Source organism: Erythrolamprus reginae, chromosome 13 (assembly GCF_031021105.1).
Source record: "Erythrolamprus reginae isolate rEryReg1 chromosome 13, rEryReg1.hap1, whole genome shotgun sequence".
NCBI classification, from domain to species: Eukaryota; Metazoa; Chordata; class Lepidosauria; order Squamata; family Dipsadidae; genus Erythrolamprus; species Erythrolamprus reginae.
In genome coordinates, this window is record NC_091962.1 from 3,764,439 (window position 1) to 3,872,007 (window position 107,569).

The 107,569-nt window shown below is 43.1% G+C and overlaps 9 protein-coding genes across 9 annotated transcripts; 6 read left to right on the forward strand and 3 right to left on the reverse strand.

Moving 5' to 3' along the window:
- Positions 1 to 231: 231 nt before the first annotated feature.
- Positions 232 to 3,424, reverse strand: LOC139175438 (cystatin-like). The gene is made up of 3 exons (XM_070766563.1): positions 3,200 to 3,424; positions 1,153 to 1,278; positions 232 to 279 (listed from the first exon to the last, which is right to left on the reverse strand). The coding sequence occupies exons 1-3, from the start codon at positions 3,422 to 3,424 to the stop codon at positions 232 to 234; spliced, it is 399 nt and encodes a 132-aa protein (XP_070622664.1).
- A 10,903-nt stretch (positions 3,425 to 14,327) lies between these two features.
- Positions 14,328 to 17,279, reverse strand: LOC139175170 (cystatin-like). The gene is made up of 3 exons (XM_070766080.1): positions 16,930 to 17,279; positions 15,405 to 15,530; positions 14,328 to 14,634 (listed from the first exon to the last, which is right to left on the reverse strand). Exons 1-3 carry the CDS (start codon positions 17,143 to 17,145, stop codon positions 14,533 to 14,535), a joined length of 444 nt encoding a protein of 147 aa, XP_070622181.1. The 5' UTR covers positions 17,146 to 17,279; the 3' UTR covers positions 14,328 to 14,532.
- Positions 17,280 to 19,677: 2,398 nt separating this feature from the next.
- Positions 19,678 to 26,850, reverse strand: LOC139175439 (cystatin-like). Its single transcript, XM_070766564.1, has 3 exons — positions 26,668 to 26,850; positions 22,812 to 22,937; positions 19,678 to 19,770 (listed from the first exon to the last, which is right to left on the reverse strand). The coding sequence occupies exons 1-3, from the start codon at positions 26,827 to 26,829 to the stop codon at positions 19,678 to 19,680; spliced, it is 381 nt and encodes a 126-aa protein (XP_070622665.1). The 5' UTR covers positions 26,830 to 26,850.
- A 4,913-nt stretch (positions 26,851 to 31,763) lies between these two features.
- Positions 31,764 to 38,075, forward strand: LOC139175276 (cystatin-1-like). Its single transcript, XM_070766285.1, has 3 exons — positions 31,764 to 32,110; positions 33,655 to 33,780; positions 37,761 to 38,075. Exons 1-3 carry the CDS (start codon positions 31,898 to 31,900, stop codon positions 37,809 to 37,811), a joined length of 390 nt encoding a protein of 129 aa, XP_070622386.1. The 5' UTR covers positions 31,764 to 31,897; the 3' UTR covers positions 37,812 to 38,075.
- A 14,306-nt stretch (positions 38,076 to 52,381) lies between these two features.
- On the forward strand, positions 52,382 to 64,950 carry LOC139175440 (cystatin-like). Its single transcript, XM_070766565.1, has 3 exons — positions 52,382 to 52,603; positions 59,314 to 59,436; positions 64,876 to 64,950. The coding sequence occupies exons 1-3, from the start codon at positions 52,382 to 52,384 to the stop codon at positions 64,948 to 64,950; spliced, it is 420 nt and encodes a 139-aa protein (XP_070622666.1).
- A 3,015-nt stretch (positions 64,951 to 67,965) lies between these two features.
- Positions 67,966 to 70,610, forward strand: LOC139175441 (cystatin-like). Its single transcript, XM_070766566.1, has 3 exons — positions 67,966 to 68,190; positions 69,332 to 69,457; positions 70,521 to 70,610. Exons 1-3 carry the CDS (start codon positions 67,966 to 67,968, stop codon positions 70,608 to 70,610), a joined length of 441 nt encoding a protein of 146 aa, XP_070622667.1.
- A 2,058-nt stretch (positions 70,611 to 72,668) lies between these two features.
- Positions 72,669 to 75,446, forward strand: LOC139175442 (cystatin-like). Its single transcript, XM_070766567.1, has 3 exons — positions 72,669 to 72,893; positions 74,396 to 74,521; positions 75,318 to 75,446. Exons 1-3 carry the CDS (start codon positions 72,669 to 72,671, stop codon positions 75,444 to 75,446), a joined length of 480 nt encoding a protein of 159 aa, XP_070622668.1.
- Positions 75,447 to 78,653: 3,207 nt separating this feature from the next.
- LOC139175444 (cystatin-like) lies at positions 78,654 to 83,041 on the forward strand. Its single transcript, XM_070766568.1, has 3 exons — positions 78,654 to 78,869; positions 80,837 to 80,962; positions 82,961 to 83,041. Exons 1-3 carry the CDS (start codon positions 78,654 to 78,656, stop codon positions 83,039 to 83,041), a joined length of 423 nt encoding a protein of 140 aa, XP_070622669.1.
- Positions 83,042 to 95,264: 12,223 nt separating this feature from the next.
- Positions 95,265 to 99,515, forward strand: LOC139175445 (cystatin-1-like). The gene is made up of 3 exons (XM_070766569.1): positions 95,265 to 95,507; positions 98,335 to 98,460; positions 99,438 to 99,515. The coding sequence occupies exons 1-3, from the start codon at positions 95,265 to 95,267 to the stop codon at positions 99,513 to 99,515; spliced, it is 447 nt and encodes a 148-aa protein (XP_070622670.1).
- Positions 99,516 to 107,569: the final 8,054 nt, after the last annotated feature.

Genomic DNA, 107,569 nt, shown 5'->3' on the forward strand with positions numbered 1-107,569 from the left:
TATTGGACAAAATAAACAAATAAAATAAATAAAAAATACATTGCGTTGTGTTTGTCAAAACCTGACGGTTGGATGGGATTTTGACAAGAAAAGGACACAAGGCGGAAACATTGTTCTGACAGCTTTATTAAGATTAATGAACAGAATTGGCAAAATTATTGATTTGTCTCAAAGATGAACATGATAGAAAAGAGGAGAAGTTATTATCTCCCTGGATGTCAAGGAACCATTTCAGAAACGCAGACGATGTGAATTTGGGCTGAAGGAAACCGTCTCATTCTGGATTTGGGTCAGAAGAATCAAAGCTTGGCGTGAACCCAGCTTGCAAACCAGAGGTTGATTGGCTGCTGGACACACTCAGAATCCTTAGCCGGAGCAGAAGAGGTCCTATCCAGGTTTTGGTGTGGCACAGGAGTTCATAGACACTGCCATTTTCTTCGGAGGGGAGGGTAGAGTGTAAACTGTAAAGAAGCAGGTTTCTCTCTGGAAGGGAAGGAGAGAGAGAGAAAAAACAGAGTTGGAAGGGACCTCGGAGGTCATCCACCTTTGGAATACTGTGTTCAGTTCTGGAGACCTCACCTACAAAAAGATATTGACAAAATTGAACGGGTCCAAAGACGGGCTACAAGAATGGTGGAAGGTCTTAAGCATAAAACCTATCAGGAAAGACTTCATGGACTCAATCTGTATAGTCTGGAGGACAGAAGGAAAAGGGGGGACACGATCGAAACATTTAAATATATTAAAGGGTTAAATAAGGTCCAGGAGGGAAGTGTTTTTAATAGGAAAGTGAACACAAGAACAAGGGGACACAATCTGAAGTTAGTTGGGGGAAAGATCAAAAGCAACGTGAGAAATTATTATTTGACTGAAAGAGTAGTAGATCCTTGGAACAAACTTCCAGCAGACGTGGTAGATAAATCCACAGGAACTGAATTTAAACATGCCTGGGATAAACATAGATCCATCCTAAGATAAAATACAGAAAATAGTATAAGGGCAGACTAGATGGACCAGGAGGTCTTTTTCTGCCGTCAGACTTCTATGTTTCTATGTTTCTATCTAGTCCTTTGCAGAGGGGGCTGCTGAGCTCAGGCAAGGCAGGAAATATACCATTAAACCGCAAATATATAACCGGAAAGCCAATCTCACCTCCGGATTCCCTGGAAATTGCTCACATTTCTGGATCTGCTTATGGCTCATCATCTGACCGGCCTCCTTTTTACAGGTTGTTTTCATCATCTTCACCTTAAGGTGGTATGTGCCCTCGGTATCCTCCTGGATTTAAAAAAAAGAAGAACGTGGCTTTTTAATTAGTTACAAAACACGATCGGCTTCATCGGTTGCAACCCGGAAAGGACTTTATGTCTTGAGAGCAGCAAGAACATCAGTTCGAGAGGAGAGATTTCCGTATCAGATACAAACAGCAGAAATCATGTGACTTTAGTCCTAGGTAAATATCCCTTAAAACACCCTCTAAGTTCCCTCCAACATCCTCAAACCCTTGGTGTTTGGTGCCCCGGTGGCACAGCAGTTAGAATAGGAACATAAAAACATAGAAGACTGACGTCAGAAAAAGACCTCATGGTCCATCTAGTCTGCCCTTATACTATTTCCTGTATTTTATCTTACAATGGATCTATGTTTATCCCAGGCATGTTTAAATTCAGTGACTGTGGATTTACCAACCACGTCTCCTGGAAGTTTGTTCCAAGGATCTACTACTCTTTCAGTGAAATAATAAGATTTCCGCATCAGGTACAAACAGCAGAAGTAATGTGGTTTTGGTCCCTGATAACAGTCCCTTCCATAGAGCACCCCCTAAACTCCCTCCAGCACCCCCAAACCTTCCTGTGAAGAGCCCTGGTGTTGCAGTGGTCAGAATGCAGCATTGGAGGCGAACTCTGCCAACTGCCAGGAGTTCGATCCTGACCGGCTCAAGGTTGACTCAGCCTTCCATCCTTCCAAGGTTGGGAAAATGAGGACCCAGATTGTTGGGGGGAGGGGGGGGGCAAATACGCTGGCTCTGTAAACAGCTGAGTATGATTTCAATGATTTGCAACTGATTCTGTTTGTATGTGGGTTGGATTGGATAGTTCATTAGGATTTACTAGGGGTTTTCCTGTTCTTTTACTAATGCAGTATTTGAGTTTGTTTATTGTAGGGGCCATTTACTGTTGTAAGCTGCCCTGAGTCCCATTATTTTATTTTATTTATTTATTTATTTATTTATTTATTTATTTATTTATTTATTTATTTATTTATTTATTTATTTATTTGTTTATTTGTTTATTTGTTTATTTATTTAATTGATTAATTAATTAATTAATTAATTAATTTTGTCCAATACACAATGAGAGTTTTAGTGGGCACAGTAGTCCCTCGCTATACCGCGCTTCACCTACTGCGGTTTCACTTCATCGCGGGTTTTCAAGAAATATTAATGAGAAAAATCATTCGCGGATCTTCGCTGGTTCGCGGGTTTCTGAGGAAGTCGATCGGCAGATTTAAACAGCCCGCCGAACTCGATCGGCAGGTTTTTTAAAAAATATATATATCTAAAATTGTAAATACTGTATTTAAATACTGTATCTAAAATAAATACTGTGTGGGAAGGGTTTATAAACACTTAAAACAATGAAAACTTACCAAACAATTACATTATAAATACTTAAATAAGTACTATCAGTCGATAAATTCCCCATCGCGGATTTCACCTATCGCGGCCGGGTCTGGAACGTAACACCAGCGATAGGTGAGGGACTACTGTATATATATATATAGAAGAAGAGATATAGGAATAGAAGAAAGGTATAGGAGATATAGGAGAGCAATAGGACAGGGGACGGAAGGCACTCTAGTGCACTTGTACTCGCCCCTTACTGACCTCTTAGGAATCTGGAGAGGTCAACCATAGATAATCTAAGGGGAGGCATAGAAGTCAAACAAGTTGAGTTGAGTTATGTTATGTTAAGTTATATGTTATGTTATGTTATGTTATGTTATATGTTATATGTTATGTTATGTTATGTTATGTTATGTTAAGTTAAGTTGAGGGGGGCTGTGAAGCATCATATATGTCTAACGGCTCTTGCTATTGTTGCCGGACGATTTCTGAGTCCTTCGGCTACTCCAAGGATCCAACGAGGCTGCCCAGCCTCCCCCACCACCCAAAATCCTCCCCACCTCCGACACAAACCTTGAACCAGGCCTCCAGAATGCGGGGCTTGGAATAGTTGGGACTGGTACCATTGTCCTTATTATATTGGTCCATGGCCGCGTCGAGGGCTTTCCCCACCCCAGGATCTATGCTGCAGGTCTCTGTCCAACCCTCCGGCGTCCACATTGCCACCTCCGGGGACACCACCAGGAGGGCCCCGAAGAGGCCGAGAAGGCCCGGGATAGGCAGCCGGGGGTGCACCATGGGCCTTGGCGGGAGAGAGCGCAGCTGACAGGCACAGGAGAAAAGCGATTGATCTGAGCAGTTTTATCCGCACCGACTTTGATGTTCCGTCTTTGATCTGCAGGAGCTGCGGGTGGCAGCGGAGTATACCTCCGTGGAGGCCACGCCTAGTCTCCAGAAGCCCCGCCCCCTTGGCTGGACCTTTTCCCCTTCCCAGGTGAGAAAAGCCTCCGCCCTCTTTGGGTTCCCCTCTGGCCCAATTTTTCCCCCCAGTTGAGGTTAGGTTGACATCGAGAGTGGGAGACTGGACAATTAAGATGCAGGGGAACCCCTCCCACAATTCTCTCCCCCCCCCCAAAAAAATACCATGGACAGGAATCCCCCAGAGGTTACTATTCATGGACTGCCATTAAAAGGTTTCTACCTCTTGTGCCTTTCCAAAGCAGAAGCTGTGGTTTCCTTTATACATGGGGATAATGAGGATTTGGGGACCCCCAGGATTGTCACCCCCTCCCCAAACCACGTAGAGGAAGCCCTCCCCCCTCCTCTATGGACATTACTAAGGCTTTCCTCCTGCTAGTTCTCAAGAAGCTTTGAAGAAGAGCCTAGGTTGCCCATTTATAGTTTTAGATGATATTGTTCTGTATCTATTTGCATTTCTATTCCTATTATGATTGTAAACTGCCCTGAGTCCTTCGGGATTGGGCAGCATAGAAGTCAAAAGAAAGAAAGAAAGAAAGGAAGGAAGGGTTGAAGGAAGAAAGAAGGAAAGAAAGAGGAAAAAAGAAAGGAAGCGTTGAAGGAAGAAGGAAGGAAAGAAGGAAGGAAAGAAAGAGAAAAAAAGAAAGAAGCAAGCAAAGAAGGAAAGAAAGAAAGGAAGGAAGGAAAGAAGGAAGGAAGAAAGAAAGAAAGGGTTGAAGGAAGAAGGAAGGAAAGAAAGAGAAAAAAGAAAGAAGGAAGGAAGGAAAGAAGGAAAGAAAGAAAGAAAGAAGGAAGGAAGGAAGGAAGGATGGAAGGAAGGAAGGGTTGAAGGAAGGAAGGAAAGAATGAAGGAAGGAAAGAAAAAGAAAGAAAGACAGAAGGAAGGAAAGAAGGAAAGAAAGAAAGTGAAAGAAAGAAGGAAGGAAGGAAGGAAGGAAGGACGGAAGGAAAGAAAGAAAAAGAAAGAAAGAAGCAAGGAAAGAAAGAAAGAAAGAAATGGTGTAGGGTCCCATGTTGGGCAAGGCTAGGGGGTTAGGCCTTGCGGGCTAGGGACCACCAAAATTTTCTCACGGACCACCAGTGGTCCAGAGAGCATCAGCTGGCGAGTGCTTTTCTAGTCCAACCCATGGCTGCAGCATATTCTCTGTCCCACAAAGCTATGCAAAGGTAGCAGACCATCACCAACCCCCAAACTTACCTGGATTTAAAAATAAGTACTGTACGTGGCCTTTTCATTAATTACAAAAGACGATCGGCTTCATCAATTGCAACCCGGAAAGGACTTTATGTCTTTGAGAGCAGCGGGAACATCAGTTCAAGAGGAAAGATTTCTCTATCAGATACAAACAGCAGAAGTCATTTCGTTTTGGGTTTTCCCCTCAAAACACCCCCTAACCTCCCTCCAGCACCCCCAAACCTTCTCTTAAGAGCCCTGGTGGCACAGCGGTTAGGATGCAGTAATGCAAGGTAACTCTTCCAACTGTCAGGAGTTCGATCCTGACTGGCTCAAGGGTGACTCAGCCTTCTTTCCGTCCAAGGTGGATAAAAGGTGGACCCAGATTGTTGGAGGCGGTAGGCCGACTTTGTAATAGTGGGCAATGAAGCAATGTGAAGTAATATCTAAGGCTAATTGCTGTTGCTGTCCTCCCTTCCCTTCCAATGCAGGATTGCAAGCTAATTCTGCTTACTGCAAGCAGTTTGATCCCAACCGGCACAAAATTAACTCAATTTTCCGAAGTTGGTAAAATCAGGACCCAGATAGATGGGAGCAAATATGCTGCTGACTCCAAATCGCTTGGAGAGGACTGGAAAATGAAGTGGTAACCGCTAACCACTCTTGCAATTATTTATTTATCTATCTATCTATCTATCTATCTATCTATCTATCTATCTATCTATCTATCTATCTATCTATCTATCTATCTATCTATCTATAGAAACATAGAAGACTGACGGCAGAAAAAGACCTCATGGTCCATCTAGTCTGCCCTTATACTATTTTCTGTATTTTATCTTAGGATGGATATATGTTTATCCCAGGCATGTTTAAATTCAGTTACTGTGGATTTATCTACCACGTCTGCTGGAAGTTTGTTCCAAGGATCTACTACTCTTTCAGTAAAATAATATTTTCTCATGTTGCTTTTGATCTTTCCCCCAACTAACTTCAGATTGTGTCCCCTTGTTCTTGTGTTCACTTTCCTATTAAAAACACTTCCCTCCTGAACCTTATTTAACCCTTTAACATATTTAAATGTTTCGATCATGTCCCCCCTTTTCCTTCTGTCCTCCAGACTATACAGATTGAGTTGATTAAGTCTTTCCTGATACGTTTTATGCTTAAGACCTTCCACCATTCTTGTAGCCCGTCTTTGGACCCGTTCAATTTTGTCAATATCTTTTTGTAGGTGAGGTCTCCAGAACTGAACACAGTATTCCAAATGTGGTCTCACCAGCATCTATCTATCTATCTATCTATCTATCTATCTATCTATCTATCTATCTATCTATCTATCTATCTATCTATCTATCTATCTATCTATCTATCTATCTATCTATCTAGTCCAATACACAATGAGGGTTTTAGTGGGTATATATCAATATACACATAGTAAAATACATGATGAAGGTTATAGAGGAGATACTCATAGTAAAATATATCTAAGAAATAATAGAAAAGAAGATATAGGAATAGAATATATCAATGAAAGAATAGAAGAAGAGATATAGGAATAGAAGAAAGGTATAGGAGATATAGGAGAGCAATAGGACAGGGGACAGAAGGCACTCTAGTGCACTTGTACTCGCCTCTTACTGACCTCTTAGGAATCTGGAGAGGTCGACCGTAGATAATCTAAGGGTAAAGTGTTGGGGGTTTGGGGATGACACTATGGAGTCCGGTAATGAGTTCCACGCTTCGAGAACTCGGTGACTGGAGTCATATTTTTTACAGTCAAGTTTGGAGCGGTTAATATTAAGTTTAAATCTGTTGTGTGCTCTTGTGTTGTTGTGGTTGAAGCTGAAGTAGTCGCCGACAGGCAGGACGTTGCAGCATATGATCTTGTGGGCAATACTTAGATCTTGTTTAAGGCGTCTTAGTTCTAAACTTTCTAGGCGCAGGATTGAAAGTCTAGTCTCGTAGGGTCTTCTATTTCGAGTGGAGGAATGAAGGGTGAAAAGTCTGGACTCCGGTAGTTATCAAATCAAACTGGTTTATTCATGGCAAGAGAGAATACAAACACTGGAACGGTAGAATCGCCGGAATGAGGGCAACGGCTAACCCGTTGCCCTTTTATACTCTTTTTAACGCGGGCTTTTATCAACTGACACACATTTAACTTTCGCGGCTATTTTCTGAATAGCCGCGTCTTAACCAATCGCAGATTTTCTGCGAATATTTTTAAACAAACACAACACCCCTCCCTCTTCGGCTGAGACCATGATTACGTGTTAATCCACGTCACATAGTCCTGCAAGCGGATTGGTGGTTTCACAGATCTCTGGGACCTGCGCAGTTCATTTTGCTGGGAGCTGCTTGCCTGGACGGCTGGCTCCGTTGCTCCGCTAAGGCTAGTCTCTGACGGGCCTGGTTGCGATGATGCATTTTGATCTTCGCCGGCCGCCAGGGGCAACAAGCAGCCATCGCTGGAGTCTCGAGGTGGTTCTGGTAAGTCCTCTATTGGTTTGTCTACAGTAGGTAAAATGTCTGGGTTAGTCTTCATTCTTTTGCGTAGTTGGTCGACATGCCGATGCCAACTGCGCCCATCTGTTAATATTACAACGTATGTTTTTAAACCTGTTTTATCCAACACTGTGCCATCTTTCCATTTATCGTTTGAATCATAGTCTTTGGCATAAATTAAATCCCCGATGTTAAACTGTCTCTCACTTTGCATTTTTATTTCTTTTTGGTCATTCTGGTAATTTGGGTGAATTCTGTCTAATTTAGACCGAAGGTTTCTGCCCATTAAAAGTTCTGCCGGGCTTTTGTTTGTTGACGCTGACGGCGTAATATGCTGAATGGTTAAAAATTCATCAATTTGTTGTTGCCAATCTCCTAGTGGTGCTTTGTTTAATGCTTCCTTTGTGGTTCTAACCATTCGTTCTGCTTGCCCATTAGCTTGGGCAAAATGAGGTGGAGTGAGCACATGTTTTATGCCCTGGTCTGCAAGAAATAGTTCCATTTGACGGGCTGTTAACTGAGGCCCGTTGTCAGATACCAAAATGTCTGGAATACCATGTGTGGCAAACATTTTCCTTAATGCCTTTATAGTTGCACTAGTAGTTGTGGATGCCATGAGTTCAATTTCCAGCCACTTGGAATATGCATCCACAACCAGTAAAAAGGATTGGCCCCTGATTGGTCCTGCAAAGTCAATATGTATTCTAGACCAGGGCCCTCTTGGTGTTGGCCACTCTGATGGTGTAACTTTTGGTGGGTTGGGTCTTGTTCTCTGGCAGGGTATACAACCACCCACCCATGACTCTATGTCCTTGTCCAACCCTGGCCACCATAAATGACTTCTGGCAATAGTTTTCATTTTGACTATTCCTGGGTGACCTATATGCAATAACTGCAATGCTTGCTTCTGTAAGGCTTTTGGAATAACAACCCTGTCTCCCCACAATATACAATCTTTTAACACATTTAATTCAAACTGTCTATTCTTAAAAGGTTGAAATTGGTTTGGTTGTTGTTCAATTGGCCATCCCTTTAATATCCATTGTTTAATATATTTCAAAATTGGATCTGCTTGTGTCTGATTGGCTATTTCTGTTGCTGTTAATAACGTTTGTTTACTAGATTCAATTAATAAAACGCTTGAGGCAGGGGCTGGATCATTGACTAATTCTGTTTGGGGGCACCTGCTTAATGCATCAGCATTTCCTATGTCTTTCCCCCCCCTGTGGATTAATGTATAATTGTAAGCGGCTAGAAAAATAGTCCAGCGAGTCATGCGAGGAGAAAGAAAGGCGGGAGTTTGTTTGTTTCCCGCCAAAATGCCTAAAAGCGGTTTATGGTCGGTGATTAACGTAAAGGGCCGACCACAAAGGTAGTAATGAAAACGTTTAACTCCAGCGACAAGGGCTAACGCCTCCTTGTCGAGCTGGGAGTAATTCCTTTCAGCTGCCGAAAGAGTTTTAGAATAATAGGCTATTGGGGCTTCTGTGCCGTCCGGAAAATTATGGCTGAGGACGGCTCCTATGCCGAACGGTGAAGCGTCGCAGGTTAGGGATAAGGGCATAGCTACATTATATTGTACTAGGACACTATTGGAGGAAAGTAAATTTTTTACTGCTTGGAAAGCGGCTTGTTCTTTTGGTCCCCACGTCCAGGCAGAGTCTTTCTTTAGGAGGTTATGAAGCGGTTCTGCCACCGTCGCTTTCTGTTTAAGAAAGACGGAATAAAAGTTAAGGAGTCCTAGGAATGCTTGTAAGTCTGTCTTATCTGAAGGGGTGGGGGCATTTCTTATGGCATCAACTTTGTCATTTGTGGGGTGAATCCCAAAACGATCTATTGTAAACCCCAAGAATTCAACTTTGGGCACAGCCCAAGAACATTTGTCTGCTTTCAAATGGAGTCCTGTTTCTTTAAATTTGGTTAAAACGCGCCTGATTCTGTCCCATAACTCAGATTTGGATGTGGCAGATATTAATACGTCGTCGAAATATGGAACGACCCCAGGAATATTATTTAAAATGCGTTCCATCAAACCCTGAAAGATACCTGGGGCGGTAGAGACTCCAAACTGGAGCCGGGTGCATTTAAAGGCACCTCTATGAGTTACGATTGTCTGGGCTTCAGAGGTGTCTTGATCTACGGTGAGCTGTTGATATGCCTGTGCCAGGTCCAACTTCGCGAAGATGGACCCATTTCCTAAGGTGTGCAAGAGTTGTTGCACTACTGGGATTGGATAGGCATTATGCTGTAGTGCTTTATTAATCGTGGCTTTATAATCTGCGCAAATTCTAATAGAGCCATCCGGCTTAACGGGCGTTACAATAGGAGTTTCCCATTTAGCGTGGTCAGTGGGAACTAAAATGCCCTGAGCTATTAATTTGTCCAATTGTTCATCCACTTTAGGCAAAAGTGGAATGGGGATTCTGCGGGGCTTTAATCGAATGGGCGAAATATTTGGGTCCAAATTAAACGAAATGGGGTTGCCTGTATATTTTCCCAGAGCGCTAGAGAAAACTTCGGGAAATTCTTTCAATAAATCATTTGGGTCAAAAGAGTCACATACATTGTTAACCCCTGAAATTTCAATACCTAAAGGTTGTAACCATCGAAGTCCCAGTAATGAGTGTTTAGGACCGTCAACCACTAACAGAGGTAAAAACCCTTGAAATTTTTTAAACGCAATAGGAACATTTAAACATCCTAACACTGGAATTGAATGGCCCTGAAAATCACTCAAACCCGGTTCCCACGGTTGCAAGTCAGTTTGTTTTACACGAGGTAAATATAATTTAAGTTTTTCCCAAGGCATTATGGAATGTCTGGACCCGGTGTCTAACTCCATTTGGCAGGGGTGGCCGTTGAGGAAAAGAGAAACAAATAGCTTGTTTTCCGCAGCGGGAAAATTGCAGTTTACGGAAGAAGGGGAGTTACCTCGTTGGTTAGAAGAGGGCGAGTTGTCAGCCGGGCGGGAAACGTTGCGCGAAAACGGTGGTCGTCGATTCCTCGGTGAAAAATAGGGTCGTTGGTTTTGTTGAGTTGCTGGAGTTGGGTTGGCGGCGCGGCAGACTTCGGCGATGTGGCCGCGGCGCTGGCAACGGCGGCAGTAGGCGTCCTTGAAATGGCAGCGAAAACGAGGGTGGTTTCCGTTGCAGCCGGCACATCTGTCTGCACGGGAGGCTTCTTTGGCGTCGTGGTCGGATGCTCTTCGGATTTGGAGACAGGTGTCGTCTGGAGTAGCTGATTCTGAGTGTTTTTCATCAGAAGGGCAGGCGTGCCAAGGTGATCCATCAGGAATGTGATGAACGGTTGCGGTTGCGCGTTTAATTTCGGCAACAGATGTTTCAGATACCTCGGAGGCTTTTGCTGCCTTAAGAATGTCTTGGAGAGAGGCATCCTCATCAACTAAGTATTTCTTCTGTAGCGTGATATTGGTTAGACCGAAAATAAGGCGGTCCATGAGCTGTTCCTCTGGATCCTTGTATTTGCACTTCGGGAGGAGTGCGCGTAGGCGAGTTATGAAATCGTTGGTGGATTCTCCGTCCGCTTGCCTCATCTGAGCGAATTGATGGCGGTATACGCGGACAGGAGTCGTCGGCTGATAATGGGCGGCAAGTTTTGCTTGTAGAGTTGACCATGCGACGGTTTCCAGGGTGTCTGGGTCAACGAGTGTAGAGGCTAGGCTGTAGACTTCTGTGCCGCAATAAGCGAGGAATATAGCTTTCTTTCTCTCGTCATCGGCGTCATGGAGATTGCTCGCTTTCAAGAAAAATGTAAATTTGGACATATACGAGGTCCAAGCTTCCGTCTCGGAGTTGAATACGGGCGGCGGTGGAGCCATGGCCGAGTTCATGGCTGCGTTAGCGGGAATCCCACCTTCGTCGCCACTGAAAAGTCTGGACTCCGGTAGTTATCAAATCAAACTGGTTTATTCATGGCAAGAGAGAATACAAACACTGGAACGGTAGAATCGCCGGAATGAGGGCAACGGCTAACCCGTTGCCCTTTTATACTCTTTTTAACGCGGGCTTTTATCAACTGACACACATTTAACTTTCGCGGCTATTTTCTGAATAGCCGCGTCTTAACCAATCGCAGATTTTCTGCGAATATTTTTAAACAAACACAACACCGGGCTCTTATGGTGAAGTATCTTTGGACATTTTCAAGGGTGTTAATGTCTGAGATGCGACATGGGTTCCAAACAGATGAGCTGTATTCGAGGATGGGTCTGGCAAAAGTTTTGTAAGCTCTGGTAAGTAGTGTGAGATTGCCAGAGCAGAAGCTACGTAGGATTAGGTTTACAACTCTTGAAGCCTTCTTGGCTATGTTGTTGCAGTGGGCTTTGGCACTTAAATCTTTTGTTATTAGTATACCAAGGTCTTTAACCGAGTGGGGATTATCTGTGATAATTTGATTATTCAGTTCGTATTTGGAGTTCAGATTGTTTCCAGAAGAATCCCAAGTCCTTTGGCTACTCCAAAGATCCAACAACACTGCCCCCCCCAAAAAAAAGTCCTCCCCACCTGCAGAAAAACACCTGCCACTGCAGCTTCAGAAGTTGCAGCTGCTTGTAATAGTTGATGAATAGCTGTCACCTCTCTCCTGGTTGAGAAAGGCTCCAAACCAGAGCAAACGTTTCCAGACGTTTGGGAAAGAACCCAATTTCTTCCCTTTTCAGCATACAAAAACTTTTGCCAGACCCATCCTTGAATACAGCTCATCTGTCTGGAACCCATACCACACCTCGGACATCAACACCCTTGAAAACATCCAAAGATACTTCACCAGAAGAGCCCTTCACTCCTCCTCTCGAAACAGAATACCCTACGAAAATAGACTAACAATCCTGGATCTAGAAAGCTTAGAACTATGACGCCTAAAACACGATCTAAGTATTGCCCACAAGATCATATGCTGCAATGTCCTGCCTGTCAATGACTACTTCAGCTTCAACCGCAACAACACAAGAGCACGCAACAGATTCAAACTTAATATTAACCGCTCCAAACTTGACTGTAAAAAATATGACTTTGGCAATCGAGTTGTCAAAGCGTGGAACTCATTACCGAACTCAGTAGTGTCAATCCCTAACTGCAAACATTTCTCCCTTAGACTATCCACGGTTGACCTCTCCAGGTTCCTAAGAGGTCAGTAAGGGGCGTGCACAAGTGCACTAGAGTGCCTTTCGTCCCCTGTCCAATTGTCTCTCCTTAACTCGTATATCATATATCTTTTCTTCCTTTCATATTTCTTCTACTATATTTTTATATCTTTTCTTCTATCCTTTTCTTTATATATAATACAGTGTTCCCTCAATTTTCACGGGGGATGCGTTCTCAGAGCGCTTGCGAAAGTCGAATTTCCGCGAAGTAGAGATGCGGAAGTAAATACACTATTTTTTGGCTATGAACAGTATCACAAACCTTCCCTTAACACTTTAAACTCCTAAATTGCAATTTCCCATTCCCTTAGCAACCATTGAGATGATTACTCACCGTGTTTATTTATTAAAGTTTATTTTAAAAAATATTTATTAAAGGCAGGTTAAAGTTTGCTGATGACATATGTCGTCATCGGGTGGGAAAAACCATGGTATAGGGAAAAAACCTCGCAAAGTATTTTTTAGTTAATATTTTTAAAAAACCATGGTATAGACTTTTCACGAAGTTCGAACCCGCCAAAACTGAGGGAACACTGTACAGTGATCTCTCGATTAGCGCGGGGGTTACGTTCCAAGACCTCCCGCGCTAATCGATTTCCGCGTTATAGTGGTGCGGAAGTAAAAACCACCATCTGCGCATGTGCGCCATTTTTTTCATGGCCGCACATGCGCAGATGGTGGAGTTTGCGTGTGGGCGGCGGGGAAGACCAAGGGAAGGTTCCTTCAGCCGCCCAACAGCTGATCTGCTCCGCAGCGCGGAAGCAGCAAGGAGCCGAAGATGGGGTTTCCCCGTTGCCGCGCTGCGGAGCGGATCAGGTGTTGGGCGGCTGAAGGAACCTTCCCTTGGTCTTCCCGCCGCCCAGGCAAAGGGGAAACCCCAAGATCACTTGCCGCTTGCCGTATTGCAGCTTGGAGCCTTGCTTCGCCTCCTTCGCTGCAATACGGCAAGCGGCAAGCGATCTTGGGGTTTCCCCTTTGCCTGGGCGGCGCTGGGGCCATGCGGAGCCGCTCATCTAGGGGGGCGTGGACCGGCAAGGTGCCCTCCGCTCTCTCTCTTTCTCTCCCTGTTACCGGTGTGGTATAAGAGAGAGAAAGAAAGAGAAAGGAGGGCGACTTGCCAGTCCACGCCCCCCTGGATGAGCGGCCCCGCATGGCCCCAGCACCGGACTCCGCCGTTGCCTCCGCCTCTGCAGCTGAGAGGCCACGTCCACCCCCTCCTCGGTGTCCCCGGCACCCAGTGTCCCCACGCCGCCTCCACCTCCCGGTAATGCGCCCGACCTCTGCCTCTCTCTTTCTCTCTCATATACCACGCCGGCAACAGGGAGAGAAAGAGAGAGAGAACTAGCGTGGACTTATTTTTTATTTTTTAATATTTTATTTTTTTAATTAATATTTTTTGAAAAACCGCGTTGCAGCGTTTCGCGCTAATCGAGACCGTGCTAATCGAGGGATCACTGTACTACATGTCTATTCTCTTTAATATGTATTGTGTATTGGAAATAAATAAATAAGTAAGTAAGTAAGTAAGTAAGTAAGAAAGAAAGAAAGAAAGAAAGAAAGAAAGTAAGTAAGTAAGTAAGTAAGTAAGTAAGTAAGTAAGTAAGTAAGTAAATAAATAAATCTGGCAGCTGTTGCAGTTCCAAGCAAGGATGCTCCAGTGACCTCCGATGGTCTCTCTTCCTCCCAGTACAAGTCAGGGGTTTCAAAGACCCCATGGATGGGCAAAGCAGAAGCCCAGGGCAGACCCCCATTTCCGCCAGCTGGACAAAGCAAAGGCTTTCCAAGAGAAGCCCTTGTGTCCTTGTGTTGTGTTTGTCTAAAGGTTGGACAGGATTTGGACAAGAAAAGGACACAAGGCGGAAACATCAGCCTGATAGCTTTATTAAGATTAATGAACAGAATTGGCAAAATATTGATTCGACTCAAAGATGAACATGATAGAGGAGAAATGAGAAAAAATCCACCTGGATTTCAAGGAGCCATTTCAGAAATGCAGGAGATGTGAATTTGTAAAACGTCTCCTTCTTGATTTGTGTCAGAAGAAGCAAAGCTTGGTTTGAACCCAGCTTGCACACTCGAGGTTGCTCAACTGCTGGACACACTCAGGAAACAGACAGTGATTTTCATGTGCAGCCTGAGCCTAAATAGAATTAGCTCACGGTAAACATGCATGTAGCAGATTGGTCTCTGGAAGGGAATGGGAGAGAAAAACAGAGTTGAAAGGGACCTTGGAGGTCATCTAGTTCAACCCCCTACTCAAGCAAGAGACCCTGTAGCATTCCAGACAAACATTTGTTGTGTCTCTCTATAAAACCTTCCAGTGCTGGAGCTCCCACAACTTCTGAAGGAAAGCAGTCCCAGGGTTAATTTTTCTCACTGTTCGGAAGTTTCTACTTAGTTCTAAGTTGCTTCTCTCCTTCATTAGTTTCCATCCATTGTTCCTTGTCCTGCCCTCTGATGATTTACAACCCTCCCTCCTTTCTGGCAGCCCCTCAAATGTCGGAAGGCTGTTATCCTGTCTCTCCTAGTCCTACTTCCCTAATCCCCTTTGCTGCTCTTCTCTAACCGCTCCAAACTTGACTGTAAAAAATGTGACTTCAGCAACCGAGTTGTCGAAGCGTGGAAATCGTTACCTGACTCAGTAGTGTCAACCCTTAACCCCAAACATTTTTTCCCTTAGGCTATCCACGATTGACCTCTCCAGGTTCCTAAGAGGTCAGCAAGGGGCGTGCATAAGTGCACCAGCGTGCCTTCCGTCCCCTGTCCAATTGTCTCTCCTTATCTCATTTATCTTTTCTTCCTTTCAAATATGTTCACCTATACTTTTATATCTTTTCTTCTATTCTTTTCTTTACTTATATTATTACGTATCTTTCTCTTCAATGTGTATTATGTATTGGACTAAATAAATAAATAAACAAATTAAAAAAATAAATAAATTGGCCATCCAATCTCACCTTCGGTTTCCCTGGGAGGAGGTTACATTTCTGAACATTCCCATATATGATTTTCAGACCGGGCTTCTTTTTACACCTTGTTTCTGCCAACTCCACCAAAAATCGGTAATCCAGCCCAGTTACCTTCTGGATATAAAAAATAGCAACGTGGCCTTTTAATTAGTTGCAAAAGGTGATTGGTTCATTCATTGCAACTTGGAAAGCACTTTATGCCTTGCGGGCAGCAGGAATATTGGTTCAAGAGGAAATATTTCTGTATCAGACACAAACAGCAGAAATTAAGTCCTTTTGGTCCAGGGTAACAGCCCCTCCATTATAACACCCCCTTAGCTCCCTCCAGCACCCCCCAAACATCCGGGTCCACCTTCTGCCGCACGAATCCCAGGGACTGATTAAGTCCACAGCGTTGGCCTTCTCCGGGTCCCATCGACTAAACCAGTGTTTTTCAACCAGTGTGCCGTGGCACACTAGTGTGCCGCGAGACATGGTCAGGTGTGCCGCGAAGCTCAGAGAGAAAGAAAGCAAGAGAGAGAGAGAAAGAGAGAAAGAAAGCAAGAGAGAGAGAAAGCAAGAGAGAAAGAAAGCAAGAGAGAGAGAAAACAAGAGAAAGAGAGAGAAAGAGAGAGAAAGAAAGCAAGAGAGAGAGAAAGAGAGGGAGGGAAGGAGAGAGAGAGAAAGACATAGAGGGAGGTAGGGAGAGAGAAAGAGAGCAAAAAAGAGAGGAAGGAAGAGAAAGAAAGAGGATGGAGAGAGAGAGAGAGAGAAAGAGGAAGGAAGGGAGAGAAAGAGGGAGGGAGAAAGAAATAGAGTGAAGGGGAGGAAGAGAGAGAGAGAGAATTTTTTTGTCCAAACTTTTTTAGCCGCCCCCCCCCCTCAATGTGCCCCAGGGTTTCGTAAATGTAAAAAATGTGCCGCGGCTCAAAAAAGGTTGAAAATCACTGGACTAAACAATGTTGTTTGGTGGGATGCAGGGGAGAGCCTTCTCTGTGGTGGCCCCGACACTCTGGAACCAACTCCCCCCGGAGATTAGAATTGCCCCCACCCTCCTTGCCTTTCTTAAGCTCCTCAAAACCCACCTCTGTCGTCAGGCATGGGGGAACTGAACTACCCCTTTCCCCCTAGGCCTATACAATTTGTGCACGGTATGTTTGGTTTTAATAAGGGTTTTTAAATTATTTTAAACATTAGATTTGTTACATGCTGTTTGTTACTGTTTTTAGCCGCCCCGAGTCTACGGAGAGGGGCGGCATACAAATCTAATAAATAAATAAAATAAATGAATAAAATAAACCCTTCTATGAAGAGCCCTGGTGGTGCAGTGGTTAGAATACAGCACTGGAGGCGAACCCTGTGTACTGCCAGAAGTTCGATCCTGACCGGCTCAAGGATGACTCAGCCTCCCATCCCTCCGAGGTAGGTAAAATGAGGACCCAGATGGTTGGGAGCAAAAACCGGTTAGAGGGCTGGATGCAAAACCCTGCGAAATGGCATATAAACCCTCCCCACCTCCAGTCCCGATACAAACCTTCCCAAGGCGCAGCACTTTGAAATAGTTGCCGCTGTCTGTTCTGTCCTTGTTGTAACTCTCCATGGCGAAGGCGAGGGCTGTCCGCGTCCCCTCATCAGTGATGGTCAAGTCGGAAAGACCCTCGGGGTTCCCCAGGAGCGGCTCCGGGGGGAGCATCAGGAGGGCGGCGAAGAGGCCGAGGAGAGAGGCGGCAGGCAGCCGGGAGTGCACCATGGGGCTGGCCAGAGAGAGAGAGAGAGAATCGCCGGCAGGTAGAGAAGCAGCAAACCGACCTCGATGAATTTGCCTTCGGTCTGCAAAAGTCGCAGGTGGCAGCGGGGCTCACCTGCGTGGAGGCCACGCCCATTCTCCCAAAGCCCCGCCCCTTTGACAGGACCGTCCCCCCTTCTTAGTTGCTCGCCTCCTCCGCCCGCTTTGGGTTCCCCTCCCGCCCAATTCTTCCCCCTAGTTGAGGCTCGGCTGAAGTCGGAGTGTGGGGAAGGGAAGGGGGAGACAGTTGAGTTACTACTCGCGGTCTGCTCCAAAACCTCCGCGCTCCTGCTAGTTGTCTCTCTCTCCCCCCCCCCCACCGAGCAGGCCAAGGGTGCGTGGTTGGGCTAGATGACCTTCAGGATCCCTTCCAGCTCTGTTCATCTGTCCGCCTAGATGTGTGTTTCCTTTTTTTAATTTTTAATTTTATTTTAATAATGAGAAACAAAGCAAAACAAAACTAAACAAAACAACAACAACACCAAAAACGTACTCCGAGTCTTCAGCATACAATAAACAAACAAACAAACAAATAATAAATAAATAAATAAATAAATAAAATACAACCATACTTACAAAGAACAAACACAAAATCAATCAACTTAATATGTTACACTTCTCTTTTCTTTTCTTTTTTAATAAATATATTTATTGATTTTTTTCCATTTTAAAAACAATACATAACCATATTTATACTTCTGTTTTCAATGATTCTTTTTCTTAAACGTTAATTAAATTCTTTTTTTTTTCCCTTTTCCATCCAGCTATAGAATTTCCCCTGTATAGTGTAATAATCTTTATTTTGTTCATTCTGTCATCCCTATGTTAGTTTGCTTAATATGGGACAATCTAGCATTTTCCTAATCACCATTTCTTCATTTGATATATTTTCTTTCCCCCCCCCCCCAGGTTTGTGCAAACACCAACCTTGCTGATGTTCATGTATGTGTTATCAAATAGTAATCTTCCTTTCTGTGCTGTCCTCTCCTTATTCCCAAAAGATCCATTTCGGGTTTTGTTTCCAATCCATAATTTAGAATTTCTTTCAACCAATTTGGAATCCTGGACCAAAATTTTGTTGCTTCCGGGCATCACCACCAAATATGACAATAGGTACCTATGGCAGATTTAAATCTCCAGCATTTATTACTTATGTTTGGGTGGATTTTGGCTAAACGTGCCAGGGGGGGGGTTGTTACAGCCTATTTTGGGGCATCCTTGGGGAAGTGTTTTTAATAGGAAAGTGAACACAATCTGAAGTTAGCTGGGGGAAAGATCAAAAGCAACATGAGAAAATATTATTTGACTGAAAGAGTAGTAGATGCTTGGGACAAACTTCCAGCGGACGTGGTTGGTAAATCCACAGGGACTTAATTTAAACCTGCCTGGGATAAACATAGATCCATCCTAAGATAAAATACAGGAAATAGTATAAGGACAGACTAGATGGATCATGAGGTCTTTTTCTGCCATCAGACTTCTATGTTTCTATCCTATAGTTGTCCTAAATATACATACATACATACAATGTTCCCTCTAATTTTTTTTGAGGGTGGGCGGAAAAGTATAGTGTCTGAGCGGCAGTCCCTTCGGGACTGAGCGGCACAGAAATAATAAATAAACAAACAAACAAACAAACAAACAAATAAAAACCCCACCCTTTTTTGCCTCAGAGAATATCAAAATAAAATACTTTACTGTGTGTCTATAACAGTGAGCTCATAATAGGGCAACTCTATCAATATCAAAATGCCACTTAAATAGTTGAGCTAGTTTCAAACTAGATTTTGATTTTCTTTCTCTCTTCCTTACTCCCATTCTTTTTCTTTCTCTTTTCCTTCCTCTCTTTTTTCTATCTGTTTCTCTCTCTTCCTCTCTTCCTCTCTCTCTCCTTCCCTCTCACTCTTTCCCTCTCGGCTTCTGGGCAGGTTTGGAAAACTCTGAGTTGATGATGATTTTTAAGTGAGCGATTGCTCACTGCTCAGCTTAGAGGGAACTATGCATACATACATACATACATACATACATACATACATACATACATACATACATACACATAGGCACGCACACCCATAGATGGGCAAAGCAGAAGCCCCCAGCTGGACAAAGCAAAGGCTTTCCAGGAGAAGCCCTTGTGTCGTTCATTGTGTTGTGTTTGTCAAAACCTGAAGGTTGGACGGGATTTGGACAAGAAAAAGACACAAGGCGGAAACGTCAGGCTGACAGCTTTATTAAGATTAGCGAGCTGAATTAGCAAAATATTGATTCTTCTCAAAGAGGAACATGATATAAAAGAGGAGAAGTGTAAGAAAAGGTCTCCCTGGATGTCAGGGAAGAATTTGAGAAGCTCGGAAGATGAGAATTTGGGCTGAAGCAAACCGTCTCATTCCTGACTTGTGGCAGAAGACTCGAAGCTTGGTGTGGACCCAGCTTGGACACCAGAGGTTGCTCGGCTGCTGGACACGTTCAGAATCCTTAGGCGGAGCAGGCGAGGTCCTAGGAAGTGGCCACTAAGGTGCAGGCAACGGTTGTGAAGAGGGTTTCGTTGCGCGGTAAGCGTGGGCTGACTTTAAAGTAGCACAATCGTTTCTGGAAGGGAATGAGAGAGAAATACAGAGTTGGACGGGAACTTGGAGGTCATCTAGTCCAGGGGTCCCCAACCACCGGGCCGCAGACCAGTACCGGGCCGCGGGGCATGTTGCACCGGTCCATGGAGTCAGCAGCTGCCGGCCCTCATGCCACCACCCCCTCCCTCCAGCGATTCGCCTCTCGCCGGGCAAGAGGCCTCGGGAGGCAGGTTCTGCCGGCCACAGGACGATGGATGGGACAGAGGGGCGGGAAGGACTGAGAGGCTCAAGCCTCTTTTGGCTTCTGCCGCGGGGCGCTTTTGCGTTTTTGGCTGGGGAGAGGCAGGAGGGCCAGCCTGACCCCCTCTCTCCAGCGCTTAGCTCCCGCTGGGCAAGAGGGCTTGGGAGGCAGGTTCTGCCAGCCACAGGATGATGGTGGGAAAGAGGGGCAGGGAGGACCAGCACCCCCATGCTTAATCCCGCCCCCAACCACGCCCCTTTCCGCCCCCACTGGGCCATAGAAAAATTGTCTTGCTGAAACTGGTCCCTGGTGGAAAAAACGTTGGGGACCACTGATCTAGTCCAACCCCCGCTGCTCAAGAGAATAGAATAGAATATAGAATAGAATATAGAATAGAATATAGAATAGAATATAGAATAGAATATAGAATAGAATATAGAATAGAATATAGAATAGAGTATAGAATGGAATAGAATATGTTCTGTCTGGGTCCCCCCCAGAAGCCAACACCAACCAAAAAGAGTATCCAGACACACTGGTAAAAAGCAAAGGCAGTTTATATAATTCCAAGCAAACACAGGTAACAGAAACTGTTCTTACAGACAGGAACACTCTGAAGCTTCACAGAGGTTTCACGAAGGCCAGGCAATAAAACAGGATTCTTGCTGGCAAAAACAACGCTGGAGGTAATAAAACCCACGCCTCCCCCAAGTCTTCCAGACTTCTAGGCCACAAGCCGAGATCAGAGACGCCCAGAATCGAAGCAAGGTCACAGGACTCCCAATTGATAACTCTCCACAAGACTGCAAGGGCGGGCCTGCCTTTTCAACCCTGCTGAGGAGAACCACACCCAAACCCAGCTGTTGCCAATTCAGGGATGGAAATACCTTTCTAATTGGCCCCGTCTTTGAGCCGCACGTCTCTGCCTCATGTCTATGATAGCCTGTGCGTCTTCATCCAATGAATCCAGGCTACTAGCTGGGGAGAGCCCCCCCCCCCGGGGTCTCAGGCTGCTCTCCCTCCTCCTCTTCCTGACGTTCCTCTCCCCCGTCTGCCTGGTCCTCGCCCTCCTGTTCACTGTCCTCCTCCTCTGGGCATGGATCTGGCAGAGATCCAGCCAGTCCCTGAGGAGCCTCAGGCAGAATCACAACAGAATAGAACAGAATAGAACAGAATAGAATATAGGATAGAATAGAATAGAATAGAATAGAATTATTTATTGGCCAAGTGTGATTGGACACACAAGGAATTTGTCTTTGGTGCAGATGCTCTCAGTGTCCATAAAAGAAAAAGACACATTTGTCAAGAATCTTGTGATTGTCATCAGGGTCAAATAAGGAATGAGGACACAATCAATATTGACAATCCCCTCTAGCTGGTGACTCTGTACTATTTCAGACAAATGGCGCTTGAATTCCAAAACTGGATGCAATAATATTCCAAGTATGGTCTTATAAATGCATTATAAAGCAGTGTTACTATTTCATGTCTTTCCATCTGTTTCTTCTGGTCCTGCCTTCAGGTGCTTTGGAGAATAGGCTGACCACGCATTCTCTTTGGGGCAGCCCCTCAAACAGCAAGCACCACTACTGTGGTCACCCCCTAATGTTTGGAATTGGAATCGCCCACGAAAATAAATTCTATAAAGCGTGGCATAAATAAATGGTACATCTGGCTAGATGGAAAAAAAAAAACCATACACAACTCCATCATGATCCTTTTACCCTTCACCCAAACAACTATCCCACCAACTTATAAAATAACACCATGAATAAAAGGATGAACAAATTCAAAACAGCAAAACTTAAACTCTAACTCAAGTCTAGAAACTTAAAACTCTCTCCGCTATATTGATAGTAAAGACCTTAAAAGCTGTAGAGTGATTGGGTCAACAGATAAGTTGACACTGTTTACGACATCTTAAATTTATAGCTATGAATTTGTCTCTTCTTTCTTCTTCTTTTATTTTTAATTTGTCCTCTTTCCTTCCCCCTTTTCTCTCTTTTTCTTTCTCTCTCTTTAGCCTTATTTTCCTCTATATATGTGGCGGCCCCGGCCCTCTGGAACCAACTCCCCCCAGAGATTAGAATTGCCCCCACCCTCCTTGCCTTTCGCAAGCTACGTAAAACCCACCTCTGCCGTCAGGCATGGGGGAATTGAGATCCTCTTTCCCCCTAGACCTCTACAATTCTATGCATGGTATGTATGTATATATGTTTGGTTTTTATATTAATGGGTTTTTTAATCGTTTTTAGTATTAGATTACTATTGTACACTGTTTTATTGTTACTGTTAGCCGTTTTGAGTCTCCGGAGAGGGGCGGCATATAAATCAACTAAATAACTAAATAACTAAATAACTAAATAACTAAATAACTAAATAACTAAATAACTAAATAACTAAATAACTAAATAACTAAATAACTAAATAACTAAATAACTAAATAACTAAATAACTAAATAACTAAATAACTAAATAACTAAATAACTAAATAACTAAATAAATAAATAAATAAATAAATAAATAACTAAATAAAGCAAGCAAGCAAGCAAGCAAGCAAGCAAGCAAGCCTGTATTTTGATTTATAACTGTGTATTCTAAATTCATAGACACTTGTACCAATATTCGCATCGTCCTTTGGCTTTATGTATCCCCTTCCCCTATTTATCTTCAATAAAGATTATATTATTTTTTTTTAAAAAAAAGAAAAGAAAATAACGAAAACCTAACTTTGCAGAGGTGGCTGCTGAGCTCAGAGAATTTAATTTATCAGTTAAAGGACAAATAAATAATTGGAATACATGTATACCAATCAATCTCACCTCCGGATTCCCTCCAGGTAGCTGGCATCTCTGGATCCTCTCATAATTCATTCTCCGGCCACGCGTCTTTCTACATACTGTTTTGATCATCTCCACCTTCAGGTGGTATTCGTCCCTAGTATCTCCCTGGAGTTATAATAATAATAATAATAATAATAATAATAATAATAATAATAATAATTTATTAGATTTGTCTGTAAAAAAGAAATTGGTACATATTATCATGTGTGGTGGACATGTCCTGAGACAAAAATATTTTGGAACAAAGTAGAGAATTGGATAAATGAAATAACAAAGGAGAAGATAAAAAAATCTCCCGAATTGTTTTTATTGGGTATTTCAAATACAAAGTATAAAAAAGAAATTTATTGTTTAATAATACATATATTGGTTGCGGCACGAATAGTATTCGCACAGAAATGGAAAGAAAATACAATACCAAAAGATACTGAACTATTTTAAAAAATTATAGAATGTGCAGAACTTGATATGACGACTAAACGTTTAAATAATCAAACTGAAACAGAATATTATAAAATATGGGATAAAGTATATGATTGGTGGAATTTTAAAAATGGTATTAATAGTTAACTATAATATAGAACGAAATATTAAATAGTATTATTAATAACTTTTTTCTCTTGTTTTTTCTGTTTGTATAAGCATAGAATATTTTAAAATCTAAGAAAGTTTAATGAATGAGTTTAATATCGAAAATATAGAGTTAAAATTAACAAGAATGTAACTTACATGTATGACATTTCTGCTTTGATCTGATCATAGTTAGGATTTTTTATATTTTTGTATTAGTTAGACTTCTACGACAAGAGGAGCAATGGTAGCTCCTTAAATGTTTAGTGTTGTATGTCCTTGTTTGTCCTTTTGAAAATTTCAATAATTTTTTTTTAAAAAAAAGATTTGTCTGCCGCCCCTCTCCGAAGACATGGGGCGGCTCACAACAATAATAAAAACAATATTACAATGGAACAAATCTAATATTAAAAGAGAAGGGAAAAAACATATAAACCTCATCATTTAAAACCAAACAACACATACATACCAAACATAAAATATAAAAGCCTGGGGAAGGTGTCTCAGTTCCTCCATGCCTGGCAATATAGGTGGGTCTTGAATAATTTACGAAAGACAAGGAGGGTGGGGGCAGTTCTAATCTCCAGGGGGAGTTGATTTCAGAGGGCTGGGGCCGCCACAGAGAAGGCTCTTCCCCTGGGGCCCACCAAACAACATTGTTTAGTCAACGGGACCCGGAGAAGGCCAACTCTGTGGGACCTTATCGGTCGCTGGGATTCGTGCGGTAGCAGGCGGTTCCGGAGGTACTCTGGTCCAATGCCATGTAGGGCTTTAAAGGTCATGACCAACACTTTGAATTGTGACTGGAAACTGATCGGCAGCCAGTACAGGCCACGGAGTGTTGTAGAAACATGGGTGAATCTTGGAAGCCCCACGATGGTTCTCGCGGCCGCATTCTGCACGATCTGAAGTTTCCGAACACTTTTCAAAGGTAGCCCCATGTAGAGAGCGTTGCAGTAATCGAACCTCGAGGTGATGAGGGCATGAGCGACTGTGAGCAATGACTCCTTGTCCAAATAGGGCCGCAACTGGTGCACCAGGCGAACCTGGGCAAACGCCCCCCTCGCCACAGCCGAAAGATGGTGTTCCAATGTGAGCTGTGGATCGAGGAGGACGGCCAAGTTGCGAACCCTCTCTGAGGGGGTCAATAATCCTCCCCCCAGGGTAATGGACGGACAGATGGAATTGTCCTTGGGAGGCAAGACCCACAGCCACTCCGTCTTGTCTGGGTTGAGTTTGAGCTTGTTGACACCCATCCAGACCCCATCAGCCTCCAGGCACCGGCACATCACATCCACTGCTTCGTTGACTGGACATGGGGTGGAGATGTATAACTGGGTATCATCGGCGTATTGATGATACCTCACCCCATGCCCTTGGATGATCTCACCCATTGGTTTCATATAGATATTAAATAGCAGAGGGGAGAGGACCGACCCCTGAGGCACCCCATAAGGGAGAGACCTACAGGTCGACCTCTGACCCCCCCACCAACACCGACTGCGACCGACCGGAGAGGTAGGAGGAGAACCACTGAAGTTAAAAAATAAGTACGTGGCCTTTGAATTAATTACAAATATAATCAGGTTCATTAGCTGCAACGCGGAAAAAACGTTATGCTTTTGGAGCAGCAGGAGGAAATATTTCTGCATCAGACAAACACACACACACACAATTGTCAAGGTGGGTGCATGGTTTGATTGTATTGTGTGATTATTTCCTTATAAGGGAATAATATAAGAGTCTATTATAATTATAGTAATATAAGTTATAAGAGTCTTCGGAGAGGGGCGGCATACAAATCTAATAAATACAAATACTGTACAAGGGTTTTAAATGGTATTTTTTAAAAAATTGGATTTGTACACTCTTTATGTTGTTGTGAGCCGCCCCGAGTCTTCGGAGAGGGGCGGCATACAAATCTAATTAATAATAATAATAATAATAATAATAATAATAATAATAATAATAATTAGATTTGTATGTTGCCCCTCTCCTTGAAGCAATAATAATAATGATAATAATAATAATAATAATAATAATAATAATAATAATAATAATAATAATATATTATTATTATTATTATTATTATTATTATTATTATTATTATTATTATTAAGATTTGTATGCCGCCCCTCTCCGAAGACTCGGGGCGGCTCACAACAATAATAAAAACAGTGCATAATAACAAATCCAATGCCCACCAATCTAATTACAGTTTAAAATTAATAAATTCATAAAACAATCCCAATGTATATAAAAATAGAAACACATTCAATCAATCAATGGCAAAACAACATGGGCAAGGGGGAGATGTTTAGTTCCCCCATGCCTGACGGCAGAGGTGGGTCTTACGGAGTTTACGAAAGGCAGGGAGGGTGGGGGCAATCCTAATCTCAGGGGGGAGCTGGTTCCAGAGGGTCGGGGCCCCCACAGAGAAGGCTCTTCCCCTGGGTCCCGCCAGACGGCATTGTTTGGTTGACGGGACCCGGAGAAGGCCGACTCTGTGGGACCTAACCGGTCGCTGGGATTCGTGCGGCAGGAGGCGGTCCCGAAGATATTCTGGTCCGGTGCCATGAAGGGCTTTGTAGGTCATAACCAACACTTTGAATTGTGACTGGAAACTGATCGGCAACCAATGCAGACTGCGGAGTGTTGGAGTGATATGGGCATACTTAGAGACGCCCATAATTGCTCTCGCAGCTGCATTCTGCACGATCTGAAGTTTCCGAAGACTTTTCAAAGGTAGCCCCATGTAGAGAGACTTAAAACCCTTGTATTTGTATTTATTAGATTATAATAATAAGATTTGTATGCCGCCCCTCTCCTTGAAGCAATAATAATAATGATAATAATGATAATAATGATAATAATAATAATAATATATTATTATTATTATTATTATTATTATTATTATCGTGATCGTGATTGTTATCGTTATCATTATTATTTGGTTCAGCTCCAGGATAACAGTCCCTCCCATAGAGCTCCCTCCAGCCCCACAACAAACCCATTGCATCGCAGGCTAACTCTGCAGCCTGTCAGGAGTTCGATCCTGACTGGCTCAAGGGCGACTCGTCCTTCCGTCCTTCCAAGAGGCATAAAACGAGGAGGCAAGAGGCTGACTTTGTAGATATCAGTCTAACCACTCTTGTCATTGTTTCCCCAAACATTCCCAAGTCCCTGGGCTACTCCGAGGATCCAACGTGACTGCCCACCTACTACAACCCCCCTCCCCAAATCCTCCCCAACTCCAGACACACACCTGGGTAAACGCTTTCTGAAGGTGCAGTTGTTTGAAATAGTTGCGACACTTTATCTGCTGGTTGTATTCCTCCACCGCGAAGGCCAGGGCTTTCTGCACCTCCGCATCGGGCAGGACGGTGGGAGCCTGCGGGTTCCCCATCAGCAGCTCCGGGGAGAGCATCAGGAGGGCCCCGAAGAGGCAGAGGAGGAAGGCAACAGGCGCCATGGGGGTTGGCAAGAAAGAGGGTTGTTGGCAGGCGGGGAAGCAGAGCGAGCGAACCCAACAGTGGCTCTGGACCCACCTCGAGCTTCTGCCTTCGATCTGCGGGAGCTACAGGTGGCAGGGGTGCTCACCTGGGTGGAGGCCCCGCCCATTCCCCAGAAGCCCCGCCCCTTTGACTGGACCACCTCCACTGCCTCCTCCACCTTCCACTTATGACTGTAGGACTGTCACTTGTTGCTTGCATCCTTAAGATTTTTATTACTATTGATTGATTCCTCATTGCTTAGTTGACTCCTAAGACAATCCTTAAGTGTCGTACCTCATTAGTATTATTATTATTATTATTATTATTATTATTATTATTATTAATTGTTGTGAGCCACCCCGAGTCTTCGGAGAGGGGCGGCATACAAATCTATTATTATTATTATTATTATTATTATTATTATTATTATTTATTATTATTATTATTATTATTATTATTATTATTATTATTATTATTATTAATTGTTGTGAGCCGCCCCTAGTCTTTGGAGGGGGCGGCATACAAATCTAATAAATTATTATTATTATTATTATTATTATTATTATTATTATTATTATTATCTCAGTACAACACAGCAAACGAGGTCACTATGTTGGATTTCGTATTTCATCACCAGTCGGGCGCTTCCCAAGCACCTAAGACTGAGTGATGTAGTGGTGAATTATGTTTGCCGATCCCAGTAAAGCGGCCTTTTGCAATTGACAGATGGAGATTTTATGTTTGTTTATGTTTGTTTATGTTTATTTAGATTTGTATGCCGCCCCTCTCCGCAGACTTTGTCAATTCCAATGGTTTTCAAATGTCCGCTGAGATCCTTTGGCCCAGCGCCCAGCGTGCCAAGTACCACTGGGACCACTTTCACGGGCTTATGCCAGAGTCGTTGCAGCTCAATTTTTAGATCTTCGTATTTCACTAATTTCTCTAGCTGCTTCTCCTCAATTCTGCTGTCCCCTGGGATTGCGATGTCGATGGTCCATACTTTCTTTTTCTCCACAATCACAATGTCTGGTGTGTTATGCTTCAGAATTATTTATTATTAGAAACATAGAAACATAGAAGTCTGACGGCAGAAAAAGACCTCATGGTCCATCTAGTCTGCCCTTATACTATTTTCTGTATTTTATCTTAGGATGGATATATGTTTATCCCAGGCATGTTTAAATTCAGTTACTGTGGATTTATCTACCACATCTGCTGGAAGTTTGTTCCAAGGATCTACTACTCTTTCAGTAAAATAATATTTTCTCATGTCGCTTTTGATCTTTCCCCCAACTAACTTCAGATTGTGTCCCCTTGTTCTTGTGTTCACTTTCCTATTAAAAACACTTCCCTCCTGGACCTTATTTAACCCTTTAATATATTTAAATGTTTCGATCATGTCCCCCCTTTTCCTTCTGTCCTCCAGACTATACAGATTGAGTTCATTAAGTCTTTCCTGATACGTTTTATGCTTAAGACCTTCCACCATTCTTGTAGCCCGTCTTTGGACCCGTTCAATTTTGTCAATATCTTTTTGTAGGTGAGGTCTCCAGAACTGAACACAGTATTCCAAATGTGGTCTCACCAGCATTCTATATAGTGGGATCATAATCTCCCTCTTCCTGCTTGTTATACCTCTAGCTATGCAGCCAAGCATCCTACTTGCTTTCCCTACCACCTGACTGCACTGTTCACCCATTTTGAGACTGTCAGAAATCACTACCCCTAAATCCTTTTCTTTTGAAGTATTTGCCAACACTGGAACTGCCAATACAATACTCAGATTGAGGATTCCTTTTCCCCAAGTGCATTATTTTACATTTGGAAACATTAAACTGCAGTTTCCATTGCTTAGACCATTTATCTAGTAAAGCTAAATCATTTACCATATTACAGACGCCTCCAGGAATATCAACCCTATTGCACACTTTAGAGTCATCGGCAAATAGGCAAACCTTCCCTACCAAACCTTCCCCTATGTCACTCACAAATATATTAAAAAGAATAGGACCCAGAACAGATCCTTGTGGCACACCGCTTGTAACCTGACTCTGCTCAGAATACTCGCCATTAACAATAACTCTCTGATGTCTACGCTTCAGCCAGCTGCAAATCCATTGAACTATCCAGGGATTAAGTCCAATCTTCACTAATTTATCTATCAGCTCTTTATGTGGAACCGTATCAAAGGCTTTGCTGAAGTCCAGGTAGGCAATATCCACGGCACCACCTTCATCCAACACCTTTGTGACATAGTCAAAGAAATCAATGAGATTAGTCTGACATGATTTGCCTTCAGTAAAGCCATGCTGATTTGGGTCTAATAAGTTATTGTTTTTTAGGTGCTGATTTATCCTCTTTTTGAGTAGAGTCTCCATCATTTTAACTACAACTGATGTCAAGCTAACTGGCCTGTAGTTACCAGCTTCTTCTCAATAATAATCAATAATAATAATAATAATAATAATAATAATAATAATAATTATTATTATTATTATTATTATTGATTGGTTGGTTGGTTGGTTGGTTGGTTGGTTGGTTGGTTGGTTGGTTGATTGATTTGATTTGATTTGATTTGATTTGATTTGTATGCCACCCCTCTTCGGAGGCTCGGAGCGGCTTACAACAACAATACATAGTACAAATCTAATGGTTAAAAAAGAACAGTTTAAAACCCTTATTATAAAAAACAGTCATGCATCCCAAACAAACCATACATAAAATGGAATGGCCCGGGAGAATCAATTTCCGCATGCCTGGCGGCAAAGATGGGTTTTTAGGCGTTTGTGAAAGGCAAGGAGGGTGGGGGCAGTTCTGAACTCCGGAGGGAGTTGGTTCCAGAGGATCGGGGCCGCCACAGAGAAGGCTCTTCCCCTGGGCCCCGCCAGACGACATTGTTTCATGATTCTTGACAAATATGTCTGTTTTTTTGCTTCTGATTTTTTAAAATTTATTTTCAAATGTTATGTTACAATCAACAATAAGATATGACAAAGTGTCAAAACAATCTTTCAAACGTTCGCATCGTCCTTCTGCTTTATGTATCCCCTCCCATATTTAAAGATCATTTTTGATTCCCAGGTCATTGGGTTCATAACAAATTCGACAGTTCCATAAGTCCTTATGAAGAATTAAACTCTTAACTCAAGTTTAGAAACTTAAAACACTCATCAATACTGATAGTAAAGATCTTAAAAGCTGTACAATAATCGGTTCAACTATTTGACACTATTTACGACAGTGAAGAATGAAGAAATTGGTTTATGGAATTCACTTCCAGAAGAGGTTGTGACAGCTGTCAGCCTGGATAGCTTCAAGGCAGGATTAGACAGATTCATGGAGGCCAAGTGTATCATAGGTGGTTATTAAAATGGATGTCCAAGAGCCGCCTCTATGTTGGTTGAGGCAGGCAGGGTTCCCTTGGGGACCATTTGTTGGGGGTCAAGGGAAAGGGAGGGTTTTACCTTCTCTTTCTGCTCAAGATCCCCATGGACAATTGGTGGGCCACTGTGGGACACAGAATGCTGGACTCGATGGGCTTTGGCCCGATTCAGCAGGGCTCTTCTTAGGTTCTTAAGAATTCCTTATGAAGAATTCCATTCATCAGAAATAAAAATTCATATATTTCTGCAAAGAAACAAAATATACCATATACTTGAACTGTAGTCCTTCCCTTTGAAGCGAACATGTTATTTTTCCTTCCTTCATCCCCTGCTCTTTATTTGGAGTATCCCCAAGGAACCTTTTATCCTGTCTTGCAAATACCATTCTGTCAGAGTGAATGGACGTATCACTACGTCCAACTCTGTCTGTGTAAAGTACAGTGGTACCTCTACTTAAGAACTTAATTCGTTCCTTGACCAGGTTCTTAAGTAGAAAGGTTTGTAAGTAGAAGCCATTTTCCCCATAGGAATCAGTGTAAAAGCAAATAATGCGTACAAAACCATTAGGAAAGAAATAAAAGCTCGGAATTTGGGTGGGAGGAGGAAGAGGAGGTCCCATCCATCTCTATGATTCTGTATCAGTCTCCTGCTTGAGAAGAGGGTTGGACTAGATGGCCTCTGCGGTCCTCTGAGGTATGATTCTGTATCAGCTGCTTGAGATAGATAGATAGATAGATAGATAGATAGATAGATAGATAGATAGATAGATAGATAAAAAGATAGATAGAGAGATAGAGAGAGAGAGAGATGGATAAAAAGATAGATAGATAGATAAAAAGATAGATAGATAGATAGATATAGATAAAAAGATAGATAGATAAAAAGATAGATAGATAGATATAGATAAAAAGATAGATAGATAGATAAAAATAGATAGATAGATAAAAAGATAGATAAAAGGATAGATAGATAAAAAGATAGATAGATAAAAAGATAGATAGATAGATAGATAAAAAGATAGATAGATAGATAGATAGATAGATAGAGAGGTAAAAAGATAGATAAAAGATAGATAAAAAGATAGATAGATAGATAAAAGAATAGATAGATGGATAAATAGATAGATAGATAGGTAAAAAGATAGATAGATAGATAGATAGATAGGTAAAAAGATAGCTAGATAAAAAGATAGATAGATAGATAGATAGCTAGATAGCTAGATAAAAAGATAGATAGCTAGATAAAAAGATAGATAGATAGATAGCTAGATAGCTAGATAAAAAGATAGATAGCTAGATAAAAAGATAGATAGCTAGATAGCTAGATAGCTAGATACACAACTAACACGGACGGGACATTTTGTAGCAGACTGAACTCAACTGTCTCTCAACTCGGGGGAAGAACTGGGCCCAAAGGGAACCCAAAGAAGGCGGAGGAAGTCCCGCGGCGGGGGCGGGGCTTCTGGAGAATGGGCGGGGCCTCCTCCCAGGTGAGCCCCGCTGCCACCTGCGGCCACTGCGGGTGAGATCGAAGGCCGGACATCGGTCGGGAGTGGCCGTTGGAGGGGGGGGATCGTGCGTTCTAGCCACCCTCGTTCTCTCTCTCCCTGGCCAGCTCCATGGGGCGCTCCGGGCTGGCCGTCCTGTCCCTCCTGGGCCTCTTCGGCGCCCTCCTGCTGTTGCCCCCGGCGGCCACGGTCCTCTCGGACGTGCGGCTGACGGACCCCCGGGTGAGGGCAGCCATCGTCTACGCCGTGGAGCAACACAACGAGGCGAAGAAGTACGGCGCCAACTATTTCAAAGGGCTGCGCCTTCGGAGGCCGCTGCTCTCGGTGGGTGTAATTGTGGCAGCCTGGTGGGATCCCTGGAGCAGCCGAACAATAGCAAGAGCGCTTAGATTTATACACCGCTTCACGGGGATTTAACTGAGTTAACACTACGCCGGTCAGGATTGAACTGCTGGCAGTCAGTAGAATTAGTCTGCAATCTAACCACGGGGGGGGGGGGGAAGGAATGGGGAGGGATGAATGAATGAAGGAAGGGAGGGAGGAAGGAAGGGAGGGAGGAAGAAAGGGAGGGAGGAAGAAAGGGGGGAGGGAGGAAGGAAGAAAGGGAGGGAAGGGACAGAGGAAGGAAGGAAGGGGAGGAAGGTAGGCAAGGAGGGAGAAAGGAATGAAAGGGAGGAATGAAGGAAGGGAGGGAGGGAGGAAGAAAGGGAGGGAGGGAGGGAGGAAGGGAGGGAGGTGACAGAGGAAGGGGAGGAAGGTAGGCAAGGAGGGAGAAAGGAATGAAAGGGAGGTAGAAAGGAAGGAAGAGAGGGAAGGAGGAAGGAAAGAAAGAAAGAAGGGAGGGAGGGAGAAATGGGACAGGAAGGAAGGAAGGGGAGGAAGGTAGGCAAGGAGGGAGAAAGGAATGAAAGGGAGGACTGAATGAAGGAAAGAAAGAAAGAAAGAAGGGAGGGAGAATTGGGACAGAGGAAGGAAGGGAGGAAGGTAGGCAAGGAGGGAGAAAGGAATGAAAGGGAGGAATGAAGGAAGGAAGGAAAGAAAGAAAGAAGGGAGGGAGAATTGGGACAGAGGAAGGAAGGGAGGAAGGTAGGCAAGGAGGGAGAAAGGAATGAAGGGGAGGAAGGAAGGAAGGAAAGAAAGAAAGAAGGGAGGGAGAATTGGGACAGAGGAAGGAAGGGAGGAAGGTAGGCAAGGAGGGAGAAAGGAATGAAGGGGAGGAATGAAGGAAGGAAGGAAAGAAAGAAAGAAAGAAGGGAGGGAGAATTGGGACAGAGGAAGGAAGGGAGGAATGTAGGCAAGGAGGGAGAAAGGAATGAAAGGGAGGAATGAATGAATGAATGGAGGGAGGGAGGGAGGGAGGGAAGAAGGGGAGGAAGGAATGGGAGGGAGGGAGGAAGGAAGGAAGGAAAAGGGAGGAAGGAAGGAAAGAATGGGAGGAAGAGAGGGAAGAAGGGAGGCTGGGATTGAGGAAGGGAGGGAGGAAGGAATGGCATGTAGACTTATACACCCCTTGACAGTACTTTACAGCCCCCTCTAAGGATGGAAAACTGTCAATGTTGAGCCAGTCAGGACGGAACTGCTGCACTGGTCAGCAGAAATCGTCTCCACTAGTTCATTCTGACCACTGTGTCTCCAAGGGGCTGAAGAGAGGGGTTTGGGGGTGCTGGAGGGAGCTTAGGGGCTGTTCTAGGGAAGGGACTGTTGTTACTGACATGGTTTCTGCTGGTTGTATCTGAGGGGGAAATCTTTCCTCTTGAACTGATGTCCTTGCTACTCTCAAGGCATAAAGTCCTTTCCGGGTTGTGACCAATGAAGCCGGTCAAGTTTTGTAATTAATTCAGAGGCCATGTGCTTATTTTTCAACCCAGGTGGACGCTTGGGAGAAACACCATCTTCTGGTGCTGATGGAGGAGACAGCATGTAGAAAGGAGCGTGGTAGGATACTAAGATTTCAGCAAATCCAGAGATGTGAGCAACTTCCAGTGAATCCCATGGTGAGATTGGAGGCCAGATTCCAATGACCTGTTTGAGGTTTAATGGACATATTAAATTCACTGATTTCCTGCCTTGCCACCACTGCAAAGGAGGTTTTAATTATTTTCATGGATGGCTTTGATATTTATTTATATTTATATTTATATTTATATTTATATTTATATTTATATTTATATTTATATTTATATTTATATTTATATTTATATTTATATTTATATTTATATTTATATTTATATTTATATTTATATTTATATTTATATTTATATTTATATTTATATTTATATTTATATTTATATTTATATTTATATTTATATTTATATTTATATTTACATTTACATTTACATTTACATTTACATTTACATTATATTTATATTTTTTATATTTATATTTATATTTATACTTATACTTATACTTATACTTATACTTATATTATTTATATTATTTATATTATTTATATTATTTATATTATTTATATTTATATTATTTATATTATTTATATTTATATTTACATTTACATTTATATTATTTATATTTATGTTTATATTTATATTTATATTTATATTTATATTTATATTTATATTTATATTTATATTTATATTTATTTATATTTATATTTATATTTATATTTATATTTATATTTATATTTATATTTATATTTACATTTACATTATATTTATATTTTTTATATTTATATTTATATTTATATTTATACTTATACTTATATTTATATTATTTATATTATTTATATTATTTATATTATTTATACTATTTATATTATTTATATTATTTATATTATTTATATTATTTATATTTATATTATTTATATTTATATTTACATTTACATTTACATTTATATTATTTATATTTATGTTTATGTTTATGTTTATGTTTATGTTTATATTTATATTTATATTTATATTTATATTTATATTTATATTTATATTTACATTTACATTTACATTTACATTTACATTTACATTTACATTTATATTATTTATATTTATATTTATGTTATTTATGTTATTTATGTTATTTATGTTATTTATGTTATTTATGTTATTTATGTTATTTATGTTTATGTTTATGTTTATGTTTATGTTTATGTTTATATTTATATTTATATTTATATTTATATTTATATTTATATTTATATTTATATTTATATTTATATTTATATTTATATTTATATTTATATTTATATTTATATTTACATTTACATTTACATTTACATTTACATTCACATTTACATTTACATTTACATTTACATTTACATTATATTTATATTTATATTTTTTATTTTTATTTTTATATTTATATTTATACTTATACTTATACTTATATTTATATTATTTATATTATTTATATTATTTATATTATTTATATTATTTATATTATTTATATTATTTATATTATTTATATTATTTATATTATTTATATTATTTATATTATTTATATTATTTATATTATTTACATTTACATTTATATTTATATTTACATTTATATTTGTTTGATTTTTATGCCGCCCTTCTCCTTAGACTCAGGGCGGCTTACACCATGTTAGCAAGGGCACTTTTGAACAGAGCCAGCAGCCTATTAGGGGTGACACGACATCAGTGTTTGCTATTAGAGGGACTGCCCCAAAGAAAACGGGGGTCCCCCTATTCTCCAAAGCACCTGAAGGCAGGACAAGAAACAACGGGTGGAAACACATGAAATAGTAGCATTGCTTTATAATGCCTTGATAAGGCCGCCGTTGGAATATTGGTTGACACAACATTAAAGAAGATATTGAGATTTTTCAAAGAGTTCAGAGAAGACAAAGAGGGTTCGGGGACTGGTGGCTAAAACACGCAAAGAATGTTTGCAGGAGTTAAGTAGGACCAACAGAGGCAGGATAGAAGTCTTCCAATACACTATTTGGAGGGGCTGTCCCAAAGAGGAAGGGGTCAACTTCATTTCCAAAGCACCGGAAGGCAAGGAACAATGGATGGAAACTAATGAAGGAGAGAAACAACCTAGAACTAAGGAGAAACTTCCTAAAAGTGAGAAAATTTAACCCTGGGACTGTTTTCCTCCAGAAGTTGTGGGAGCTCCATCACTATAAGATTTTATGAAAGGACAAACATTTGTCTGAAAGGGTTAAAGGTCTCTTGCTTGAACAGGAGGTTGGACTAGATCAGAGGTAGGCCAAATCGGATCTTTTATGACTTTTGGACTTCAACTGTCTTGGTTATGACCTATAAAGCCCTTCATGGCATCTGACCAGAATATCTCAGGGACCACCTTCTGCCACACGAATCCCAGCGACCAGTCAGGTGCCACAGAGTTGGCCTTCTCCGGGTCCCGTCGACTAAACAATGTCGTTTGGCGGGACCCAGGGAAGAGCCTTCTCTGTGGCGGCCCCGGCCCTCTGAACCAGCTCCCCCCCGGAGGTTAGAATTGCCCCCACCCTCCTTGCCTTTCATAAACTCCTTAAAACCCACCTCTGCCGTCAGGCATGGGGGAATTGAGACTTCTCCCCCAGGGCCTATACAGTTTATGAATGGTATGTTTGTGTGTATGTTTTGCTTTTTAATAATGGGTTTTTAATGACTTTTAATTATTAGATTTGTTATACAGTGTTCCCTCAATTTTCGTGGGGGGATGCCTTCCGAGACCGCCCGCCAAAGTCGAATTTCCGCGAAGTAGAGATGTGGAAGTAAATACACTATTTTTGTCCATGAACAGTATCACAGGCCTTCCCTTAACACTTTAAAGCCCTAAATTACAATTTCCGATTCCCTTAGCAACCATTTAGATTATTAGCTCACCATGTTTATTTATTAAAGTTTATTTAAAAAAATATTTATACAGGTGGACGAAAGTTTGGTGATGACATATGACATCATCGGGTGGGAAAAAACTGTGGTATAGGGGGGGTGGGAACCGCAAAGTATTTTTTAATTAATATTTTTTGAAAAAAACCGTGGTATAGACTTTTCGCGAAGTTCGAACCCGCGAAAATCGAGGGAACACTGTACATAGTTTTATTATTGTTGTGAGCTGCCCCGAGTCTACGGAGAGGGCGGCATACAAATCTAATAAATAATAATAATAATAATAATAATGATGATGATAATGATAATGATAATAATAATTTATATTTGTATGCCACCCCTCTCCCAAGACTGGGGGATTTTCCGAAAACAATTGAAAGAGCGGTTAAGGCTTATATGCCGCTCAAGGTACTTTGCAGCCCCTCTCTAAGCGGTTTGCAGAATCAGCCTCTTGCCCCCACTCAACAATTTGGGTCCTGATTTTATGGACCTTTGGAAGGATGGAAGGTTGAGTCTTCCTTGGGCCGGTCAGAATCAAATTGCTTTACAGTGGAAGGAAGGAAGGAAGGGAGGGAGGGAGGGAGGGAGGGAGGGAGGGAAGGAAGGAAGGAAGGGGAGGAAGGAGGGGAGGAAGGGAAGGAAGGGGAGGAAGGAGGGAGGAAGGAAGGAAGGGAGGAAGGAAGGAAGGAAGGGGAGGAAGGTGGAGGAGAGGAAGGAGGAAGGAAGGGGAGGAAGGAAGGAAGGGGAGGAAGGAAGGGGAGGAAGGAGGGAGGAAGGAAGGAAGAGAAGGAAGGAAGGAAGGGGAGGAAGGAAGGAAGGGAGGAAGGAAGGAAGGGGGAGGAAGGAAGGAAGGAAGGGGAAGGAAGGAAGGAAGGACAATAGAAGTAGCACTTATACTCAGTGAAGGGCTACCAAAATTTTTACTACCACACTGTGGGCCGTGGCTTATGTATTTTTCTTACAGTGCAAATTGGGTGCTCTGGGGTGGAGCTCTGTTTTCGCTACCCCATTGCATTCTCCCTTCCTGTCCTGGTGGTAGCCCAATCACGCTAGCTCAGGAATTCTGGGAGTGGAAGCCCACATGTCATAGAAGAACCAACTTGCCCAAGCCCTGGTCTAGATGATCTCCAAGTTCCCTTCCAACTCTGTTTTTTCCCTTACAGAGGATGAACTGTTACTTTAGGATTACACCGCAGATGGGCCTTTGCCAATGAAGTTAGAATTCACTCTCTGTGACTGACGTAGACCTCTTCTGCTGCAGAGTGTGTCCAGCCACCGAGCAGCAGTCATCTGGTGTGCAAGCTGGGTTCACACCAAGCGTTGCTGCTTCTGACGCACCTCAAGAATGTGCTGGTTTGCTTCAGCCCAAATCCACATCTTCTGAGCTTCTCCTGCACTTCTCTTTTCTATAAAGGTTCATCTTTGAGTTGAAATCAATATTTTGCCAATTCCGTTCACTGATCTTAATAAAGCTCTCCGCCTGATGTTTCCGCCTGGTGTCTTTTTCTTGTCCAAATCCCCGTCCAACCTTCAGGTTTTGACAAACACAACACAATGACACAAGGGCTTCTCCTTGAAAGCCTTTGCTTTGTCCAGCTGGTGGAAATGGGGGGGGGGGTTTCCGCTGGGCTTTTGCAGAACTCATTTCATTTGTTATGGGATGGCCTGGTCATTACCAATGAAGCCGATTGTAGAAACATAGAAGATTGATGCCAGAAAAAAGACCTCCTGGTCCATCTAGTCTGCCCTTATACTATTTCCTGTATTTTTATCTTAGGATGGATATAGGTTTATCCCAGGCATGTTTAAATTCAGTCACTGTGGATTGACCAACCAGGTCTGCTGGAAGTTTGTTCCTAGCATCTACTATTCTTTCAGTAAAATATTAATACGCGTATAAAATACGCTGTCTACATGGGGCTACCTTTGAAAAGTGTTCGGAAACTTCAGATCGTGCAGAATGCAGCTGCGAGAGCAATTATGGGCTTCTCTAAGTATGCCCATATTACTCCAACACTCCGCAGTCTGCATTGTTGCCGATCAGTTTCCGGTCACAATTCAAAGTGTTGGTTATGACCTATAAAGCCCTTCATGGCACCGGACCAGAATATCTTCGGGACCGCCTCCTGCCGCACGAATCCCAGCGACCGGTTAGGTCCCACAGAGTCCGCCTTCTTCGGGTCCCGTCGACTAAACAATGTCGTCTAGCGGGACCCAGGGGAAGAGCCTTCTCTGTGGGGGCCCCGACCCTCTGGAACCAGCTCCCCCCTGAGATTAGGATTGCCCCCACCCTCCTTGCCTTTCGTAAACTCCTTAAGACCCACCTCTGCCGTCAGGCATGGGGGAACTAAAACACCTCCCCCTTGCCCATGTTGTGTTGTTGATTGGTTGACTGTGTGCCTGTTTTTATATATATTGGGATTGTTTTAGGAAATGACTAATTTTAAATTGTAATTAGATTGGTGGGCATTGGATTTTTATTATGTACTGTTTTTTATTATTGTTGTGAACCGCCCCGAGTTTGCAGAGAGGGGCGGCATATAAATCCAATAAATCTAATCTAATCTAATTATTTTCTCACGTTGCTTCTGATCTCTCCCCCAGCTAACCTCAGATTGTGCCCCCTTGTCCTTGGGTTCACTTTCCTATTAAAAACACTTAGAAACATAGAAACATAGAAGATTGATGGCAGAAAAAAGACCTCATGGTCCATCTAGTCTGCCCTTATACTATTTCCTGTATTTTTATCTTAGGATGGATCTAGGTTTATCCCAGGCATGTTTAAATTCAGTCACTGTGGATTGACCAACCACGTCTGCTGGAAGTTTGTTCCAAGCATCTACTATTCTTTCAGTAAAATATTATTTTCTCACGTTGCTTCTGATCTCTCCCCCAGCTAACCTCAGATTGTGCCCCCTTGTCCTTGGGTTCACTTTCCTATTAAAAACACATAGAAACATAGAAGATTGACGGCAGAAAAAGACCTCATGGTCCATCTAGTCTGCCCTTACACTATTTCCTGTATTTTTAATCTTAGGATGGATATAGGTTTATCCCAGGCATGTTTAAATTCAGTTCCTGTGGATTTACCAACCTTAGAGTCAGGGCGGCTTACAACATGTTAGTAATAACACTTTTTAAAACAGAGCCAGTATATTGACCCCACAATCCGGGTCCTCATTTGACCCACCATTTGGGCAATCAAGGTCTGTTGCTGGAGAGGGTCTCCTGCTTGGGGGGGTCTTTTTGGGCAGGTCGAAGGGGGGTAGAAAGTCGGACTTGGGGTCTTCCTCAGCCTCCTGTTCTGGGGCTTTGGCTTCTGCTCAGGAAAGACACAAATAGCAGGAGCGCTGACGTCTTGTAGTAGGCCACGAGTAGCAACCTAACTCTCTCCTCCTTTCCCTTGGCCCCCATTTCATCTGAACCTCAACTAGGGGGAAGAATTGGGTGGAGGAGGCGGCTACCTGGGAAGGGGGGGGGGAACGGTCCAGCCAAAGGGGCGGAGCTTCTGGAGAATGGGCGTGGCCTCCACCCAGGTAAGCGAAAAGTGTCACCTGCTTCTCCTGCAGATTGAAGGCAAATTCATCGAGGTCGCTTTGTTCTCACGCCTGCCAGGGGTCTCCTCTCTTTCTCTCTCTCCAGCCCCATGGTGCACTCCCAGCTGCCTGTCACCTCCCTCCTTGGCCTCTTTGGCGCCCTCCTGATGCTGTTCCCGGAACTGCTGATGGGGATGTCCGCGAGTCCTTATGATGTGCGCGCTGTTGATCCAGCGACCCAAAAATCCCTGGTTTTGGCCGTGGAGCAATACAACAAGGACAGAAGTGACAGCGCCAACTACTTCTAGGCGTTGCGCGTTTCGAAGGTGTGTGTCTGGAGGTGGGGAGGATTTGCAGGGGTGGGGCAGCCTGTTGTATCCTTGGAGTAGCTAAAGGATTGTTCTGGAAACAATAGCAGCAGTGGTTAGACTTATATAGCACTTCACATGGTTTAACAGCCCTCTCCAAGCGGTTTACAGACTCGGCCTCTTGCACCTCAAAATCTGGGTCCTCCTTTTTACAAACCTCAGAGGGATGGAAGGCTGAGTCAATCGGAAGCCAGACAGGATCGAACTACTGGCAGTGGGCAGAATAAGTCTGCAATCTAACCATAGGGGGAGAGAGAGGGAGGGACATAGCAATAGCAGTTAGACTTATATACTGCTTGGCAAAAAAATGTGTTATTGCTAATAATAGTAATAGTAATAGTTTTTATTTTTATTTATTTTATTTATTCATTTGTCCAATACACAAATATATAGGAAGAAAAATAGACATGTAGTAATATATATAAGGGTAAAGTGAACTTAGAGGAGAGGATATATGAAAGAAAGAAAATATATATGATAAGTGAGAGAAAGGAAAGACAATTGGACAGGGGACGAAAGGCACACCAGTGCACTTATGTACGCCCCTTAATAGTAATAGTAATAGTAATAGTAATAGTAATAGTAATAGTAATAGTAATAGTAATAGTAATAGTAATAGTAATAGTAATAGTAATAGTAATAGTAATAATATTAATAATATAATATAATATTATTAATAATAATTTATTAGATTTGCATGCCGCCCCTCTCTGTGGACTCGGAGCAGCTCACAAAATAAAATATGTTGTAAGCCACCCTGAGTCTAAGGAGAAGGACGGCATAAAAAAAAAATCGAATAAATAAAATAAATACAGTATTTTACCCCAACAATCTGGGTCCTCATTTTACCGACCTGGGAAAGACGAAAGACTGAGTCAGTCAGGATCGAACTCCTGGCAGTTGGCAGAGTTCGCCTCCAATGCTGCCTTCTAATCACTGCATCACTAAGGCTCTCAATAGAAGGGTTTGAGGGTGCTGGAGGGATATTAGGGGGTGTTCTTGGGGAGGGATTGTCATCCTGGACTAAAATGAAACGACTTCTGCTCTTTGTATCTGATGTGGAAATCTCTCCTCTTGAACTGATGTTCCTGCTGTTCTCAAGGCATAAAGTCCTTTCCGGGTTGCAACTGATGAAGCCCATCATGTTTTGCAATTAATGAAAAGGACACGTACTTATTTTTTTTTTCCATCCAGAAAGTTACTCGGCGGGTACACCAACTTATTGTGGAGTTGGTGCAAACAAAATGTCGAAATAAGCCCGGTAAGATAAGAAAATATAAGAAGATCCAGAAATGTAAGCGACGTCGAGATAACCGGGTGAGATTGGACACCAAATTCTGATTATTGATTGGCGGTTTAATTGATCAATTAAATTAATAAATGAATTTATTTCCTGCCTTGTCTGAACTCGGCGGCCCCCTCTGCTAAATTAGGTTTTAATTGTTTTCATGGGCGACCTCAATTCAAAACTGCAAGAGAAGAAGCGATGGGTGGAAAGGCAAGAAATAGTACGGTAGCACTGCTTTATAATGCCTTGATAAGACCACCCTTGGAATATTATTATTATTATTATTATTATTATTATTATTGTTGTTGTTGTTGTTGTTGTTTTGTTATTGTTATTGTTATTGTTATTGTTGTTGTTGTTGTTATTATTATTATTATTATTATTATTATTATTATTACTACTATTATTATGTCAGTACAACACAGCAAATGAGATCACTATGCTGGATTTCGTATTTCATCACCAGTCGGGCACTTCCCAAGCACCTAGGACTGCGTGATGTAGCGGCGAATCATGTTTGCCGATCCCAGTAAAGCGGCCTTTTGCAATTGACAGATGGAGATTTTGTCAATTCCAATGGTTTTCAAATGTCCGCTGAGATCCTTTGGTACTGCGCCCAGCGTGCCAAGGACCACTGGGACCACTTTCACTGGCTTATGCCAGAGCCGTTGCAGCTCGATTTTTAGATCTTCGTATTTCACTGATTTCTCTAGCTGCTTCTCCTCAATTCTGCTGTCCCCTGGGATTGCGATGTCGATGATCCATACTTTCTTTTTCTCCACTAACACAATGTCTGGTGTGTTATGCTTCAGAATTCGGTCAGTCTGAAGTCGGAAGTCCCACAGTAGTTTTGCTTGCTCATTTTCGACCACTTTTTCGGGCTTATGGTCCCACCAGTTCTTTGCCACTTGTAAATGGTAGTTCCGGCGCAAGTTCTAGTGGATCATCTGTGCCACAGCATCATATCTATGCTTGTAGTCAGTCTGTGCGATCTTTTTGCAGCAGCTGAGTATGTGATCGATTGTTTCATCTGTTTCTTTACAGAGTCTGCACTTTGGATCGTCTGTTGATTTTTCAATTCTGGCTTTGACAGCATTTGTTCTAATGGCCTGTTCTTGTGTCGCCAGTATAATAATGTTGTTGTTGTTGTTGTTGTTGTTGTTGTTGTTGTTATTATTATTATTATTATTATTATTATTATTATTAAGATTTGTATGCCGCCCTTCTCCAAAAACTCGGGGCAGCTCACAGAATAAATATTGCATCCAGATTTGCTGGACACAATATTAAAAAAAGATATTGAGATTCTTTAAAGAGTACAGAGAAGAGCAACATTTAGGGGACGGGAGACAAAAAGTTACAAAGAACGGTTGCAGGAATTCAGTAGGACTAGGAAAGACGGGATAGCAGTCTTCCAATATTTGAGGGCTTCCCCGCAAGAGGAGGGGGTCAATTTATTTTCCAAAGCATCAGAAAGCAAGAGAAGGAACAACGGATGGAAACATATGAAGGAGAGAAGCAACTTAGAACTAAGCCAAAACTTCTTGGGGATATAGATTTTTTTATTTTTTTCTTCCATATCTTACAAAAATACAAATTCACATACCTTCAAATTAGAATACAATACAATGTAGTATCAACTGCCAAATTCTTAATCAAAATTCTCAATTATTTATCTGTTTGTTTTGGTATACATCATTGATCTTGTGCTACGTCCTAATTTTGTCATCTGGATTTCAAAGATTTATTTATTTATTTATTTATTGGATTTGTATGCCGCCCCTCTCCATGGACTCAGGGCGGCTAACAACAGTGATAAAAACAGAGTGTAAAAATCCAATACTAAAACAGCTAAAAACCCTTGTTATAAAACCAAACATACATACAAACAAACATACCTTGCATAAATTGTAGAAGCCTAGGGGGAAAGAACTAATCAACAACCATTAACTAAACAGCATACTTCAGCTACATCAAGGACCCCAGATGTTACCCCACTGACTCACCAGGAAGTTTCTACACAGCAGGCAATTGCTGAGCCATCAAACCACGCCCAGCCACCAGTATTTATAGAAGGAAGGCAGCTATGGAGCAGTGTTTCCCAACCTTTTTTGAGCCGCGGCGCATTATTCATGTTTTTAAAATTCTGGGGAACACTGAACGGGGGGGCGGGGGGGGCTAAAGAAAAGTTTGGACAAAAAAAATATCTCTTCCTCCATTTCACTCTATTTCTCCCTCCCTCTTTCTCTCTCTTCCTTCCTTCCCTTCTTTCTCTCCATCCCTCTTTCTTTCTTCCTCTCTTTTTTGCTCTCTTTCTCTCTCCCTCCTTCCCTCCCTCTATGTCTTTCCCTCTCCCTCCTTCCCCCCTTTCTTTCTCTCTCTCTCTCTTGCTTTCTTTCCCTCTCTTTCTCTTGCTTTCTTTCTCTCTCATTCTCTCTCCCCTACTTTTTCTCTCTCTCTCTTTCTCTCTCGTTCACCACGCCAGCAACAGAGAGAAAAAGAAAGAGCGAGAGAGAGCCGGAGAGAGAGTGGAGTGCGCAGCAGCCATCCTCGCCCTCCCAGACATCCCCAGCGCCCGGCCTCGCGCCGCCTCCCGTTAGCCCGGCCGACTTTTCCCTGCTGCCGTTTTCTCTTCATGGCGCAAAGCCACACAGTCCCGGACTCCCGGATCGCTCGCTTCTCTGGCCAGCGCGGCGCTTTCCTGGGCAGATGGCTTTGCTGACCAGAGAAGCGGGCGATCCGGGAGTCCGGGACTGTGTGGCTTTGCGCCATGAAGAGAAAACGGCAGCAGGGAAAAGTCGGCCGTTTTCTCTTCATGGCGCAAAGCCACACAGTCCCGGACTCCTGGATTGCTCGCCCCAAGGCAGGAGGCGGCAGCGGAGGAGAGTGGGCGGATCGCACCCCAAGGCTTGAGGCGGCGGCGGAGGAGGAGAGTGGGCAGATCGGGCGGGCAATGGGGCAGGGCGGAGAAGCCAGAGGCGCGTTTGGCCGGAGGCACCGTGGGGAGGCAGGGGCAGCCGCGGCTCCCTTTACTCCTACTGCCGCACCTCCCTGCCTCCTTTTTCCCGCCTTCCTTCTTTGGGGCCCAGCAGGAGAACGCCGGATACGGCGGTCCAGCACCGGCAGCGCCCCGCCCAGCTGGAGCTTCCTAGGGGCGCCGCGGCACACCTGACGGTGTCTCGCGGCACACTAGTGTGCCGCGGCACACCGGTTGGGAAACGCTGCTATAGAGGAGATACTCATAGTAAAATATATCTGAGAAATAATAGAAAAGAAGATATAGTAATAGAACATATCAATGAAAGAATAGAAGAAGAGATATAGGAATAGAAGAAAGGTATAGGAGAGCAATAGGACAGGGGACGGAAGGCACTCTAGTGCACTTGTACTTGCCCCTTACTGACCTCTTAGGAATCTGGATAGGTCAACCGTAGATAAACTAAGGGTAAAGTGTTGGGGGTTTGGGGATGACACTATGGAGTCCGGTAATAAGTTCCACGCTTCGACAACTCGGTTACTGAAGTCATATGTTTTACAGTCAAGTTTGGAGCGGTTAATATTAAGTTTAAATCTGTTGTGTGCTCTTGTGTTGTTGTGGTTGAAGCTGAAGTAGTCGCCGACAGGCAGACATTGCAGCATATGATCTTGTGGGCAATACTTAGATCTTGTCTTAGTTCTAAACTTTCTAGGCCCAGGATTGAAAGTCTAGTCTCATAGGGTCTTCTATTTCGAGTGGAGGAGTGAAGGGCTCTTCTGGTGAAGTACCTTTGGACATTTTCAAGGGCGTTAATGTCTGAGATGCGATATGGGTTCCAAACAGATGAGCTGTATTCGAGGATGGGTCTGGCAAAAGTTTTGTAAGCTCTGGTAAGCAGTGTGAGATTGCCAGAGCAGAAATTGTGTGTCAAAATTATTTTGCTGGACAGTCGTCTTTTTAAAGAATTTGAAGATATTTTTTTCCCTTTAGCCAGTGATACCATTTGTCCCTGGCTCTGTAGAATTCCGAATCATCCCTATTTTGTAATTCCATGGTTAATTTTGACATTTCAGCAGCTTCTATGACTTTAGTTAAGAGGTTTAAGGGGGTTGGACTTATTTTACGTTTCCAGGATTATGCATATAAGATTCTGGCAGCACTTAAAACATGGATTATGATATAAAAATTTTCTTTTTAATACAGTGATCCCTCGAGTTTCGCGATCTCGATCTTCGCGAAACGCTATATCGCGATTTTAAAAAAATATTAATTTAAAAAAAAAACACTTCCGCGTTTGGCTTCGGGACTCAGCTCGGAAGCGGCGCGGCTGTTTTAAAAGGTCGCAGCCGGCCTGGGGGGCTTCCCAGCACCCCCCCGAACCCCCAACCTGGGTCTTCCCGGCCGCCCACGCAAAGGGGAAACCCCGGCTCCTCGCTGATGCCCGCCGCTCGCCTGCCCGCCAGCAAGAGGGGGAAGACCCAGGGAAGATTCCTTCGGCCGCCCAGCAGCTGATCTGCTCGGTAGCGCAGCAGCAGCGAGGAGCCGAATCGGGGTTTCCCCTTTGCGTGGGCGGCGGGGAACGCAAACTCCACCATCTACGCATGCGCGGCCATAGAAAAAAAAGGGCGCGCATGCGCAGATGGTGTTTTTACTTCCGCAACCCTACATCGCGAAAAATCGATTATCGCGAGGGGTCTTGGAACGGAACCCTCGCGATAATAGAGGGATCACTGTACTTTGTCTGGGGATTCCTAATAGGAAAAGCTCCGGTTTTATTTGAATATTTAGGCCAGCGATCTGGTCTAACGTATTTTTAACTTTTTGCCAATATTTCTTAGCAATCTCAGATTATCTCAGGGACCGCCTTCTGCTGCACGAATCCCAGCGACCAGTTAGGTCCCATGGAGTGGGCCTTCTCTGGGTCCTGTCAACTAAACAATGTCGTTTGGCGGGACCCAAGGGAACAGCCTTCTCTGTGGCGGCCCTGGCCCTTTGGAACCAACTCCCCCCAGAGATTAGAATTGCCCCCACCCTCCTCACCTTTCGTAGGCTTCTTAAAACCCACCTCTGCCATCAGGCATGAGAGAACTGAGATATTCTTTCCCCTTGGGCCTTTACAATTTACGCATGGTATGTCTGTATGTATGTTTGGTTTTTATAATACATTTTTTTAAAGTTATTTTAGTATTGGATTGGATTGTTACATGCTGTTTTTATCATTGTTGTTAGCCGCCCTGAGTCTACGGAGAGAGGCGGCATACAAATCCAATAAATCAATAAATAAAATAAATCTCACATGTCCATCAGACATGGTAATATGTTTCACTTCTCTTCATACAACCAGGGAAAAAATATCATATGGTTCATATCATACTTTAAATCTAATTATAGCACCTTGGTAAAAAAAACCCTAGACACACAGAAAACCCTAGGAGAAACCCCACTTAGCAGTAGTGACTGCGAAAGAGATCTTGGAGTCTTGGTAGATAATCAACTAAACATGAGCCAGCAATGTGCAGCAGCGGCCAAAAAAGCCAACACTATCCTAAGCTGCATCAACAGAGGGATACACTCCAAGACCAGGGAAGTATTAATACCACTCTACTACGCCCTGGTCAGGCCACATCTGGAGTACTGCATCCAGTTCTGGTCACCACACTTCAAAAGAGACATTGAAACTCTGGAGAAGGTGCAGGAAAGAGCAACCAAAATGGTTAGGGGACTTGAAACCAAGACTTAGCTCTGTGGTCTGAAGCATAGTATGTCCTCAATTGCTAAGCTGGAAAGCCTTTGGTGGATGGGCGACTACATGCTAGGGCCGGACAGCTTGCACGGAGTGTCACAAAGAGGATACTCCCCTTCCACCTTTGCGTGGAACTCATTACCGGACTCCATAGTGTCATCCCCAAACCCCCAACACTTTACCCTTAGATTATCTACGGTTGACCTATCCAGATTCCTAAGAGGTCAGTAAGGGGCGAGTACAAGTGCACTAGAGTTCCTTCCGTCCCCTGTCCTATTGCTCTCCTATATCTCCTATACCTTTCTTCTATTCCTATATCTCTTCTTCTATTCTTTCATTGATATGTTCTATTACTCTATCTTCTTTTCTATTCTTTCTTAGATATATTTTACTATGAGCATCTCCTCTATAACCTTCATCATGTATTTTACTATGTGTATATAGATATATGCCCACTAAAACCCTAATTGTGCATTGGACAAAATAATAAATAGATAGATAGATAGATAGATAGATAGATAGATAGATAGATAGATAGATAGATAGATAGATAGATAGATTGCGGGAACTGGGCATGGATAGCCTAGAGAAAAGAAGAGCTGGGGGGGACATGATAGCTGTATATAGGTATATGATGGGTTGCCACAGAGAGGAGGGGGCCACTCTATTCTCCAGAGCACCAGAGGGCCAGACGAGGAACAACGGCTGGAAGCTGACCAAGGAGAGATTCAACCTCGAAGTAAGGAAGAACTTCCTGACGGTCAGAGCGATCAGCCAGTGGAACAACCTGCCTGCGGAGGTTGTGAACTCCCCAACTCTGGACACTTTCAAGAGGAGATTGGACTGCCATTTGGCTGGGGTGCTTTAGGATTCCTGCTCAGGCAGGGGGTTGGACTTGATGACCTGCATGGTCCCTTTCAACTCTAACAATAAATAAATAAAATAGCAATACAGGGAGAGAGAAAAAAAGTTACTATTCAGAATTTAAATTATATTATCTTCTTTCTAAGCAGAAACTTCTTAACGGTGACAAAAATTAACCCTGGGATTGTTTTTCTCCAAAAGTCGTGGGACCTCCATCACTAGAAGATTTTATAGAGATACAACAAACGTTTATCTGATATGGTACAGGGTGTCCTTCTTGAGCAGTGGTTTGTTTGTTTGTTTGTTTGTTTATTTATTTATTTATTTATTATTTATTTACTTACTTACTTACTTACTTACTTATTTACTTACTTATTTACTTATTTACTTATTTACTTATTTACTTATTTACTTATTTACTTATTTACTTATTTACTTATTTACTTATTTACTTACTTACTTACTTACTTACTTATTGGATTTGTATGCTGCCCCTCTCCGAAGACTCGGGGCGGCTAACAGCAATAACAACACATCATACAATAATAATCCAATACTAAAAACAATTAAAAACCCATTGTTATAAAAACCAAACATACATACAGACATACCATGCATAAAATTGTAAAAGCCTAGGTGGGGAAAGTATCTCAATTCCCCCATGGCTGGCGGCAGAGGTGGGTTTTAAGTAGCTTACAAAAGGCAAGGAGGGTGGGGGCAATTCTAATCTCTGGGGGGAGTTGGTTCCAGAGGGCCGGGGCCGCCACAGAGAAGGCTCTTTATTATTTATTTATTTATTTATTAATCAGATTTGTATGCCGCCCCTCTCCGCAGACTCGGGGCGGCTAACAGCAATAATAATACAATGTAAACAAATCTAATATTTAAGTTAATTTAAAACCCCAATTTAAAAACCAATCATACATACTAACATACCATGCATAAACTTTTATAAGCCCAGGGGGAGGGAAAGTCTCAATTCCCCCATGACTGACGACAGAGGTGAGTTTTAAGGAGCTTACGAAAGGCACGGAGGGTGGGAGCAATTCTAATCTTTGGGGGGAGTTGGTTCCAGAGGGTTGGGGCCGCCACAGAGAAGGCTCTTCCCCTGGGTCCCGCCAAGCGGCATTGTTTAGTTGACGGGACCCGGAGAAGACCCACTCTGTGGGACCGAACTGGTCGCTGGGATTCGTGCAGCAGAAGGCGGTCCTTGAGTTTGGACTAGATGATCTCTAAGGCCTCTTCCAACACTCTCTTTTTTCTCTCTCATTCTCTTCCAGAAAACAATCTGCTACTTTAAAGTTTCCCGGAAACCTTTGCATTTGCGAGTCACCCTCTGTACCCCCTCTTGAACACTGAAGGACCAATGCTAAGGACTCTGAGTGTGTCCAGCAGCCGAGCAACCTCTGGTGTGCAAGCTGGATTCACACCAAGCTTTGATTCTTCTGCCACAAATCAAGAATGAGACGGTTTGCTTCAGCCCAAATTCACACCTTCTGCGTTTCTGAAATGGTTCCTTGACATCCAGGGAGATTTTCTTCCTGCACTTCTCTTTTCTATAATTTTCGTCTTTGATACCAATCAATATTTTGCCAATTCTGTTCATTAATCTTAATAAAGCTGTTCTGTCGAGCTCTCTGGTAGAATCCTCCCCAAAATGCACAGATACAATTTCAGACACACACACACGTTTGAAAATTCAAAACAATGTTCTTTATACCGAAAAATGCAAATAAACCAAGCCCTCTTTTTGTATAGCACTCGTCTCCAAACAAATTGGTAATTTGTACAAGTCCCTGATCAGTTCTGTGATACTTAGCTTGCAGCTGTGAGGCAATTCACAGACTTTCTTCTTTCACAAAGTGACACACACTTTGCCCTGGTTTAGTTTCAAAGCGGGGAAAAATCAGCACACAAAGATCAAGGTTAGCAAAGCAGTTACGAAACACAAGGATCAGATAATCCTCCACAATGGCCAAACCCACAGGCTGCTATTTATAGCAGCCTCACTAATTACCACAGCCCCATCCAACCACAGGTGGCCTCATTTTCTTTGATAATAATCTCTCAGTTGTTGTTGCCTATGCATCGCTCTCCGCATGCCTGGCTGTATCATTAACTCTTGTTCTGAATCCAAGGAGGAGCTAGATAATTGATCTCCTTCTGAGCTGTCTGCCCCACTCTCCTCCTCCCCTTCACTCATGTCTTCTTGGTCAGAGGAGCCTTCATCAGCAGACTCCACCGGGGGCAAAACAGGCCTGCAGCATGTGGATGTTTCCCCCACATCCACAGTCCTTGGGGCAGGAGCTTGGCCAGAGCCAACCACAACAAAAGCTATCCGCACAATGTTTCCACCTTGTGTCCTTTTCCTGTCTAAATCCCATCCAACCTTCAGGCTTTAAGACCACCGTGCTTTGCTTTGTCCTGCTGGGGGAAATGGACAATAGATTGTACAACAGATTGTACATAAATGGCGAAGAGGTAGAGACGGTTGGCAGCTTTAAATTTCTGGGTATTTATATCTCAGAGGACCTCTCATAGACTATGATAAGTAGAGGAATCTATTTATATGCATGCCTACGTCTCTACCAGCTAGGTTTATTGATATGTTCATAAATGCAAATATTTACTACACATCTCTCTTATTTAATATACTTATTTTACTCTCTTGAATCGAACGCATTGCACATAGATTTGTAAACAAGAAATACAATGAAACGGGTTACGATCTGCAAAGGACCGTTGTGATGTATATCGATTTTTTATTTTGTAGAAAACAATAAACTTTTTTTAAAAAAGGAAACAGATTAACCGAAGGGACATTGTAGGTCATCTAGACCAGTGTTTCCCAACCTTGGCAACTTGAAGATATTTGGACTTCAACTCCCAGAATTCCCCAGCCAGCGAATGGTCTAGACATTCCATAGGTTTCATAGAAACATAGAAACATAGAAGACTGACGGCAGAAAAAGACCTCATGATCCATCTAGTCTGCCCTTATACTATTTTTTGTATTTTATCTTAGGATGGCATAACACACCCGACATCCTGATTGTGGAGAAAAAGAAAGTATGGATCATCAACATCGCAATCCCAGGAGACAGCAGAATTGAGGAGAAGCAGCTAGAGAAATTAGTGAAATACGAAGATCTAAAAATCGAGCTGCAACGACTCTGGCATAAGCCCGTGAAAGTGGTCCCAGTGGTACTTGGCACGCTGGGCACAGTGCCAAAGGATCTCAGCGGACATTTGAAAACCATCGGAATTGACAAAATCTCCATCTGTCAATTGCAAAAGGCCGCTTTACTGGGATCGGCAAGCATAATTCGCCGCTACATCACTCAGTCTTAGGTGCTTGGGAAGCGCCCGACTGGTGATGAAATACGAAATCCAGCATAGTGATCTCGTTTGCTGTGTTGTATTGACATAATAATGATGATGATGATAATAATAATAATAATAATAATAATAATAATAATAATAATAATAAATTTATTGTCATTGTCAAAAACAACGAATTGTCATTGGCAACGAAAGTAGTGTGACCCCCAGAGACCAGTCCCACCATACATAAAATCAGAATAGGTAAATTTAAAAATAGAATAAAAGATAGAATAAATGTCCCACCCACTGCAAATTCCCCACCCAGAACCACTCAACCATCTACATGACAAACCGAGTAATATTGTCCAACTAGCAGGAGCGCTGAGGTTTTGCAGCAGACCGCGAGTAGTAACTCAGCCGTCTCCCCTTCCCGACTTCGGCCGAACCTCAACTGGGGGGAAGAATTGGGCCGGAGGGGAACCCAAAGCGGGCGGGGTCGGTGGGTCCCTGGGCAGGGGAGATGGTCCAGGCAAGAGGGGCGGGGCTTGTAGAGAATGGGCGTGGCCTCCGTCCAGGTGAGCCCCGCTACTAACTGCGGCTGCTGCAGATCGGAGGCAGAACGTCGAGGTTGGTCTGGAGTGGCTCTACTTCTTCTTCTCAATCTCTCTCTCTCTGGCCAGCCCCATGGTGCACTCCGCGCTGCCTTTCCCGTCCCTTCTGAGCCCCCTCAGCGTCCTCCTGATGTTCCCCCCGGAGCTGCTGATGGGGATCCCCGGGAAACATTCCCACGCGCCTCTCCCCGATGCGGAGGTGAAGAAAATCACCGCCTTCGTCGTGGAGCAATACAACCAGGGCAGAGTTCGACACGCCAGGTATTTCAAGCAGCGGGGCCACGTGAAATTGCAGGTGTGTGTCTGAAGGATTTGGGGGTGGCTGGGTCGCCCCATTGGAGCCTTGGAGTAATAATTGTTGTATCCTGAAATGGCTACCTTGTAACGCTGTAAATAGTTTGTTCCTCTTTTCCAGCGCTGTCTGAGCCCAAGCAGGAAGTCGCTCCTGATTGGCTCAGACGCGGCCGGCTCTCGCTTTGGCGGGAACCGCAAAAGTATAAAAGAAGCGGCTTCTCCCTGCAGAGCCAGTCGGTACTCGCTGAATTGTCACTTTACCTTGCTGAGCTGTCACTTATTCTCTGAGCTGAATAAAAGTACCGATTGCTCAAACCCTGTCTCTGGGTCTACTTCACTGGCGACGAACGAACGGAAGAACTTCGCGTGCAACATGGACAAAATCCAGATCGGCCAGGCTCCAGAACTTTTCGATGCCGAGAAAATGACTTGGGACGAGTACATGGCCACCTTCGAGATATTCCTCGAGGCGGCGGGAATGCAGGACGCCGGAGCCGATCGCAGACGGGCTATTTTTCTAAACTACTGCGGCGCAGAGATCCGTAGACTTGCCCAAACTCTCACCGAACCAGAACAAGCAAGAGCCACAGCGTGGGACGTCCTTCAACAGAAACTAGCGAGCCATTTTAAACCAACCAGACCAGCCGTGGTTTACCGGCATCAATTTCACATGATGGCTCAGAGAGAAACCGAGTCGATAAGCCAATTCACAACGCGGCTTCGAACGGTACTCGCTCAATGCAAGTTTCAAGATCCGGAAGCTCGCCTCACCGACGCCTTGATTTTCGGCATGAAGAACCACACAGTGAGAAGTAAACTCCTCACCGAAGATGAGCCGACTCTACAAACCGTAATCAAATTAGCGCAAACCGCGGAAGCAGCCGACGCAGCGGCAAGAGAATTAAAAGAGCACGGAAGGCGAGAAACCATTGCCAAAATCGACGCCGAGTCTCCCAGCGCCATGGGAACAGACGTCCGCAGCCAGCCAACTAGCAACGGGGACGACTGCCTCCTCCTGCAAGACCAACCGAGACACCCTAGAGCTACTCATCCAGCCCCCTGCGCGGGCTGCCGGGGAAATCACCAGCGCCATCGATGCCCGTTCCGCGACACCACTTGCCGCCGTTGCAACCGGAGAGGCCACATCGCCATCGCATGCAGAGCAACGGCACCAGAAGAAACTTTTGCCACACAACAATACCAGCGACCCCAAAACCCCCCCCCCCAATCGCGAGACAGGAGACCGTTCCGCAACTCGGGTCAAAGGAATTACCCCACCGCTAACCGAGACTACAATAGAGGTAACTCTCAATATTCCGTGAATAACACGGCAACCAAAAAGGGGGCTAAAATTGTTATCTCGTTGTTACTAAATAACCAGCCTTGCTCAATGGAGCTAGATACGGGTTCGAGATATACCATCATGCCCTGGGAAAAATTTAAGCTATATATGCCTAATGTGTCTGAGGCTGACCTAATTCAAACCTCTTTGGTGATCAGAGACTTCCAAGGGGGGGTAATCTCGGTCCTGGGAACTGCAAATGTACCTATTGTATTTAAGAATGTCAAATGTACCCTTCCCATGCTTATTGTGACGGGGGCCAAACACTCCCTGCTAGGGCTAGCATGGATGGAACCGTTGGGGATTGAAATTTCGGGTGTGTGTAATGTAAACTGTGATATTATGCCTAACTTTGTGAAAGAGTTCCCTGAAGTGTTCAGCCCCACCTTAGGATTGTATAAGGGAACCCCCATATCTTTCTCTATTGACCCCAAGGTCCCACCGGTTAGACTGAAACCTCGCAGGGTTCCCCTCCCGCTTCTCCCCAAGCTAGACTTACAGCTGGACAAACTCATTAGTCAAGGTATCTTGGTCCCTGTGGAACAGGGGCCATGGGAAACTCCCATAGTGACACCCCTGAAGCCAGATGGCTCCTTAAGAGTTTGCGCTGATTACAAATCAACCCTGAATAAGGCACTCCAACACCACCCCTACCCCATTCCGGTTGTGCAACAACTCTTACACTCCCTGGGGGAGGGGAAAAGGTTCGCAAAGATCGACCTGGCGCAGGCTTACCAGCAACTTCCGGTCGATGAACAAACAGCAAACGCTCAAACAATTGTAACGCACAGGGGGGCTTTCAAATGCACGAGGTTACAGTTTGGGGTGAGCATAGCCCCAGGGATATTCCAGAGCATCATGGAACGCCTATTGTCAGGGGTAAATGGGGCCATCCCATATTTTGATGACATCTTAATTGCAGGGGAAAACCAGGAACAAGTGAACAAAAGAATAAGGGAAGTACTTAAGAGGCTACAGGACAAAGGGTTACGAATCAAGCCTGATAAATGTGTCTGGGGAACTAACAGTATTGAATTCCTAGGATATAAAATAGATAAGGAAGGTATCCACCCCACAACTGAGAAGCTGAGAGCAATTAGAGAAGCCCCAGAGCCACGAGATAAGAGTGAGTTGCAAGCATTTTTGGGCCTCCTTAATTTTTATTCCGTTTTTTTAAAGCAGAAGGCAACAGTAGCAGAGCCTCTCCATCGTTTACTCCAGAAGGAAGCCCGCTGGACATGGGGGAAAATTGAACGTGAAGCCTTTGCTCAAATAAAAAATTTACTAACTTCTAAAAGTGTAGTAGTCCAATATAGTGCCTCACTACCCATTAGGCTCACGTGCGACGCTTCGCCGTACGGCATAGGAGGAGTCCTAGCTCACGTTCTACCTAATCAGACAGAGGCCCCAATAGCATTTTTTTCAAGAACCATGACCAGCACGGAGAGAAATTATAGCCAGTTAGACAAGGAGGCTCTGGCATTAGTGGCAGGGGTAAAGAAGTTTCACAATTACATTTTTGGAAGAAACTTTGAGCTAGTCACTGACCACAAACCCCTACTAGGCCTGCTAGCCCCCAACAAGCCCACTCCACCTTTTATGTCTCCAAGACTAATCAGATGGGCCCTTTTCCTCTCAGGGTATCAGTATGAGCTCACCCACAAGGGGGGGAAGGAAATCAATCATGCAGACGGCCTCAGCAGATGCCCCATAGCAGATTTGGTAGAAGACCCTGTTCCAACCACAGACGTGCTAATGATAGAACTCGAGGAAAACCCACTAACCACAGCAAAAGAGGTAGCTGCACACACGCAGCAAGACCAAATCCTGAAACAAGTAGTGAACTGTGTTCTAAAGGGATGGCAAAATGATATTGTTAAACCTGAAATGTGTGATTTTAAGAACAAAAGGCTTGAATTGTCATATGTAAAAGGTTGTTTGCTGTGGGGGGATAGAGTGATCATCCCCAAACGCCTAAGGGAAAAGGTACTCAGAATGTTACACGTGGGCCATCCTGGGATTGTCAGGATGAAGAGCCTAGCAAGGGGGCATTTATGGTGGCCAGGGCTTGATGCTGATATTGAAAGTTGGGTTTCAAAGTGTGACCCGTGCCAAGAGTCTAGGCCCAATCCCCCCAAAACAACTCCGGCTGAGTGGGAACAGCCTGCTGGCCCTTGGTCTAGGATCCACATTGATTTTGCTGGCCCAGTGGGGTCTCAGTATTTCCTAATAGTGGTTGATGCTTTCTCCAAATGGTTGGAAATAATAGCAATGAACAACATAACCACAAGTGCCACTATCAAGGTATTGAGCAGACTGTTTGCATCCCATGGTTGCCCTGATCTATTGGTGTCTGACAATGGACCACAACTAACAGCCAGGCAATTCGAATTATTCCTAGATGGCCTGGGGGTCAGACATGCCCTCATCTCGCCTTACTCGCCCTGGGCTAACGGGTTGGCAGAACGTTACGTAAGGGTGGCAAAGGAGGCATTGCACAGGTCAGGCCCTGGAGATGTGCAACAGAACTTGGACCAATTCTTATTAACCCAGCACATTACCCCTAACTCGCACACACATGTAAGCCCTGCAGAGTTATTGATGGGGAGAAAGTTGAGGTCACCACTAGACAGGTTAAACCCAAGGTTCTGTTTGAATAATAACCAAATGTGCATAAAACCAGAAAGAGAAATGTATTTGGGTCAAAATGTATATGTAAAATGCTTTGATGGAAATGTAAACTGGATGAAGGGAATTATTGTTAAGCAAAATGCACCCAAGACTTATATTGTTAAACTGGAGGATGGTCGTTTGTGGAAACGACACATAGACCACATTCGGAAACGAACTGAAAACCAATTACAACAACCCGCTGACTCGGACTCTCCCCCTTCAACAGACTTTTATACATTGCCCGAACTAAGAAACACGCAGAGAGACTTATCGGGCCAGGGGGAACCATCCAGCGACGCCGAGCCATCCTCGTCCTCCGAGGCCTTCGTTGGGCCCGCCAGGCCTAGTCCGCCGCACCGGGAGAGCAGCGGCGAGCCATCCTCCACAGTCAGTGGCGAAGGAGAAAATGGACTGCGCAGGTCAGCGCGAGAGTCTCGAAGGCCTCACCGATTGGACGACTTCGTCACGTGGCTTTCTTGATGGATGGGTCCAACTATGAGGGGAGGGGTGTTGTATCCTGAAATGGCTACCTTGTAACGCTGTAAATAGTTTGTTCCTCTTTTCCAGCGCTGTCTGAGCCCAAGCAGGAAGTCGCTCCTGATTGGCTCAGACGCGGCCGGCTCTCGCTTTGGCGGGAACCGCAAAAGCATAAAAGAAGCGGCTTCTCCCTGCAGAGCCAGTCGGTACTCGCTGAATTGTCACTTTACCTTGCTGAGCTGTCACTTATTCTCTGAGCTGAATAAAAGTACCGATTGCTCAAACCCTGTCTCTGGGTCTACTTCAATAATGATAATAATAATGATGATGATAATGATAATGATAATAATAATTTATATTTGTATGCCACCCCTCTCCCAAGACTGGGGGATTTTCCGAAAACAATTGAAAGAGCGGTTAAGGCTTATATGCCGCTCAAGGTACTTTGCAGCCCCTCTCTAAGCGGTTTGCAGAGTCAGCCTCTTGCCCCCCGTCAACAATCTGGGTCCTGATTTTATGGACCTCGGAAGGATGGAAGGTTGAGTCTTGCTTGGGCCGGTCAGAATCAAATTGCTTTACAGTGGAAGGAAGGAAGGGAGGGAGGGAGGGAGGGAGGGAGGGAGGGAGAGAGGGAGGGAGGGAAGGAAGGAAGGGGAGGAAGGAAGGAAGGGGAGAGATGAAGGAAGAAAGGAAGGGGAGGAAGGAAGGAAGGAAGGAAGGGGAGGAAGGAAGGAGGGGAGGAAGGAAGGAAGGAAGGAAGGGGAGGAAGGAAGGGGAGGAAGGAGGGAAGGAAGGAAGGGAGGAAGGAAGGAAGGGGAGGAAGGAAGGGGAGGAAGGAGGGGAGGAAGGAAGGAAGGAAGGAAGGGGAGGAAGGGGAAGAAGGAAGGAAGGGGAGGAAGGAAGGGGAAGAAGGAAGGAAGGAAGGGGAAGAAGGAAGGAAGGAAGGAAGGAAAGAAAGACAATAGAAGTAGCACTTATACTCAGTGAAGGGCTACCAAATTTTTTACTATCACATTGTGGGTGTGGCTTATGCATTTTCTTTCAGTGCAAATTGGGTGCTCTGGGGTGGAGCTCCATTTTCGCTACCCCACTGCATTCTCCCTTCCTGTCCTGGCGGTAGCCCACCCCTGCTTATACTTATATCCCTCTTCACCCAGTGCTTTATAGCTTTCTCTAAGCTATTTACAAAGTCAGCATTTTGCCTCTAACAATCTGGGTCCTCGTTTTATCAATCTCGGAAGGCTGGAAGGCCGAGTCAACATTGAGCAGGTCAAGTTTGAACTCCTGGCAGTTGGCAGACTTATGGAAGGAAGGAAGGAAAAAAGAAGGAAGGAAGGAAGGAAAGAAGGAAGGGAGGGAAGAAGAAAGGAAGGAAAGAAGGGAGGATGGGAGGAAGGAATGAAAGAAGAAAGGAAGGAAGGGAAGAAGAAAGGAAGGAAAGAAGGGAGGGAGGAAGAAAGGGAGGGAGGGAGGGGGAAGAAAGGATGGAAAGAAGAAAGGGTGGGGGGAAGGAAGGAAGGAAAGAAGAAAGTAAGGGAGGGAGAAAGAAAGAAAGAAAGGAAGGAAGGGAGGAAGAAGAAAGGGAGAAGATAGAAAGGAAGGAAAGAAGGGAGGGAGGAAGGGAGGAAGGAAGGGAGAAAGAAAGGAAGGGAGGGAGGGAGAAAGAAAGGAAGGAAGGGAGGAAGGGAGAAAGAAAGGGAGGAAGAAAGAAAGGAAGGAAGGAAAGAAGGAAGGAAGAGAGGGAGGAAGGAAGGAAGGAAGGAAGGAAGGAAGGAAGGAAGGAAGGAAGAGAGTGAGCAACAGCTAGACTGATATGCCACTTTGCAATGCTTTATAGCCTTCCCTTAGCAATCTGGGTCCTCATTTTACCAACCTCGGAAGGACGGAAAGCTGGGTCATCCCTTATCAGGTCAGGATCGAGCTGCTGGCAATGGACAGAGTTACCCTCCAATGCTGCCTTCTAACCACTGTGCTGCCAGGGTTCTTCATAGAAGAGTTTGGGGGTGCTGGAGGGAGATCAGGGGGTGCTCTAATGGAGGGACTGCTACTGTGGGCCAAAATATGATTTCTGCTGTTTGTATCTGATATAGAAATCTCTCCTCTTGAACTGATGTTCTTGCTGCTCTCAAGGCTTAAAGTCCTTTCCGGGTTGCAACCGATGAAGCCGACCGTGTTTTGTAATTCATTAAAAGGCCCTGTACACTTATTTTTAAATCCAGGAGGTTACTAGCGAAGAATACCATCTTATTATGACGTTAGAGGAAACAAGATGCAAAAAACAGGCCCGCAGGAGACTGAAATACAGGAGGATCCAGAAATGTAAGGTTGGAGGGAATTTAAAGGTGAGATTGGATGCCAAATTCCGATTATACAATTTCCAGATTAATAGATGAATTAAACTGCCTTGTCTGCGCTCAACAGCCACCTCTGCAAATAAGGTTTTAATTGTTTTCATTGAAGACTTCAATTCAAAAGATTAGAGGTGACACATTAGGGGTGTTGGCTATTTGGGGGACTGCCTCCCCCCCCCCCAAAAAATGGGGGTCAACCTATTCTCCAAAGCACATTAAGGCAGGACAAGAAACAACTGGTGGAAACACATGAAATAGTAGCAGTGCTTTATAATTATTATTTATTAAATTAAATTATAATCCTTGATTAAACTACCCTTGGAATATTGCATCTAGTTTTGGTCACTACGATATTAAGAAAAAAAAAGATATTGAGACTCTTGAAAGAGTGTAGACAAGAGCAGCAAAGAGAATTAGGTGTCTAAAGGCTAAAATATACAAAGAACAATTGCAGGAATTCAATAGGATTGGAGAGACAGGATAGTAATAGAAACATAGAAGATAGACGGCAGAAAAAAACCTCCTGGTCCATTTAGTCTGCCCTTATATTATTTCCTGTATTTTATCTTAGGATGCATCTATGTTTATCCCAGGCATGTTTAAATACAGTGACTGTGGATTGACCAACCACGTCTGCTGGAAGTTTGTTCCAAGCATCTACTACTCAAATAATATCTTCTCATGTGGCTTCTGATCTTTCCCCCAACTAACCTCAGACTGTGCCCCCTTGTTCTTGTGTTCACTTTCCTATTAAAAACACTTCCCTCCTGAACCTTCTTTAACCCTTGAACATATTTAAATGTTTCGATCATGTCCCCCCTTTTCCTTCTGTCCTCCAGACTATACAGATTGAGTTCATGAAGTCTTTCCTGATAGGTTTTATGCTTAAGACCTTCCACCATTTTTGTAGCCCGTCTTTGGACCCGTTCAATTTTGTCAATATCTTTTTGAAGGTGAGGTCTCCAGAACTGAACACAGTATTCCAAATGGGGTCTCACCAGCCCTCTATATAGTAGGATCACAATCTCCCTCTTCCTGTTTGTTATACCTCTAGCTATGCAGCCAAGCATCCTACTTGCTTTTCCTACTGCCTGACCGTTCACCCATTTTGAGTCTGTCAGAAATCACTATCCCTAAATCTTTCTTTTCTGAAGTTTTTGCTAACACAGAACTGCCAACACAGAACTGCCACAAGTATTGTTGTGAGCCGCCCTGAGTGTTCGGAGAGGGGCGGCATACGAATCTAATAATAAATTATTATTATTATTATTATTATTATTATTATTAATACTCAGATTGAGGATTCCTTTTCCCCAAGTGCATTATTTTACATTTGGAAACATTAAACTGCAGTTTCCATTGCTATGACCATTTATGTAGTAAAGCTAAATCATTTGCCATATTACAGACGCCTCCAGGAATATCAACCCTATTGCACACTTTAGAGTCATCGGCAAATAGGCAAACCTTCCCTACCAAATCTTCCCCTATGTCACTCACAAAGATATTAAAAAGAATAGGACTCAGAACAGACCCTTGTGGCACACCGCTTGTAACCAGTCTCTACTCAGTATACTCGCCATTAACAACAACCCTCTGGTGTCTACACTTCAGCCAGCTGCAAATCCACTGAACTAATATTAGAATAGTAATATTAGAATAGCTGCCACAAAAGGAGGTGGTGTTTTTTAACCTATTCTCCAAAGCACCTCAAGGCAGAACAAGCAGCAACAGATGGAAAGACATAAAATAATATTTCTGTTTTATAATGCGTTGATAAGACCACCATTGGAATATTGCATCCAGTTTTAGTCACCATAGTATGGACCAGAATATCTGCGAGACCGCCTTCTGCCGCACAAATCCCAGTGGCTGGTTAGGTCCCACAGAGTGGGCCTTCTCCGGGTCCCGTCGACTAAACAATGTTGGCTGGCGGGACCCAGGGGAAGAGCCTTCTCTGTGGCGGCCCCAACCCTCTGGAACCAGCTCCCCCCAGAGATCAGGACTGTCCCCACCCTCCTTGCCTTTGGTAAACTTCTTAAAACCCACCTCTGCCGTCAGGCATGGGGGAACTGAGACATCTCCCCTTGCCTATGTAGTTTTATGTATGGAATGTTTGTATGTATGTTTTTATATAAGGTTTTTTTTAGGTTTTTAATGTAAAATTGTTATTTTAGATTTAATATTAGATTTGTCATTGTATACTGTTTTATCACTGCTGAGAGCCGCCCCAAGTCTGCGGAGAGGGGCGGCATACAAATGTAATAGATAGATAGATAGATAGATAGATAGATAGATAGATAGATAGATAGATAGATAGATAAATAGTGTAAAAAATATTGATATTCTTTTTTTATTATTAAAAATACATTTTATTTAAATCCATATACACACACAACATACAGTACAAAACACAAACGTTTAAGAAGAAAATCGGGCGAATGTGAGACAGATCTGTATAACGGTTCTAACTATATATATTCTGTTGCATATTTTAAATAATAGTTAAATATTTTTTCATACATATATTTACAGCAGCTAGGATTGTATATGCACAATGCTGGAAATTGAATAGGATACCAACGGAAAGGGAAGTTTTGAGAAAAATTATGGATTGTGCAGAGATGTGTAGATTGACTTTAAAACTTAAAGATAAACAAGACTCGGATTATTATAAAATTTGGGGGAAGTTTTATGATTGGATAGAAAATTAAGAGATATGTATGTATTAGTAATTGGTTAATTTTGGAAGAATCGAAACATGAGAATTTGATTTAAATTTTGGGTGCCAGATGCAAAGATGAGAAATGCCCTCATCACCTCGAGGCTCGACTACTGTAATGCTCTCTACATGGGGCTACCTTTGAAAAGTGTTCGGAAACTTCAGATCGTGCAGAATGCAGTTGCGAGAGCTATCATGGGCTTTCCTAAATATGCCCATGTCACACCAACACTCCGCAGTCTGCATTGGTTGCCGATCAGTTTCCGGTCACAATTCAAAGTGTTGGTTATGACCTATAAAGCCCTTCATGGCAAAGGACCAGAATATCTCCGGGACCGCCTTCTGCCGCACGAATCCCAGCGACCAGTTAGGTCCCACAGAGTTGGCCTTCTCCGGGTCCCGTCAACTAAACAATGTTGTTTGGCGGGGCCCAGGGGAAGAGCCTTCTCTGTGGTGGCCCCGACCCTTTGGAACCAACTCCCCCCAGATATCCGAGTTGCCCCCACCCTCCTTGCCTTTTGTAAAGTTCTTAAGACTCATCTCTGTCGTCAGGTATGGGGGAACTGACACATCTCCCCCGGGCCTATACAGTTTATACATGGAATGTTTGTGTGTGTGTTTGCTTTTAATAATGGTTTTTTTTAGTGTTTTTAAAATTATTGGATTTGTTTTTTACATTGTTCTTGTTATTGTTGTGAGCCGCCCCGAGTCTACGGAGAGGGGCGGCATACAAATCTAATAAATACAAATACAAATATAATAGTACTATATCATGATATAACACAAAATGTACTTATTGTTTAGATTTTAAACATATAGAACTTTATTTTACGACATAGGTGATGTTTTATAAATAGTTTCTTTTATTAAAGAAACATAGAAACATAGAAGTCTGACGGCAGAAAAAGACCTCATGGTCCATCTAGTCTGCCCTTATACTATTTTCTGTATTTTATCTTAGGATGGATATATGTTTATCCCAGGCATGTTTAAATTCAGTTACTGTGGATTTATCTACCACGTCTGCTGGAAGTTTGTTCCAAGGATCTACTACTCTTTCAGTAAAATAATATTTTCTCATGTTGCTTTTGATCTTTCCCCCAACTAACTTCAGATTGTGTCCCCTTGTTCTTGTGTTCATTTTCCTATTAAAAACACTTCCCTCCTGAACCTTATTTAACCCTTTAATATATTTAAATGTTTCGATCATGTCCCCCCTTTTCCTTCTGTCCTCCAGACTATACAGATTGAGTTCATTAAGTCTTTCCTGATACGTTTTATGCTTAAGACCTTCCACCATTCTTGTAGCCCGTCTTTGGACCCGTTCAATTTTGTCAATATCTTTTTGTAGGTGAGGTCTCCAGAACTGAACACAGTATTCCAAATGTGGTCTCACCAGCATTCTATATAGCGGGATCATAATCTCCCTCTTCCTGCTTGTTATACCTCTAGCTATGCAGCCAAGCATCCTACTTGCTTTCCCTACCACCTGACTGCACTGTTCACCCATTTTGAGACTGTCAGAAATCATTACCCCTAAATCCTTTTCTTTTGAAGTATTTGCTAACACAGAACTGCCAATACAATACTCAGATTGAGGATTCCTTTTCCCCAAGTGCATTATTTTACATTTGGAAACATTAAACTGCAGTTTCCATTGCTTTGACCATTTATCTAGTAAAGCTAAATCATTTACCATATTACAGACCCCTCCAGGAATAAAGATATTCCTATATATATAAAGATATATATATAGAGAGAATATTTAATTAGCTATATGATACAATATTAAAATGTAGATAAAAGAGATTTTATTATTCCTTGCATTGATGTAATGTAACCTTTTGTAGTAAGACGGTGAGGGGAAAAAAATATTTAGATTTTTTTAGAGTTGATAATGCTGTATAAAATTAATAGAAAATTTTAAAGAGGAGAAATAGGAGCCTTCATTGATTGAGTAATGAGAAAAAAATGTTTGTATTTGATTGATTTTAAACATTGTTGTTGTGTTTATAAATATATATTGTTTTACTTTATGATGGAGAAAAATAAAAATCTTATCCCGGAAATATTTTTTTCCTTAAGGAATTATAATCTTAAGGAATTTAATAATCTTAGAGCTCCATATTTCCATTAAACATTTTTCACCAGGCAATTGCTCTTTATATTTGTTAGTTACGTATATTGTATCAGTTTGACCTTTTCTCTAACCAGCAGTAAAATAGATCCCAACAATTGCAAATACAGATTATTCCTTGTTTTTTAGTTCTAGAGTTAATTTATTCATCTCTGCACAAGATGTAAAAAAACATTGAGATTCTTGAAAGAGTGCAGAGAAGAGCAACAAAGAGGATTTAGGGGACTGGAGGCTAAAACCACACAAAGAACAATTGCAGGAATTCAGAAGGACTAGGAGAGACAATATTTTGAGGGGCTGCCCCCAAAGAGGAGGGGGTCAACTTATTTTCCAAAGGCCCAGAAGGCAAGACAAGGAACAATGGATGGAAACTAATGAAGGAGAGAAGAAACCCAGAACTAAGTAGAAACAGTGAGAAAAATTAAGCATGGGAATGATTTCCTCCAGAAGTTGTTTGAGCTCCATCACTGGAAGATTTTATGAAATCTTGTCTCCTCCTTGAGCAAGGGGCTGGACTAGATGACCTCCAAGGTCCCTTTGAACTCAGTTTTTCTCTCTCATTCCCTTCCAGAAAGAAATCTGCTTATTTAAAGTTCTAACCTCCTTCCTGAAAAATATGATCTTGAGAGACCTCTCCTGTCGCTGATGTGGACCTCCGAAGGACCTCTTCTGCTCTGGCTAAGGATTCTGAGTGTGTCCAGTGGTTGAGCAACATCTGGTGTGCAAGCTGGGTTCACATCAAGCTTTTCTTCTTGTTCTTCTTGTTCTTGTTCTTGTTCTTCTTGTTCTTCTTGTTCTTGTTCTTCTTGTTCTTCTTGTTCTTCTTGTTCTTGTTCTTGTTCTTCTTCTTGTTCTTCTTGTCCTTCTTGTTCTTGTTCTTGTTCTTCTTGTTCTTGTTCTTGTTCTTGTTCTTGTTCTTCTTCTTCTTCTTCTTCTTCTTCTTCTTCTTCTTCTTCTTCTTCTTCTTCTTCTTCTTCTTCTTGTCCTTCTTGTTCTTGTTCTTCTTCTTGTTCTTCTTGTTCTTGTTCTTCTTGTTCTTGTTCTTCTTCTTCTTCTTGTTCTTGTTCTTGTTCTTGTTCTTGTTCTTCTTGTTCTTGTTCTTCTTGTTCTTGTTCTTCTTCTTCTTGTTCTTCTTCTTCTTCTTCTTCTTTTTCTTCTTCTTCTTCTTTTTCTACCATTTGCTTCAGCCCGAATTCACATCTGAAATTGTTCCTTGACATCCAGGGAGACCTTTTTCTCCACTTCCCTCTTTTCTATCAGGTTCATCTTTGAGAAGAATCAATATTTTGCTGGTTCATTAATCTTAATAAAGCTCTCAGCATGATGTTTCCGCCTTGTGTCCTCTTCTTGTCCAAATCCAACCCAGCCTTCAGGTTTTGACCAACACAACACAACAACACAAGGGCTTCTCCTGGAAAGCCAGCTGGGGGGAAATTGGGGGTCTTCCCAGGGCTTCTGCTTTGCCCATCCATGGGGTCTTTGAAACCCCTGACTGTCCTGCCTGGGAGGAAGAGAGACCATCGTAGGTCACTGGAGCATCCTTGCTTGGAACTGCAACAGCTGTGAGATGCTGAGTGGAGAAGCAATTGGGTCCTTTCCCCAAACTTCTAGACCCCACCCTTCCAGCTCAATTTTAGTTTAAAGCCCTCCTGATAAGTGGAGCCAGTCCTTTTCCGAAGACCTCCTTCTTCACAGTCCTTGTGAAGTGTCACCCCGTCTGTTGCAACAGCCCATCTTGGAGGTAGTACAGCCCGTGGTCCAGGAATCCAAAGTTTTTTGGGGCTTCACCCTTCAGCCAGCGGTTCACTTGAAGAATTCTTTCTTGTCTTACTGGATGGGGTCCTCTCCTTAGTAGTATAGATCAGTGTTTCCCAACCTTGGCAACTTGAAGATATTTGGACTTCAACTCCCAGAATTCCCCAGCCAGCATTCCCTGGCTGGGGAATTCTGGGAGTTGAAGTCCAGTAATCTTCAAGTTGCCAAGGTTGGGAAACACTGGTATAGATGAATCACATGCCCACTCAGACAGTTGTTAGAGGGATCATATTAGTGGGAGGGGAGAGAGGGGGAGGATGGAGTGGGAGAAAGAGAGTGGGGGGAAGGAGGAGGGAGAAAGAGGGAGGGAGAGGGAGGGGAGAGAGGGAAGAGAGAGTGAGGGAGGAAGGGGGGGAAAAGAGAGAGGGAGGGAGGCAGAGGGAGGGAGGCAGAGAGAGGGTGAGGGAGGGAGAGGGCAGGAGGGAAGGGCATAAAGAGAGAGAGAGGGAGGGAGAGGGCAGGAGGGCAGGGCAGAAAGGGAGGGAGGGAGAGAGGGAGACAGAGAGAAAGAAGGAGGGAGGGGGGAGAAAGAGAGAAAGGGAGGGAGGCAGAGATAGATAGGGAGGGAGGGAGGGAGGAGGAGAGAAAGAGTGGGTGGGAGGGAGGAGAGGAAGAAAGGAAGAGAGGGAGGGAGGAGAGAAAGAGAAGGAGGGGGAGAGAGGGAGCGAGACAGAGAGAGGGTGAGGGAGGGTGTGAAGGAAGGGAGAAAGAGGAAGGTAGTGAGGGGCATCAAGAGACAGAGAGAGGGAGGGAGACAGAGAGAAAGAAGGAGGGAAGGGCAGAAAGAGAGCGAGGGAGAGAGGGAGAAAGAGGGAGGAAGGAGAGAAAGAGAGAGAAGGAGGGGGGAGAGAGGGAGGGAGACAGAGAGAGGGAGGGCGAGAGGAGGAGAGAGGGAGGGAGGAGAGAAAGAGAGGGAGGGGACGAAGAGAGGAAGAGAGAGAGGGAGGGCAGGAGAGAGAGAGAGGGGCGTGCTGATAGGCACAGAAGAAACCCACCCAAGATGCCCCTGGGCAGTAACCTCTCCCTGAAGGGGGCGGGACTTGCTCTCCAGGCCTTTGAGGGGGAGCCCCTCCCAAATCCTCCTTACCCACCTGTCAAAAGGTGACTTTGGCTTATTCAATTCAATTCAGTTCAATTTATTTGATTTGTATGCCGCCCCTCTCCGAAGATTTATTCTTAGGAAACCCACATCCAGTCTTACAGATTAACAGAAGGGACTTCAGAGGTCATGTAGTCCAACCCCCTCTCACCCACCCGCCCAAGCAGGAGACCCTGCACCATTTCTGACCGCTAGGCAGCCCAGTCTCCCTCTTGATAGCTTCTGGAAAACCAGTAGGAAGAAAACGTCCACAGAGGGGGGGGGGGCTCCCTCTCCATGGTTTGGGGAGGGGGCTGACAATCTAGGGGTGGGGTGAGGGGTTCCCCACATCCTCATTGTCCACGTGGCTAAAGACAGCCTTGGCTTATTCTTAGGAACCAGGCTGACCGACAAACAGAGCTGGAAGGGACCCCCCCACCCCCTTTGGCTTTTGCTCAGGAAGGATACAATTAGCAGGAGCACTGAGGTTTTGTACCCACCCTCGAGTAGTAACTCAACTGTCGCCCACCTCCACCTCCCTTCAATTAGGAGGAAGACTGGAGTAGGAGAGGAACGCGGAGGCGGCTCTCACCTGGGAGGGGGAGAAGGTCCAGCCAAGGGGCGGGGCTTCTGGAGAATGGGCGTGGCCTCCACACAGGTATATTCCGCTGCCACAAAGCGGAACGTTGAGGTCGGTGCGGAGAAAGCTGCACAGATCGCTCACTCTCCTCCTGCGCCTGCCAGCCGCGCTCTCTCCCGCCAAGGCCCATGGTGCACCCCCAGCTGCCCGTCCCGGGCCTTCTCGGTCTCTTCGGGGCCCTCTTGGTGTTGTCCCCTCAGGTGGCAACGTGGGCCTCGAAGGGTTTAACCCAGAGCTGCGTCAGAGATCCTGCGGTGCCGAAAGCCCTCGAGGCGGCCACGGAACAATACCATGAGGACTATCCTAAGCTTCCCTACTATCGCAAGCCGCGCATTGTGGAGGGGTACTATCCGGTTAGTGTTGGGAGGTGGGGAGGATTTTGGGTGGGGGGGATGCTGGGCAGCCTCCTTGGGTCCTCGGAGTAGCCAGAGGACTCAGAAATCCTCTGGAAACAATAGCAAGAGCCGTTATATGCCGCTTCACGGCCAACCCTAATTTAATAGAATAGAATAGGGAGAAGGAAGAAGGAAGGAGAATAGAATAGAATAGAATAAAATGGAGTGGAGTGGAATGGAATGGAATGGAATAGAATAGAATTATTTGTTGGCCAAATGTGATTGGACACTTAAGGAATTTGTCTTGGTGCATATTATTATTATTATTATTATTATTACTATTACTATTATTATTATTATTATTATTATTTATTAGATTTGTATGCCACCCCTCTCTGAAGACTCAGAGCATATGCTCTCAGTGTACATAAAAGAAAGTATGGATTTGTCAAAACACATATGGTAAAACACTTAATGACTGTCATTAATGATAATTTAACTATTTAACTTAACTAACTTAACGTAACGTAACGTAATGTAACTTAATTTAACTTAACTTAACATAACGTAACGTAACTTAAGTTAACTTAATTTAACTTAACTTAACTTAACTTAACTTGTTTGACTTCTATGCCTCCCAATGGGACTCAGGGCAGCTTACAACAGTAAATGGCCCATACAATAAAGAAACTGAAAGATTAGTAAAAAAACAGGAAAACCCCTAATAAATCCTAATGAACTATCCAAATTGGTAAAATCAGCTGTTTACAGAGTCAGCATATTTCCGCCGCCCCCCAACAATCTGGGTCCTCATTTTACCGACCTTGGAAGGATGGGAGGCTGAGTCAACTTGAGCCGGTCAGAATCGAACTCCTGGCAGTTGGCAGAGTTCTCCTCCAATGCGGCATTCTGACCACTGCAACACCAGGGCTCTTCCTAGGGAGGTTTGGGGGTGTTGGAAGGAGTTTAGGGGGTCTTCTAGGAGAGGGACTGTTATCGGGGACCAAAGCAACGTGACTTCTGCTGTTTGTATCTGATGCGGAAATCTCTGATGTTCTCGCTGCTCTCATGGCATAAAGTCCTTTCCGGGTTGCAACCGATGAAGCCGATTGTGTTTTGTAACTAATTAAAAAGCCATGTTTGTACTTTTTAAATCCAGGAGAACATCGAGGGCGTATACCATTTTACGTTGGAGATGGTGAAAACAGACTGTAAAAAGCATGAGGGTGAGAAATTGACTTATCAGGAGATCCAGAAATGTCCACTATTTTCAGAGACACCGGAGGTGAGATTGGAGTTCTGGTTATATATGTGCCTTTAGTTGATGTTACCTGCCTTGCCTGAGCTCAGGAGCCCCCTCTGCAAAGGGCTAGATCAATGATTTTCAACCTTTTTTGAGCCGCGGCACATTTTTTACATTTACAAAACCCTGGGCCACCTTGAGCCCGGGGTGGGGTGGGGGCTAAAAAAAGTTTGGACAAAAAAATTCTCTCTCTCTTCCTCCCCTTCGCTCTATTTCTTTCTCCCTCCCTCTTTCTCTCCCTTCCTTCCTCTTTCTTTCTCTCTCCCTCTTTCTTTCTCTTCCTTCCTCTTTCTTTCTCCCTCCCTCTTTCTTTCTCTTCCTTCCTCTTTCTTTCTCTCTCCCTCTTTCTTTCTCTTCCTTCCTTCCTCTTTCTCTCTCTCTCTCTCCCTCTTTCTTTCTCTTCCTTCCTCTTTCTTTCTCTCTCCCTCTTTCTTTCTCTTCCTTCCTTCCTCTTTCTTTCTCTCTTTATTTCTCTTCCTTCCTCTTTCTTTCTCTCTCCCTCTTTCTTTCTCTTCCTTCCTTCCTCTTTCTTTCTCTCTCCCTCTTTCTTTCTCTTCCTTCCTCTTTCTTTCTCTCCCTTCCTTCCTCTTTCTTTCTCTCTCCCTCTTTCTTTCTCTCCCTTCCTTCCTCTTTCTTTCTCTCTCCCTCTTTCTTTCTCTCCCTTCCTTCCTCTTTCTGTCTCTCTCCCTCTTTCTTTCTCTTCCTTCCTTCCTCTCTCTTTTGCTCTCTTTCTCTCTCCCTCCCTACCTCCCTCTATGTCTTTCTCTCTCCTTCCCCCTCTCTCTCTTTCTTTCTCTTGTTCTCTTTCTCTCTCTCTTGCTTTCTTTCTCTCTTGTTCTCTTTCTCGCTCGCTCTTTCTCTCTCTTGCTTTCTTTCCCTCTTGCTTTCTCTCTCTCTTGCTTTCTTTCTCTCTGAGCTTCGCGGCACACCTGACCATGTCTCGCGGCACACTAGTGTGCCACGGCACACTGGTTGAAAAACACTGGACTAGATGACCTCCAAGGTCCCTTCCAACTGGGTTTTTGCCTCTCTCCTTCCCTTCCAGGTACAAACCTGCTACTTTTCACTTTTCACTCCACCCGCCCCTCAGCAGAATATGGGCGTGTCTATGAGCTACTGTCCTAAACCTGTGTAGGACCTCTTCCGCTCCAGCTAAGGATTCTGAGTGTGTCCTGCTGCCAATCAACTTTCTGGTGTGCAAGCTGGGTTCACGCCAAGCTTTGATTCCTCTGACACCAATCAAGAATGAGACGGTTTCCTTCAGCCCAAGTTCACATCTTCTGCGCTTCTGAAACGGTTCCTTGACATCCATTGAGATAATAACTTCTCCTCTTTTCTATCATGTTCCTCTTTGAGAAGAATCAATGATTTTGCTAAATTCAGTTCATTAATCTTAATAAAGCTCTCAGCCTGACGTTTCCGCCTTGTGTCGTTTTCTTGTCCAAATCCCATCCAACCTTCAGGGTTGTATCTGATGTTGAAATCTTTCCTCTTGAACTGATGTTATTGCTGCTCTCGAAGGCATAAAGTCCTTTCCGGGTTGCAACCAATGAAGCCCATCATCTTTTGTAATTAATGAAAAGGCTACGTACTTATTTTTAAATCCAGGTAATTTTGGGGGTTGGTGATGGTCTGCTACCCTTGCATGGCTTTGTGGGACCGAGAATATGCTGTAGCCAGGGGTTGGACTAGAACAGCACTCTCTAACTGATGCTCTCTGGACCACTGGTGACCCGTGAGAAAACTTTGGTGGTCCCTAGCCCCGAAAGGCCTAACCCCCTACTCATGCCCAAGCAAGGGACCCTACACCAGTGTCCAGCGGCCGAGCGACGTCTGGTGTGCAAGCTGGGTTCACGCCAAGCTTTGAGTCTTCTGCCACAGAAGGAGGAGACGGTTTGCTTCAGCCCAAATTCACAACTTCTGCGTTATTGAAATGGTCCCTTGACATCCAGGGAGATTTTTCCCTGCAGTTCTCTTCTATCATATTTTATATATTCTATCATATTTATATATTCTATAATATTTTAGTTTAAGGCGTCTTAGTTTAGAACTAAGAGGCCTTAAACAAGATCTAAGTATTGCCCACAAGAGCATATGCTGCAACGTCCTGCCTGTCGGCGACGACTTCAGCTTCAACCACAACAACACGAGAGCACACAGCAGATTTAAACTTAATATTAACCGCTCCAAACTTGACCGTAAAAAATATGACTTCAGTAACCGAGTTGTCGAAGCGTGGAACTTGTTACCGGACTCCGTAGTGTCATCCCCAAACCCCCAACACTTTACCCTTAGATTATCTACGGTTGACCTATCCAGATTCCTAAGAGGTCAGTAAGGGGCGAGTACAAGTGCACTAGAGTGCCTTCCGTCCCCTGTCCTATTGCTCTCCTATATCTCTTATACCTTTCTTCTATTCCTATATCTCTTCTTCTATTCTTTCATTGATATGTTCTATTCCTATACCTTCTCTTCTATTTTTTCTTAGATATATTTTACTATGAGTATCTCCTCTATAACCGTCATCATGTATTTTACTATGTGTATATTGATATATACCCACTAAAACCCTCATTGTGTATTGGACAAAATAAAATAAATAAATAAAATATTCTTCTTTGAGACGAATCAATAATTTTGCTAATTCAGATCATTAATTTTAATAAAGCTATCAGGATCATGTTTCTGCCTTTTCTTGTCCAAATCCCGTCCAACCTTTAGTGGACAAACAACACAACGACACAAGGGCTTCTCCTTGAAAGCCTTTGCTTCGTCCAGCTGGGGGAATTGGGGGTCTGCCCTGGGCTTCTGCTTTGCCCATCCAGGGGGTCTTTCAAACCCACAACTGTCCCACCTGGGAGGAAGAGAGACCATCGGAGGTGACCGAAGGATGAAAACTCCAGCAGTAGTAACTCAACTGTCTCCCACCCCCGACATCAAGTTAACCTCAACTGGGGGATAGAATTGGGCCGGAGGGGAACAGAAAGCGAGCGGAGGCTGTTCTCACCTAGGAGGGGGAGAAGGTCCAGCCAAGGGGCGGGGCTTCTGGAGAATGGGCGTGGCCTCCGCACAGGTATATTCCGCTGCCACCCGCAGCTCCTGCAGATCGAAGGTGGAACGTTCTGGAGAAAGCTGCACACATCGCTCGCTCTCCTCCTCGGCCTGCCAGCCACGCTCTCTACCGCCAAGGCCCATGGTGCACCCCCAGCTGCCCGTCCCGGGCCTTCTCGGTCTCTTCGGGGCCCTCTTGGTGTTGTCCCCTCAGGTGGCAACGTGGGCCGCGAAGGGTTTCACCCCGAGCTGCAGCAGAGATCCTGGGATGATGAAAGCCCTCGAGGAGGCCACGCGGCAATACCACGAGGACAGGCCTCAGAACCCCAACTATGCCAAGCCGCGGGTGTTGGAGGGGTACTATCCGGTTAGTGTTGGGAGGTGGGGAGGATTTTGGGTGGGGGGGGATGCTGGACAGCCTCCTTGAGTCGTTGACTTCTATGCCTCCCAATGGGACTCAGGGCAGCTTACAACAGCAAATAGCCCATACAATAAACAAACTGAAAGATTAGTAAAAAAACAGGAAAACCCCTAATAAATCCTAATGAACTATCCAAATTGGTAAAATCATCTGTTTACAGAGTCAGCATATTTCCGCCGCACCCCAACAATCTGGGTCCTTATTTTATTTATTTATTTATTTATTTGTTTATTTGTTTGTTTGTTTGTTTGTTTGTTTATTTATTTTTTTATTTATTTATTTATTTATTTATCTATCTATCTATCTATCTATCTATCTATCTATCTATCTATCTATCTATCTATCTACCTACCTACCTACCTACCTACCTACCTACCTACCTACTTACTTACTTACTTACTTATTTATTTATTTATTTATTAGATTTGTATGCCGCCCCTCTCCGCAGACTTGGGGCGGCTCACAGCAAAGTGAAAACAATTTACAACAAATCTAAATTACTATTTAAAAATATTTTTAAAAACCCCATTTTCTAAACAAACATATATACAGACATACCATTCATAAATTGTAAATGCCCGGGGGAGATGTCTCAGTTCCCCCATTCCTGACGACAAAGGTGGGTCTTAAGGAGCTTACGAAAGGCAAGGAGAGTAGGGGCAGTTCTAATCTCCGGGGGGGGGGGGAGTTGGTTCCAGAGGGCCGGGGCCACCACAGAGAAGGCTCTTCCTTTGGGGCCCGCCAACCGACATTGTTTAGTTGACGGGACCCGGAGAAGGCCCACTCTGTGGGACCTAATCGGTCGCTGGGATTCGTGCGGCAGCAGGCGGTCTCGGAGATATTCTGGTCCGATGCCATGAAGGGCTTTAAAGGTCATAACCAACACTTTGAATTGTGACCGGAAATTGATCGGCAGCCAATGCAGACTGCGGAGTGTTGGTGAAACATGGGCATATTTAGGTAAGCCCATGACCGCTCTCGCAGCTGCATTCTGCACAATCTGAAGTTTCCGAACACTCTTCAAAGGTAGCCCCATGTAGAGAGCATTACAGTAGTCAAACCTCGAGGTGATGAGGGCATGAGTGACTGTGAGCAGTGAGTCCCGGTCCAGATTTTACCAACCTTGGAAGGATGGGAGGCTGAGTCAACTCCTGGCAGTTGGCAGAGTTCTCCTCCAATGCGGCATTCTGACCACTGCAACACCAGGGCTCTTCATGGGGAGGTTTGGGGGTGCTGGAGGGAGTTTAGGGGGTCTTCTAGGGGCGGGACTGTTATCGGGGACCAAAGCAACATGACTTCTGCTGTTTGTATCTGATGCGGAAATCTTTCCTCTCGAACTGATGTTCTCGCTGCTCTCAAGGCATAAAGTCCTTTCCGGGTTGCGATCGATGAAGCCGACCGTGTTTTGTAACTAATTAAAAAGCCATGTTCATACTTTTTAAATCTAGGAGAAAGTCGAGGGCGTATACTTCCTTAAATTGGAGATGGTGCAAACAAAGTGTAAACAGGGGGCCGGTAAGAAACTGAGTTATATGGAGATCCAGAAATGTCCACAATTTACACCGAAACCGCAGGTGAGATTGGAGTTCTGGTTATATATTTGGGTTTAGTTGATATTTCCTGCCTTGCTTGAGCTCAGGAGCCCCCTCTGCAAAGGGCTAGATGACCTCCTCTCTCTCTTGCTTTCTTTCTCTCTTGTTCTCTTTCTCGCTCGCACTTTCTCTCTCTTGCTTTCTCTCTCTCTTGCTTTCTCTCTCTCTTGCTTTCTCTCTCTCTGGCTTTCTTTCTCTCTTGTTCTCTTTCTCGCTCGCTCTTTCTCTCTCTTGCTTTCTTTCTCTTGTTCTCTTTCTCTCTCTTGCTTTCTCTCTCTTGCTTTCTCTCTCTCTTGCTTTCTCTCTCTCTTGCTTTCTCTCTCTCTTGCTTTCTTTCTCTCTTGTTTTCTTTCTCGCTCGCTCTTTCTCTCTCTTGCTTTCTTTCTCTTGCTCTCTTTCTCACTCGCTCTTTCTCTCTCTTGCTTTCTTTCTCTCTTGTTCTCTTTCTCGCTTGCTCTTTCTCTCTCTCTTGCTTTCTTTCTCTCTTGTTCTCTTTCTCTCTTGCTTTCTCTCTCTCTTGCTTTCTCTGTCTCTTGCTTTCTTTCTCTCTTGTTCTCTTTCTCGCTCGCTCTTTCTCTCTCTTGCTTTCTTTCTCTCTTGCTTTCTTTCTCTCTTGCTTTCTCTCTCTCTTGCTTTCTTTCTCTCTGAGCTTCGCGGCACACCTGACCATGTCTCGCGGCACACTAGTGTGCCACGGCACACTGGTTGAAAAACACTGGACAAGATGACCTCCAAGGTCCCTTCCAACTGGGTTTTGGTCTCTCTCCTTCCCTTCCAGATACAAGCCTGCTACTTTTCACTTTTCACTCTACCCACCCCTCAGCAGAAAATGGCCGTCTCTATGAGCTCCTGTACCAGACCTACATCTAGCGGCCAATCAACTTCCGGTGTGCACGCCAAGCTTTGATTCTTCTGACACCAATCAAGAATGAGACGGTTTCCTTCAGCCCAAATTCTCATCTTCTGCGTTTCTGAAATAGTTCCTTGACATCCAGGGAGATAATAACTTCTCCTCTTTTCTATCATGTTCCTCTTTGAGAAGAATCAATAATTTTGCTAATTCTGTTCGTTAATCTCAATAAAGCTCTCAGCATGATACTTCCGCCTTGTGTCCTTTTCTTGTCCAAATCCCGTCCAACCTTCAAGTATGGACGAGAACAGCACTCACCAACTGATGCTCTTTGGACCACTGGTGGCCCGTGAGAAAACTTTGGTGGTCCCTAGCCCCGAAAGGCCTAACCCCCTACTCATGCCCAAGCAAGGGACCCTACACCAGTGTCCAGCGGCCGAGCGACGTCTGGTGTGCAAGCTGGGTTCACGCCAAGCTTTGAGTCTTCTGACACCAATCAAGAATGAGATGGTTTCCTTCAGCCCAAATTCACATCTTCTGCGTTTCTGAAAAGCTTCCTTGAAATCCAGGTGGATTTCCCCCCCACTTCTATCATGATCCTCTTTGAGATGAATCAATAATTTTGCTAATTCAGTTCATTGATCTCAATAAAGGTATCAGCATAATACTTCCGCCTTGTGTCCTTTTCTTGTCCAAATCCCGTCCAACCTTCAAGTATGGACAAGCACAACACAATGACACAAGGGCTCCTCCTGGAAAGCCTTTGCTTCATCCAGCTGGGAGAAATGGGGGTCTGCTTTGCCCATCCGTGGGGTCTTTGAAACCCACGACTGTCCCACCTGGGAGGAAGAGAGACCATCGGAGGTGACTGAAGGATGAAAACTCCAGCAGTAGTAACTCAACTGTCTCCCACCCCGGACGTCAAGTTAGCCTCAACTGGGGGGAAGAATTGGGCCGGAGGGGAACCCAAAGCGGGCGGAGGCGGTTCGCACCTGGGAAGGGAAAAAGGTGTAGCCAAGGGGGCGGGGCTTCTGGAGCATGGGCGTAGCTTCCGTTGAGATAAACTCCGCTGCTACCTGCGGTTCCTGCAGATCGAAGACAGAACATCGAGGTCGGTCTGCTGCTTCCCTGCCTGCCAGCGACTCACTCACTCTTTCGGACAGGTGAACTCTCTCTCTCTCTTTCTCTCTTTTTTTCTCTCTTTCTCTCTCTCTCTTTCTCTTTTCATCTTCCTCTATCTCTCTTTTCTCCCTCTGACTCTCTCTCTCTCTCTCTCTCTTTCTCTTTTCCTCTTTCTCTCTCTCTTTTCTCTCTCTCTTTTCTCTCTCTCTGACTCTCTCTTTCTTTCTCTCTCTCTCTCTTTTCCTCTTTCTCTCTCTCTTTTCTCTCTCTCTGACTCTCTTTCTCTTTCTTTCTCTTCCTCTTTTCTCTCTCTCACTTTCTCTTTCCCTCTTTCTCTATCTCTCTTTTCTCTCTCTGACTCTCTCTCTCTTTTCCTCTTTCTCTATCTCTCTTTTTTCTCTCTGACTCTCTCTCTCTTTTCCTCTTTCTCTCCCTCTCTCTTTTCTCTCTCTCTGACTCTCTTTCTCTCTCTTTCTTTTTCTCTTTTCTCTCTCTCGCTGACTCTCTCCTTCTCTTTCTTTCTTTCTTTCTTTCTTTCTTTCTCTCTCTTTCTCTTTTCCTCTTTCTCTCTTTTCTCTCTCTCTGACTCTCTCTTTCTCTCTCTCTTTTCCTCTTTCTCTCTCTCTTTTCTCTCTCTGTGACTCTCTCTCTCTTTTCCTCTTTCTCTCTCTTTTCTCTCTCTCTGATTCTCTCTTTCTCCCTCTCTCTCCTTTCCTCTTTCTCTCTCTCTTTTCTCTCTCTCTGATTCTCTTTCTCTCTCTTTCTCTTTCTCTTTCTCTCTCTCTCTCTCTTTCTCTTTTCCTCTTTCTCTATCTCTCTTTTCTCTCTCTGACTCTCTCTCTCTCTTCCTCTTTCTCTATCTCTCTTTTCTCTCTCTGACACTCTCTCTTTCTCTCTCTCTCTGACTCTCTCTCTTTCTCCCTCTCTCTCTTTTCCTCTTTCTCTCTCTCTCTTTTCTATCTCTCTGACTCTCTTTCTTTCTCCCTCTCTCTCTTTTCCTCTCTCTCTTTTCTCTCTCTCTGACTCTCTTTCTTTCTCCCTCTCTCTCTTTTCCTCTTTCTCTCTCTCTTTTCTCTCTCTCTCTCTCTTTCTTTCTCTCTCTTTCTCTTTTCTTTCTCTCTCTTTCTCTTTTCTTTCTCTCTCTTTCTCTCTCTCTCTTTCTCTTTTCCTCTTTCTCTCTCTCTCTTTTCTCTCTGACTCTCTCTCTCTCTTTTCCTCTCTCTCTTTCTCCCTCTCTCTTTTCCTCTTTCTTTCTCTCTCTTTCTCTTTTCTTTCTCTTGCTGACTCTCTCTCTCCTTCTCTTTCTTTCTCTCTCTTTCTCTTTTCCTCTTTCTCTCTCTCTCTTTTCTCTCTCTCTGACTCTCTTTCTTTCTCTCTCTTTCTCTCTCTCTCTTTCTCTTTTCCTCTTTCTCTCTCTCTCTTTTCTCTCTCTGACTCTCTCTCTCTTTTCCTCTTTCTCTCTCTCTTTTCTCTCTCTCTGACTCTCTCTCTTTCTCCCTCTCTCTTTTCCTCTTTCTTTCTCTCTCTTTCTCTTTTCTTTCTCTTGCTGACTCTCTCTCTCCTTCTCTTTCTTTCTTTCTCTCTTTCTCTTTTCCTCTTTCTCTCTCTCTCTTTTCTCTCTCTCTGACTCTCTTTCTTTCTCTCTCTTTCTCTTTTCCTCTTTCTCTCTCTCTCTTTTCTCTCTCTGACTCTCTCTCTCTTTTCCTCTTTCTCTCTCTCTTTTCTCTCTCTCTGACTCTCTCTCTTTCTCCCTCTCTCTTTTCCTCTTTCTTTCTCTCTTTCTCTTTTCTTTCTCTCGCTGACTCTCTCTCCCCTTCTCTTTCTTTCTCTCTCTTTCTCTTTTCCTCTTTCTCTCTCTCTTTTCTCTCTCTGACTCTCTCTTTTCCTCTTTCTCTCTCTCTCTTTTCTCTCTCTCTGACTCTCTCTTTCTCTCTCTTTTCCTCTTTCTCTCTCTCTGACTCTCTCTCTTTCTCCCTCTCTCTTTTCCTCTTTCTTTCTCTCTCTTTCTCTTTTCTTTCTCTCTCTTTCTCTTTTCCTCTTTCTCTCTCTTTTCTTTCTCTTGCTGACTCTCTTTCTCTACTTCTCTTTCTCTCTCTCTCTCTGACTCTCTCTCTCTTTCTTCCCCTCTCTCTCTCCAGCTCCATGGTGCGCCCCCAGCTGCCTGTCGCCTCCCTTCTGGGCCTCTTCAGCGCCCTCCTCCTGCTGTTCCCGGAGGTGCTGATGGAGACCCCCGAGGGTCCTTGCGAAGGGACCGTTCTTAATCGAGTGCAGCAGGAAGCCCTCAGCGTGGGCATCGGCAATTACAACAGACGCAGCGGCGACAGTGCCAACTATTTCAAAGTGTTGCTAGTTGCGAAGGTGTGTACTCAGGAGGTGGGGAGGATTTGGGGGAAGGCAGCCTTCTTGGATTCTGGGAGTACCCAGGACTGTGTTTTGGAAACAATGACAAGAGAGGTTTTATTTATTTATTTATTTATTTATTTATTTATTTGTTTGTTTGTTTGTTTGTTTGTTTATTTATTTAATTGTTTGTTTGTGTTTGTTTATTTATCTATTTATTTATTTCCTTCTTTCCTTCCTCTTTTTCCTTTCTTCCTTTCCTTCCTTTCCTTCCTTCCTTCCTCTTTTTTCTTTCTTTTTCTTTCATTCTTCCTTCCTTCCTTTCCTTCCTTCCTCCCTTCCTCCCTTCTTTCCTTCCTTCCTTCCTTCCTTTCCTTCCTCTTTTTTCTTTCTTTCCTTCCTTCCTTCTTTCCTTCCTCTTTCCTTCCTTCCTTCCTTCTTTCTTTTTCTCTTTCTTTCTTTCCTTCCTTCCTTCACAGGGTCTTACGGCCCTCTCTATGCGGTTTAGAGACTCCACCACTTGCCCGCCAAAATCTGGGTCCTCATTTTACCAACCTGGGAAGGAAGGAAGGACGGCTGAGTCACCCTCGAGTTGGTCAGGATCGAACTCTTGGCAGTTGGCAGAGTTGGCCTGCAATGCCGCATTCTAACCATTGTGCCACCAGGGCACTTAATAGAAAGGTTTGGAGGTGCTGGAGGGAGCTTAGGGGCTGTTCTAGGGAAGGGACTGTTGTTATTGACATGATTTCTGCTGGTTGTATCTGATGCGGAAATCTTTCCTCTTGAACTGATGTTCTTGCTACTCTCAAGGCATAAAGTCCTTTCCGGGTTGCGACCAATGAAGCCGATCCCTGTTTTCTTTTTTAAAAAAATATTTTTATTATTTCTCACAAACAAACATGACAAACACAACATACAACATTTAATGGAGCTACAATCGCTCCGCTTAAAATAGAAGTCTTCGTTGTATAAAAAGAAGAAAGGATTTATTGTTGTTTAACACCGTATAAAAAATATGTAAAAATATCTATTATAACACACTACATTAAAATATATAAGAATATATCTAGGAATTCTTAATTTGTAGATTAAATCAAACAACAATAAAGAAGATAAGAGAAAAAGAGATTACATTTTTGTTATAGATAATCACAATCTAATATATTTTTTCCATTAAGTTCAGGTTTTTAAAATAATATAACAGTAGGGAAAGCAAGTTGGATGCTTGGCTGCATAGCTAGAGGTATAACAAGCAGGAAGAGGGAGATTATGATCCCGCTATATAGAATGCTGGTGAGACCACATTTGGAATACTGTGTTCAGTTCTGGAGACCTCACCTACAAAAAGATATTGACAAAATTGAACGGGTCCAAAGACGGGCTACAAGAATGGTGGAAGGTCTTAAGCATAAAACGTATCAGGAAAGACTTCATGGACTCAATCTGTATAGTCTGGAGGACAGAAGGAAAAGGGGGGACATGATCGAAACATTTAAATATGTTAAAGGATTAAATAAGGTCCAGGAGAGAGGTGTTTTTAATAGGAAAGTGAACACAAGAACAAGGGGACACAATCTGAAGTTAGTTGGGGGAAAGATCAAAAGCAACATGAGAAAATATTATTTGAGTGAAAGAGTAGTAGATCCTTGGAACAAACTTCCAGCAGACGTGGTTGGTAAATCCACAGGAACTGAATTTAAACATGCCTGGGATAAACATATATCCATCCTAAGATAAAATACAGAAAATAGTATAAGGGCAGACTAGATGGACCATGAGGTCTTTTTCTGCCGTCAGACTTCTATGTTTCTATGTTTCTATGTAACAACAAACTTATATCTTTTTCTGTTTATCCCACCAAGTATATACCTTCTGCCAAATATCGTAAAATTCTGAATCTTCTTGGTTGTTTAACAGCCTCGTCATCATTTCGCGCTCGTGTTTTCTAACTAATTCAAAGGTCATGTACTTATTTTAAAATCCAGAAAGTAACTCAGGGCAAATGCTTTATCAACGTGGAGATGGTGAAAACGACATGTGAGAAGAAGGCCGGTACGATAAGGAACTATGAGGAGATCCAGAAATGTGATCCACTTCCAGGGAATCCGCCGGTAAGATTGAACCCCAAGTTCTGATTATATATTTTCGGTTTCATTGATATTTCCGGCCTTGTTTGAGCTCACCAAACCCCTCTGCAAAGGAAGTTTTCATTATTTTCATGGATGATTTAAACTCAAAATATTAGGGGTGGCATGTTGGCTGGTTTTAATATATTGGGATTTTAGCTTGTAGTTTTTTAATTCATTAGATTTATTGTTCACATTGTTTTATATTGTATTTTGTGAGCCACCCTGAGTCTTCGCAGAAGGGTGGCATACAAATCTAATAAATAGATAGATAGATAGATAGATAGATAGATAGAGATAGATAATTAGATAGATAGATAGATAATTAGATAGATAGATAGAGATAATTAGATAGATAGATAGATAGATAGAGATAGATAATTAGATAGATAGATAGATAATTAGATAGATAGATAATTAGATAGATAATTAGATAGATAGATAGATAGATAGATAGATAGATAATTAGATAGATAGATAGATAGATAATTAGATAGATAGATAATTAGATAGATAGATAGATAATAGATAGATAATAGATAGATAGATAATTAGATAGATAGATAGATAGATAGATAGATAATTAGATAGATAGATAATTAGATAGATAGATAATTAGGTAGATAGATAGATAATTAGATAGATAGATAGATAATTAGATAGATAGATAATTAGATAGATAGATAGATAGATAATTAGATAGATAGATAATTAGATAGATAGATAATTAGATAGATAGATAGATAGAAATAATTAGATAGATAGATAATTAGATAGATAGATAGATAATAGATAGATAGATAGATAATTAGATAGATAGATAGATAGATAGATAATAGATAGATAGATAGATAATTAGATAGATAGATAGATAGATAATAGATAGATAGATAGATAGATAGATAATTAGATAGATAGATAGATAATAGATAGATAGATAGATAATAGATAGATAGATAGATAGATAATTAGATAGGTAGGTAGGTAGGTAGGTAGATAGATAGATGAAGGAATAGACCTTTATTACAGTCAAAGACCAATAATAATAATAATAATAATAATAATAATAATAATAATAATAATAATAATAATTTAAAAAAACAAAAAAACCCAGAAAACTGTTTTCTGGGTTTTTTTGTTTTTTATTATTATTATATTGATGGTCTTTGACAGTAATATAGGTCTCTTTATTTATTTAATAAATAGATAGATAATTAGATAGATAGATAGATAGATAGATAGATAGATAGATAGATAGAGGAATAGACCTTTATTACAGTCAAAGACCAATAATAATAATAATAATAATAATAATAATAATTTTAAAAAACCCAGAAAACTGTTTTCTGTTTTTTTTTGTTTTTTTTAATTATTATTATTATATTGATGGTCTTTGACTGTAATAAAGGTCTCTTTATTTATTTAATAGATAGATAGATAGATAGATAGATAGATAGATAGATAGATAGATAGATAGATAGATAGATAGATGATGATAGTGGGGTTTGCTCTTTGAGGAGCTGCCCCAAATAAAATGGGAGTCAACCTATTCCCTTTTTTTTTTACAAAATGTTTTATTTCTACACATATATACATAACACACAAAGCAAAAGACATTTAAAAATATTAAAGAAGGACCAGGGGAGATATGATAGTGGTCTTCCAACCTTTCAGGGGTTGCCCCAAAGAAGAGGGAGTCAGACTATTGTCCAAAGCACCTAAGGGCAGAACAAGAAGTAATGGGTGGAAACTAATGAAGGAGAGAAGCCACCTGGAACTAAGCAGCAACCTCTTAAGGGTGAGAAAAATTACCCCTGGGGCTGCTTTCCCCCAGAAATTGTAGGAACTGGAAGATTTTATGAAGAGATACAACAAATGTTTGTCTGGACTTGTATAGGGTGTCCTCCTTAAGCAGGGGGTTGGACTAGATGACCTCCAAGGTCCCTTCCAACTCTGTTTTTTTCTCTCTCATTCCCCTCCCAGAAACTAATGTGCTACATTTCAATTCATACTGCTCCCTCCGACCCCAACAAAGTGATCTACGCAAACAGCTTGTGTAGATGACCTCAACCTCTTCTGCTCTGGATTAAGGATTAGATTGAACAACTTCTGGTGTGTAAGCTGGGTTCACACCAAGCCTTGCTTCTTCTGACCCAAATCAAGAATGAGAGGGTTTGCTTCAGCCCAAATCGACATCTTCTGCGTTTCTGAAATGGTTCCTTGACCTCCAGGGAGATTGTTCCTGCACTTCTCTTTTCTATCATGTTCATCTTTGAGACAAATCAATAATTTTGCTACTTTCGTTCATTAACCTTAATAAAGGCGTCAGCCTGATGTTTCCGCCTTGTGTCCTTTTCTTGTCCGAATCTCGTCCAACCTTCAGGTTTTGACAAACACAACACAATGACACAAGGGCTTCTCCTAAAAAGCCTTTGCTTTGTCCAGTTGGGGGAAGTGGGCTTCTGCTTTGCCCGTCCACGGGGTCTTTGAAACCGATGACTATAACTAGGGGGAAGAATTGAGCCGAAGGGGAACCCAAAGAGCGCCGAGGCGGCGAGCACCTGGCCAGCGGAGAGGGTCCACCCACTAGGGTGGGGCTTCAGCAGAATGGGCGTGGCCTCCGCCCAGGTGAGCCCCGCTGCCACCCGCGGCTCCTGCAGATCGAAGGCAGAACATCGAGGGCGGTGCGGAGAAACTGTCCGGGTCCCTCGCTCTTCTCCTGCGCCTGCCAGGCCGCGCCCTCTCCGCCCAGCCCCATGGTGCGCTCCCGGCTGCCTCTCCGGTGACTTCTCGGCCTCTTTGGGGCCCTCCTGGTGGTGTCCCCGGAGGTGGTGATGGGGAAGCGCGAGGGTTTTACCCCGACCTCCATCTCAGATCCTGAGGTGCAGGAAGCCCTCCCCAATTTCATGTCCTTCATGTTCAGGACATGAAATTGATTTTGACAGTACTAAATTAATTTCCAAAACAGAACACTACAGCAAAAGAATAATAATGGAAGCCATTGAGATAGAAAAACATCCCCAAAATATGAACAAGCGGGATGATACCTCCTGCCTACCAGACATCTGGAAACCAGCCCTCAAACGTAACCCAGCCATAAAAACAGAAACTAGACTCAGAACACATATTGCAAAACAATCAAGTAACCTGCAAGCTCCAACTACTCAGCATATCACGCCTAATCAACAACCATTAACTAATCAGCATACTTCAGCTACATCAAGGACCCCAGATGTTACCCCACTGACTCACCAGGAAGTTTCTACACAGCAGGCAATTGCTGAGCCATCAAACCACACCCAGCCACCAGTATTTATAGAAGGAAGGCAGCTTAGGTCTCGCAGTGTTCGCCTTAGAACAAGGACAGGAACACCAGCCTGAAGATGATGAGTGGGACCTCATCGAAACGTCGCCAGAAATTTCCAAATCCTACACGGGAAGAAACCTCGGATCACCCTGGTATATTGAAGGAACGTCACAGCTCCTTTTTGCCTCTAGGCCCAACCCAGGACCATTTCAAGGCAGTTAATTTATTTATAGCCAACAACTATATTCTGTATGTGTCAAATGTTTTTTTTTTTAGCTGGAATTTTAAAATTAAGGGAGACTAGGATGGTCTAGGACAGTGATTTTCAACCTTTTTTGAGCCGCGGCACATTTTTTACATTTACGAAACCCTAGGGCACATTGAGCGGGGTGGGGAGGCTAAAAAAAGTTTGGACAAAAAAATTATCTGTCTTCCTCCCTTTCGCTCTATTTCTCTCTCCCTCTTTCTCTTCCTTCCTTCCTCTTTCTTTCTCTCTCTCCATCCCTCTTTCTTTCTCTTACTTCCTTCCCCTCTTTTTTGCTCTTTTTCTCTCTCCCTCCCTAACTCCCTCTATGTCTTTCTCTCTCTCTCCTTCCCTCCCTCTCTTTCACTCTCTCTCTTGCTTTCTTTCTCTTGTTCTCTTTCTCTCTCTCTTGCTTTCTTTCTCTCTCTCTTGTTCTCTCTCTCTCTTTCTCTCTCTTGCTTTCTTTCTCTCTCTGAGCTTCGCGGCACACCTGACCATGTCTCACGGCACACTAGTGTGCCGCGGCACACTGGTTGAAAAACACTGGTCTAGGATATATATACCCACTAACACACTCATTGTGTATTGGACTAACTAACTAACTAACTAAATAGCTAACTAACTAACTAACTAACTAACTAACTAACTAACTAACTAACTAACTAACTAACTAACTAAATAAATAAATAAATAAATAAATAAATAAATAAATAAATAAGTGCTATTGCTATACTGTTACGATCAGAAGAATTGCTATTGTCACTTTGTAGCATACATCGTACTTGGAATGCTGGGTGTGTCTGGAGGTGGGAGTCTTTATAGATAATAATAATAATAATAATAATAATAATAATAATAATAATAATAATAATAATAAATAAAAATAAATAATAATAATTTGTTAGATTTGTATGCCGTCCCTCTCCGCGGACTCAGGGCTGCTCACAACAATAATAATAACAATGTGACAATGTTCACAAGTCGTCATTTAAAACCACACAACACAAGCATACCATACATAAAACTATATAAGCCTGGGGAGTTATCTCAATGGGGGTGGGGGATGGGCACCCTTGTTGGATCCTTGGAGTAGCCAAAGGACTCAGAATTGCTCTGGAAACAATAGAAAAGGTTTGGGGGTGCTGGAGGGAGCTTAGGGGGTGTTTTAAGGGAGGGATTGTTATGATAGACCAAAACGACATAATTTCTGCTGTTCGTATCTGCTACGGAAATCTTTCCTCTTGAACTGATGTTCCTGCTGCTCTCAAGGCATAAAGTCCTTTCCTGGTCACCCCCAATGAAGCCGATCATGTTTTCTAACTAATTAAAAGGCCATTTACTTATTTTTAAATCCAGAAGTATCATAGGGAATGACATATACAATCTTGTGGTGGAGTTGATGAAAACAACATGTAAAAAGAAGGCCTGTTGGATAATCATATATATATATATGAATATCCAGAAATGTAATCTACTTCCAGGGATTCACAAAGTTCCGCCTTGGGTCCTTTTCTTGTCCAAATCCCATCCAACCTTCAGGTTTCCTTGTCTCAACATGGAGGCATCCAAGCCCATCTAATCAAATGAAGAGAAGGCCCAGGGGGGACGTGATAGCATCTTCCAGGACTTGAGGGGCTGCCACAGAGAAGAGGGAAGGGCCAACATATTTGCTCAAATCACCTGAAGGCAGGAAGAGAAGCAAGGGATGGAAACTCATCAAAGAAAGAAGCCATCAGAAATTTCCTGACAATGAGGACCATTGACTAGTCATGGAACTACCTGCCACCAGAAGTTGTGAGTTCTCCGTCACTGGAGGTTGTCAAGAAGAGACTGAACAGTCATATGTCTTCAAGGGCGTAAGGGCTCCTGATTGAACTGGGGGTTTATGTATTTATTTAATTATTTAAATGATTGCCGTTGTATTTTATTGTTTTTATTATAGGTTGGTTGTGAGCCGCCCCGAGTCTTCGGAGAGGAACGGCATACAAATCCAAAAAATAGATAGATAGATAGATAGATAGATAGATAGATAAATAGATAAATAGATGAATAGATAGATAGATAGATAAATAGATAGATAAATAAATAAATAAATAGATGATAGATAGATAGATAGATAATAGATAAATAGATAAATAGATAAATAGATAGATAGACAAATAGATAAATAGATAAATAGATAAATAGATAAATAGATAAATAGATAAATAAATAGATAATAGATAGATAGATAGATAGATAAATAGATGATAGATGATAGATAGATAAATAGATAGATAGATAAATAAATAGATAAATAGATAAATAGATGAATAGATAGATAGATAGATAAATAGATAGATAAATAAATAAATAAATAGATGATAGATAGATAGATAGATAATAGATAAATAGATAAATAGATAAATAGATAGATAGACAAATAGATAAATAGATAAATAGATAAATAGATAAATAGATAAATAGATAAATAGATAAATAGATAAATAGATAAATAAATAGATAAATAAATAGATAATAGATAGATAGATAGATAGATAAATAGATGATAGATAGATAAATAGATAGATAGATAAATAAATAGATAAATAGATAAATAGATGAATAGATAGATAGATAGATAAATAGATAGATAAATAAATAAATAAATAGATGATAGATGATAGATAGATAAATAGATAAATAGATAAATAGAAAAATAGATAAATAGATAAATAGATAAATAGATAAATAGATAAATAGATAAATAGATAAATAGATAAATAGATGAATAGATGAATAGATGAATAGATGAATAGATGAATAGATGAATAGATAAATAGATAAATAGATAAATAAATATATACAGTATTTTGATTTATAACTGTATACTCTAAATTCATATTATGTCAAACCAACACTCTGCAGTCTGCATTGGTTGCTGATCAGTTTCCGGTTGGTTATGACCTACAAAGCCCTTCATGGCATCGGACCAGAATATCTCCGGGACCGCCTTCTGCCGCATGAATCCCAGCGACCGGTTAGGTCCCACAGAGTTGGCCTTCTCCGGGTCCCGTCGACTAAACAATGTCGTTTGGCGGGACCCAGGGGAAGAGCATTTTCTGTGGTGGCCCCGACCCTCTGGAACCAGCTCCCCCCCCGGAGATTAGGCTTGCCCCCACCCTCCTTGCCTTTCGTAAACTCCTTAAAACCAATCTCTGTCGTCAAGCGTGGGGGAACTGAAACATCTCCCCCGGGCCTATACAGTTTATGCATGGTATGTTTGTGTGTATGTTTGCTTTTAATAATGGGTTTTTTTAGTGTTTTTTAAATTATTAGATTTGTTGTACATTGTTTTATTGTTGCTGTCAGCCGCCCCGAGTCTACGAAGAGGGGCGGCATACAAATCAAATCAAATAAATAAATGAATGAATGAATGAATGAATAAATAAATAAACATTTGTACCAATATTTGCATAGTCCCTGTTCTGTCTGGGTCACCCCGGAAGCTATGACCAACCCAAAAAGATAAGCCAGACACACCGTAAAATTCAAATACAGTTTTATAATGTTCAAGAGAAATGAAGCTAACAGAAAATGTCCTTACAAAGCAGGGAAACACTGGAATTCCAAATATATGCACGAAGGCAATTGTCCATGCAATCAATATAGGATTCTTGCTGTCAAGACGAGGCTGTAGATAACAGATATACACCTCCCACAGGTCTTCAAGACTGCTGGGCCACAAGCCAGGAACAGAGACGCCGAGAAACAATGCAGGTTACAGCAACTCCAAACTGATAATATTCCACATGGCTTCAAGAGCTTGCCTGCCTTATAAACCCTTCCCTGCTAATGAGGACCACACCCAAGCCCTGGTGTTCCTTATTCAATGCTGATAATATTTCCTTAATTGCTCCTTCCTTTGATCTAAACGTCTCTGTCGCATGTCAACGACAGCTTGTGCCTCGTCACCTAATGACTCCAAGCTACTGGCAGGGGACAGCCCCTCCCCGGGGCTCCCATGCTGTTCTTCCTCGTCACATTCCTGACTGGACTCTCCCCCGTCCGACTGCTCAGCCCCCTCCTCTTCGCTGTCAGCCTCCTCCGGGCATGGAGCCAGCAGAGATGCAGCTGGCCTTTGATCTGCCTCAGGCTGAACCACAACAGTCCCTTTGCTTTATGAATGCCTTCCCCTATTTATCTTCAATAAAGATTATATTTTCTTAAATTTAATTTTTAAAAAAAATCTAGGTTGCTCCTCTCCTTGTTTGGTTTCTATCCCTCGATGTCTGTCTACATCCCCACCTGCCAGCCCCCTTCTCTCTCTCTCTCTCTCTCCTCCGTTCTGGATGCCCTCCTGATGCTTTTTGCTGATGGGGAGCCCGGGGGTCTTTCCGACTTTACGTCACTGATCCAGTGATGCAGCAACCCAAGCAGAATAAAAGGGACAGCGCTAACTCTTTCAAAGGGCTGAGCTTTCAATGGAGCTCCTAGATGGGACGAGAACCACAAGAACAAGAGTGGGAAGGGACCTTGGAGGTCTTCTAGTCCAACCGCTGGCCTGTCTCAAGCATATTCCCTCCCTTGCAAAGCTACGCAAGGCTAGCGGCCCATCCCCGACCCCAGGAATTACCTGGATCTAAAACTAAGTACCGTGCATGGCCTTCACGTTAATTACAAAACATGATCGGCTTTATTGGGGGTGACCAGGAAAGGACTTTATGCCTTGAGAGCAGCAGGAACATCAGTTCAAGTGGAGAGATTTCTGTATCAGATATAAACAGCAGAAATCATGTTTTGGGCCACGATAACAGCCCCTCCCTTAAAACACCCCCTAAACTCCCTTCAGCACACCCAAACTTTTTCGATTGTTTCCAGAGGAATTCCAAATCCTTTGGCTTCTCCCAGGACCCAAAGAGTCTTCCCAACCCCCCCCCCCAACAACCCCCCCCCTCCAGACATATCCAGCATTGAGCCACTCCAGGTCCCGGAAGAGGGGCTGCATACAAATCTAATTAATAACCCATCCTAGAATACAGCTCATCTGTTTGGAACCCATATCGCATCTCAGACATCAACACCCTTGAAAATGTTCAAAGATACTTCACCAGAAGAGCCCTTCACTGCTCCACTCGAAACAGAAGACCCTACGACAGCGTTTCCCAACCGGTGTGCCGCGGCACACTAGTGTGCCGCGAGACACGGCCAGGTGTGCCACGAAGCCTAGGGAAGCTCCAGCTGGGCGGGGCGCTGCCGGTGCCGGACCGCCGGTGCCTCAGACCTGGAGCTCCCACTCGCAGCTGTCCCCCGGCTACTGCCCGATGCAGCTGTTTCCGGCGCTCTCCTGCTGGGCCCCAAAGAAGGAAGGCGGGAAAAAGGAGAGCTTCATTATTCGCGCCTCCTTTTTCCCACCTTCCTTCTTTGGGGCCCAGTAGGAAAGCTCTGGAAACAGCGGCATCTGGCAGTAGCCGGGGGACAGCTGCGAGCACCGTTCCCCGTAAGCTGCCCCCTCTCCTCCTCCTCCGCCGCCTCCTGTCTTGGGGCACGATCTGCAATCCGGGAGTCCGGGACTGTGTGGCTTTGCGCCATGAAGAGAAAACGGCTGACTTTTCCCTGCTGCCCGGGCCGTTTTCTCTTCATGGCGCAAAGCCACACAGTCCCGGACTCCCGGATCGCTCGCTTCTCCGGTCAGCAAAGCCATCTGCCCAGGAAAGCGCCGCGCATTGAAAAAGTGCGATGCTTTTCCGGCAGCCGGCTTGCTGGCTGGAGAAGCGAGCGATCCAGGAGTCCAGGACTGTGGCTTTGCGCCATGAAGAGAAAACGGCAGCAGGGAAAAGTCAGCCGGGCTAACGGGAGGCGGCGCGTGGCTGGGCGCTGGGGACGTCTGGGAGGGCGAGGGGGCTGATAGCTGCTGCCTCTTAGCTGCAGAGCCGGCGGGCGGAGGCGAAGACAACAGCCACTGGCTCTCTCCCTCCACTCTCTCCGGCTCTCTCACTTTCTTTTTCTCTCTGTTGCCGGCGTGGTGAACGAGAGAGAAAGAGAGAGAGAGAAAAAGGAGGGGAGAGAGAATGAGAGAGAAAGAAAGCAAGAGAGAGAGAGAAAGAGAGGGGGGAAGGAGGGAGAGTGAAACACATAGAGGGAGGGAAGGAGGGAGAGAGAAAGAGAGCAAAAAAGAGAGGAAGAAAGAAAGAAAGTGGGATGGAGAGAGAGAAAGAAGGGAAGGAAGGGAGAGAAAGAGGGAGGGAGAAATAGAGTGAAATGGAGGAAGAGATTTTTTTTGTCCAAACTTTTCTTTAGCCCCCCCCTGCCCCCCCCTCAGTGTTCCCCAGAATTTTGAAAATATGAATAATGTGCCACGGCTCATTACGAAACTAGACTTACAATCCTGGGTCTTGAAAGCTTAGAAATACGACGCCTTAAACCTGATCTAAGTATTGCCCATGAGATCATATGTTGCAATGTCCTGCCTGTCAAAGACTACTTCAGCTTCAACCACAACAACACAAGAGCACACAACAGATTCAAGCTTGATATTAACCGCTCCAAACTTGACTGTAAAAAATATGACTTTAGTAATCGGGTTGTCAAAGCATGGAACTCATTACCGGACTCCATAGTGTCATCCCCTAACCCCCAACATTTTACCCTTAGACTATCCACGGTTGACCTCTCCAGATTCCAAAGAGGTCAGTAAGGGGCGTACATAAGCGCACTAGATAATAATAATAATAATAATAATAATAATAATAATAATAATAATAATGATAATGATAATTCTAAGTGTGATCTGACCCAGTGTGGAATCAAGTCCTACCAGCACTTTTTGTGAACTTAAATCTAGTCCACTTTTGATGCAGCCTGGGACTCTCTTGGGTTCTTTGGCAGTTGTAGCACACAGCTGGCTTCTTCTTAAGGCAGGGGTGGGCAATTAATTTTGCCATAGGGCCGCATGAGAAATTGGGATGGTTTTAGAGGGCTGGATTAATATAATTAACTCAGTTCTACCCAATACTGTATATTATTGGGTAGAACTGAGTTAATTATATTATAAATTGTAAATAAATCATAAATCGTAAATCGTAAATTGTAAATCGTAAATCGTAAATCAATCATAAATCAATCATAAATCATAAATTATAAATTAATTGTAAATTATAATTGCATATTGCATATTGCATATTGCATATTGCATATTGCATATTGCATATTGCATATTGCATATTATATATTATATATTATATATTATGCATTATATATTATGCATTATATATTTTATATTACATATTTTATATTATATATATAATTATATATTATATATTGAACACCCGGTTCTTATCTAGAAAAGTTATATATTATATTATATATTATAATTATATCATAATTATAATTATATCATAATTATAAATTAATTGCCCACCCCTGGTATATAGTATACATATGCTGGTAACAGCTGCTAAATGAAAAAAAGCTGATATCATTTGGTCATGATTACTTCCCTAAGGGGTTGTCCACTAGGATATCTGGATCTCTCTGGTAGTTCCTCCTGCTGAGCCAGGTACCACCTTTTCGGTACCCGCACCTTAGATTTACCCTGCTTTAAGTCTAAGGCTTGGCTTACCTTTTGTTAGTTAGCTCCCAGATGGAATGATAAGTAGAGTAACAAGAGCTGGAAAAGACCTTGGAGGTCTTCTAGTCCAACATCTGGCTCGGGCTTATTCCCTGCCCTGTGACACTACACCCATCATTAGTGAGCAGCTGCCCCAAACCCACCTGGTTCCCACTCTCACCCCATACAATCACCCCTCCTAGTATTTGTTCTGTCTGGGTCCCTCCAGAAGCCAACACCAACCAAAAAGAGAAGCCAGACACACTGGTAAAAAGCAAAGGCAGTTTACAGTATATACTTGAAAGCAAACACAGGTAACAAAAACTGTTCTTACAGACAGGAACACTATGAAGCTTCACAGAGGTTTCATGAAGGCCATGAAATAAGACAGGATTCTTGCTGTCAAAAACAACGCTGGAGATAACAAACCCACGCTTCCCCAAGTCTTCCAGACTTCTAGGCCACCAGACAAGATCAGAGACGCCGAGAAGCAAAGCAGGGTCACAGAACTTCCAGTTGATAACGCTCCACATGGCTGCAAGGGCTGGCCTGCCGTTTAAGCCCTGCTGAGGAGAACCACACCCAAACCCAGCTGTTGCCAATTCAGTGGTGCAAATACCTTTCTAATTGGTCCCTTCTCTGAGCTGCACGTCGCTGTCTCATGTCAATTATAGCCTGTGCTTCCTCATCCAATGAGTCCAGGCTACTGGCTGGGGAGACCCCCCCCCCCGGGGCTCTCAGGCTGCTCTCCCTCATCCTCTTCCTGACTTTCCTCTCCCCCATCTGCCTGTTCCTCCCCCACCTGTTCACTGTCCTCCTCCTCCGGGCATGGATCCAGCAGAGACGCAGCCGGTCCCTGAGGAGCCTCAGGCTGAATCACAACAGTATTAGACACAGTATTATGCACAACCAAAAGTTGCTATGAGCCATGAAAAGCCCTCCCCTAAAATGAATGAAGGGAGAAGCAGAAGTGAGAAACCCCTGGTGTCCCATCCTAATCAATTCCTTGTCTCAACTGTCATTGGGACATCTCAGCACGTCTAATCTAATGAAGAGAAGGTCCAGGGGGGACTTGATAGCATCTTCCAGGACTTGAGGGGCTGCCCCAGAGAAGAGGGAAGGGCCCACTTATTTCCCAAAGCCCCTGAAAGGCAGGAGGAGAAGGAAGGGATGGAAACGCATCAAAGAAAGAAGCAATGACAAACCAGGGAGAAATTCCCTGAGAGGGAGGACAATTAGCCAGTGGAACTACTTGCCACCAGAGGTTGTGAGCGTTCTGTCACTGGAGATGGTCAAGAAGAGATTTGTCTAAAATGGCAGAAGGTCTCCTGGGTGAGCTTGGGGTTGGACTAGAAGACCTCCAAGGTCCCTTCCAACTCTGTTATTCTGTATTCTTCCTCTTAATCGAGGGATTCTTACCAGCTTTATAGTCAACCTTTTCATTTCTTGAAAACCTCCCACCTCGCTTGCTTAAAATGTGTCCACGGATTGCCTCCTTTCGATTTATTCCCCCACCCCAAATCCATCTATTCAGGAAGATGATAATAATAATAATAATAATAATAATAATAATAATAATAATAATAATACTGGCGGCACAAGAACAGGCCATTAGAACAAATGCTGTCAAAGCCAGAATTGAAAAATCAACAGACGATCCAAAGTGCAGACTCTGTAAAGAAACAGATGGAACAATCGATCACATACTCAGCTGCTGCAAAAAGATCGCACAGACTGACTACAAGCATAGACATGATGCTGTGACACAGATGATCCACTGGAACTTGTGCCGGAACTACCATCTACCAGTGGCAAAGAACTGGTGGGTTCATAAGCCTGAAAAAGTGGTCGAAAATGAGCAAGCAAAACTACTGTGGGACTTCCGACTTCAGACTGACCGAATTCTGAAGCATAACACACCAGACATTGTGATTGTGGAGAAAAAGAAAGTATGGATCATCGACATCGCAATCCCAGGAGACAGCAGAATTGAGGAGAAGCAGCTAGAGAAATTAGTGAAATACGAAGATCTAAAAATCGAGCTGCCCGTGAAGTGGTCCCAGTGGTACTTGGCCCGCTGGGCGCAGTGCCAAAGGATCTCAGCGGACATTTGAAAACCGTCGGAATTGACAAAATCCCCATCTGTCAATTGCAAAAGGCCGCTTTACTGGGATCGGCAAACATAATTCGCCGCTACATCACGCAGTCCTAGGTGCTTGGGAAGCGCCCGACTGGTGATGAAATACGAAATCCAGCATGGTGATCTTGTTTGCTGTGTTGTACTGACATAATAATAATAATAATAATAATAATAATAATAATAATAATAATAATAATTATTATTATTATTATTATTATTTATTACATTTGTGTGCCACCCCTCTCTGAGGACTCGGGGCAGCTCACAATAACATAAACAGTGTACAAATCCAATTTTAAAATCCAATTTAAAACCCTTATCTTATAGATAAGAAAATTAATTAATATAAAGAATACAGTATAGCGTTAAATTTAATAAGGACATAGAGTGCGTGTGTTATATTTCTGTATTGATCTGATTATAGTTAGGTGGGTTTTTTCTGTACTAGTTAGACTTCTACGACAAGCGGAGCAATGGTAGCTCCTTGAATGTTGTTTGTTTTTGTTTGTCTAATGAAGAATAACAAAAAAATATTTGAAAGATAAATAAAACCCGTATAATAATGTCAACTCTCCATGGAGTGGGGTGTGTGTGTTCTTGCTCTCCAAGGGTTTTGGGGAGGGGGCGGCAATCCTAGTTCTGGGGGGCTGCGTCCTCCTGACCCACGTGGAGCCTCGGCTTCTACTCAGGAAAGACACAACTCGCAAAAGCCCTGAGATTTTGCAGCAGACGGCAAAGAGTAGTAACTCCACTCTCTCTCCTTCCCGACTTCAGCTGAACCTCAACTAGGGCCGGAGGGGAACCCAAAGAGGGCGGAGACCTTGAAGCACCTGGGCAGGGGAGATGGTCCAGCCAAGGGGCGGGGCTTTTAGAGAATGGGCGTGGCCTCCGTCCAGGGAAGCCCCATTGCCACACGCGGTTCCTGCAGATATAAGGTTGGTCTGGACTCTGGAGTAGCTGTTCTTCGTCGTCGCCTGCCAGCGATCCTCATTCTCTCTGGCCAGCCCCATGGTGCACTCCCGGCTGCCCGTCCCGTCCCTTCTGGGCCTCTTGGGAGCTCTCCTGATGCTTTCCCTGGAGCTCCCCGGGGGACTACCAGTGAACGTCCCGAGTGATTTCGTCTACTTAACATTCGACGATCCGGGGGTGCAGAAAGTCATCTTCTTCGCCTTGGACAAATACAACCACGATTTCAGACCAGATTATCCCAAGTACTTTAGGATGACACAACTTTTGAGGGTGCAGTCGCGGGTGTGTCTACGGAGGGGGGGGGGATTGGGGAGGGAGGAGGGTAGCTGGGCAGACTCGTTGTATCCTTGCAGTAGAAACATAGAAGATTGTCGGCAGAAAAAGACCTCATGGTCCATCTAGTCTGCCCTTATATTGTCCCTTGTATTTTATCTTAGGATGGATCTATGTTTATCCCAGGCATGTTTAAATTCAGCTCCTGTAGATTTACCAACCATTGCTGGAAGTTTGTTCCAAGCATCTACTACTCTTTCAGTCAAATAATATTTTCTCAGGTTTCCCCCAACTAACCTCCGATTGTGCCCCCTTGTTCTTGTGTTCACTTTCCTGTTAAAACCACTTCCCTCTTGAACCTTATTTAACCCTTAAATGTTTCAATCCTGTCCCCCCCCCCCTCTTTCCCTTCTGTCCTCCAGACTATACAGATTGAGTTCATGAAGTCTTTCCTGATAGATTTTATGCTTAAGACCTTCCACCAATTTTGTAGCCCATCTTTGGACCCGTTCAATGTTACCAATATATTTTTCTAGGTGAGAGGTCTCCAGAATTGAACACAGTATTCAAAAATGGGGTTTCCCCAGCGCTCTCTACAGCGGGATCACAATCTCCCTCTTCCTGCTTGTTATACCTCTAGCTATGCAGCCAAGCATTCTACTTGCTTTCCCTACCCCATGACTACACTGCGTAGTAGCCAAAACACTCTGAAATGTTCTGGAAACAATTGCAACAGCACTTATTTATTTATGCATTTAAACATTTATTTGTCGAACATGTATAGGAATAGAAGTAGTCGTATAAATGTAAGTTTTTAAAAATGTATCGATAAAAGAGGACAATAGGAGAATAGGACTGAGATGGTACCTTTTGGCAATGTTGTTACAGTGGGCTTTAGCACTCAAGTCCTTGGATAAGAGTACTCCAAGGTCTTTGACAGAGTGAGGGTCATCTACAAGTTCCTTTCCTCCAAGTTTACATTTTGTATTTTGATTCTTTTTGCCAATGTGTAAGATGGAGCATTTGTTGGTTGAGATTTGAAGTTGCTAGTTGTTTGACCATTCTGCTACATGGTCAAGGTCTATTTATTTATTTATTCATTCATTCATTCTTTTATTTATTTATTTATTTTCTCCAATACATAACACACATTGAAGAAAATAGATATGTAATAATATAAGTAAAGAAAAGAATAGAAGAAAAGATATAAAAGTATAGGTGAACAAATTTGAAAGGAAGAAAAGATAAATGAGATAAGGAGAGATAATTGGACAGGGGACGGAAGGCACACTGGTGCACTTATGCACGCCCCTTACTGACCCCTAAGGAACCTGGAGAGGTCAATCGTGGATAGTCCAAGGGAAAAATGTTGGGGGTTAAGGGTTGACACTACTGAGTCAGGTAATGAGTTCCACGCTTCGACAACTCGGTTGCTGAAGTCATATTTTTTACAGTCAGGTTTGGAGCGGTTAATATTAAGTTTGATTCTGTTGCGTGCTCTTGTGTTGTTGCGGTTGAAGCTGAAGTAGTCATTGACAGGTAGGACGTTGCATCATATGATCTTGTGGGCAATAATACTTAGATCGTGTTTTAGGCGACGTAGTTCTAAGCTTTCGAGACCTAGGATTGATACTCTGCTTTCGTAGGGTATTCTGTTTTGAGTGGAGGAGTGAAGGGCTCTTCTGGTGAAGTATCTTTGATTTCATCACGAGTCGGGCGCTTCCCAAGCACCTAGGACTGCGTGATGTAGCGGCGAATTATGTTTGCCGATCCCAGTAAAGCGGCCTTTTGCAATTGACAGATGGAGATTTTGTCAATTCCAATGGTTTTCAAATGTCCGCTGAGATCCCTTGGCCCAGCGCGCAGCGTGCGAAGTACCACTGGGACCACTTTCACGGGCTTATGCCAGAGTCGTTGCAGCTCGATTTTTAGATCTTCGTATTTCACTAATTTCTCTAGCTGCTTCTCCTCAACTCTGCTGTCTCTTGGGATTGCGATGTCGATGATCCAGACTTTCTTTTTCTCCACGATCACAATTTCTGGTGTGTTATGCTTCAGAATTCGGTCAGTCTGAAGTCGGAAGTCCCACAGTAATTTTGCTTGCTCATTTTCGACCACTTTTTCGGGCTTATGATCCCACCAGTTCTTTGCCACTGGTCAATGGTAGTTCCGGCACAAGTTCCAGTGGATCATCTGTGCCACAGCATCATGTCTATGCTTGTAGTCAGTCTGTGCGATCTTTTTGCAGCAGCTGAGTATGTGATCGATTGTTTCATCTGTTTCTTTACAGAGTCTGCACTTTGGATCGTCTGTTGATTTTTCAATTCTGGCTTTGACAGCATTTGTTCTAATGGCCTGTTCTTGTGCCGCCAGTATTAGTCCTTCTGTCTCCTTTTTGAGTGTTCCACTTGTAAGCCATGACCAGGTCTTTTCTTTATCCACCTTGTTTTTATTTTTATTTTTATTTTTATTTATTTTTATTTTTATTATTTTTATTTTTATTATTTTTATTTTTATTTTTATTTTTTTCATTTTTATTTTTTTTATTTTTTTTTATTTTTTTTATTTTTATTATTATTTTTATTTTTATTTTTATTTATTATTTATTATTATTATTTTTATTTTTTTATTATTATTTTTATTATTATTATTATTATTATTATTATTATTATTTTATTATTATTATTATTATTATTATTATTATTATTATTATTATTTCCTTTTGAACTGATGTTCCTTCCTGCTGCTCTCAAGGCATAAAGTCCTTTCCGGGTTGCAACTGATGAAGCCGATCATGTTTTGTAGTTAATTTAATAGGCCATGTACTTATTTTTAGAGGCTGATAGCTGACCGGGACAGATACGTCTTTAAGCTGGTCTTGGTGGAAACCACGTGTCCAAAGCAGGCCGGTGTGAAAAGGACATTCATCCAGATGTGTAGAAAACTTGCACGGAATCCAGAGGTGAGATTGGATGCCAAATCCCAATGTATATATATTAGCTGTCCAGTTGATGAATTAAATGGCCTTGTCTGAGCTTGGCAGCCCCCTCTGCAAGGGAGGTTTTAATCAGTTTCATGGACAACTTTGCCCTCTACCTTTGAAGAGTGTTCGGAAACTTCAGATCGTGCAAAATGCAGCTGCGAGAGCAATCATGGGCTTCCCTAAATATGCCCATGTTACACCAACACTCCGCAGTCTGCATTGGTTGCCGATCAGTTTCCGGTCACAATTCAAAGTGTTGGTTATGACCTATAAAGCCCTTCATGGCATCGGACCAGAATATCTCTGGGACCGCCTTCTGCCGCATGAATCCCAGCGACCGATTAGGTCCCACAGAGTGGGCCTTCTCCAGGTCCCGTCAACTAAACAATGTCATCTGGCGGGCCCCAGGGGAAGAGCCTTCTCTGTGGTGGCCCCGACCCTCTGGAACCAGCTCCCCCCAGAGATTAGGATTGCCCCCACCCTCCTTGCCTTTCATAAACTTCTTAAAACCCACCTCTGCCGTCAGGCATGGGGGAACCGAGACATCTTCCCCAGGCCTATATAGTTTATGTATGGTATGTTGTGTGCATGCTTTTTAAATTATGGGTTTTTAACTTTGTAATATTAGATTTGTATTGTATATTGTTTTCTATTGTTGCTGTGAGCCGCCCCGAGTCTGCGGAGAGGGGCGGCATACAAATTTAATTAATTAAATAATAATAATAATAATAATAATAATAATAATAATAATAATAATAACAACTTTGTCCATTCAAAACATTAGTGTGTTTGATATTGGAGAGCAACAAAGAGCATTTGGGGGACTGGAAGTTAAAACATACTAAAGTGACCGCAGGAATTCTGCAGGACTAGGGTCTCCTGATTGAGCAGTGGGTTGGACTAGATGACCGCCAAGTTCCCTCCCAACTCTGTTTTTCTCTCTCATTCCCTTCTAGAGACAAACATGTGACTTTGACGTTGCAATCGTCGAGCCGCCTATCATATTGGGCTTGACACACATGTCCTGTGTCTGATCTGGACCTCCGAAGGGCCTCTTCTGCTCTGGGTCAAGGATTCCGAGTGTGTCCAGCAGCCGAGCAACGTCTGGTGTGCAAGCTGGGTTCACACACCAAGCTTTGATTCTTCTGCCACAAATCAAGAATGAGATGGTTTCCTTCAGCCCAAATTCACATCTTCTGCGTTCCTGTTTTTTTGCTCTTCTCCCTCTTTTCTATCATGTCCATCTTTGAGAATAATCAATAATTTTGCTACTTCAGTTCATTAATCTTACACCCATGTCACACCAACACTCCGCAGTCTGCATTGGTTGCCGATCAGTTTCCGGTCACAATTCAAAGTGTTGGTTATGACCTATAAAGCCCTTCATGGCACCGGACCAGGATATCTCCGGGACCGCCTTCTGCCGCACGAATCCCAGCGACCAGTTAGGTCCCACAGAGTTGGCCTTCTCCAGGTCCCGTCAACTAAACAATGCCGTTTGGCGGGACCCAGGGGAAGAGCCTTCTCTGTGGCGGCCCCGCCCCTTTGGAACCAACTCCCCCCGGATATCAGAGTTGCCCCCACCCTCCTAGCCTTTCGTAAGCTCCTTAAAACCCACCTCTGTCGTCAGGCATGGGGGAGTTGATACTTTCCCTCCCCCTAGGCTTATAAAATTTATGCATGGTACGCTAGTGTGTATGATTGGTTTCTTAAATTGGGGTTTTAAATTAACTTAAACTTAAATATTAGATTTGTTTGCATTGTACTATTACTGCTGTGAGCCGCCCCGAGTCTGCGGAGAGGGACGGCATACAAATAAATAAATAAATAAATAAATCTTAATAAAGCTATCAGGATGATGTTTCCACCTTGTGTCCTTTTCTTGTCCAAATCCAAACCAAGTTTTGACAAACACAACACAATGACACAAGGGCTTCTCCTACAAACCTTTGCTTTGTCCAGCTGGGAGAAATGGGGGTCTGGCCTGGGTTCCCCAAATTTCTGGACACAGCTTCCTGTCTCCAAGGCCCTGCGGAGGCCAAAAATGGTCTGTTTTCTGACTTTTGGAAGTTTGTGTTGCAACTGATGAGGACAATCACGTTGTGTAATAATTAATTAAAGGGCCACATACTTATTTTAAAAATCCAGGTAATTCTTGGGATTGGCGATGGGTAGTGTTGTGGTTCAGCCTGAGTCAGATGAAAGACCAGCTGCGTCTCTGCTGGCTCCATGCCCGGGGGAGGATGAGAGCGGAGGGGAAAGTGACGAGGAAGAAAGGCCTGGGAGCCCTAGGGAAGGGCTCTCTCAAGCAAGTAGCTTGGATTCTCTGGAGTCATTTCATTTCATTTATTGGATTTATATGCCGCCCCTCTCCGAAAACTCGGGGCGGCTAACAACAGTCATGAACAATATACAGTAAAAATCCAATACTAAAAACTAACTTAAAACCCCTTAATATATAAAACCAGCATACGTACAAACATACCATACATACAGTTGTATCAGCCTAGGGGGAGAAGAAGTCTTAATTCCCCCATGCCTGGCGGCAGAGGTGGGTTTTGAGTAGCTTACGAAAGGCAAGGAGGGTAGGGGCAGTTCTAATCTCTGGGGGGAGTTGGTTCCAGAGGGCCGGGGCCGCCACAGAGAAGGCTCTTCTCCTGGGTCCTGCCAAGTGGCATTGTTTCGTTGACGGGACCCGGAGAAGACCCACTCTGTGGGAACTAACTGGCCGCTGGGATTCGTGCGGCAGAAGGCGGTTCCTGAGTCCCTGGAGTCATTGGATGATGAAGCACAAGCTATCATTAGTATGTGACAGAGAAGCATAGATCAAAGGAGAAATCAACTCAATAGATATTATCAGCGTTGAATGAGGAACACCAGGGGGTTGGGTGTGGTCCTCATTAGCAGGGAAGGGTTTATAAGGCAGGCAAACCCTTTCGGCAGCGTGGAGTGTTATCAAAGTGGAGTTGCTGTTATCTGCATTTTCTCTCAGCGTTTTTGTTCCTGGCTCGTGGCCCAGCAGTCTTGAAGACCCGTGGGAGGTTGGTGTCTGTTAGCAACAGCCTCGTCTTGGCATTGAGGATCCTGTGTTTTTGTATGAACAATTGCCTTCGTGTATCTATTTGGAGTTCCAGTGCTTTCCTGATCTGTAAGGACATTTTCTGTTGGCTTCTTTTCTCTTTACCATTCTAAAACTGTGTTTGGATTCAACCGGTGTGTCTGGCTTATCTTTTTGGGTTGGTCATAGCTTCCGGAGTGACCCAGACAGAACAGAGGGGATTTGGACAAGAAAAGGCAGAAACATCATTCTGAGAGCTTTATTGAGATTAATGAACTGAATTAGCAAAATTATTGATTCTTCTCAAAGAGGAACATGGTAGGAAAGAGGAGAAGAGCAGGGAAAAGTCTCCCTGGATGTCAAGGAACCGTTTCAGAAACGCAGAAGATGTGAACTTGGGCTGAAGGAAACCGTCTCATTCTTGATTGGTGTCAGAAGAAGCAAAGCTTGGCGTGAACACAGCTTGCACGCCCAAGGTTGCTCGATTGCTGGACACACTCACATTCTTGAGCAGGGTTGTCTCAGAGGTCTAGGGACAAAACAGCCACTGCCTGAGTAAACCATTTTCTTCCCAGGGAGAGCTGCAACTGTAATGAAGCAGATTTTTTTCTGGAAGGGAAGGAGAGAGAAAAACAGAGTTGGACGGGGTCTTGGAGGTCATCTAGTCCAAGCCACTGCTCAAGCAAGAGACCCTGCACCATTGCCGGCAAACATTTGGTGTATCTCTTCATAAAACCTTCCAGTGGTGGAGCTCCCACAACTTCTGGGGGAAATCGTTCCCATGGTTAATTTTTCTCCTTCTTAAGAAGTTTATTTTATTTTATTTTATTTTATTTTATTTTATTTTATTTTATTTTATTTTATTTTATTTTATTTTTTTATTTTATTTTATTTTATTTTACTTTACTTTACTTTACTTTACTTTACTTTATTTTATTTCATTATTTTATTTTACTTTACTTTACTTTACTTTACTTTACTTTATTTATTTTATTTTATTATTTTATTTTATTTTATTTTATTCTATTCTATTTTATTCTATTTCATTTTATTCTATTTTATTTTATATTTTATATTTTATTTTATTTATTTTTTATTGTATTGTATTGTATTTTATTTGTCATACAAATATAGTATGGTATTGTAGTATGTTTAACATAATATAAGTATAAAGTAGAGATAGAAAAGATAAAAAAGACATTAGGACAGGAACGGTAGGCACAAAGGTGCACTTACTGTTACTATTTAGTTCTAAGTTGCTTCTATCCTTGTTTAGTTTCCACCCATTGCTTCTTGTTCGATCCTCAGGTGCTTTGGAGAATAGCTTGACTCCCTCTTCTTTGAGATACGTATTGGAAAACTGCTCTCATGTCTCCCCTGGTCCTTCTTTTCATTAAACAAGCCATATCCAGTTCTTGCAACTGTACATCACAGGTTTTAGCCTCCTGTCCCCTAATCCTCTTTGTTGCTCTAATCTGCACTCTTTCTAGAGTCTCAATATCTTTTTGTTTTTACCCTATGAGGACCAAAATTGGATGCAATATTCCAAAGGTGGTCTTATCAAGGCATTATAAATGATATATTTCATGTGTCATCTATTGCTTCTTGTCCTGCCTTCAGGTGTTTTGAAGAATAGGTTGAACCCCGTTATTTGGGGGGGCAGCCCCTCTAATAGCAAACACCGTTATGCTATTCTTGTGAATTGAAATTGTCCATGAAAATAATGGGAACCTAACTTTGCAGAGGCTGGCTGCTGAGCTTAGCCATAGCCCTTTAATTTATCAATTTATTAAATTTATTTTATATTTATTTTATATTTATTTTATATTTTTTTATTTTTATTTTTATTTTTATTTTTATTTTTATTTTTATTTTTATTTTTATTTTTATTTTTATTTTTATTTTTATTTTTATTTTATTTATTTAATTGATTTTGTCCAATACACAATGAGGGTTTTAGTGGGTATACATATAGTAAAATACATAATGAAGGTCATAGAGGATATACAGTGATACCTTGTCTTACAAACTTAATTGGTTCTGGGATGAGGTTCTTAAGGTGAAAAGTTTGTAAGACGAAACAATGTTTCCCATAGGAATCAATGGAAAAGCGATTAATGCGTGCAAGCCCAAAATTCACCCCTTTTGTCAGCCGAAGCGCCCATTTTTGTGCTGCTAGGATTCCCCTGAGGCTCCCCTCTCTGGGAAACCCCACCTCTGGACTTCTGTGTTTTTGCAATGCTGCAGGGGAATCTCAGCAGGGGAATCCCAGCAGCGCAAAAATGAGTGCTTCGCTGGCAACGGAAGTCCGGAGGTGGGGTTTCCCAGCGAAGGGAGCATCAGTGAAATTGCAGCATCACAAAAACACCGAAATCCTCGAAACTCCACCTCCGGACCTCTGTGTTTTTGCGATGCTGCAATTTCACTGAGGCTCTCCTTGCTGGGAAACCCCACCTCCGGACTTCCGTTGCCAGCGAAGTGCCTGTTTTTGCACTGCTGAGATTCCCCTGCTGGGATTCCCCTGCAGCATCACAAAAACACGGAAGTCCAGAGGTGGGGTTTCCCATGGAGGGAAGCCTCAGAGAAATCCCAGCAGTGCAAAAACAGGTGCTTCGCTGGCAATGGAAGTCCGGAGGTGGGGCATCCCAGTGGCGGTGGTGGGTTTGTAAGGTGAAAATAGTTTGTAAGAAGAGGCAAAAAAATCTTAAACCCCGGGTTTATATCTCGAAAAGTTTGTATGACGAGGCGTTTGTATGATGAGGTATCACTGTACTCATAGTAAAATATATCTAAGAAAGATATATAAGAAAGATATAGGAATAAAACATATCAATGAAAGAATAGAAGAGATATAGGAATAGAAGATATAGGAATAGCAATTATATAATTGTAATTTGGAGTCAAATCTCACCTCGGGAACGACTGGGAATTCATCACATTTCTGGATCTCCTCATAGTTCCTTATCTCATGGGCCATCTTTCTACATATTGTTTGCACCATCCCCAGCTTAAAATGATATGCGTCGTTAGTATCCTTCGGGGTTTAAAAAGAAGGTGAAGCAGCATATATTTTTTCAAAAATAATTTTTATTGAAGTATTTATATTAAAAACAAAACATAAAAAACATTGAAAACACACAATATAACATACAAAAGAAAAAAGAAAAAGAAAAAAGATAAGAAAAAGAATTCATCAATTAATTAATCGATTTGTACATATCCATTAAACACAATAGATTAGTTAATTCAACAGCTAATACGAATGGTAACATAAAAAATATAATTTCAGCTATTTAATTTACATATTTGTTATACTTTCAACCGCTTAAAGTCAATCAACGGTGTAATAACACATTTCATATACATCAAATTAATCATAATTTTTCTCTATGAATTTAATACTTATATGGATTTTCCCTTTTTATTTTACATCTACTTTATATATCTCTCAATTTTATTTTTTTCTTGTTTCTAACCATTCATAAACGTCGTTCCAAATTTTTTTAAAATTTTGTTTACATTTTATTTTACAAATATGACATACAAGACAAAATAAAAAACATACATAAAAACATATGCTGTATATACAACATTTGGGAAGTGAAAGTTTCCCCACTTTTTGGGGGGGATATTTGATCAGAGAATTACACTTCTTTTACATAATATTAATTTTTGAATTCTTTTATTTGACGTGTTGCTTTGCATAAATTTTTATTTATTTAAGCGTCAGCATATCTGCTTCAACACAGTCCATAATTTTCTTTATTAACACAAGATCATCCGGTAGTTGTTTATGTTTCCAAAATTGTGCAATTAAAATTCTGGCTGCTGTTAAGATATGTAGTGTTAAATAATATTGGGGTTTTTAAATCTTCTGATCGATAATACCTAATAAGAATGCTTCCGGTATTGTGCTAATTTCAATTTTAGTGAAGTAGCCTATGAGTCTAAGCACTCTCTTTATTGTTTTCAGAATATTTCTGAGTACTTGGGCTACTCCAAGGATCCAACGAGAGGTCTATGAATGGGCTTTGGAGCCCTGTTGAGCAAATGGGCCAGCTGCCCACCCACCCAAAATCCTCCCCATCTCCTCCAGACACAAACCTTAATCCACACCTCCTCTGTGCACAGCAGCTGGAAATAGTAGGTACTACGAGTGTTGTCCTGGTTGTATTGCTCCACGGCCGCGGCGAGGGCTTTCCGCACCCAAAAATCTATGAAGAAGGTCTGGCTAAAACCCTCCTTCATCCGCATTTCCACCTCTGGGGACAACACCAGGAGGGCCCCGAAGAGGCCGAGAAGGGACGGAACAGACAGACGGGTGTGCATCATGGGCTTGGCAGGAGAGAGCGTGACTGGCAGGTGGCAGAAGAAGAGCGATCAAACCTCCACGTCTTTGACTTAGATCTGCAAGAGCTGAAGGTGGCAGCAGGACTCACCTGGGTGGAGGCCACGCCCATTCTCCAGAAACCCCGCCCTAGTGGGTGGAGCATCTCCGCTGCCCAGGTGCAGTCGGAGGTGGGGGCACACAATTGAGTTAAGTACTCACGGATTTTTACAAAAGGAATCAGCGCTCCTGCTAGTTGTGTATTTCCTAAGCAGAAGCCAAAAGCTACCTTTAAGCTATGTGGACAATGAGGATGTGGGAATCCCCCCCCCCCCAAAATAATAAAACCATGGAGAGGAATTAACCCTTCCCCTTCTCTTCTATGGACGTTACTACTCACAGAGTGCCACTAAAAAGTTTCTATTCCTGCTAGTTTGCGTGTTCCCTCTGCTAGTTGTGTGTTTTCTAAGCAGTGTTGTGGTTCGCTCTGGCCCAGCTCCTGCCCCAAGGAATGTGGAGGTGGATGTGGGGGAGACATCCACATGCCACAGGCCTGTTTTGCTCCTGATGGAATCTGCCGACGAAGCCTCCTCTGACCAAGAAAGCGTGAGTGACAGGGAAGAGGCGAGTTTGGCAGACAGCCCAGGAGGAGATCAATCATCTGTATCATCCTTGGATTCTGAACAAGAATTAATGACACATCCACGCATGCATAGAGTGATGCATAGGAGACAACAACTGAAGGATTACTACTAGAGAAAATGAGGCCACCTGTGGTTGGGTGGGCTGCTGTAATTAGTGCTACAGATAAAAGTGCAACCTGGTGTTTTAGCCTCATGGCAGTTCATCTGATTCATTGTTTCGTCAAGATCGTGGTTTTTGTGCTGTTCAAGATTGTGTGTGGACTCTCTGGACTTTAGAGTTGGACTCAATTTCCGAGTTATTGGGTGAGCAATTGGACTGCATTTAACCTGTGCCTTGTGTGTACCAGAAAATCCCTTTGACATTTAAAAAGGGAGCTGTTTCTGTTTTTTTTCTGTTTATAAAAACTTTTGGGTTTTCCTTTTATCCTGTGGTGTGTGTCTTCCTGGACTAATTACCCTGTAATTACAGGCGGTTGAAACACGACGGCAGAACAAGCAGAAGTGAAGATTTACTTTAGACAGGTGAATATTGAGGACTGGGAACCCTCCATTCAAAGCTCTGGAGAGCAAGGTCTCCCACTCTCCCCACTGTTGTGGTTAGCTCTGGCCCAGCTCCTGCCCCAAGGACTGTGGATGTGGGGGAGACATCTACATGCTGCAGGCCTGTTTTGCCCCCGGTGGAATCTGCTGATGAAGGCTCCTCTGACCAAGAAGACGTGAGTGACAGGGAGGAGGAGAGTGTGGCAGACAGCTCAGAAGGAGATCAATTATCTAGCTCCTCCTTGGATTCAGAACAAGAGTTAATGATACAGCCACACATGCGGAGAGCGATGCATAGGCAACAACAACTGTAAGATTATTATCAAAGAAAATGAGGCCACCTGTGGTTGGGTGGGGCTGTGGTCATTAGTGAGGCTGCTCTAAATAGCAGCCTGTGGGTTTGGCCATTGTGGAGGATTATCTGATGCTTGTGTTTCGTGACTGCTTTACTGACTTTGACCTTTTGTGTGCTGATTTTCCCCCGCTTTGAAACTAAACCAGGGCAAAGTGTGTTTCACT

Excerpts from the sequence above, each read along its gene's own strand:
- LOC139175438 (XM_070766563.1), bottom strand. The coding sequence starts at position 3,424 with ATGGTGCACCCCCGGCTGCCTATCCCGGGCCTTCTCGGCCTCTTCGGG. Across the intron at positions 1,279-3,199 it reads TTCTGGAGGCCTGGTTCAAG|GAGGATACCGAGGGCACATA; the intron begins GTTTGTGTCGGA and ends TTTTAAATCCAG. Across the intron at positions 280-1,152 it reads AATTTCCAGGGAATCCGGAG|AATGAGACGGTTTCCTTCAG; the intron begins GTGAGATTGGCT and ends ACCCAAATCCAG.
- LOC139175170 (XM_070766080.1), bottom strand. The coding sequence starts at position 17,145 with ATGGTGCACTCCCGGCTGCCTGCCGCCTCTCTCCTCGGCCTCTTCGCC. Across the intron at positions 15,531-16,929 it reads AAGTGCTGCGCCTTGGGAAG|AAGGTAACTGGGCTGGATTA; the intron begins GTTTGTATCGGG and ends TTTTATATCCAG. Across the intron at positions 14,635-15,404 it reads TCCTCCCAGGGAAACCGAAG|AGACCAATCTGCTACATGCA; the intron begins GTGAGATTGGAT and ends ATTCCCTTCCAG.
- LOC139175439 (XM_070766564.1), bottom strand. The coding sequence starts at position 26,829 with ATGCTCTCCCCGGAGCTGCTGATGGGGAACCCGCAGGCTCCCACCGTC. Across the intron at positions 22,938-26,667 it reads TTCAGAAAGCGTTTACCCAG|GGAGATACTAGGGACGAATA; the intron begins GTGTGTGTCTGG and ends TTATAACTCCAG. Across the intron at positions 19,771-22,811 it reads TACCTGGAGGGAATCCGGAG|AAACGATTGTGCTACTTTAA; the intron begins GTGAGATTGATT and ends ATTCCCTTCCAG.
- LOC139175276 (XM_070766285.1), top strand. The coding sequence starts at position 31,898 with ATGGGGCGCTCCGGGCTGGCCGTCCTGTCCCTCCTGGGCCTCTTCGGC. Across the intron at positions 32,111-33,654 it reads TTCGGAGGCCGCTGCTCTCG|GTGGACGCTTGGGAGAAACA; the intron begins GTGGGTGTAATT and ends TTTTCAACCCAG. Across the intron at positions 33,781-37,760 it reads AACTTCCAGTGAATCCCATG|AGGATGAACTGTTACTTTAG; the intron begins GTGAGATTGGAG and ends TTTCCCTTACAG.
- LOC139175440 (XM_070766565.1), top strand. The coding sequence starts at position 52,382 with ATGGTGCACTCCGCGCTGCCTTTCCCGTCCCTTCTGAGCCCCCTCAGC. Across the intron at positions 52,604-59,313 it reads GGGGCCACGTGAAATTGCAG|GAGGTTACTAGCGAAGAATA; the intron begins GTGTGTGTCTGA and ends TTTTAAATCCAG. Across the intron at positions 59,437-64,875 it reads AGGTTGGAGGGAATTTAAAG|AAAGAAATCTGCTTATTTAA; the intron begins GTGAGATTGGAT and ends ATTCCCTTCCAG.
- LOC139175441 (XM_070766566.1), top strand. The coding sequence starts at position 67,966 with ATGGTGCACCCCCAGCTGCCCGTCCCGGGCCTTCTCGGTCTCTTCGGG. Across the intron at positions 68,191-69,331 it reads TTGTGGAGGGGTACTATCCG|GAGAACATCGAGGGCGTATA; the intron begins GTTAGTGTTGGG and ends TTTTAAATCCAG. Across the intron at positions 69,458-70,520 it reads TATTTTCAGAGACACCGGAG|GTACAAACCTGCTACTTTTC; the intron begins GTGAGATTGGAG and ends CTTCCCTTCCAG.
- LOC139175442 (XM_070766567.1), top strand. The coding sequence starts at position 72,669 with ATGGTGCACCCCCAGCTGCCCGTCCCGGGCCTTCTCGGTCTCTTCGGG. Across the intron at positions 72,894-74,395 it reads TGTTGGAGGGGTACTATCCG|GAGAAAGTCGAGGGCGTATA; the intron begins GTTAGTGTTGGG and ends TTTTAAATCTAG. Across the intron at positions 74,522-75,317 it reads AATTTACACCGAAACCGCAG|ATACAAGCCTGCTACTTTTC; the intron begins GTGAGATTGGAG and ends CTTCCCTTCCAG.
- LOC139175444 (XM_070766568.1), top strand. The coding sequence starts at position 78,654 with ATGGTGCGCCCCCAGCTGCCTGTCGCCTCCCTTCTGGGCCTCTTCAGC. Across the intron at positions 78,870-80,836 it reads AAGTGTTGCTAGTTGCGAAG|AAAGTAACTCAGGGCAAATG; the intron begins GTGTGTACTCAG and ends TTTAAAATCCAG. Across the intron at positions 80,963-82,960 it reads CACTTCCAGGGAATCCGCCG|AAACTAATGTGCTACATTTC; the intron begins GTAAGATTGAAC and ends TTCCCCTCCCAG.
- LOC139175445 (XM_070766569.1), top strand. The coding sequence starts at position 95,265 with ATGGTGCACTCCCGGCTGCCCGTCCCGTCCCTTCTGGGCCTCTTGGGA. Across the intron at positions 95,508-98,334 it reads TTTTGAGGGTGCAGTCGCGG|AGGCTGATAGCTGACCGGGA; the intron begins GTGTGTCTACGG and ends ACTTATTTTTAG. Across the intron at positions 98,461-99,437 it reads AACTTGCACGGAATCCAGAG|AGACAAACATGTGACTTTGA; the intron begins GTGAGATTGGAT and ends ATTCCCTTCTAG.